The following is a 144,179-nucleotide window of genomic DNA, read 5'->3' on the forward strand; positions in this document are numbered from 1 at the left end:
AAACAAAGTATTAGAAATGATATTGATTCTGTTCCATGTCTCATATCCGCACGATATCTTGCAGAACGGAGGATTATATTATCATTTATCTTAGGACACATGGCTGACTAGGTCAAGAGTTCAACATCTGCTTTGAGAACTACAATTTGCTAATCGGTTTCGAATATTGTACTGGAAATTATAGTTATTATACTTATCCAAGTGGGAGACTTTCGGATTAGGTGTCTAAGCTCATAACTATAATTTGTATATACTTAAATTGATAGTAGCACAGTCCTTTTGGGTTTCCCTCAAGACTAGCAACTAGACTGGATGATTTTGGAGAAAAAGGTTGATTTATTATTGATTAATAAATTGAAATAAATGATTTAATATATTATGAGAATAATATATTAATTATAAATATTAAAATTTATTTAATTTTTAATAAGAAATTAATTGGAATTAATTTTGGGATTAAAGGAATTAATTAAAAGTGTAGGGACTAAAGTGGAATTGTTCAATAGTTGAGCAAGAGGCAATCTAGAACCCTCCATAAAGGCTTGGACGGTTTTCTGAAGGCCTAAGGGATTCTAGAATAATCCCTAGTGGATAAATAAGAATGTGAATAATTACCCGATTTAAGATAATATTGGATTATGGCTTATCTAGGGTTTCCTGACTGCACTATATAAACAGGCTCAACCCTAGTAATTTTGGCCACCTGTTCTTTTGAAGTGCCAACAGAATTTTAGAGTATCTCTCCTCCTTCTTAATCATCTTCCATTGATGGTGTTGGGTGTGAACCACTAAAGTGTGACATGTGTGACGCTTGCTCTTAAGGCTTCAGCAACACAAGGATTTGCATTGCTATTACTATATAGGAATGAAAGTATGATTCTTCTAACCTTAATTGTGTATTTCGAAAATATGCTAGTATGCTAGGGTTTTCTATTTTGTTGTTCAAGTTGTATGTTCAATTAGATAAAACATAGATAAACAATTAGGATTGCATACACACATAAAAATTATATGTTTTGCATAATACCCATCAAACTATTATTATTTTAATTACTTAAAAAAAAATTTGAACTTTTTTTTATTTATTCAACCAATTTTTAGATGTTCATACATTAGGATAGTTGAATTGGTCTCTAAGAAATTATTTAGTTATTTAGAAGATTATATGTTTATTAAAAAGTATTAGGCACATGATTTTTTTCTCTACAAATAAGAAAAACATTGTTCTATATTAATATTTTCATAATTATCATACATAATATTAATAATAATAATAATAATAATAATAAGAACAACAACAACAAAATAGTTTATACACAAATTAATCAATAAATATTTTATAGTTGTTTTTAATTGTTTAAGTCAATAAAAAAATATGTGGCTTTATAAACAAAATTAAGTTGAAATGTAATCTAATAATTTTGCCACATTGATGTCATTATTTCAAAGTTTCTTTTCCAAATAATAATTAGAGGAATCACTTTTTATAATATATCCAAATGTAAAAACTCCTATCCATGAACCAACCATGAAAAAGTAAAACAATTTCGAGTTCATATAGAGATTACTTTAAACTTCAGGGTCATAACTAAATAAAACATATAACCTCTATACGATTCTTATCTTTAATAGAAAAAAAGTCATAAAATATGCCTTCAACAATTTCGATGACTACAAAAACTCAAACTAAAAATAACATTAATCTAACTTCTATGCCAACAAAAACTCAAGCAAAAAATCACATTAATCCAACTTCGATGCCTAAAAAACTCAAAAAAAAATCAATAAAATGAGACAACGATATGATAATATTATATTGTCTTTCCGAAATACATTGTTTTCTACTTAAGTAGACTTAAATCCTTCACACCAAATCTCTTGTTTAATGTATTCTTGATTAAAGTCTCCATGCTTTCTTTGAGTTCACCTAAGCAACCTATCATTTGTTTGGACTCGATGCAGGTGTCAAGAGGTAAAGAAAAAATTTGGAAAAGGAAATCGATAAATTTTTTGGTGGTTTTCACAAATAAAACTTTATTTACTATCTTGTTCACTAAAAACGTGGGTGTCATGTTCGGAGAAACCATTGATGGAGTACCACATTGAAGCCTGAAATACGATTTTATAGTAGTGGGAGATGTTGGGAATTATGGTTATCATAAGTTCAAAACTCTTTGATTGCTTGTTAATTAAAAAATGTGTGGAGGTTTCATAAGTTCAAAGCTATTTGATTGCTTGGTGTTAGTCAGGTGAATGTGAAAAGATAGAGAGGTTTCAAATATATATGATGCAAGTAAAAATGCTTCTTTTATATGTATAGTATGAAGATTAATTCAATTTCAATTCTAATGTAATTCGGAAGCATAACTGCTTTTATTCATCCGGAATGTTATTTTGTTTTAAGGATGTTTTGTGAGAATGTTCTGTCGATTTGTTATCTTGTTAGAATGTCATTGAAGAATAAAAAAAATATTGAACTCCAGTTGAATAATAACAACATTCTTATATATTCATATACATCCGAACTTAAATACAAATTGCTACATATTCTTACAAATTAATAGCCTCATACATTTAATATACTTATACATATTCTGATAGAATGTAATAAAAAATGAATAAAATTCTTAAAAAATTTATTCTTAAATATACAATGCTTGAACAAATTCACTTGATCTTCTTTAATGGTCCAAATAATCAACTTGATTCCAACTATTCTTATGAAAATGCAATGTATTATCATAAGAATGTAATTCTTGGTAGAATATACTTGTTATTGAACTCTATTACAAGTCTTTCTCATGTATGTGTTTGTATGTCTTGTAAACATTCTGCCATAATGATTTTGTAAATATTCTGCAAGAATGATTCTATAAATATTCTCACATAATGATTTAGAATATTCTTAAAGAATTTGTATTATCAAGAGCATAAAATTATTTCAAAGAAATTAAATTAAATCATTATGTATATGGAATAACTCGTCATAAGCAAAGTCAAAATAGAGAAAATAAAGACCTCATTAGACCAATACTAGGCCATATTGCGGATTCTATAATCACCACCTCCGAAAATCATGAGAGGAACTTGAAAGATCTAAGATACCTTAGGTAATCTGCATGTCAGTTCACAGTCAAATTGAAGCACCCTAATCTATCACCGACCAATAAATTTGCCCCATATTGAAGAATCAATGTATGAGGTTGATAAACCTTCATAACTTTATAAAGAATTGGTCTAATAAAACTACGAAAGCTATCATCATCCATTCCATCATTCAAAGGTACATTTAGGGTGTAGTATTTTCCTAGGAAAATAAGCATTTTCAATCTCTCATTTAGAATAACTTCCGGATTCTTTGAATTGTAAAAAATTGCTCAGTGTCCATTCTACTTCATAAAATTGTATTTAATTTTCGAATAATTTGACTTCAATGGTCCAACATCGAGAAATTAGGTGAGCATATAGAACTTAGGACATAAATCTTATTATAGAAATAATAGAGCACATCATATATAACTAAGAGTTAGGACTAGAGACATTCCGAGAGACAAAGGATGGAGGACACCGAAGAGCTGCTGTGGTCGATGGAAACCTACTGCTCGAGGACAAAGAAGCAGATACACATGTTGGAGATGTTCTTTGTTTTAGGGAGATAGCCGGGAAATAAATTTGGAAGATAATTTATGCAATAGAAGGATCGATTTTGAATCTAACCCAAATTATAGTTGATCTGATTTAATATAAGGGTAGGTTTTAAATTATTTATGTGCCGCCCTACTTTTCCTTCTCCATCGCCGCTTCCGGCCTTCTGTCATGAACAATACTGACAATAGCCACATCGTTGTTGTCCATCATTCCCTCTATCCCAATCTTGCTCTTTATGAATCACCATTTTTATTTTTATCGATCATTTCGGCATACGTTAAGATGAGTGAAGATTAGGGACACAATTTATGGTGCAAACATTTGTAATGAAGGATTTTGTGGGTGAGCGAGGGGCAGACGATTAGAAATTAGATAGGGGTGGTACTGGTCGACCGACAATTCAATAGCACAGAAGTGGCCAAAATTCTAATTTTTAGGCTCGATTGCAATAGCCGAAAGAATCCAAGTTTATTTTGATGGTGGTGGCGGTGGTGTGGCTATAGAAAACGTCAGCTATGGTGCCATGTAGCCGATGAAGATACAGTAGAATATGGTTTTATAAAGGGATAACTAATTACGTACCTTGATTATAGGCATTTAAATTGGAATGAGATTAAATCCATATGTAACATTATTAATATACCCTTATTAAATAAGTTAATGATTTATTTTTAAATTTTGTTACTTTACTTCTTACTTCTTTTATATATATATATATATATATATATATATATATATATATATATATATATATATATATATAAAAGATCGGATGACGATTGTTTTTAAAGTAAGGACACCTCAGCGCACCCTAAAAAAATTGAAAAAAAATCTAAAAAAATCTAAATTTTAAAATCGAGCATAATACTATATCGGAAAAAAAAATTGGAAATTTTTTTTTTTTGAATTATTAAAATTGAAGCATAGATCATTTTTATAATCCATGATTCAATTTTTATAATCAATGATTCAATTTTAATAATGCAATTTTTTTTTTGCAATTTTTTTCTCCCGGATAAAATACTATGCTCGATTTTATGATTTGTATTTTTTAAAGATTTTTTTTTCAATGGTTTTAAGGTATCATCATAAGTCCTCACTTTAAAAAGAATCTTCACCAGAACCGGACCATATATATATATATATATATATATATATATATATATATATATATATATATATATATATATATATATATATATATATATATGGGAAAAGTGAATATACCCTTAACGGTATATAAGCTTAGGTACCAAAACAACATAATACATCGTTTAGTATCATATATATTCATTATAATGTTCTTAAATTTCAACCCTAACTTGATTTACTTTCAAAATTTTCAAAATTTCACTTTTATCTTTGTCATATATCACATTTTTTTGCCAAACATCTACTAGACTATATATATTATAGTTGAAAATTAAAATTATGTAAGAGGAAGATAAATGTGTAATTTATAAAAATAAAGGAAGTAAATCATTAGAAGTTAACTTATAATAACATTGGACAATTAGAATATATTAGACGATACAAAACGATATAGTATGATGAGTTTGACCACCTAAGTTTATATATCCTTTAGTATATTCATTTTTTCATATATATATATATATATATATATATATATATATATATATATATATATATATATATATATATATATGAAAAAATGAATATACTAAAGGATATATAAACTTAGGTGGTCAAACTTATCATACTATATCGTTTTGTATCGTCTAATATATTCTAATTGTCCAATGTTATTATAAGTTAACTTCTAATGATTTACTTCCTTTATTTTTAAAAATTACACATTTATCTTCCTCTTACATAATTTTAATTTTCAACTATAATATATATAGTCTAGTAGATGTTTGGCAAAAAAATGTGATATATGACAAAGATAAAAGTGAAATTTTGAAAATTTTGAAAGTAAATCAAGTTAGGGTTGAAATTTAAGAACATTATAATGAATATATATGATACTAAACGACGTATTATGTTGTTTTGGTACCTAAGCTTATATACCGTTAAGGGTATATTCACTTTTCCCATATATATATATATATATATATATATATATATATATATATATATATATATATATATATATATATATATATATATATATATATATATATATATTTGTGTGTATGTGTGTGATTAAGATGACACGTCTGACATAGAAAGAAAGTCATGCAGTTCTTGCATGGGTTGAGAATTGACAGTTAAACAGCGCATAGACATACATACGGCCTCGTTTGTTGAGCCACCCAAGCATCACGTTAATCACGCACCCACCCCATAGAACAAGTTCGAGTAATTAGGAAACCTTTCTCGAAGGGAACATTAGATGACTACTTAGTCCCTTATAATTGCGATGGGCATATATTGAACTTTTACATTTCTTAAATTTCGAATTTTATTTTTGAATAATTATATAACGACAATTTCTTTTAACAAGTATTCTTTATTCTTCTTTCTTTTACACAACTAAAAATTGTTTCACATTAAATTTAACAAAATTCAAAATTTTGTAACAACGTTGTGATGATTTTATTAAAACCTAATGTCTATGACATCAGAATTTCAGAAGTACTGAAAAAGAATTACGAAATAGCTATTTTAATTTAGAATAGCAACTGTGACAACAAATAGCATCTCATTCTAATGGCCGCTTCGGATGATTTCAATATTCTCAAATGCCTTAAACCAAAAAAAAATGAGCTATTATTGTTATTATATATATATATATATATATATATATATATATATATATATATATATATATATATATATATATATAGAGAGAGAGAGAGAGAGAGAGAGAAAAAGAGAGAGAGTTAGATTCAAATGTTTCTATTATTTATTGTGTAAATGGAGGATTGATTCTAAACCAATCATTTTAATTATTTTAAGAAAGTAACTAATGCATATTAAATGTTGAAGATTAAATTAATACTCATTATATCTTCAACATGTAATACACATTAATTACTTTCTTAAAATAATTAAAATGATTGGTCCAAAATCAATCGTACACGCACACAATAAATAGTTAGAACACAATAACCTAACCCTCTCTCTCTCTCTCTCTCTCTATATATATATATATATATATATATATATATATATATATATATATATATATATATATATATATATATATATATGATCATTTGAAAACTTATAATTTTCCGAAAATCTGAGAATTAAAAATGAAGCGATTGATAAAAAAAGATAGTCAAGATGCTTTGTGGTACTTTTGTAAATAAATTGAAAAGTAAACACATCAGGGCACATTAATAAAGTGACATTTGGGTTATTTAGGGATATAGAAATTCACCCCAATTAACTTATCATATCCCTCTTTCTCGTCAAACTAGTATGTCGTTTCACCATGATAGCTTCCAGTGGAAAATCCTAGGGTTTCAGTCAATCGCAAAACCTTAGGGTTTGCAAATGTTTTCTGCTCCACGATTTCAATTTCGTATTAAGATTCTAAATTAATAGAAGAGACTAGTAGCACGACCATCACGACTCAGAAATTGACGCAAGAGTTCGCGATGGAAGGGCAAAAACATTTGGAATATATGATAGAATCAACATTTCATGTACTATTTTCGATTGGATCGGTGGAGCTCTCGATGAAGCTCGTCTCCGGTACAAAACATTTGTTGCAGCCCTCCATTTTGTTCTCAGTGCTATTCCCAATTCTAAAAAGGTAATGTTTTCGATTTTTCAATAAGATCATGATTTTCTCTTCATTTTTAAGTATTTGATCCATTGACGATCTTATTATCAAACTGTTTACAAGCCTTGTAAAAACTAAAAATTGAGGATGCTTATGCTTATGCTTTTGCAATGTTTAATAATTGCAAAACATGATATGAATAATGTGACAACCCCAAATTCACGGTCATTTTAAAAATTTTATTTATGCTTATTTGAAAATCAAAGTATTCATTTTAAACAATAATATTGCATAATTTTTTCCCAGAAACATGATTTTCGAATAAATTTATTTTGTTTATATTAAAACTTTGGGATGTCATCGTCAATACAGACACATAATCATAAACAGACCTTACATTCATTTACACTAATGATTTTACATCTTCTTTAATCTCTCAGTGTAATGTAGCTTTGTATTGATACCTGTGATACAAATAAACTGAGTGGGTCAGGTTGGGAAACTTGGTGAGTACATAGGGTTTTCAACCCACAATAATATAGTCAATTTGTTTCTTCACATAATTTATGTCAATCAATTAACCCGATTACCCATTACCATTTTCTTCATTTAAACTTCCCTAAAGACTCATCCTAAGGGCCATCTCCTACATCGTATTTACCTCTCATCTCTTTACATCACATTTTCTTATGTATTTGTTCCTAAGGACTTTTCTTAAGGATCATCGCCTACATCGCATAGACAGTACTGATTCGGGGTTACACACTCGATTCATGTCTAGTAAGGGTTAGAGTATTATCGCATGAATACGTAGTTACAACATCGCCTGAACTCGTAATTCATCACCTATAGGTGATGAGCCTGATGGTGTTTCCACATTACTATCTATAATAGTTTGTGGTCGCCATCTATACTCTGGTAGATGACTACATCGCCACATCGCTGGTCAAGGTTATGGTATCTCCTTTCATCTCACATCACCTATTTATCATCACCTATCTATCATCACCTAATTATCATCACATTTCTACCATCACCTATCTCTCATAACCTAATTATCATCACATTTTTATCATCACCTATCTCTCATCACTCGTTGCTACCCAATATATATTTATAAGTATAAAAATACGTATATGGTTTAAATCACCTAAACATGTATAAATCGTTCATCTAGCATAGATATCAGGAACACAGATAATATGCAAACATAACACGTAGTTTATAATAAATACTTCATATCTATGTGCAAGATGAAAGTAACTATGCTCTCACCTTAGTAGTGTGATATGATAGAATCTAACTAGAAACGGTCAGCGTTTCGTGATCGTCAGGCTCGGGACGCAGAATGCCTTTAGCAAACAAGAGAGAGAGAGAGAGAGAAAAGAATTTGGTGTAAGGAGAGAAAGGCTCGAACTTGCTATATATATATGGTGTTTTTGGCTCTCTCTGTGAGAACCGTCAAATTCTGGTCAAGTCAAAGTCAAATAAAGTCAACAAGTCAAACCGGTCAACTCTACTAACTCTTGTATACTAGGGTTTACGTTATGTAATTATTGTACAATTAGCTATTATAATAAGAAGTCATCACTTGGAAAGTTCGTATATGTAGGATTCTTGAGCCCTAATCGGGGTAAGTGATGTAACACAACGATAAAACACTATTACATACCCTTCGGGGGTGTGTAAGACTCTTAAACATGGCTAAACGGGGTATGCTGACCTTGCGTTACAAAGCCAAACACTCAAAAAGGTCACAAAAGAAATCTCTCCCAATCTCTTTCACTCTATCTCTCTCTGCCTCAAATCTCTCCTAAATCTCTCCAAGCGTGTGAAATCTCTCCCAAATCTCTCTAAGTATGCCAAATCTCTCCAAGTATGTCAAATCTCTCCCAAATCTCTCTAAGTATGCCAAATCTCTCCAAGTATGTCAAATCTCTCCCAAATCTCTCTAAGTATGCCAAATCTCTCCAAGTATGTCAAATCTCTCCCAAATCTCTCTAAGTATGCCAAATCTCTCCAAGTATGTCAAATCTCTCCCAAATCTCTCTAAGTATGCCAAATCTCTCCCAAATATGTCAAATCTCTCCCAAACTTATATTTTGACATATAAGACCCCATATTTCCATAATGCGACACTACTCAGCCGAACCCTACTCTCGGTTCCCCATCAACCTTCGGTTCTAAGGGCTAGGACCGAACCTCCGACCCAGAATTTAGGAAATTGGCAATTTTTGCCCGGTTTTCAATATTTTTAGCGTTTTGAGCCCCTTTTTCGTGATTTTAACACGGGATTTTCACCCAAACTTATATTTTGACATATAAGACCCCATATTTCCATAATCTAATCACATTTTGAGGATAATCATTGTCTAAGATTAAAAATATAGTGGGTGAGATACTTGTGCTGGAGTGTTGACTTTGCCTTAGTGTATGACACAAGCAACCACCCCATGCCCACTCAATGACCAACCCTTGTCCTTCCCCCATACCTGGTCATTTCATTGTCCTTTCCCACCATTTTTCCAGACACTCTCTTGGTCAAAGGGTAGAAACCCTTACCCCTCCTCACATTTCTCTCATTTCTCTCATTCTCCACCAAAGAACAAACTCCATTCTCTCTCACTTTCTCTCTCTAAATTTCGACATTCAAGGCTATTCTCCAAGCTTTTCTTATACTTTTGGTAAGTATTATTATCCTTCATATGATTATTCCACCTCTTTCTACTCAAATCATAGGTTGCTTACACAAACTTCATCATATTTGTGTTAGTTCTTCGAATCTTCAAGCAATCTTCTAAGTGTTCTTGAGTTGAACACTACCTTTCTTCAACATCCACCCACTGAAATCACACAAGGTGAGTTCATACCCCTACATTTTTATGTTTTCTTCAAGTTTTAGGGGGGGGGGGGGGGAATAGAAGTTAAAACACCAAAAACTTAACTAAACTCAAACAACAGCTTTCATCAGAAAAGTTGAGTCTTATTCACGGACTGTTTTGACTATCTTAAACTTAACATCTTTCAAAACTGTTTAATATGCAAATAGTTCAGATTCATACCTTTAAAATGACTACTTTCACATCACCATACGATGTTTCTACAATTTATGGTGATTTTTACAAAACTGCCTATCATTTTAAGAACAAATCCGGACCAGTATGTGAATATGGACTTTTTCACACAAGTGGGAAGTCACTAAAAATCATAATAAAATTTATGAACAAACTACACACATTTTCCAAACTCTCAGAATTTACAGATTCTGATTTGGACTTTTTATGATCCTTCTATAAATCTTCTAAGATCAGGAAATAGAAATATTAACACTAGAAAAATGTTATCTATTTCACTTACACCTTGTAACTTGTTGAGCAAGGTGTGTATCATTATGTGCATATATGTGTTATATTATATGTTATTTTGTCTTGGTAAATAGACATACAAACAGAAAACAAATGGATTTTTACCTCCACAAGGATGGTGAATAATTAAAATAAACAAAGTTTATATCCATTGCACACAAACATTTTGATAAACTATTGTAAGTATAGTTTAGGTTCACTACTACTACAATCATTTGATAAACTATAATAGGTATAGTTTATGATGCACTACACAACAAGTTCATTACTAAAGGCTTCATTTACACAAAAAGGGTTTTTCATTCACTTCACGCAAATTCGTTAATGACTAAATTGTGAGACATTCGCTTCATGTTACTTTTCAAGTAATTCACTATAAGTCCTGTATTATAACCAGAGTCTCTTTGAGGGAGAGCGTGATAGTTGTGTATAGATCTATATTGGGATTGACACCCCACACCTTGCTGCTAGCTACAGTAGGACCTCGAGGTCTACGGGTGACAAATGTCATAACATTTCCGACGCCTGAAGAACGTCGTTTCAGTCCATCTAGGTCATAGTATGGTTATAATAACTCGCTAAAAGTATTAACAACTCATAGGAATTTACAAGAATTTCATTGAATCAAACGAGTTTATGTCAATTTAAACTTGCATTGTTTTACTATAAATATGGAAATTACTTGTACATTTTGGTCTTTGGATTTAAGGCTGCAATTTACACTCTAAGGAAAATATTGGATTTTCTGGAACAAACATTACTTATACAAAGGAAAAGGTTTTCATCACTACATTCAAAAGCTTATGAACTCACCAACTTAATTGTTGACAATCTTTCAAACTACTTGTATTCTAAGGGAATAAATAATCAGGTAAACAAGCGCTTTTGAGGATGGGACGTTAAGGCGTCAAACATTTCATTTTTGTCAACATAATGTAATTGATTTGAAAACATGTAAACATATACTATGATGTAACTTTTTCAATTATATTTATGTTGGTTGTGTTTACTTTGATCACTATTGAAATTGTGGTTATGATACTATACATGAAGTCCTCCACCCCCGGACGTTTCCGCCATCCTAGGTTTGGGGGTGTGACACTCTCACGTCGTGAGAAATCATTGCTCATGTCGTGAGGCAAGAATACATCACCTCGTAGACTAGCCATTTACGTCCCTAGCTTCGGAAGGTGTCTGTTTGACTCCTCACGTCGTTAGAAAACATGCTCACATCGTGAGCCCTAAACTTATAACTCCGTAGATTTTCCATCTACATTCTAGACTTGAAAGTGTCTGTTTGACTCCTCACGCCATGAGAATACATGCTCACGTCATGAGCCTTGACAGATTAGGGTTTCTGCCACGTGTCATGCACTCAGACAGCTACATCTTCGGAAGATCATAACTTTTGCATATGACCTCCGTTGTTGACGTTCTTTATATCCACACGTAGGTGGAGACGTACTCTACAAATTTTATTTAGATCACTAAGGCTAAAAAGTAATTTATCGTAAACTCACCTTTTTTTTATGATTCCCGGTGTCGTGCCGGTTTTTGTCACGAAACTTCGACGAGTCATAACTTCTTCGTTATAAATCGGATTTCATCGTTCTTTATATGTACGTAACCCTTGTGAAATATACTATAACTTAGTTAAGATTATTTAGTCTAAATAATATTCTATCAAAAAGTCATTTTTGATGCTTATTGTCTCTAAATTGACTAGCCCGAATCTGCAGAAATTACAATTATCTCTCTCTTAGGATGATTACGTCCCAGAGTCATCAACGGGACATGGCTTGTATAATGACTCCGTACGTTATCTTTTCATCCTTGAAAATAACTGTAACTCCTATGTTCCTTCAAACGAGTATCTAATTTTTGGACTTCTTGACTGCCGGTGGTGCTAAATCTTGCACCTGCTGTCCATCTCGCGTTGGACTTTCAATCATAACCTTCGAGTTACAAATTTAATCCTTATTGGAAACTCCTTTTTCTTCTCAAAAGACTTAAGATAAGTTCTTTCCTTCATTTATCGTAATAGACCGATGGGTCATGTTCGAATGACCTCTCATCGTATGATGCAACGCTTAGAATCAGGTCTTTTAGAGTTGATAGGAATAATTCCTTTAAGATCGATAAGATTAAAAAACAGTATGTAAATAAGAACACGACAATGATTCAAATGAGTTGAATGATTAAGCTTCACAACCTCAGAAGAGCTCGACAAAGAACTTCTACTGTAGATGCGTGATTAGGGTTTACAAAAGATTACTTCAGATCAAAAGCGTTAACAACCTACGGTGCATGCATGCACTATATATATATATATATATATATATATATATATATATATATATATATATATATATACATAAACCCTAATAAATGAGACGTCTGGACAGGCCCAAAACCGTTTACATGTTCGACTAAATATTGTAAGCCCAATGACGCAACATCTAATACCCAACAATCTCCCCTTTGCGTCAATTGTGGCGAGATATGCTTCACTGCTGAGTCTTCTTAACGGTCTTAAAGAGCTTGGGTATCACAACAAGAAGAGTTCTGAAAAAGGCGATATACCACCGAATCATATCGTTGAAGTTCTTCTTCACAGCAGCATCATTCAAGCTACACTTGTTAATGATCTCCAAAATGTGTTCTAAGCAGATGGTGGAGAACAAGTGTCTATCTGGTAAAGCGAAGAGGCATTTTTGGTAAGCTCCAGGAGTATCAGTCCCACGCTGAAACATCACGGTCATGTGGTCTGTATCAATCTTACCCATACACATTTTGCTCATGTCTCTGGCTTTTCCAATTGATTTGACAGTAGGCTTTCGTTTCAGAACACCAGCAATTTCAACATCGAGCTTCGCCACTTCATATATATATGAAACCAACATTCGCTTTAGATGAGCCAAAATGGGTTCATATTTTTTTCTCTTCAGTCAGCAAGAGATTGAGCAACAAAATCCAATCATGAGGATTAAGATTGGGTAAATCATCAAGCGTGAATTCGTGTAAAACATTTCCTGAGCCTCTTGTTGCCTTGAACTTCGCATTCACAAAGGTTCCTATAGCGATCGGTCCTGTGAATTTGACTGTTGTTAACTTCTGAGCACTCCAGGTCATATGTTGAGGTTCGGCATAAGCGAGATAAAAGTCAATTAAGGCTTTATCTAGTTTCGCATCAGGAGAAGGAATTGTTGCAATTGAATCAAAGCAATGAAAAACGAAGGCTTTACGTGTTATTGGCATGTCGAACTGGTAATCCTTCGTGTTTTCCAATTCAAAAGAAGCATCTGGCTCCATCCAGTGAACACTTGGAAATTCAACTACCTGATGCAACATTCGCTCCAACGTCCACAAATGAAAAAGCGTTTTTCTGCTCTCCAAAGCGTCATGAGCTTCTTTTTCTCTTCTTTCCTTCTCTTCGGCTTCTCTCACAATGCGAGCATTTTCATTTAACTCATGATCACGAGACTTTCACATTAGTTGATCTTCTTTACTATCTTCATCATCATCAACGATTGGATCTTTTCCCTTTGAACCCGAAGCTACATCATCCTTCGGTTCGTTTCACTTTGATGATTCCCCTGCCTTTGTAGATTAAACTTTCTCAGCTTCTCCCCCTTGTTTTGGAGGGACAGGTGCCTCAGAAACACCTTCCAGTCTGTTAATAATAGCGAAAGCAGGACGAAGTTTATCTACCAAGTGTCTGCGAACACTAATGGTAGAATGGAATCATGTGCCTCAAGAAGATTGGAGAGGAGCGAATTGAGATCTCCGACACATGTTTTCATGACCGTTTGTTCAGACTTGAGCTCCTCGATTTCTTTATTCGCTTGCTTGAGCTTAACAGTTTGAGTTCGGAGTTGAGTGGTGTGGAGAGCAAGTTCATCCATTACTCTATTTTCAAGAGCCAGATCGTCTTGGAGCGAAGTAAGCCTTAAAGACATAGACGTGTGAAACGTTGTGTTATCAGCAGAGATACTTGTACGAATTTGCTCCGGTTTCTCCCTTTCAGTGCGAAGCGAAGTGGTTAATATGGAAACCTCAATATTCGCTTTGGAAGCATTCGTTTGAGTTGCATTTTGTAGCTCTGTCATAAAGGTTTTTGTTTCTGAGATTAGTTTATCGACTTTTACGGTCGCTTGTTGACACGAATTAGTGGAATCAACGACTGCCTGGTTTGCTTTATCGAGAGTGGCTGCATGTTCTTTTACAAGAGCATCAAACATACTCTTAACCATTGCTTCAGAATATGCTTGGCTGGAGGAGGCAGTAGAAGATGCAATAAGAGTATCCAACTTGGCGTGTAGATCTTTGAGATGCTTCTAAGTGATATGGCATCGTCATCACTCTCTCCTTGGACAGATAATGGACTATAATGGAATGTATCAAAATCTAGTCCATCAGCATCGAGTAAATCGTCGGAATCATGTTGAGGTTGAGGAGAAAGGGGAGGTGTGGTAGAAGTAGTTGCAAAACCTGAAGTCTTTGCCCCCATATAAGATGCGTTGACATTAACAGGAGGTTCGCTTGTAGTGGTAGTGGTTTCAGTGAAGATAGGTGATTGAAAAGGAATGGAAGTAGGTGGTTGAGTGGTAACAGGAGGTGGGCAGGGAGCAATTGTGATAGGAATAGATGTTGAAGTAGGGGATGGTGGATTAGAGAAATTTACCTCCTGATCATCGCGGTTGACATTATCCTTAGATTCGCCTTGATTTGCATCATCAGATTCGCTTGATGAAGATGAGGAAGGGATGTGAGCTTTACGAACTGGCTTCTTGACTCACTTTCGTTTTGGAGAAGAGGGAGCTGGCTTGGAAGAGTCGCCTTTAGTCTTTTGCTTTTTGGGAGTCGGAGGGTTGGCATATGGACCTTCTTTTGGTTGCTTTGGTTTTCCCCCTTTCTTGAATTTATCCGCTTCATCATGAGTAAGCTGCATCTCAGGAGTGATGACCCTGGGTCCAGAACCTGGATGCTTCTTGTATTCCCCAATGATTTTGCTCGCCCCAGACACACACCTATACATGGATTCAGGAATTGAACCCACAGAAGAAAGCTTGGAAGTATCAGTAACGATTATCTTGGTAGTGTTAAAGGTTGCAATCGATGACATCAGAGAATCTGCCATGACTCGAATGTTGAACTTCTCGATTGCTCGCTGTACCATGATGGTCCAAAATCGACCACATCAAATCTTGCTGTGTCAAGTAGTGGAGTTGTGCTTTGCACCAGTTTAGCCCATAAAACAGAACCATAATCAATGTTGATCCCATGGTAGAGACCATAGACGATTGTCATGAAGGACTTACTTGCGCAATCCGAACTAGTTACCCGTTCTTCAAAGGCTTTGAAGAGAAGGGTAAAAAGGCTATTCCAATGGAGAGGAAGGTTAGACTTCTTGAACTTGGTGATGGAGGTGATGAGATCTACGTACCCCATCTGATAGAACAGGTCGAAGATCTGAGCAGTGGAGATCGACTCTGGATTAACCATTGAATCGTTATAGGCAAGCCCTAGAAGAGAGCAAAACCTAGCCTTCGTGATAGAAGTTTTCTTGTCAAGTATCTCAAAACTTTTCCGTTCCTACTCCTTGACATAGGATGCTGAAGAATAAGCTTTTGACAACAGCGACATCAGAACACTCTCGAACTTGGTTAGGGTAGTGACCAACAACGAGTACTTCAGACATTCGACGATCGGCAACATATATGCATCGTATTTGAATGGAGCGAAATCGAGAACCAAGTTTTGATTCTGTTTGATCGTGAGAAGAGACGACTGAGCAGATTGTTCTTGAATTGAGGAAGAGTAAGCCATTGTTGCAGTTCAGAGAAGAGGATGAACAGTTGTGAGAAAAATCACCTTTTAGGGTTCGTAAAATCTTTGAGAGTGGTAAAGATTGAATCGTGGATTGAAAACCCTTCTTATAGTGAAAGAGAAAACCAAGCGACGATTGTGTGACAATCCCTGATTTGGCTCCTGGAAAAGTGGGATGTGACAACTGTAGCGGCTAATAGGGTGTCAGATTACTTCAGGCGGTGTGAGGAATGGAACCGTTTAAAATTCCACGTGCCTTTATTTTGAAAATTTTATCTTCAATTTCCGCATCAAAAATTTTAATCCCCAACATAGCTGATTCCTTGATTTCTTTTAAAGATATAATCACCTTTTACTTTTGAGAAATAACCTTCATAAGTGCAAGTATTAACGAATCTGCGAAACTGAAATATGCCATAAGTGTCATGAACAAGACTTTAGGAAAATCATAAAGATCTTCGTGCAAGAGTGTGCCAAAGATAAAGAAGTAACGCAAATTATTACTGTGGGATTTAAGTGATGTCAATAAAGACATGAAATTGTGGATCCCGGGCACGAATCTCTTCCTTCTAATTCAAGAGAGACCAAGAAGTGTCTGTGTGGTTTCCCGTTGAAGTACGATCATTTGTTTGTTAAGAAACAATGAAAGGCATCTTTTGAAGTTAGGCTTGAAAATGTTGTTTAATCTTCAACCCAAACTACAAAACTTAACATAAGAACGAAAGTTGGATGAAGTACTTGTGTGACCGGTGTAGCCATAACCACAAGTAGGTTTGATATTATTTCAGTGACTAGATGATTTTAGAAATCTAAAAAAATAAAACTGGATCATATGGGTAGAAAAGTCTTGGTTTTAGAACAATTCATAAAGATCACGCAAAAAGAAAAGAGATTTCGTGGTACAATCCACAAATATGGAGTTACGTCAATTCCATGGTGATAGCCAGAACTTTTTAATTGTTCACCGTCAATTCATTTATGTGTGTTGGATATTGGGTTTCACTCAGTTCGTGGTGAACGAAGCCAAGATCATTAACTCAGATGTTTTTTGTAACCATAAACCTCAGTGGTATAATTGAGAGTCTCAAGGGTTATAGTTATGAGAATGAAGGAAAATGGAGAAAAGTGAAGGTGGCTCCAGAGAAGTAAATGTACCTCTGCTATGCGAATAGGACCAAACAGATAACTCTTAACTCAAGATGAGAAAAGTAAGGTAGTTCGTGACTAATGTGAATTTAACATCCTAGTTTGGAAGAAACGAAGGGTAGATTCAGTTCATTAAGGCTTCACATCGAGTCTGTTGAGGCTTTGGTCAACATGCAGCAACATGCTTCTAGGGACTCTTAGCTAGTACAAAAATATGGAAATTATACCTGCCCCATCATTCGTTTTTGCAATTTAACCTGCAATGTTACTCAAAGAAACAAAAGAAATATCAAGTAAGAAAAGATAATGTTTTTGGATTTAGATAATTTTTGAAAGAGAAAGAGAACAAAACAAGAATAAAATATTTTTGGATTTTAAATTTGGAAAGGAAAAACATAAACAAATTAAATTTTTATGTATTTTTGAACGCTTTAGGAAAGGATAAAGCGAAACAAGAAAGCCTAATATACAAAATGTACAAAAAGATCAGACCATGAGAGTTCGCATTAAAAAAATGGGCGCGAGATAGGGCGAACATTCGTCTCAGTTAATGTACCGAAAAAATCGGAAAACGAAATAGAGCGAGCGTTCGTTCTATTTCGCTTGTCAAAAAGATTAAAAGCGAAAGCCAACAGGTAACTCGAAAGTGAAAGGGCTACTTCATAGGCGAAAGTGGTTTTGGAACTGATTCAGCTTCCATCATTGCCAGTCCATGGAGTATTCAATTAAAGGATGCTTCCGGCAAGGCTTTCGTGAATATGTCAGCCAATTGGTCTGCAGATCGAACGAAATGAATCTCAACGTTGCCATCTTCTACATGGTCATTGATGAAATGATACCTCAGTTCTATGTGTTTCATCTTTGAGTGTTGCACTGGGTTGTGACAGATGCGGATTGCACTTTCGGAGTCACAATAGAGTGGAATTCGCTTCATGTTCAGGTCATAGTCTCGTAATTGACTCTGAATCCATATGACCTGAGAAGTACAAGACGCAACAGCAATGTACTCAGCTTCAGCTGGTGACAACGAGATGCATGTTTGCTTTTTAGACTGCCAACTGACAAGCTTTCCATCAAGAAATTGACATCCTCCAGTTGTGCTTTTGATGTCTAACCCACATCCTCCAAGATCAGCATCTGAAAACGCTTGGACGAAGAAACCTGATTTCGCAGGATACCATATACCGAGTGAAGTGGTTCGTTTCAGATATCTAAAGATATTCTTAACTGCCACCATATGAGGTTCGCGTGGATAAGCTTGAAACCTAGCATAATAAAAAACGAAAAACATAATATCTGGTCTACTGGCTGTTAGATATAATAGAGATCCTATCATTTGGCGATAAAGAGTCATATCAACAGCCGACTTTTCCAGAGATGGTGTAGTTTCGTTCCGAATGCCATTGGAACCTTCACTTTGGAGTCTCCAATCATGCCGAAATTGCACAGTAAGGTCTTCGTGTATGCTTCTTGATTTATGTAAATGCCTTCTGGTCCCTGTCTTATATTCAAGCCAAGGAAAAAGTTAATCGCACCCATAGAGCTCATCTCAATTTTAATTTCCATCAACTTTATGAATTCAACTGTTAAGCTAGGATTCCTAGAGCCAAAGATGATGTCATCAACATAAATTTGGACGATCATTAAGTGGTCACCTTCTTTCTTGCGAAAGAAGGATGGGTCAACCGAACCTTGTTTAAATTTGGACATTTTAAGGAAGCGAGTAAGAGTTTCATACCAGGATCTTGGAGCTTGCTTCAGACCATAGAGTGCCTTGTCCAATATATAGTAGTGATCGGGGTACTTGTCATTCACAAAACCCGGTGGTTGTTCCACGTATACTGTCTCTTCTAATTCTCCATTTAAGAAAGTACACTTAACATCCATTTGAAATACTTCGAAGTTCTTGTGTGCTACGTATGCCAAGAAGATGCGAACGGATTCCAACATTGCAACAGGAGCCAAGGTTTATTCATAGTCGATGCCTTCTTCCTGACAGTATCCCTTAACCACGAGTCTCGTTTTGTTCCTTATAACATTGCCTTCTTTGTCCATTTTGTTGCGAAACACCCATTTCAGACCAACCACTGACGCATCCTTTGGAGTGGGAATCAATCTCCAAACCTTATTTCTTTTGAACTCATTGACCTCGTTTTGCAGTGCCTGTACCCAATCAAAGTGATCAAGAGCAATATTGACAATTTTCGGTTCAATCTTGGAGACGAATGAATTAAACATGCAGTATTCCACTTGAGAGAATAGAGTAGTCTGTTTCGCTTTTAGTTGAGATCTTGTAAGAACTCCTACAGATGATTCACCAATCACTTGTGTTTTTGGATGATCTTTGGTCCATGTGGTTAGCGGAGGGTAATTTGGATCATAATATGGATCTAGTTCAGCATTCACTTGTTCGAATTCAGATTGAACATCCGAATTGTTATTCGCATCCTTAATTCCCCCTTGAATGACGAGTGGTCCTCTTCTTCAGGAATTGAAGTATCTCCTGTGAGTGGAGGTTCAAGAGACACTGTGGGAAGAGAGTCATTCGAAGCAGTGGGTGGATCTAGAGAAAGAGAAGAAGTGTAACCCTCCTCCGGTGATGGAGTGTTCGTTTCTTGTGGAGTAGGTTGCTACCCCCGAGAACTTGCATCAGAGTTGGAGTTCTCACCCTGGAATAAAGTGCTCGTGTCTTGAGGCATGTTCGTTGTTGATGGCTGATTTTGCATGTCTTTTTCAACATCATCAATTATCTTCTCCAATTCACCAAACTTATTATCAGCTGCCTTTGCTTCAGAAGTGATGGCCCTCTTATTTTCGTCAAAGAAAAACATGAATCCGATGGAATGGTTGCTTGGTACGTTTGAGGAAAGATCTCTTCAGCTTGACTATCATTCGCTTGTGTCTTCTTTAAGTAATTGTCGTCGAACGTAACATAATAGGTTTCTTCAATCTTTTTGGATCATTTGTTTAGAACCCTATATGCTTTCGACGTAAGCGAATATCCCAGAAAAATACCTTCATCAGCCTTTACGTCAAACTTATTTCGTTGTTCATTTGAGTTGAAAATGAAACACCTAGAGCCGAAAACATGGAAGAACTTTACGTTAGGTTTTCGCTTATTGATAATTTCATAGGGAGTGACAGCAAATCTTTTATTGAGAAGCGATCTGTTTTGTCTAAAGCAAGCAGTGGCAACGACATCAGCCCAGAAGTAAAGAGGCAGTGATGCGAACGAAAGCATGGTCCTAGCTGCTTCACATAATCAATGGTTTCGTCTTTCAACGACCCCATTTTGCTATGGAGTATAGGGAGCAGAAAAATTGTGAGATACTCCCTTATCAGTGAGAAAAGCATCGAACTATTGGTTCTTAAATTCCATGCCATTATCGCTTCGAACATTGCGAACCACCTTTCGCAGCTATAACTCAATCTGCTTGATAAAGTCTTGGAGCTTAGGAATTGCTTCAGATTTCTGCTTAAGAAAGAACACCCAAGTGAAACATGAAAAATCATCTATAATAACGAGAATATATTTGTTAACGCCGATACTTTCGATTGCAGATGGGCTGCAAAGATCGATGTGAAGTAGTTCGAGTGGCTCAAGAACCTTCGTGTTCACTATAGTTGGATGACTTTTCCTGCTTTGCTTCCCCATTTCGCAGGCAGCGCAGAGATGATCCTTATCATATTTCAAGAGAGGAAGACCTCACACATAATCACCAAGAACTATCTTTTTTTATATCTTTGAAGTTGAGGTGCGAAAGTCACCAATGCCACAATCAACTATCGTCTAAAGCAACTTTAGTGAGTAGAAAAATAGAAGGCTTCCCTCGTATCGGATTGATATTCAATGGATACATCTCGCCTTTGTGTTTTGATTTAGTCATCACTGCTTTTGACTTCTTTTCAATAATTTTAGATCCTTCATCGTCAAACGAGACCTTTAATCCAGTACCAACCACCAACTGTGAAACACTTATTAAGTTGTGCTGCAGTACTTCAACATATGCCACTTTTCAAATTGAGAGTTCTCCATTTTTTTATCATGCCATACCCTTTGATTTCCCCAAGTGCATTGTTGCCAAACTTCACGAGACCACAATTCTTCAGTTCCCTGTATTCTCTCAACTCCTCTTTTCTTCCTGTCATGTGACGCGAACAACCACTGTCGATATACCATTCAGTGTCAACGTGTTTGTCACGTATAACCTGCAAAAAATAAGCAGATTTAGGAACCCAAATGTGTTTGGGTCCTCGTGAGCCTTTTACAACAACAAGATAAGCAATAGAGAGATCAACCATAAAAATACGTTTTATTAAGGTGGTTTGGTCTTTCTTCTTTATTGTGAAAACTTTGATACGATTATCTTTCTTGTTCTCTTCTTTGATGTTCGTTTGTTTTTGTTTTTGTTTGTTTTTAATTTGATTTTTAACAAACTTTTGCTCTTACTCCTTAGATCTAAAAGGAGTGTGGCACTCTGAAACTATCTTTACCTTCCCTTTATCGTGTTGCGAGAAGGTGGACGAGCACGAAGCTCCAGATTTGGAAACGAATGTGGTTTTGGGAGATGACTTATTTTTTAAAGGATTGGATGGGTTGGATACAGAGGATCGATGATGAACTGTATGTCTTGGATCCTGAGGGCTATGAGATTTACGAGATAAGAAGCCTTTTGGATTCGCGTTTGAAGAGAATTTTTCGCTTTTAGAATTAGCATATAATTCAACGTTCTTTTGAGGATTGAAACACTTTTCATGGTGAACGTAGTTTGGATTTCTTGACTTCCAAAATTGCTTTCGTTCCTGCAGATTTTTGTTGTATCTCGCGTTTCGTTGACATTTTTGTGACGCGAACTGTTCAACAGATTTGTGAACATTCGCTTTTTCCCTTGATTTTCGCACATGAGTGTTTTCTTGAACTGAGGAGTTACTGGTGAGATTGTATTTGGTTCCACTTGAACTTCCCTATTCATAGGTGGTGTTAACATTGTTTAATGGTTCAGCAACATACCTCCCTTTAACTCTCCAAGAGGTCTTCTCAGATAGACCTACTGTTTCGTCTGCATTGTCAATCGGGGTGGACCAGAAGTGCTCATCACACCCATCAACATTATCAGTTTCGACTAAGGATGTTAGTTCAACTGTTTGACCTTTAGACACTCCATTGACTGCAAAAACTTGGTTAGGTGTTGTTTGGACCTTTGGAAAGATAGTTGTAACTTCCTTTAGAACCTTTGGATTATTTTGATAATGTCGTGCGAATTCAACCGAATTTTCTGAAATAAGAGCCTTCGCTTTTTTAGGTTTGTTTTTAAGGAACTGCGAGCAGTCAACCTCATCTTCTACAAATATTTCACTCATTTCACTGTCCTCATCGAATTTAGATACATTTTCAACATTTAATTTTTTGTCTGAACTCAATTTTGAACTCAATGAATAAAATTTCTTTACAGTTTCTGTTTTGATCTTTAATCTGTCATTTTCATCGAGTAACTGTCTCAACATATCCTTGTGGTCCTTTGACTGAATATATGATTCAATTTTGTCAAGTCCAATTTTATAAGCCTATGAGGTTTTGTCCGATGAGACGATGGATTCACATTGATAACAATCAGCATCAATTTCATCTTCCTTTAATTCCAAAAATGGCAAGATCATTGTATGAATTTTCTTACCAATTTCACAATCCAAATGCAATTGAGTGATATTAAAATAAAGCCTCTTAGCAATCAAACAAAAGATGTTACATTGTTTTAAAAGCTTTAAATCGTCTCGCTGTAAATAAATAGACTCATCCCTAGACCTAGAAAGCTCAGACTCTATCTTCTCTATCCACATTCTTCGTTCCTCACTTTTTGATGACACCCTGCTGATTTGATCGGTAATGTTAGAGTTTGTTAGGCGAGTTTGTTTTAAACTTTCACTTATACTTGAAAAGGTGAATTTTAAATCGTTTAACTCAGTTTCATAATTAGATATAGGAACATTAAGAGATTCACGAATGGAATGTACCATATTAATCAGCTGATCACATTCGCTGATTTGCGCAAGAATTCGCTTCACAGTGAAGCAACTATCATCCTTTCTTCCATTCGCTTCTTCTTTTCCTCCATCTGTAGCATAACCTCGCATTTGTGACATGTCCTTTGTCACCATAAAACACCTTCTGCCCATATGCGAATCCTTTTCATTCGCCACAAAGCTCTTTCCATGAGTGGGTCTTCTAACTTCTTCTTCCTCTGAGTCAGTGGACCATACCTCCACTCCACCGAACTCATCATCATCATTATTACCCTGCACAATCAAAGCAGACATAGACTTATCAGCTTTCTTTTTCTACTTGATTTCCTCAAGCTTGCGAAGATAGTAGGCCTCATCATCTTCTCCCTCTTTCTTCTCATTCAATCGCCTCAGCATGCACTCTTTAGCCAAATGATTCTTGCCATGACAATAGTTGCAGTCATAGCCAGAATCACCTACAATCAATTTCTCTTTATTTTCTTCTTCCTTGTGGAAGCTATTCACTTTCTCATCCTTCGCTTTTTCTAGAACTGTAGCTTCCCTGCCAGTTTCGTTTTTTGGAGGGAAACTTCTTCTTTGCGAAACTCCTAGGATTCGATACCATTAGAGCGAACTCTTCATTTGAGAGCTCAGTATCAGAAAGATTAGTCTCATCTTCATTTTCAACAATTTGCTTCCCCTTTGCAACCAGAGCCAATGTACCCATGCTAGACACAACTTTCACTTCTTTAGTCACTTCAATTTCATGCGACTTCAGAATACCTACCAGTTTTGCTAAGGTGTAATTTCGGAACTGCTCGTGAGCTTTCACCGTTGATACCACCGCCATCCATTCAGACCTTAACCCATTCATAAATGTTACCTTCTTCTCGATGATTTCACGTCCAATGCAATGTTTTGTCATCCTACTCAAAAGATGATTGTAGCAATTAAACGTTTGACTAAGATTTTCTTCATCCTTTTGCGCAAAAGCACCAAATTCAGAGAGCAATAGCGTTTGAGTAGAATGCTCCAGATCTGCATCTGTTGAGTAAAGATCTTTAAGCCTAGCCCATATGGATTTGGCTGTGTCACAAGAACTAACCAGACGGAATGTATCGGCCTGCAATGCGAATCTGATGACTCTCATTGCTTTGATGTTGCTCTGCAATTTTTCTTTCTCATCATTAGGAACTTCCTTGTCTTCAAGAAGAAGTCGATTGAGATCAGTGTGAATAAAAGCTCCAACAGTGATAGCTTGCTAGATCAAATAACCATTTCTTCTAACCCTAGAACATAGTCTTCAAAGTGAAGTGCCCAGACTTCATATTCGTTGGGAAAGAGGATAGGAATCCTTGTTGTTGACCCAATACTGCTGAAGGAATTGATCTGAGATTCACCGTGCGACATTTTGACAAGATCTTTGCAACCTGTTTAAGAATCAGACGTGTAAAAATTTAGGGTAATATTGAGATCTCAACGTCAAGAACACAGAGATGACGATTAAGCATGATCCAATATTAACGGAAACCCTAGTAGCTTCTTTTAACAGAAGAGATGTGTATAGATAACATAGTCTCCTGCTCTGATACCAATTGATAGGATTAATTCCTTTAAGATCGATAAGATTCAAAAACAATATGTAAATAAGAACACGACAATGATTCAAATGAGTTGAATGATTAAGCTTCACCTCCTCAGAAGAGCTTGACAAAGAACTTCTACTGTAGAGGCGTGATTAGCGTTTACAAAAGATTACTTCAGATCAAAAGCGTTAACAACCTACGGTGCATGCATGCACTATATATATACATAAACCCTAATAAATGAGACGGTTGGACAGGCCCAAAACCGTTTACATGTTGGACTAAATATTGTAAGCCCAATGACGCAACATCTAATACCCAAACAAGAGTCAAATTCCAGAATGAAAGATACCTTCCTTCATGATCTAATGTGATATAATCACATTCTAGTATCTAGTACTTTTAGCTACAAGCTCTTACAACAATCGCAATACTTCTATCGATCGCTTCGATTTTCTTTCACTGCAGTCTCCTAGCTTAAGTCGGATACTAGATCAATCTTGGTTTTCTAAACTACGTAACATACTCGTCTTAGTTGGACTCGATTTGATATGACCACTAGGGTCGGAATAACAATCATCTTCTTAGTCATTACCGAAACGATGTTAACGACATACATGAATAAAATGGAATCAATTACTAGCGCCTTGGTAACCTTGTGACTTTCCCTGATCCAAGTGCGAGTCTCGTGCTTCTAGTAGTATAGGCCTCTACTACCATTTACACGTACTTATACTCGTCTTAAGTATTGTCTTTCAGTCCCCAAGTACTTATCTCCCCTAAAATCACAAAACAATTTAACAAATACGAATGTGTCAAAATAATCATATAATTTTCACTATACTCTACTACGACTTCTTCCATGCGTATCTTCAATCATCAATTCTACTTCAACTCGGATGGTGATGGAAATGCCAGATGATGGGATAACTTCATGGATTATACCAAAAAAAATTCTTTCTGTAAATTGAAAATGTACTTCTCCCATACTAGATGTGTTATTTAATAGACGCATTCTAACGACAAGATACTTATCTTACGATATCTTCTGATAAATGTCATTCACTATCGTAAGCCATCTAATTTCCTCTATTTTCTCAATTTATCATGGTTCGCATCATTTCCTAAACTTCTGCCACTATGATAGGTTCGGGTGCAGGGGTAACGACTGACGCATGACTCATCACATTCTTAGGCTCACGTTGTCGTCTTCCTCGAATATTTCCTAGTCTGTCTTCACCATGACGTTTTGTACACCAGAGTAGACGTTCAGTGTACCGAGGAGAGAATTTAATATAGGAAATATTTATTTACAATAGACGTATAAATCTCCTTATTACTCCAAAAAGTTATATGCCAGTTCTAATATCGTAATTAAACATTTAGAAATCTGAACACATAAAATTTCCAGATCCGGTCGGCAGTAAACCATAGATCCGATCAAATAATATCATCCTAAAACATATAAGGCATCTTATAGCATAAATCATTCACCACATAAAAGAAATTTAGGCATCTAATGCTAAAGTAAGCTAGTGCTTGTGTCAATTCAGGCGTACTACCTAAAATATAATAGACACACTACTCACGATCATCTCTTAGCATTCTAAGTTTAAGTATAGAAATTTCCTAAAATTCCTAGTTCGCTTAAACTAATGCTCTTATACCAACTGTGATATCCCCAAATTCATGGTCATTTTGAAAATTTTATTTATGCTTATTTGAAAATCAGAGTATTCATTTTAAAGAATAATATTGTGGAATTTGTTCCCAGAAAACATGCTAAATATATTATCAAAGCATTTCTGAAGACATGTATTTTGTTTATATTAAAACTTTGGGATGTCATAGTCAACACAGAAACATAAGCATAAACAGACCTTACATTCATTTACACTAGTGATTTTACATCACCTAACTAAGTGGGTCTAGTTGGGAAACCTGGTGAGTACATAGGGTTTCAACCCACAATAATATACTTAATTTGTTTCTTCACATAATTTATCTCAATGAATTAACCCGATTAACCATCCCCATGTTTTGTATTTATACTTCCTTAAAGACTCATCCTAAGGGTCATCTCCTACATCGTATTTACCTCTCATCTACCTACATCGCATTTTCTTATGTATTTGTTCGTAAGGAATTTCCTTAAGGATCATCGCCTACATCACATAGAAAGTACTTATTCGGGGTTACACCCTCAATACGTGTCTAGTAAGGTTTAGAGTATCATTGCATGAATACGTAGTTACAACATCGCCTGAAGTCGTAATTCATCACCTGCAGGTTATGAGCCTGATGGTGTTTCCACATGATTATCTAGAATAGTCTATGGTCACCATCTATACTCTGGTAGATAACTACATCGCCATATCATTGGTAAAGGTTACGGTATCTCCTTTCATCTCACATCATTTATCATCACCAATCTATCATCACCTAATTATCATCACATTTCTATCATCACCTATCTCTTATCACCTAAATATCATCACATTTCTATCATCACCTATCTCTCATCAGTCATCGCTACCTAATATATATTTATAAGTATAAACATACGTATATAGTTTAAATCATGTAAACATGTATAAATCATTCATCTAGAATAGATATCCGGAACATAGATAATATGAACACATACCATGTAATTTATAAACTTCATAACTATGAGTAAGATTAAACTAACTATGCACTCACCTTAGTAGTGTGATTTGATAGAATCTAACTAGAAACGGTCAACGGTACGTGTTCGTTTGGCTCGGGACGCGGAATGCCTTCAGCAAACGAGAGAGAGAGAGAGAGAAAAGAATTTCGTGTAAGGAGATCAAGGGTCGAACTAGCTATTTATAGGGTGTTTTTGGCTCTCTCACATCGTGAGAAATCATTACTCATGTTGTGAGGCCAGGTTGCATCAGCTCGTACACTTACCATTTGCATGCCTAGCTTCGGAAGGTGTCCGTTTCACTCCTCACGTCGTTAGAAAACATGCTCACGTCATGAGCCCTAAAATTATCACTCCGTAGACTTTCCATCTGCATTTTAGCCTTGAAAAGAGTCCGTTTGACTCCTCACATCGTGAGAATACATGCTCACGTTGTGAGCCCTAACAGTTTAGGGTTTCTGCCACGTGTCATGCTCTCAGACAACTACATCTTCAGAAGATCATAACTTTTGCATACGAGCTCCGTTTTTGACGTTATATATATCCACGCGTAGGTGGAGACATACTCTACAACTTTTGTTTAGATCACTAAGGATAAACAGAAATTTATCGTAAAATCACTTTTTTTTACGATTCCCGGTGTCATGCCGGTTTTTTGTTACGAAACTTCGACTGATCATAACTTCTTCGTTATAAATCAGATTTCAGAGTTCTTTATATGTACGGAACCCTTGTGACATATACAATAACTTAGTTAAGATTGCTTATTCTAAATAATATTGTATAAAAAAGTCATTTTTGACACTTATTGTCTCTAAATTGACTAGCCCGAATCTGCGGCCCTTAAAAATAATGAATAATGATGCTTCATCTTAAAACTTTCATTTGAAATGAAGGTTTAAGGCTTGTGACATTGATATAGTGTTAACTGATGAAATTGATGATGAGAAGCCGGAAGAAATAGCCTCTAACTTAAGAAAGGTAGGAAGTTTTCTCCATTATTTCTCAAACGAAATTAATTTCCTTACAGTCAATACATACTTTTCAAACGAAGTTTTCTCCTCTTCATATGTTCTAGTCAACTGGAAACAAGTATAGACGAGAATTTCTTGAGACTATAGTCAATGAAAGATTTAAGAATGCAGGAAGAATACACACACACACACACACTCACATACACACGGTGTACACATGTGTCAAACTAATTTTGCATTCATCTGTGACATTAGGAAGTAAGGGTGACACAAGCTCATATTGGCTCCACATGTTGAATTATTTTTTCGAAACAAAGTTCAAGCCTTCTAAACTTGCAGCTTCATCGATTGTAGTAACTCCCTGCAAATTACTTCCCAGATTTTATTAAAAATTCTCGTGGAAGATTTCAAGATATGGATTAGTTAACATGTTATATTTCCTCTATTATTATTGTTATCAAATTCATAGAATTCATCCCTCTTCTCGCTTCTATCATATACCCAAAGTAGAATACAAGTTTCCAGAAACCACCATTAACATCAAATAGAATATCAAGACAAATGTTTCTAGATGTATAAAGGGACAATATTTTTGTTGTGATTAGAGTCTTTCAAAAAGAAAAGTTGAGGAGATTAATTGATAAAGTGGTAAAAGTATATAAATCTTTGAACCTGTTTTTAAGCAAACTCTCCCATACTCCACGAGCTGCAGTTATATATTTCCCAATATTAAACTCCAGACGGGCCCAATAGCTATTTAATTGGGCCCAGAAGCTATTTAATTGCAACAAACTGTATGTGTGCTTCAACTGTGGTGACAGATAATCTGATGCCCTCTGGAAAAGAACATAAACTATCATAAGGTTATAACTTAGAAACAATAAGATAATTGATGTAAATAGTAAAACAAATAGTCATATATGCAACTTACTAAAGTAAAAAAGGGTTAAAAAGTTAACAGTTAGGTAGTTAAGTTTCTCTAACAATCTATTTGTATGTTTTTGAATGTCTTAAAGCATCTCATCTTCTAGAAAGTAAAAAAAAAGCAGAAGATTCTACTTGTTTGCAACAAAGTAATCTAAAATAAACGTGTTGTTTCTTTAGGACATAATAGGATGAATGGTATAAAGAACTTATTTAGTAAGACATAATATGTTTGTTTTGGACTTAAATGTTAAACTAGTGACTAAATCAATAAGCCACCAAAGCATACTCGTCCATATTCAACCCAAATTGTTTTCCCAAAATGCCCTTTAAGTTGTTATTGTCTTTCTTCTAATGTTTTTCAGGTGAATAAACCAAATTTAATATTGCTTTTGTTGAAAACTTTTAATTAAATATTATATTGTTGATTTATTATCATATGTTTCTTTTTCATGAGTTTTTGGATGATAAGGCCCTTAAGTAGTACACTTTTAAACTTGTTATTTTTAATAAAGGACATATTAAATGTTATATTATTTAATGATATGAATTATTTAATACAATTAAATTAGTTGCAAGTAATTAAATTTACAGAAAAATGGTTGGCAACACATACTTTTCCATTTAGTTGTTTACAAAATAATATAATACTTGTAACTCAATAGTTTCATACGAAAAATAACTTTCCAGTATTTGCTCAATAGTTCAATACCTCTATGGAATGTAATATATACCACAAAATTGAGTTTAAATTTCCATGCATTTCTATTGTTGCAGCATACACATATAGCACCTCAAAATGAGATTTTGTTGTTCTACTAATAGGCCATCTGCTTCTATAATGACACATGGCCTTTAAAAATTCATTTTACTCTAACATTCCCTTACCCCTCAAATAATGGTGTTCATATCAGATTTCTCCTACAGATGAGTGTTCTTGAGTCATGTATATATACGTCCTTAAGAAAGGCAATAAGATACACTTTCTTGATACAAAGGTTTCCAATTCACTTTAAGCACCTAATGCTGCTACTGTTAAATGAAATAATATTTTAGTACTTAACTGGAAGCAAGACAGTAAGTGACTATAAGTGTGTAGTGATTCACATATGAATCACATATTTACATGTGAATTACATGTAAATCATATATAATTCACATGATATATATATATATATATATATATATATATATATATATAGGGTTAGATTATTTTGTTTTTACTAACTATTGTGTGCCAGAATGCACAAATCTGGACCAACGGATGGAATTCATCAATGGACATGATTTGAGAGTGTATGATATTACAATGGGGTAGCATGTACCATATAATCATACAAATTTTAGCAAAAGGGTATTTTGGACAATTAACTACAATTATAAAAGGAAATTTTCGGATATTTATGGATAATTAATTCTCCTAATTTTAAAAATATGAATTTTTTTAATTAATTCAATTTTAATTCTAATATAATTTGTAAAAATAACCGATTTTATTCTGTCAGAATATTTTTTTAGTTAGAATGATGATCTTTCAGAATTTTATTCTATTAGAATATTATTGAAGAATAACAAAGTTCTTGAATCTGAGGTTGGAAAATAACAACATTCTAATATATTCTTATACATCCAAACTTAAATACAAATTCATACATATTCTTACAGACAAGCTAGTCTTATACATTTTAATATAATTATACATATTCTAAAAGAATATTAACAAAAATGAATAAAATTCTTAAAAAATAACAACATTTTTAAAATGTGCGTATGTTCAAACTTTATTCATTCTTCAAGTTATTCCTATTAGGTCTTCAACACATTCTTCCAGCCATTCCTATCACAAATACAACAAAAACTAATAATGGTTAAAAACATGTTGCTTGCAATTAACTATCACTTTATATATTCTGGTAGAATACATAGAATATATTCTGGCATAATACATAGATTTTATTCTGGCAGAATATATTCTGACAGAATACCTAGAATACATTCAAAAGTATCGTATTTACTGCTAATATAATTTTAGATTCCAAATACACAATAACAAGGGAGAATAGAAATTGGAATTCAAAATCACAAAATGAACCAAATTAATACACAAACAAATTACTTACCTTTTTAAACAATTTTCTAGAACAAGATGAGTAGCTTTCACCAATCTATATTGGCATATGATATTAAGCCTTTACTATGTTGGTATATGAAATCAAACAAAATTAATTCATTGTGTTGGCATATGAAATCAACCCCATCAGTATATACATAGCATATGGAAGACTACATAGTATACATTCTGGCAGAATATTGCCCATACTTTCTTTGCTTGTGCTCCTTCAATGGTTTACCTGTAAGTTACAAATCAACAACACAATTACTTACTCAATTTTCATGAGATGAGCTAACATAAATTAATTTCATGATCATTCTTTTAATTAGGCCTATTGAAATTATATATCCATATGATGCGTGAATTGAACCAAACAAGATTAGTGCACTTTACACAAACATAAATTGATAATTAAACCAAACATAATTGAAAGGCAAACAACTATTTGAAAAAGTAAAAACAAAACTATTACTCGAAATATAAGAACTATCTAAACTCTGTAACAATTCACTTAGGACCATAGAAAAGAGTTTTTAATGGACAAGTGACAAATTACAAAGTAAATCTTCATTTAGGCATTTAGTCGAACACTTGGTGTTTGGAAAAAAAGGACGTGGATAACTAAAAACACTTCCTGAGAACCTTATATTATTATCAACACATAAATGGTCTGACTGAAATCTATCAGAAGAGTTAAAATATATAATTTAAATTCAACAAAAAAAATTGATTAGAACCCAAAAATCGCAAAAACAGAGGCTTTAAGCTGGAGAGAAATTGTAAAAGAAAGATGATGTTTTTTTCAACCCTTTGAATCGACTTACCAGATGGCCGAAATAGAGGCTACATACGAGATTGAGAGGATGACCGGTGAGCTTTTGTTTCAGCGATTGAAATTTTTTTTGGGGTCGAGGTCGACTTCTGTGGGGATGGTAATGAAGGGACGATGGTTGTTGAAGAACAAACACCCACGATGAACAATTTTGTATCCTACAAATTCGTATTCCAAATCAATTAGAAAGTATTACTTAAAAAAATCGATTTCAAATAATCAATGGATTTCACAGATGAGAAGAGAAGCAATAAAATTGATTTCAACAAATTAATTTTTGCGAAGAAAGAAATCGATTTCAACAACTGATAGAATCTAAAAAATAAAATTTTGAGAAAAAAGAAAATCGATTTCATCGGTGTTGGTGGAGGAACTCACGACACTGATGGAGGCGGGAAGTGGAAGTATTGGTGGACAGTGATCGGCTGGTTGCGACTTCACCGGTGAATGGTGGATGAATCCGATGCAGTGGATGAAGTCGGAGGCGGCTACAACTGTTGAGAAAGTCAGAGACGTGTTCTACCACACACGAGTAGGTCAAATATATTTACCTTATTTCCTTAATTGTAGGATTTCAAATAAATGATTTCCATAATTAAAAGTACAAAAGGTCCAAAATACCCTTAAATGATTTATTTAATTATTTATTATTTCTTGAATTCTCATTGGTGCATTTAGGCACACAATAGTTGCTAAAAACATTTGAACCTAGCTCTCTCTCTCTCTCTCTCTCTCTCTATATATATATATATATATATATATATATATATATATATACATTTTTGTGAGTATTTTTGCATTAATCACTTTTTTTTTTAAAATTTTCTTCTAGATTTGAAACATTTGTGGAAAATATTGAACAGGTGAAAATTTATTAATTGAAGAAAATATGGAAATCTTGACACGAAGATATTAAAACGATTTGAAATTTTTGTAGTTTTTATTCTTTATTTTGTATCGAAAAAAATACTTGTACTATTGTGTTTATCGATTAGTTAAAAATGGATTTTTTATGATTTACTTACGAATATTATAGTATAAGAAATATGCATATGTGCACTTGAAAAGATATGCATATTTGCACCTGAAACGTTGATTTTTTTTCTTTTTAAATATTCCAGTTTTTTTTAACAAATTATTGATTTTTAAGAATTTACTGTTTTTAAAAAAATTACTGTTTTTAGAAGAAAATGATTTTTTCAATTTTTTATTAAAGTTCATGTTTTCTAAAGAAAATTAAGAAATTTTCGATTTTTTTAAAAATCGAAAATTATTATTTTTATAAAAAAAATTCCTAAAATTTGATTATTAATGTTAATTTTTAGACATTTTTTGTTAATATTTCCAATGGCACAAAAAATTAAACATTAAATAAGATTGGTAACATTACGATCATGTCTTTATGAGTTAATTTTGATTTAATGCTCCACCTTGAGTTATCGGGAAACTATGAGTTCTTAACGGATCACACACACACACACACACACACTCACACACTCACACACACACACACACACACACACATATATATATATATATATATATATATATATATATATATATATATATATATAATCTAATATAATAAAAAAATCGGGCCCCTTGCGGCTTTCCACTTTGTCCTCCCTGAATGCCTCCATGTTCATTCTAGTTTTTTTTCTTTTTTTAGAAAGGACAAGATTTTATAAAATCACATAGCCCTAGCCTAAGAGAAAAAATAGGCAGGCAAAAGGGAATGCAAGCAAAAATTCTTATAGAATACTGAAAGATCAACAAATCGAATCAGTTTAATTATATTTACCAAATTTACCCCTAAAATTAACCGAATTGAAAGCCATGGTGGTGATATTATCCGCCGATTTTTGGAGTATACCGGAACTTGTTAAATATTTTATCATTTCTAGCTTTTCATATGCTCCAGAAATAACCATAGATGATGGCTATAAACATCTTTCTCTTCTTTGGGCATGGACCCCAGTTTGTACCAAAACGAAAGATCATCTTTACGGTTCCTAAAACTCTATTAGTGATAGAGGTCCAGTTGAGGATCTAAGAAATTACCTCATGATAAAAATGGCAATCTATGAGAAAAACAATCGGTGGAATCAAAAGTTGTTGCCACATAGGTGGAAATTATTAAAATGGAACTATGACACCTCTACACTCCAAGGAAACACACGAGGGGGTGCGTTCCATGCAAGATCTCTAAACAAAACCAATAAATTTTGTACCAACCAACTTAATCCTGATGGTTGGGTCATGTTCGTCAATATGGAATCAATGGCAAGCCGAAGATCATGCACGTAGAAATTACCATCAACATCTCTAACCGTCTCTTCAACATCAATGGGGGATAAGTGAGGGAGATGTGCGAAATCAGGTTGGCAATTAGGTTCAATTCTAAAATCCCGCTCGAGTAGCTAGGAATGAGTCTCCAACTCTAACTAATTCTTTGGTGTGAAATCCTTGTTAGGTCATGATTTGTGGTTTATACATTAATCTTGATGACTTTTAGAGCTCTCGGTCTAGGACCGAAAACACCATGAATTCGATGGTGTTTGGACCGAAATCACCATGTGATTTCAGTGGGCTTAAAGATGCTTTCAGTTTGGGTTTGGGCTGGGCCTTTGTAAATTAGGTCTTGGTATATATATATATAGTATTGTTTCATCCATGTAAAGGGTTAGTGATTCTAAGAAGCTGATATCGAGTTTAGAGAGAAAGAGAGAACCGAGAGTAATAGAGAATCTTATGTACTAGTCTATTGTGTGCATTGAAGATTCGATGATTGTGTTCTTAATTCGTTTTAACTGTTTTGAATTAATCACTTTATTGGGATTCCTCACCAATTCTAGTGACTTCGATTGATACATTAGATCGGGTTTTACAATTGGTATTACAGCGAGGTTTGGTATCAATCGAATTAGCAAGATATTAACTGCTTCTTGGAATTTTTTTTGGTGATTTTGAGTTCTTTTTGACGAAAATAATTGTTGTTGTTATTCGTGTTCATAATTTTCTTAGTTTTCTTCACTAACTTTGGAGGATATTGAATTAGAGATCGTTTTTGGTAAATTACCAAAATTTGAGCTTCATTGGATAAGGAAACACAATCAAAATCTTAAGTTCTCGGTTAGGTTTAGGATCCTTTGGCAGCCAGCGGATCGATTTCGGTTAGTTTTTTACAACCTAGCTCCTCGGACTCAACTTCGGAGCTCTCGGTCTCAGCCTCAGAGTTCTCGGCGGCGACTCGATGTTCTCGGCTAGGTCAGCTTCGCTTCCTAGGCTTTTGGTCTACGTATTCGGTCTGGATACTTGGCTTCGCATTCTCGGTTCAGCTTCTCGGTTCTTTAGATCTCGGCTAAGGTTCTCTGTCAAGAAACCTCATTCTCGGTCAATTCTTTTTCGAACAAAAAGGTGACCTACAAGGTTCTCAGTCAACAGGGTGTTGACTATTGTTGTTTTCAATCACAGGGCATTTATTTTTTGGTTTTCATTCAAAATCAAATTACACAATCAGATGCTTTTTATTGGTAAATAATGAGTTCTTACATCAGTGCCAAGGAGGTTAGTGAAACATCATGCTCTCAGTCCTACGTAGATAAAATTAATAAATATCGTGAGCAAAATGTGTTATTAGTTAGAGAGGTTTTTGACCTTAAAAATGAAATTTATGAAATTTAGAAAGCCAATAAGCCTCTTAAAGAAAAACTAGATGCTCAAAATAAAGATTTAATTAGGATTAGGGAGGAATATAGCACCAAATGTGTTCATCATCGTTATGCCAAAGAAGAAATTGCCAAATTAACTGCCGAACTTGATGCGTTAAAAGCTAAATTTAAGTATGTTGAATTTAACTTTAAAAAATTTGGCGTGTCAAGTGAGATAGTTGAATCTATGATAGAAAAAAATTGAAATGGAAAGATAACCAGAAAAATGGCCTAGGGTATCATAGTGTTCCACCTCCTTTTAATGATAATTATGTTTCTGCCTCTAAGACCATAGAAGTAGAAAGACATGCTCAATGTAGCCAGCCCCCTGTAACTGCCTCAATCAAGACTGAACAGTCCGACCGAACTGAGAATATTGAAGTGAACGATACTAATGTTTCTACTACATGTGCAGATAAAGTAACAATGCAAGATGGGTTCGAGCAGAACTAAAATAATTCTAGTTCTGCTAAGCATGCTTCAAAAACTTGTGATGATAATAATCCCACTGTTGAAAAAATTGTTAAACAGTCTAATAAATGTGCATGTGCTTGTTGAAGTTCTTTGAAACAAACTTCATTTGGACAAGGACGAAGTCACAATCTTATTTATTTGAAAAAACAATCTTGTTTTAACTATGGGACTCTCGGTCAAATTGCTAGAAACTGCCCACATCGTTGATATGTTCCCTACTATGAACAAGGTTGGCAGTACGTGCCAAGGGGGAGATCTTTCAAAAGAAATCCTTCGAGGTCATGTTTACGCAATGGTGATTGGAATGCTAAAAAGGCCAAGAATCAAACTTTCAAGGACAAAAGGGGCATGTCGGACAAGAATCCTAATTCGAGAGATGGTTCAACCAGACCAAATTCGGTTAGGTCGAATTCATCTCAAGGGTTGTCCTCAAGTTCACAATCACAAGATAAGCCTAAATAGAAAGGTAGTCCCATCCCAATGTAAAGTGAAAAAGGTCCCATCCAGTCCAACAAGAAAGTACACAAACCAAATTACCAATGGGTTCCCAAAGGTCACATTTCAAAATCGTCCAAAAGTCATGTAACTTATTTATGTTCCTTATCTGATAAACAGGATATGTGATGGGAAAGTGTATCTTGTGTAGATAGTGATGGTAAACCTAGTTTCAAAATGGACTGGGTTCCCAAAGCCAACTAATCCCACACTCTGTGCCAGAGCAGCTATGGAGGAATCTCATCAGACTTCGATATGTTGATAGTGGCTGTTCCAGGCACATGATAGGAGACATCTCTCATTTGCATGACATTCATAATTCTATTGGAGAACATGTGTACTTTGTGGAAAAAGGAGGAAAGAAAGGATCACACATATGGGGACCATATTTACCGGCGTGATGAATTTTGAATATGTTAACTTCGTTCCGGAATTGAAACACAGCTGTGGCGGAATACATTGCTACATCTGCTTGCTGTTCTCAGGTCATCTAGATGCAATATCAAATGCAAGATTACGGTTTGAATATTCTTGATACTCCTATCTTCTGTGATAATGATGCTGTTATTCAAATTGTTAAAAATCCAGTTCAGCATTCTAAAACCAAGCACATATATATTAAAGTTCATTTTATACGAGACTGTTTTGATCGTAAACTTATTCATTTGGAACAAATCCACACTGATAATAATGTGGCCGATTTGTTTACAAAACCTTTTGGAAAAGCTCGTTTTGATGTGCTTGTGAGTTTTCTTAAAATGGTTCGTTTTGAAGACTAAAAGTTTTTTTTTTGTATATTTTGTATTTTATTTTTGTTTTCATTACATTTGTTCATATTTTTTTTTTCTTTTCTTTGTCCTCTATGCACAAATTTAGGCGGAGAATTAAAACAGAACAAAAATCATAAAATTCAAAATTCCAAAAATAGGGGGAGAATTAAAACGAAACAAAAATCATAAAATTCAAAAATTCAAAAATATGTTTATTTTATTTCTGTTTTTATTTATTTTTCAGAAAAATAAAAAATCCAAAAATATTTTTACTATTTTGTAGCGTATTTTAATTTTAATTTTATTCTTACTTATTTGTATTATGTGCTAAGTTTATTCTTTTAGTTTTTTTATCTCAAAAATTTCATTTGTCTTAAAACGCGAATTCAAAAGAAGGAGTGACTCAAGGAGAATGTGTCAGAATTTTCTGTCCAAAAGGAGACCTTAAAAGGAATTGACAGAATTTCACTTCACACTACTTTCAAAGGATATGAAGGCATGAAGTTGTACAAACTGTCAGTTAGGCAATATCTTTCTAAGAACTGTCGTATTTAAGGAATTGAAAGTTTGAAATTGTACAGAATGTCAAAATTGGTCTTGTCAGTTAACTTTACCTAAGAACAGTCACGACATGAGGGCGATTCACCCAACCAGGAAACAGATATCGCTGAACATCCGGCCCAGGGTCGTGAAATTATTTTTGTCATGAAAAACTGTTCAGACTCAAATGTATTCTCGGATACATTCTTTGCAGGTAAGGAATTAACGGTTATTGGCAATAGGGCGATGCACCTCGCAAGGCACGATTATCGCTGAATGTCCGGCTATAGGGCCTTGACCTCGTGTCATGCTAAACTGTGGAAATATGTCTTCGGATATTTTTATCACATGATGGATTTGAAATCATGTTGCCATCAGATGAGGGTCCGGGAGGATGATGTGCAGAAGACAACTTTCAGGACTCGTTATGGTCATTAAGAGTTCGTGGCGATTCCATTCGAGCTCACTAATGCACCAGCAGCGCTCATGGATCTCATGAACCGGATTTGTCGGCCGATGCAGGATCGGTCAGTTATAGTATTCATAAATGATATCCTTGTCTACTCCAAGACCAGGGAACAACACGAGGAACACTTGCGAGAGGTGTTGGAGAACCTGAAGAGGGAGAGGCTACGTGTCGAATTCTCGAAATGTGGCCGAATTTTCGAAATGTGAGTTCTGCTTGCGTGAAGTGCAATTATTGGGGCACATCGTCAACCAGAAAGGTATATTGGTCAATCCAGCCAAGATCAAGGCCGTGATGAGATTGGAGGTGTCGAGGACTATATGTGAGATTCAGAGCTTCCTAGGTCTCGCAGGGTATTACCCGCTTTTAAGTGGGGCCCTGATCAGTAGCTGGCTTTTAAGAATCTGAGACAGAGATTGTGAAAGGCCCCGACTCTCATGCTTCCCAATGCTATTTATGATTTTTTGGTCTATTATGACCCCTCCATTTTAGGATCGGGAGCTCTTCTTAAGCAGAGGGGTCATGTGATTGCTTACGCTTCAAGGAAGTAGAAGCCTCATGAGGCGAATTACCCTATACATGATTTGGAGTTGGGGGTTGTGGTTTTTGCCATCAAGATTTGGAGACATTATCTATATGGGGTTAGGTGTACTACATACACTGACCACAAGAGCGTTAGGTACTTGATGGATCAGCCGAATTTGAATATGCGGCAACGGAGATGGTTGTATGTGGTAAAAGACTATGATTGTGAGATCCTGTAGCGCCCTGGGAGGGCCAGTGAGTGCTCCTATCAGGGATATTTGTTTCAGAATGGTTATTACCTCGCTTTATTGAATTTGATAAAAAAGGCTCAAGTGGAGGGATTAAAAAAAAGAGAATTGGATGTTGGGTCTTTTTTATTCAAAAACTAGTTTCAAACACATGATTTTTAGCAACGGAAGACTTATGATATTTTGAATAACATAAACAACTTAGAATCACCAAGGATCTTCTTGCAATGTTTGGAAAAAAATCAAGCATCAAAGAAGAAGATGAAGAAATAACAACCATTGTAGTTCTTTGGATCCTCTTTGTCGGCTTGCAAGTTGATGAAGTATGATGAACTTTAGAGACACCAAAAAGAAGCCAACTTGATGTAGAATTCTAGTTCTTTTGTATAAAACTTCTAATAATCATAACCTTTTTGTTCTTATCAAAATAAGAACATAAAGAGAGCATCAAGAAGCAAGTAAACTCTCCATAGTATAAACAAATGAGAGAAACCTTACATCCAAGAGGATGTTACAGTTTTCATGGTGTAATGAATAGAAAAAAGCAAAAGACCTTCTTTCATATATATAGCATGCATAATATACATGGGTCTTTAAACATTAAGCACCCATTCTTCTACCAGCTAGCTTTGTCTGCCATGCTTGTAAGTCTTTCCATACTTTTTATTCAAAAATTGAAAGCACCGTACCTCTCATCCTCTATAGCATTCTCGGCCATATGGCTAAAAAAGAAGACCAAAATTTTATATTTTATAAACCAAGTTTATAAAATATAAACTTTAACTTTTTGGTAAAAGTCAAAAGAATTTATCTAGTTCAAAATGTTTTTCATGACCTATTAATTCATACCATATGAATTATGTTATGTTACTTGCTAATGAAAATTATTATTTCCTAGAAATAAATAATTTCTTCTTTAATTATAAGAGTTTATTGAATATTTATGAAAAATCAATTTATAATAAATAATCAATTATATCAAGTTGTTGTTATTGTGACCCATTAATATCATATGTTAATTAGCAATATAAATTTATTATGATTCTTGAGCATACTAGATATTTTAAACTCCCACTTGCGCAAGATTCATATTAGACTGATATAGATAGTGGTGAGCCTGTAGCAACATTTCACTGCCCCCATCAACGTACGAGTTTGTACCATTATATCAACAACCAATTCCCCAAAAGCTCCAAGCTACAATAGATGTCTAAGTTAAGTTTATCAGTTATCCCTTTGTCACAGACATCATGTTGAACATGAGATACGAATCACAATAAATCTCATATGGTGTTCATATTTTGGTAAGGCACCTTAGATGTGTAACTCTCAACACATAATAGGAACAAACCCATCTTAACTACATAAGTCTCTTATAGTTCATACCATACCTGAAAATGGCTTTTATGACTACCCGATTAAGGACCAACATTTGACCATATCTAAGCACAATACTCCCTACACTGATGTCCCACTATGTATCTCAGGTGTTAAGGATACAAAGATAGTACCTTTTAATCAAGTATCATTCACGATAACATTGCATGAGATGATCTTCATGCGTGTCAGTTCAATATTAGTTCTTTGACAAGTACTCGTGAAACTTGGTTACAACCCATTGCATACCTCCATCTGGTGAAAATCAACCAATCTAATTTATATTAGTCTTACGTCATAATTTCTTCTACAATTATAACAGACTATGAATTTTTAGAATAATAATATTATTCATGTTCCAATATCCAAATACTATATAATAGTTGTTGTTAGCATGTTCCGATCTCCAAATACTAAATCCAAATCAAAATCCCATTTCTAGCATAATAAAGTCTTATAGCTGAAGTGTGACCATTCATATTTAGCTTAAAAGAAGGACTTTATTAATGGGTTCGACTAAACTTAATTTGTCTGAATTTTGTGAATACTATGATCTCCATATTTGACTTTACTTTAGGTATAGTTTAATATATTGGAGTATATGATTGGTGCTCTTTCGTGACATAGAGTCTATTAGCTCGATTAAGTATACTCTTGAAGTCACTAAGATTTCTATGTGATCCTTGAATGACATAAATCAACATAGTTTTTCAATGAACTCATTCATCCAATCATATTACATTTCAACTTATAAAGCAGTGGATTCTTATTTTGTATTATATTGTGTCATTTCGTTTTTGTTGGACCTCATTCAAACAAAATGTACTCCTCATCCCATAATGAAGTAATAATCCAATTATAAGTCATAATTACCCATTTTCATATAGTAATATAGTTCAATACATATTGATGGAAGGCAAACGGGCAACAAGCTGCGCCTCTAGCCCTTTCTGGATGGAAAAACTAATTCTTTTGAAATTCATAATCTTATGTAGTTCTTAACCTGGCAATTTTATTCTAAACTAATTGTCTCATATACATTCTCTCAGTTCTTCTAAAGTACTCTTAGAATGTTCAGATAGTCATCTGGTGACTTTACCATGTATTCAGTTCGTATATTATGATATACTAATAGCATGATCATATATTAAGTCTTATGCATAATATGACATAAATGATGAATTCATTTCCCAAGCAAATTGAATATAAATCATTTCAGCTAGTTCAATCCTATGAGCTAGGTCCTTTTGAGCTTGGCTCAAAACATAGTGCCCTGTGACAAAACCAAGATTCCTCCAACAAAATTTTGTATGTTGATCTCTTTCAAGCTATTGTCAATATATGAAAAAGAATATAAAACTTTTAACATTCATTTTATCTATCTCTATAGATTTTATACTCCAAGAATGTATCTTATCCTTCCTAAATCTTTTATTTTAGAAACACATTCCGAGTGAAGGTGAAAAAGTCCTGGGATGGCCAGAATGTAATTTCTTATGATTAAGTACGTCTTACTCATACAAGATTAGGAATTTCACTAGGCTCCCACTAGTTCTTAGTAAAGATACATGTTCTATTCATTTTGATATAAAAACGTACTTTGTGGTTTTATATGAAAATCATGATTGCAACATTGAGATGATTGTTTTATATCCACAAGTGGATCTCAAGCTTTACACATTTTGTTAGGATTGTATGGATTAAGAAAACCTCCAGGCTAATCTATATAGATATCATATAGTAGATGTCTATTAAGAAAAACAATCTTTCTTGAAATCTATTTTCTAGATTTCATATAGAGAATATGAATTTATAGTAAACAATATCCTTGTTATTCTTAGCATAGCTACATGTGAAAAAGGTTTGATCACATTCAATGTCATGACTATGATAAAGACCATAATTAATGATATGAGTATTAGAAAATCCTTTTATAACAAGTCTTGCTTTAAATGTGTATAGTTATCCATGTAATGTATTCTCTCTAGAAGAATCACTTACTTATTCTAGCCTTGCTATAAGGAGAAAGTTCAGTTGTAGAGGAGCTGGCTGTGGGTATCAAATGACCGGATGATATTCTCTCCCTATTTTTGATAACCAATGACCGGATATCAAAAATCAATAAATCATCGGATGGAGAGTGTCGGATACCAAGAGCTAACAGAGAAGCTCTCCCTAGATGTATGAAGGGTCTCGGTAAGAAACGAGAAAGAGTAAAGGAGATACTCTTGCGGCCATGAGGAAGCGGGTGACATAGTTGCTGAAGCTGTGCTGAGAATAATCTGTTGTGCCAAAAATATATCAAAATATCCAAACTGTGGTGCTGGAACACTTGAAGTGGTCTTCAATAGAAAATAAAGTCCACATGCTCAAGATACATGATTCGTCAACCAAAAATCAAAAGCGACAAGTCATAAAATCCCATAAAGTGAAGAATGCGAAACAACTTTGTTGATCAATCGCCGTTGCGGTGCAAGCATCACAAAAATAATATGAAGTCCGACTGCGGTAGGAATATTCTTCCAATAATAACCAGCATGAAATGAACCTATGTGACAATCCAAGGTTCGGTTGTGGCAAAAATTGGTGTTAAAAATAATTGGTGTAAAACAAAATTGGTTTTAAAAAAAAATTGGCTAAAATAAAAAATTGGTGTTAAAAAAATAATTAGCTAAATAATAAATAATTGGTGTTAAAAAAAATTAACTGAAAAAAAATAATACTAAAAAAAAATTAACCGAATAAATAATAAAAAATGAAGATTAAAAAAAATAAGAAGGCTAAAAAGAAAAGGGGGGGGGGGGGGCTGATGAGAGGGGAGGAAAAAGAAAGGAGGGGAGGAGGGGGGAGGAATAAGGAGGAAGAAGGAGGGAGGAGGGAGGGCTGGTCGAAGGAAGGAGCTGAAGGAGGAAGGGGCGAGGTCTGCTGATGGAGTAGAGGAGGATCCGAGGTCTAAGGGTGTTGCAGGTCAAGGAGGATGCGGTGGGTGGTCTTGGGTGCGGTGCAATGGAATGGATACGGGTCGGAGGAGCTGGCTGCGGTATGCGAAGAAGGTAAGGGACTGCGGATGCGAGACTGCAGTGGAGCGCCTGCGGTGCGAGGACCTCGGTCCGAGAAGAAAGGACTTCGGTCAGCAGGCAGGTACCGCAACTGCGGTCAGCAAGTAAAGAGTAGGGTTCGGTCTCTCGGTTGCGGACCATGAGGCTGCGGGTAGGGACTTCGGATCAGGGCTAAGAAGGGCTGCAGGGAGGCTTCTTAGGAGGCTCCGGTAGGCAGTTTTTGGCTGCGGTTCGGGACTCCGAGAAGGGCTGAACAGATGACGAAAAATGCTATTTTTTCATGAAAAATGGTACCGCAAAGGCCATTTATTATATTTTAATGAGGGAATCTTTTTATAAAGCATTCTAAGTCAAAATTGGGTCTTGGGAAGGCAAAAAGAAGAGTGTGCAGGAGGTTTTTAGGGAGAAAAGGTGATGGGATTGGACAATGTCACATGGTTTTTGTCTTTTTGAGGGAGTAAATAGTGGAGTACTCTTTACCCAAAAGAGTAACAAGGACAATTGACTTTTTGCAAACAAATAAACACGTCCATATGCACTAATTTGAAGATTCACAACAACAAATAAAAGGTAGAATGTATGAATATCATATCTTTTATGATGAACATAATAAACATGCTGCAGAAAAAATCTTCTAGAAAAAGTTGCTTTCCTCCACTATCTTCAAGAATAATAAGCCCATAATTTTTGTGTCTCATTTCCAAGGCATAAATAAAATGCCTGGAGCACATCTTCAACTTTTTGGAGACCACAAAATTAATTTCTCTTCCCATTTTTCTTCATTTCTTCAACAACAAAATAATAACCTTTTAAGAACATCTTTTTCCAGCAACAAATAGAACGAGCAGCAGCAGCAACAATTTATTTAAGAGTAAGATTTGAGTCAACACAGAATATAAAACTAAGAACGAACTCATAAAAAAATTCCGGTAAGAAACCTGAAATTTTTTTTTTGCAGAAACACAGAAAAATCACAAGATAATCACCGAATGGGAGTCGTTCCCTTGAACTAATCGTGAGATCTTCAAGGTACGGCTCTGATACCAATTGTAGAGACCAATTTTATAACGAACGATGAATGCGGAAGTAAGATATCTCCAGATTAATGGTGTTTTTGTAAGTATGAACACGAAGAACATATTATGAGTTCATGGAAAAAGACTAAGAACAAAGAGAGAGTAATATTGATATTCATGAAGAACATGGTGGGAGAGAAACTCTCCCTGGGTGGGAGAACCCACCAACTTTTTCTCTCTCTATAGATTACATGCTGAGAAGTGCATTACATAAAAAGTGACCACCTCTCCCTTTATATATGAGGGAGAGTAAATACACCTAAAATACAATAAGGAAAAATACAACCTAATAAACACTCATTATTTGTGGAGCATTTACATGCACCAACATCAGTCAAGACCATACTTGATTATCACACATGGATTACATCTTACATTCATGACTCTAAGTCATTTATCAGATTCGAGATCTGAAATAGCATCTTGGTATTCGATGGATTTGGTAGAAATCATCAATAAAAGCTCATCAGTGAGAGATTCCACATTTCTCAAGTCATAGATGATTTCTACCACTAACGCGAAGAATTTGTGTTTATGAATAGTTGCTATTCAAGTTTAACAATCCTTGTTAAATCTAGTGCCAATTGTAACTACATCAGGTTATGGTTCTTGAGCTGCTTCAAGTTCCATGTACCTCTTACTTGCTTTGTTATTAGAAGCTTTCTTTTGTTAACTCAACTATCAAGGGAATAAGAAAACATAGGTGTTGTTTGTTTTTTTTTTCTAAAAAACCATTTCTGACCACTTATTGTTCCGACGCACAACACATACGCAGCACTTGGTAATTCGCAATTGCTTTTTTTTTCAGAAGACTTCTGACTTAAAAACTATTGCACGTGTGCTGCTTGGCGCAACACTTGACCCTATGCTTTGTAACACTCCAAACCAGGTAATACCTTTGAAGCCATTGAAAATTTTAAATGTTGCATAATAAGTCCCTTAAGTACATTGGGTGTACTCATGGGTACGCTTTGTTGGAGATAGTGTCTAAGTCCATAACTATAGTTGGTATGTACTTGACCCGACCCGGCATGGTCCATTTGGGTTGCACTTCACCCGAACAATTTACGGATAATCTTTTGGGAATAGTATAAGTTATGATTTATTAATATATTATAAGTTCTAATATATTAATATAAAATCATATTATTTAATTAGTGTTGATCTATAATTAATTTAGAATTAATTTAGAGATCAAAAGTATGACTAATTAAATATGGGCTCTTGTATTTATATAGTGTGGGCTAATGCTTATTTGGAATGGGCTAGGCTTGCATGGAAAGTCCATGGATACTCCATGGAGCTTTAACCCATGGATCTCATGGAAATGAAAAGACATGGGTATTAGGGTTTACATGGATGTAACCCTAATCCACCACACTATATAAAGGAGGCTTTGGTTCTTGAAATTGGACTAGTTGATGTGTGTAAACTAAGAGGGCCGATTTAAAGAAGTTTGTGACTATTCTCTCAAGTTTCCAAGTTTGTGGTAATTTGTGACTTCCATTTGAGGCATCCACATTATTGGTGCTAGGCTCTCAAACTCCAAGCAATCAACTACTACTACAAGGTAAGTAATTCTACTAGTTTTATTTGATTCAAGTACCCCATGCCATGCTAGTTAGGATAAGAACCTTGGAAAAATAATTATTTGCATGTATCTTAGTCAAACATAGATCCAAGGTTTCTAGGGTTGCATGTACACCATAGGAGTGTTAGAATGCTCAAAAACCCATCAGTGGTATCAGAGCCTGGTTTGTTTAATTGATACTTGATGCAAAAAAAAAAAAAAAAAAACTTGAAAATCGAAGTTTTGTTCAAAACCTCGTATCAAAATTTCAAGTTTTGTATATGTACTTACGATTCTTGAAATTTTTGATATGAAAATTCATAAACATATGAGTTTAGAAGATCATAGAAATTATGTGCTAATAATTGATTAGATTAATTCTTGATCTTTATGTATTTTAATGGAGTCCATAACTAGTTCTTAAGTTATGGATAACCAAAAGTCACATTTATAAATAACCATTAAAAGAACACATAGGTTACAAAAATGAAGAGTCTTCATTTTTAATAACCATTAACTCATAAGTTATGAGAAATGAAAAGTTTTGAAAGTTTACAAAACTTGCCCTCAAGTTTTGGAACATGTAAAGTCATATTAAAAACTTTAGTTCCAACCCCTAGAATTTTAAAAGTTAAAATTCAACCCTTATACTTTATAATATTATAAGTTTAATAATATTTATATATGTATAAGATCAAGTCGTCTTACCGCTAGTACGCCTCATTCACGAAGCCGGTCTATAAGGGGGGTATAAGGATGTTGCCTATAAAATGGCAACTTAATGGGTGTCCACTCTCACCCACCGCTTCCTTGATCGGTGGAGGGTCGTTCGCCGAACGGGTAGGACAAGGACTTATAAATTCTCATTAAAAGTATGATGATAATACTAAAGTAACTAAACTTTATTGAATTCCCAATCTTAGTTAGTTTAGGAAAATGTGAATAAGGTGCTAATCCATGAAATTACGCTGTACACTTTGTTTAAGTCGTTAGTGGAGCGTGTGTGGTTAACCGGCACACTAACTTGAACTTAACAAGGTAGGTAAAGGGTGACTTAATGTTTATCATAGTATCGATGGAGCGTGTGTGGTTAACCGGCACATCGATTGAGGGTAATACATTAAGGGTACCAAGTAATTTGCATGGTTACTTCACACATTGTTTTGTGATCCTCGGCATCCCAGTCACAAAACTTGAAGGGTACACTCGAGATTGAAACATGCCATTGAAGAAAGTTCAATGAATCTCAAAGAATCTAGGAGTTTCTAAACCAATTAAAACCTAATTAAATATTTCGTTTTTCATGGTGGAAATTGGTGAATTGTCATTCACCTACCTTCAAATATCTTATAGCTTAGATTACGGCATCCCACTTCTAAGTTATAAAATATTGTGTTGGGTCCTAGCCTTAATATTACATTTGGGTGTTTTGTTAAGGACTATCTCTATATCTAATCTAATCTATTCCCTTTTCTTTTCAGATGTCTTCCAATAACAATGCTTCTGGCTCAAACCCTACTAGCTCCTTCTCTCTCATGAATCTTTGTGGGAGAGTCATCTTTGATGGGTCCAACTTTACAGATTGGATTAGAAACATCAGGATGGTCACTCGGTATGAGAACAAAGAATAGGTTCTCGACAAGGAGCTGAAGGTACCCGAGCCAACTGCTACTCCTGAAGAGCTTGCTGATTATGAGGTACATGAAAGAGATGCTACAAAAGTGGCATGCATCATGATTGCCACCATGACAGCCGAGCTCCAAAATTCCTATGAGGACTATTATCCTTTTGAGATGCACCAGGACTTGATGGACCGCTACCATCAAAGTGCTCGTCAAGAGCAATATGAAATAATCTCCTCCATGATAACAACCCGAATGAAGGATGGTGAACCCATCACGTGCCACATGCAGAAAACTGCAAAGGTATGTGGACCGTTTACTGAAGCTGAATGTGAAATTCCCTTAGGAGTTAGCAATAGACATCATTTTGCACTCCTTGCCATCGTGTTATGATCAATTCCGCATGACATATCACATGAACAAGGAAGAAGTCACCCTCAGCAAACTTCATGGACTCTTGAAGACCGCCGAAAGTGGTCTAAAGGGTAAGTCGGTTGTTACTACTCCTACTCCTACTCCAACTGCGGCCAATGTCTTGGCAATCGGGCATGGCAAAGGGAAGAAGAGAAAGAACCCTTCTAAGGGTACCAAGGGTAAGACCCTTGAAGGCTCCTCTTCAAGCAAAACCAAGAAAGGTTTTGTCACTCCTTCTGCTAACCCTAATGAGGCTGAATGCTTCTATTGCCATGAAAAGTCGCACTGGAAGCGAAACTACCCAAAGTACCAGCAAGATTTGAAGGATGGGAAAGTAAAACCCAACCATGCAGGTATATACACTATATTGTCTAATAACTCACCTTATTCTAAGTCTTGGGTCCTTGATACAGGTTGTGGTGTTCACATATGTTGTGATTTGCAGGGACTAAAAAGAAGTGAGAATATGGAGCAGGGAAAGATAAACTTGATCATGGGAAACAGGAAAGCTTCACCTGTCACCAAGATAGGAGTTTTTTCCTTAGTGCTAAATAGTGGGTTTACATTAGATTTGAATAAATGTTATTATTCGCCAGAAATGGCAAGAAATATTATTTCCTTTCATGCATTGTATAAACAAGGTTTTACCTTTTATTTTGATAATAATAATGGTAGTATTGATGCTTTCTTTAATAATGTTCTTTATTTTAAAGCATTACCTTGTGATGGCGTGTATGAAACTGTATCTGTTGTAGATAATCTAGGAAATAATGTATTGTGTATTAACTCTTCCACTAGCTTAGATAAAGCATCCTTATGGCATTGTCGTCTTGGACATGTAAGCAAGAAACGCATAGGCCAACTCCAAAAGGATGGAGTCTTGGAGTCATTTGACCTAAAGTCAGATGATAGTTGTGAATCTTGTTTGCTTGGTAAAATGACAAAGTCACCTTTTACTGGCACTTGTGCTAGGGGTGAAGGTTTGTTGGACCTCATACACACGGATGTGTGTGGACCCTTCAGAACCGTCACAAGAGATGCTAATCGGTTCTATGTGACTTTTTACTGATGATTTTAGTAGATATGGATATGTCTACCTAATCAAGCATAAGTCAGAAACCTTTGAGAAATTCAAAGAGTTTAAGCAATAAGTGGAGAATTAGTTGGGTAGGAACATTAAGATGCTTCGATCCGATCGTGGTGGTGAGTATCTTAGTACCGAGTTCCTTGACTATCTTAAGGAATGTGGGATTGTCTCACAATTGACACCTCCTAGGACACCACAGTTGAATGGTGTAGCTGAGAGGCGCAATCGGACCTTGTTGGACATGGTTCGTTCCATGATGAGTCGAGCTTCGCTACCAATCTCATTTTGGGGGTATGCCTTACAGACTGCCGCCCATATCCTTAATCTAGTCCCTACAAAGAAGGTTGCCAAAACACCTCACGAGGTGTGGACTGGAAAAGTTCCCAATCTAGACCACATAAAGATTTGGGGTTGCGAGGCTTTCGTGAGACGCAAGACTCACGATAAGCTCGAACCCCGAAGTGAAAGGTGTATTTTCATCGGCTACCCACATAAATCCTTTGGTTACATCTTCTACAGACCCAGTGATAATGTGGTCTTTGTAGCAAGAAGAGGACTCTTTCGAGAGAGAGAATTCATGAGCCAAGGAGACAGTGGGAGGCAAATTGACCTTGAGGAAATTCAAGAGTCAAGTGGTGAAGGAACCTCAAACCCTAGCCCTCAACCCGAGGAGGAAACTCCTGTTGAGCAGACTGAAGAATCTATAACTCTAAGGCGTTCCATCAGAGTTAGGAATGCACCTGAGCATTATTATGGTTTTCATATTACTGCAGAAGGTGAGACACTTATCAGTGACAACACACTGGTAAATCTGGATGAGCCTAACAGCTACACGGAAGCAATGGCAGGCCCTGAGGCTGCTAAATGGAAAGAGGCCATGGATAGCGAGATACAGTCCATGTATGACAATCAAGTTTGGAACTTGGTTGACAATGTACCTGATCGTAAGATAGTTGGGTGCAAATGGATCTTCAAGAAGAAGACCGACATGGATGGTAATGTACACACTTATAAGGCACAACTGGTTGCAAAGGGTTATTCTCAAACTCTGGGAGTTGATTATGATGAGACCTTTTCACCAGTGGCCAAGATTAAGTCTATTAGGGTTCTGTTAGCCATTGCTGCATTTCATGATTATGAAATATGGCAAATGGATGTCAAAACCGCTTTCCTTAATGGAGAGTTGGCTGAAGTTGTTTACATGGTTCAGCCAGAGGATTTTGTCAGTACAGAGTACCCCAGTAGAGTGTGTAAGCTCGAGAAATCCATTTATGGATTAAAACAGGCACCTCGTAGATGGAATCTTTGCTTTGATGAGAAAGTCAAAGAATTTGGCTTTTCGAGGAGTGAAGATGAATCTTGTGTCTATATCAAGGCTAGTGGGAGTATAGTCAGCTTTTTGGTACTGTATGTGGATGACATACTACTCATAGGAAATGACATCTCAACCCTGCAGGAAGTAAAGTCCTGGCTTGGGAAGTGTTTCTCTATGAAGGACCTTGGAGAAGCTGCCTATATCCTAGGGATAAGGATTTTGAGAAATAGGAGTAAAAGACTAATTGGACTTAGTCAAAGCACCTATGTGGACAAAGTGTTGAAAAGGTTCAACATGCATAACTCCAAGAAAGGAGAGTCACCCATCCAGAGTAACGCCAGATTGAGTAAGACACAAAGCCCTAGTACTGAGGCTGAAATAGCAGAAATGAGTCGAATACCTTATGCTTTAGCTGTAGGATCGATCATGTATGCTATGACGTGTACTCGACCTGATGTAGCCTTTGCTTTGAGCATGGTTAGCAGGTATCATGGGAACCCTGGAAAGGTACACTGGACTGCGGTAAAGAATATCCTCAAGTACCTATGGAGGACTAAGGACTGGGTCCTTACCCTCGGTGGCAGTGAGGACTTGAGAGTTGTAGGGTACAGTGATGCTAGCTTTCAGACTGACATGGATAATTTCCGCTCTCAGTCGGGCTGGGTCTTTACTCTAAACGGAGGGGCAATTACTTGGAAAAGTTCCAAGTAGGAGACAGTGGCTGATTCCACTTGTGAATCAGAGTATATAGCAGCAAGCGAGGCAGCAAAGGAGGCTATATGGCTAAAGAACTTCATCGGAGACCTTGGAGTTGTACCAGCTATAAAGGAGCCAATGGAGATTTTCTGTGACAGCAATAGTGCGGTTGCCTTAGCCAAGGAACCAAGAGATCATGGGAGATCCAGACACATTGACAGAAAATATTACTTCATCAGACATCGAATAGAAGAAGGAATCGTCATGGCAAAGAGGGTATCATCGGATGAGAACCCAGCAGATCCCCTCACGAAGGGACTGACTCGGGCTAAGCATCTCCAGCATGCTCGGAGCATAGGGCTGAAGGATGATATTAGTTTTAGTAGTTAGATAATCTTGAAATTTGCAAAATGTAATTGACATTTGATGATAAATAAAAGCTGTTATTTATGAGTAAAGTGTTGCTATCTCTTGTCAATCGTTTACTATTATTTCTTTTTGCATGTTTTGACTTCCAGAATAATTATGTTATGGTTTATATCATATTATTCAAACTCTCCACAGTCGGTCATATGTTGGAAGTAGATATGAATCAAGACTGTCATGGGTTGGCTTGTAGAGGTCTAAGATGTTAGACAAAGCGGGGCTACATCACTCATGAGTGCTCATAAGTTCTGAGTATTGGATTCAACCCACGCTCCCTTGTATCACTTCATGGAATTTATCTCGAGTGATCGTGAGACGGTAATATCATATAAGTCTTCAAACCTAGAGATATGATTTGTTGCCTATGAGTTGGTTATGCATTGATTGCACGAAAATGCATTGGTAACTCGATGTTATAAACCGTGCCTTTGTGTGTAGTTCAAGAAGTAGTAGAGCAAACATATGAGTCGAAATTTATATGTTCCTTCTAGAATTAGAAGCGATATCTGGGCCCCTCGATGATTTTGTTTTGACCTATGTACCGGGCCCGGTCAGAACTAAATTGATGTGTTCAGTTAAGTTCTATGTCAAACAAATCGGAAATCAGGAAACAAATGCTGGAGAATAAGCAAGACCATGTTCCATGTATTTGTCCGGCTGATATCTAGAACAGAGGATTATATGATCACTTATCTAAAATGGCGCTTCATAGTTCAAGAGAGTTTTAAGAGCTACGATTGCTGATCGGTTCCTGAAGTCATACTTGCAACTATAGTTATTAGACTTATCCAAGTGGGAGACTGTTGGAGATAGTGTCTAAGCCCATAACTATATTTGGTATGTACTTGACCCGACCCAGCATGGTCCATTTGGGTTGCACTTCACCCGAACAATTTACGGATAATCTTTTGGGAATAGTATAAGTTATGATTTATTAATATATTATAAGTTCTAATATATTAATATAAAATCATATTATTTAATTAGTGTTGATCTATAATTAATTTAGAATTAATTTAGAGATCAAAAGTATGACTAATTAAATATGGGCTCTTGTATTTATATAGTGTGGGCTAATGCTTATTTGGAATGGGCTAGGCTTGCATGGAAAGTCCATGGATACTCCATGGAGCTTTAACCCATGGATCTCATGGAAATGAAAAGACATGGGTATTAGGGTTTACATGGATGTAACCCTAATCCACCACACTATATAAAGGAGGCTTTGGTTCTTGAAATTGGACTAGTTGATGTGTGTAAACTAAGAGGGCCGATTTCAAGAAGTTTGTGACTATTCTCTCAAGTTTCCAAGTTTGTGGTGATTTGTGACTTCCATTTGAGGCATCCACATTATTGGTGCTAGGCTCTCAAACTCCAAGCAATCAACTACTACTACAAGGTACGTAATTCTACTAGTTTTATTTGATTCAAGTACCCCATGCCATGCTAGTTAAGATAAGAACCCTGGAAAAATAATTATTTGCATGTATCTTAGTCAAACATAGATCCAAGGTTTCTAGGGTTGCATGTACACCATAGGAGTGTTAGAATGCTCAAAAACCCATCACGCTTAGCGTACTATGTATGAATGATCGCAGAGGGATAACACATACGTTGGGCATACCAAAAGTACGTTGGGCGTACGTGACAGATGTCCAAACCCTAATTTCCGGACTTGAGACCTATATAAGCATCATTATCTCATTTAAGCTTCACCCTAATCACCCTCTTTCACCTTCAAACGTCTCTGAAAACCCTAAAACCATTAGAGTGTGTTTTGAGATTAAGGAGTGCATTTGTGGCAATTTTAGTGTCCATTCAAGAGGAAGGAGTTGTCAAGCAAGCTTGGAGTGGCATTGGACTTCAAGAATCTGTATCTAGCTCACCTTGAGGAGCTTTTGGAAGTATAAAGCTCTGACCTTGCCTTCTTATTCTTTAGATCTACTTAGGGTTTTCTTTATGGTCCCTTTTGTTAGTTTTGGACCTTCTCTTGAGAGTTGAGCAACTCCAGAGGCTGAAATGGTTGTGAGCATGATAGATGCATATAGGTATTAACTTAAAGAGTATCTAGACTCCATGCAAGAGTTTGGAGCCTTAAATGAAGTCCTAATGTGAAGAATAAAGTTTTTAAGTCCCATAGAGCATGCAAGGGCATAAAGTTGCCAACTTTATGCCCTAGGATGTCTTAATGAGCTCAGATCTAGTTTTGGACGATAGAACATCGAGTATTAAGCACTTAATGGAAGAAAGTGCTTAAACGTTTTGTACGATAGGCGTAAGTTAGTGTACGTCGCGTGTACTGCTCATGGACTCAGCACGCTGCGTGTACCAGGGTGGTACTCCAGGCATACGCACAATAGATTGACTTGGACTTGTTTGGGCCTTTGAGCCTTTGGGCGTCAATTAGTCATTGGGCCTGTTCACATTTTGGGGTTAGTTGGCTAGTTTATTTGTTTTGGGCCATGGATATTATGGTTGGGCTTTATTGGGCCATGAGGCCCATTAATGATTTTGGATATGGACTTTGGGCCCATTAACTAAGGAAGACCTTTTAGGCCATTGTGAAAGGACTTGGAGTTTGGATTTTTCAACTGGATGGTGTTTAGCCCTAACCTTGGGTAATGTTATCGTTGTTCAGTACAGGCGGTTACAGATTGTTAGGAGAGCAACTCTCAGATTTAGCAGACAGAGGTGAGTCTTCTCACCATACCACTGGGTTTCAGGTACCAAGGCCATCCCATTTTATGTTATGTGGTACACTAGCTGTAGTAGAGATATGTGGTATGATAGTTAGCTTTAGGCTAAGTGGCATGATAGTGATTATATGATGTTTGCATGGAAGACCCCGGGGGGAGCACGTGATAGTTGGATAGAAGACCATGTGGGGGAGCCCATGGCATGATGGTGTAAGACCCTGGGGGGAGCCCACGACATCCTTATATGTTTATGTATGTGTTGTGTAGTATGATAGATACTTCTGTGATATATGATATGCTAGTTGATTATGTATATTATTGCATGGAAGACCCCGGGGGGAGCCTGTGGCAGTTGGATATAAGACCATGTGGGGGAGCCAATGACATTGCTAGGTAAAGATCATGGGGGAGCCCATGACATTTAGGTATAAGACCCTGGGGGGAGCCCACTGCATCCTTATATGTTAGTATGCATGGATTATGTGGTATATGTAGCTTTTATAGCTAATATGATATGTGTTATGTGGATTGTGTGTGGGGTATGCTATAGGGGACTCACTAAGCATTAGCTTACAGTTTGTGGATTTGTTTATGGTACATCCGAGCCCAAGGGCAAGGGCAAGGCTTGATGGCGTGGCGTGCACTCTCTCAGGCGTTTTATGGGACGATCTGATGTTTTGAAATAAAAGTTGTAATTGATATGAGTATTGAAAACAATTATATTTGGATTTCATGATTTATGGAGATGTGTTTGGTTAATCAAAAATGAAAATTTTCTTTTGAAAAATTGGGTCGTTACAAGTTGGTATCAGAGCCTTGGTTTGAGGGATTCGGGCACACTCTCGGGTGTGTCAGGACTCAAACTATGGAAATGGTAAAATTGTTTTCAAAAATAAAATAAAAATCTGTTAAAGGAAGGAAAAGTTGAGAGTGCAACGCGCGTGATCAGCCGAGTCAAGTAAGTAGTTCCCCAATGTGTTAGCCATGTTATACTATTATTCTAGCTTTGATGATCGTATGGAACTTGTTGGGTTTTAGTATACTACAACATCTTATGGTGCACATACAACCCTAAATGCTTTGGATCAATGTTTTCTCTAATTATACATGCAATATTGTCTCCAAAACATTAAGCCAACAACTAGCATAAAATTAACATAAAAAACATAAAATACTAGTTTGGAGTTTACCTCTTTATGTAGCTTGAAGAACTTGTTGTATTTGGCCTTTAAGAACTTAGCACCCCAACTGTGATGCCTCAAACGGTTCACAACACACCTAGGACAAAGGAGAACTTGAGAGAGATGTTGCTAGCTCCAAAATCGGCTCTAATGAACTCCAAGAACACTATTGTCCGATTTTGGGTGCTAAAGGAGTCCTTTTATAGTGTGGCAAAGTCTAGGGTTACATCCATGCAAACCCTAATTCCCATGACCTTTCATATTACTTAGGCTCCATGGGTTAAACCTCCATGGATTATCCACGCACTACCATATTGGTTTAGCCCATCCTAAATAACAACTGCCCCACACTATAAGAATCATTGATTTACCAAATCAATCCCCATATATTTAATTAGTCTCTTTTGATGACATAATTAATTCTTGATCAATACTAATTAAATAATATGATTTCATATTAATATATTAGAACCTATAATATATTAATAAATCATAAGTAACCTCTTACTCAATTATCCATCCTATCAAATTGTCCTGGTGATATGCAACCCGAAATGGACCATGCTACTCTCGGGTCAAGTACATACCAATTATAGTTATGGGCTTAGACACCTAATCCAATAGTCTCCCACTTGGATAAGTCTAATAACTATTATTGCATGTATGACTCCACAACTGGACTAGAAATCGTAGCTCTTAAAAGACGCTGTCGAACTCTGACCTAGTCAATGACACGTCCATTATATAAGGGATCATATATTCCTCCATTCTAGATATCATATGGACATGAGACATGGATTATAATCGTTCTCTCTGTCCATCTGTTGTTTCCCAATTTCCTATTTATGACGACCGACTAATTGAACAAATCAAATTAGTCCAGGCTTGGCAAAACACTTAGGTTTGTCATCACTAAATCATCAAGGGGCCCAAATATATCACTTTTATCCCTCTAAGTGTAAAAGGAATGGATAAACTTCGACTCAAATGCTTGCTTGTACTTACTCATCAAATCACACACAATAATATGTTTTATAACACCAAGTTACTGGTTCATTTACATATGTCAATGTGCAACCGACTTGTAAATTACAACTCACATTTCTTGGCTTCAAGAATATAAGATATTATCGTCTCACAATCACTCGTGATAAAATCCATGAATTGCTTCAGATGAGCGTGGGTTTAATCCAATACTCGAATCTCATTCCAGAAGTACTCATGAACACTGCAACAAACTTGTGCTATGTCTAAAACACCTAGACAATCTACAGTTAGATTCATGACAGTCTTGCCTCAATACCTACTTCAAAAGTATGATCGACTATGGATAGTTTGAATAACCTATTTATTTGAGAAGTCAAAACATGCAAAGTGAAACACAAGAATAATTGAATCCAATATGGTCTCAGAAATTATGAATATAAATAAAACACCTTTTATTTAATCACCATATTGATTACACATTATTCATTATATAATGTTTCAATTAATCAACTTAATACTTGAATTAAATCAACAGTTATGCCATGCTCCAAGCATGCACATTATGTTTGCCTATGGTCCTTCCTTTGTGAAATACATCCATTGAAAACATCTTCAATGAAACTCATTTAATAGTTCCAAATCCTTACCGTAAATGTAAGAATACCAAATTCTTGCCATTTATTATAATCTATTAGATTCTAAACATATATGTAATGATCCTCTTGTAATGACTATGCACAAAAGTCACAGTGACTTGACAACAAACATTAAGAACTATTCCAATGGAGAGCAATTCCATGGAAACGAAGTCTCACATTCAAAGTACATTCCTTTGAACATCCTTGTTGCATTAAGTTTCCTAATCTTACACAAATTTAAACAATAACTTCCGCTTATGGAAACATTCCCATATTCCCATATTGGCTATCACTCCTGAACAAGAATTACCTCTTTTCAGAGTATGTCAATATGGTCCCATATTGTCCATAAGCACCCAATCTTTGGTAAATCTCAGATTGTCCTCGACAATTGCTTAACCATTTTAGTCATATGTTGTTCTAGTCCTTTTTCCCACTTAATGCCCTAGACATTTTGGAAAATTAGAACAAATTAATATTATAGCATAAGTAATCGATCCTATATCCAAAGCATAAGGGATACGATACTTAATGTATTACATAAAACATAATATTTTACTAGTCATGGGCTTGTTTTTGTATATCCGGATTGGGCCTGTCCATCCGTGATTATTATGTAGGGTTAAGCTATAACTAGTGCATGCATGTATGCATTAGAAACGTTCGAGATTATTATTCTTATTGTTTTGTAACCCTAAACACCTCTACAGTCGAAGTTCTTAATCGAGCTCTTCTGAGGTGTTAAAGTTTAATCATTCGACATCAGTTAAACCATTCTTGTGTTCATCATTACGTCTTTAATTGTTTTTCTGCTTAGAATCTATCGATCCTACTAGAACTTTGTTCTAACAATTGGTATCAGAGCAGGAGACTGTGTGATCAATACACATTCCTTCTGTGTTAAGAATTCTTTAGGGTTTCCGCTTTTATCGAATATAAAGAAGCCGTCTTCTTCCTGTCGACGGTAACTCTTGTGTTTGATAAAACCCTAATCTCAAATTTACAGGTCTGATTCTAGCGGTTCTAAGGAAAGGCTCACCATGTCTCACGAAGATTCTCAAACTAATCCCATCAACATCTCTAACAGCATTGGATCCACTACAAGGATTCCCATTCTTTACACTAAAGACTATGAAGTATGGGCGCATCACTTTGAAGATTACGTGGTTGGATCTGAAGATAATGGTTATCTCATATGGGAAGTGTCACACCCCGCTAAAGCGGAAACGCAAGATATGACAGCGATAACGGTTTCATTGCAAAAGATAAAGATACATCACCATAGAAATATTCAAAAGTTTACAACCCATAGCTTAAACAAAACAAAGTACAAGTTTTTCCAAAATAACATTGTTCAAAATATAACTTCATAAATAACTTCAACACGATGTAGCATGCTCTATGATGATGAATCTTTATATCCACTTACTAATTATTTCCTGAAAAAGCATGTAAAACGAGCGTCAACTATGAAAATAGTTGGTGAGTTCACAAGTTTATAAAATCAAGATTTGGAATAAGGCTTTTCATAAATACAAGTACATTGCTTTAATAAGAAACAAAGTTGATTGCTATGATTGATAACAAGTTTATTGCTATAACGAGAAACGAGTTTGTATGTGTATGAGCAAACAATGAGTCTCAACCAAACCTATGACCGAAGCCCTATCAAGATCTATGCTTATCGTTCCATAGATGAATATGGTATCATGCACTCCAGCAATAGGGCGAGTGAGGAGTTGTCAATTCCTAATAGCGCTATCCATAATGACCATTGGCTCAAAGAGTTAATGGTTAGAGATAAGGGAAGGGCCTTAGTACGATAAGTTCTCATGTTCCGTGTTGCATAGACATACATAGAGAGATATAGCAATAAAATAGCAATCATGTTTGATACAAATCAATTTAAATACAACATTCAAATAATAATTTTTCGGGACATGCTTTTCCACCCCAAAACATAAAAACTGAAAATAGGGGAGTGCGTGAATACTCACAATGTTTCGAGTAGATACAAGTGGTGCCTTGGAATACACCAACGTCTTAATGTCGGGATCCTACGACATCAAACACACACTAGTGAGTTTCCATGTCGAAATCTAATGCTAATATACTAAACTCTACATATAGTGAAATGCCAATTTATGTTCTAATATTGGATTTTATATTAATTGGTTACACTTTTTCTGAAATGATGAAATTCTACAAGTCATGCGATAAATACAATTTTGGGATATTAATTTTCAAGATTTAGTAATATAAATTTAAGGGTGTTTCAACACATTTAAAGGTGTTTTAAATTCCTAAAAATGTAAGATATTATCAAATAGTTTCCAAAAATTGTCAAACCTTGTATTTTTCATTCTAAATACAATAGAGGTTTTCCAGAAAATTTTCCTTGAATTTTTGATATGGTTAACTATTTTCCTAATTTTTAAGCCTTCATAACAACATAAATTCACGAAAAATAGCATTCAAAGGATAAAAATTCTCAAACTTTTTATTTTACTGTTATTACACATTACTAAGCTGGGAAAAATATAAAAATGGATTTCCAAGCTGTTTAATTATATTTTACGATTTTTGAGCATTTATTCCAATAAAAATTGAAATAAATAGAAAACTGTTTCCAAAATTACCCAAACTTTTTATTTAACTGTTATTATACATAACTAGGCTGGGAAAAATATAAAAGATATTTTTCAGTGGGTATTTCTATTTTTCCTTGTTTTATCCCCTTAAATAACCATTAATTGAAGAATAAATAACAAACAGTTAAAATAAATTACCAAAAATTTTTGTAACATCATTTACAGTGTAAGTAATCTGGGAAAAATACCAAAAGTGGTTTTCATATTGTATAATCCGGTTTTGGGTATTTATGTGTATTTAAGTGTATTTAAGTGTATTTAACCTTAGAAAATAGGAGAAAAATAGTATACAGTAGAGGAAAATCATCAAAATTTTTATGTATCCTCCTAATGTACAAAATAATGTTCTGGTAAATTATCATGAATTTTGAATAATCAGAACTATTTTTCCTATTTTTAGGCCATTATAACTACCAAAAATTGGGAAAAATAGAAAGGCATGATGAAAAATTCTGAAATTATTTTTCTGAGTCTCCCACCACAGGTAAGAGCTGCGAAAATGGTTAGATACAATTTTCACACTCTTTAAAGTGGTTTTGTGATTTATTGCACCCAAACAAAAAGAAAATCGAAAATCATACTAAACAACAACATAAATCGATGAAATTTAATGAGAGGTCTTTATTCGCCATAGGGGTCATCCGCGAATTTATTCCGAATTTATAGACCTCTGGAAGTATTTTATGTGATTTATGCCCTTGTTTTCTTGTAACAATTTTATTAAATCAAGGAAATGATAAAAACTCTTGAAATTTTCCAGATGTTCATATTACCTTAATGGGAATCTGGAAAAGTTTTGATTTGAACAGAAAAGAACTTTTAGATATTTTTATAGACAAAATCATTTACATGCACTATTAACAATGTACTTTGATCACCAAGCTCTTTAGCTTGGTGTTCATCACATGCATCACGGTTTGAAGACCATGCATGGACATATGTTTGTCATAGTGATGTTTTTAAAGTAAATACTTGAATGCATAAGGTGTATGAACCTTTAAAACTTGTAAAAATCCGAACTTTAGTGTTTGACATAGGTTTTGGTCCTTGGATTTCACCATTAAACAACATGCATGTTGTTCTTGGGTGAAACCCTACCACCATCATCATCAAACTCGACATTCATGAACATGTTCATGAATGTTCATAAAGAATGGTGTAGAAGGAAGAGAAATACAAGAAAACTCTTTAAAAACAAGAAGGAAAAGTAAGGGAGGGTGAAAGATTTTCGTGTATACCTTGAAGAATAGCCTTGGAAGATGAAGATTTGAGTGTGGAGAGGTGTTCTTGACTGAAAATTTTCGTGAGTTTAGAGAGAGAGGAGGAGAGTTTGAGAGTTGAAAGGGTGGAGTGTGAGAGAGAGTGAAGAGAGAAGTGGAAGAGTGGGGATTGTGTTTTAATGATTGAAGTTTTGGGAAGAGAGAGAGCGTGGGGGAGAGGATGCATGAATTTTATGAGTGAGAGAGGCTCCCTCTCTCCTAAATTCAAACTTTATAAAACTCCCTCCTTAATTTTTATAAAACCCTAATTTTTATAAAAGTGTTTATTAAAGCAATTCTTGATTTATTTAAAAATCTTGTTTTTAACTAATAAATTATGATTAATGTATGATAATTTAACTTTCTATTTCATTGATTATAATCCATAATTTTGATTAATAAAAATTTGATATTAGGAAGTTTATAGCCAATTTTATAAAGTTTTTAAGCTTTAAGGTTTATAAATTTGGATTTTTGGCTCTTTAGGGTTTTTGGAATATTGTTTGATATTCACTATCATATTGGAATTTAATTAGAATATTTTAATTTATTTTTAGGGTTTTATACCCTTTTTCAATTGTAACAAAGTTTGAAGTTTCATTCTAATTATGGTATTGGCATTTCCTATTGTAGTCAAGCAACTTACTAGAATCGTAAGAGTCAAGTATATTAGTCCTAGATCTTAGTTGGATCCTAGTTTATGCAAGATTTTGACCTAATTTATACTACTAGGCCATGGCATGTTGTGCATGAATGGTTTTTATAAAGATGCATGAGTCCGAGAATGACATGAATTGACAGTTGTCACAGTATCCCCCACTTAAAAAGAATTTCGTCCCGAAATTCATTCTATGTCATCGTTTGTCATTGCATGGGAAAAGTTGTGGATACTTTTGCTTCATGAAGTCCTCACGCTCCCAGGTGTACTCTGGCCCGCGTTTTGAGTTCCATCAAACTTTCACAATCGAAATCTTACCCCGCTTAAGTTGTTTCACCTCCTTGTCAAGGATTTCTATCGGTTCCTCAACAAAGTTTAGCTTATCATTGATCTTAATTTCCTCCAGAGGTACTATTAATGCTTCGTCGACTAAACATTTCTTACGATTGGAGACGTGGAATGTGTCGTGAATGGCGCATAAATCTTGGGGTAATTGGAGTTTTCCAACTTCTTGATTGCCTCAATCTTAACCGGATCTACATGGATTCCTTTTTCGCCGACTACATGGCCAAGGAAATGTACTTCTCGAATCCAGAATTCACACTTAGTGAACTTGGCATACAATTTCTGCTCCTTCAATAGCTCCAACACTAGCTTCATATGTCTCTCATGATCTTCTTTGGTTTGCGAGTAAACAAGTATGTCATCGATAAATACAATTACAAACTTGTCTAGGTATGGTCTACAAACCCTATTCATCAAATCCATGAAAACGGCGGGTGCGTTCGTTAGTCCAAAAGGCATGACTAAGAACTCATAATGTCCATAACGGGTTCTAAATGCTGTTTTGTGAATGTCTCCTTCGTGAACTCTTAGTTGATGGTATCCTGATCGGAGGTCGATCTTTGAGAAGTATGAAGCGCCCTGTAATTGATCGAACAAGTCATCAATTCGAGGAAGAGGATATCGATTCTTGATTGTCAACTTGTTCAATTCTCTGTAATCAATACACATTCGGAATGACCCGTCTTTCTTTTTGACGAATAACACGGGGGCTCCCCAAGGTGAAGAACTTGGTCGTATAAACCCTTTGTCTAGAAGTTCTTGAAGTTGTCCGGACAGTTCTTGCATCTCGGATGGCGCGAGGCGATATGGTGCTTTTGCTACCGGTGCCGCTCCGGGAATTAAGTCGATCCGAAATTCGACCTGCCTGTGAGGGGGTAGACCGGGTAATTCCTCAGGAAACACTTCGGGATAGTTTTGAACCACTGGAATCTCCTTGAGTTGCTTAGCTTCGGGTTCTCTTTCTAGCACGTGGGCCATTAATGCAATACAATTCTTCTTCAGGTACTTGTGAATCTTCATGCTTGATACAATGTTTAATCTTCTTCCTGGCTTCTCACAGTGTATGATAAGGGTTTCTCCATTGGGGAGAGGTACCCTAATGACTTTCTCGTAACAACCAATGTCCGCTCTATTTTTGGATAACCAATCCATTCCTACTATTACATCAAAACTACCTAGCTCTATAGGAATTAGGTCAATGCTAAAGAGTTTATCAGCTAAATTCAGAGTACAGCCATGAATTATTTCAGTAGCCCTAATTTGATACCCATCAGCAAGTTCAATAGTATAAGTATTCCTCATCTTTCTTGATTTCAAGTCAATTAACGGTCTAAATGCTAAAGAAACGAAACTCCTATCTGCTCCCGCATCAAATATTACTGATGCAAAATGATTGTTCATGAGAAACGTACCTGTTATCACTTTAGGGTTCTGACGAGCTTCTTCTGCACCAATCACAAAGGCTACACCTCTTGGCCGCCCACCTAGATTTCCTTGGAAATTTTGCCTAGCTTCGTCTTGTCCATTGTTACCAGGCCCCTTGTTCAGTTTGGGACAAGCACTACGGAGATGATCAGCACTCCCGCACTCGTAACATGCCCTTTTTCCATCCTTATTCAGCTTACAATACTTCGAGTAATGGCCTGTTTGTTTACAGTTTTGGCACACTGGGCAAGCTCCCTTGTGATGGAAGTTACACTTATTGCACTTCGGAAGCGGTCCTGAGTACTGCTTTCGCTCCTACACTTCCATGAATTCCGGTTCCTGAGTTTTCACTGGTTCTTGCTCCTGGGCTCTTACCATAAAGTTTCTTGAGACTTTCTGCTTCCTCCCTGACTTGCCTCCATACTTCTTCTCTCCCTGATCTGCTGGCTTCCTCTTGCTACTAGAGTTTTCCTTTGTCGATGCTCCCATCCTTATCACATCATTGGTTAGTCGATTTGCTAGACTTACTGCACTTTGAATGGTAGTTGGGTTTGCTGAAGTAACCATTCCCCGAATCTCTGGTGCCAGACCCCAGATGTAACGATCTATCCGTTTCTCCTCAGGAGTAACCATGTGAGGTACCAGTTTTGCTAGTTCATGAAATCGGACTGTGTACTTCTCTATTTGTGTTCCAACCATAGAATGGTTCCAGAACTCAGATTCAAGCTTCTGAATTTCATCCTTGGGACAATACTCCTCTATCAGTAGCTTCTTCAGGTCTTCCCAAGTTAGCTGATATGCCGCTGCACGACCTCGGGTTTGCACTAGAGTATTCCACCAGGTCAATTCCCTATCTTGGAGTAGACAAGTTGCATACTCAACTTTGTTGCGCTCGAGGCATTTGCTAATGTGAAGGACCGACTCCATGCTGTCAATCCATTTCAGCAACCCGACCGCACCTTCCTTTCCATGGAACTCCTTAGGTTTACAGGCCATAAAGGACTTGTAGTTGCATTCTCTTTCATTGTTTCCCCGGTTTCCTCCACTGCTTCCTTGGTTAGCATTAAGTCCCGCAGTTACGTGAGTAACAATGTTTGGGATTGCTTCGATGAGTTGTTGTGCTACAATTTGAGCAACATCGGGTGTTTCGTTCTGTGGGCGCCCACGATTAGGCCTTCCTGACATGGTTCTAAGACACAAGAGTAGAAATACGTATAAATACATAAAATAATGTATAATATTTAGTTCACTACTATTTTGAAAACCGTAAGTGTTGTCAAATTAATGGTTTGCATTAATACTAGGCATATAGATTTGAAAAAAAAAACAAAAAAAAAATCTTTTTATTCGACCATTGACTAAGTAAATTCTAGGGTTTGACCTCATAGTAAAAGTTTTTAAACATAAAATAAACCTCTTCATCACCATTTGAAATAGTCTTAAAACCAAAACAATACATCAATTCCCCAAATAAAATTATAAATGTTTTTCCCCAAAAGGCACCCAACATGGGTTTTCGTTTCATGACAAAATAAAATAAAATACTGAAATCAGAACCAAATACTAATCGCTATCCCAACAAGAAACATCAACACCACAATCAGTAATAGCCCTCCAAGCACATAATATGCCGTCATCGCATGACCTGCCTCTCGTCTAGCAGCACTAGCAGTGTCAGTAGCCTCCATCGAATGTTGAAACAGGATTTCCATCCCTGTCATCACTTCATTCAATACCTCCTGATGCCCAGCTATCACAGCGAGGCTATGACGTAGGTCCGCTGCCATTGAATGCATCCTCCAGGACTCCTCCGGGGTCATACCTGGCTGCCTGACAGGTATCCCTATGACTCGCTGTGGTGGGGGTGCTCTCGGTCCTGCAATGCTAGGTCCTACCCTGCTAGGTCCTGCCGTGCCAAGTTCTGCTGTGCTGGTGGCTATCCTTCCTGGAATGGGAACACTCTTCCTCGCCGTCCTCCGAATGCGAAGCCCATAAAGTGGTGGCTGTGGCATCACCGATGTAGGCGATGCCTCGCGTCGCTGACTCGGGGCGTTGTCATTGCTGATCTCCACCGAGTTTCCTGTATCTTCTGTGTCTTCCGAGGGGTCTTCCTCCACCGAGGCGGGGGGATCACGTCGAGGGATAACAGTGACGTAGCCGGACTCATCAGCTGAGGCGGTAGCGTGAGAAGATGACGATGTCGACATAGTGGACTGAGACATAGATTCAATGAGATATGAAATAAATGACAATGCATGCCTATAATATGCAATGCTTACACACACCAAAATTAACCTTTTTGAATTTTTTTGAAATAAAGTTTTCTCAAAAATTTTGTTGAACATATTCCCATTATAATTAGCTCAAGCTTTGTATAAATCTTTCCTTAATTAAACATAGGTGATCAGGCTATGTTTAATTGAGGTCCAACGATACAATTCCCGACCTAATTATATTAGTAATATGTTTGATGTAAAAAGACTTTTTATAAGTTTTGGTTATAGGTTGTGTTTTCTTAAAGGAAAACTGATGTTCTCTATAACTTTAGCTCTGATACCACTTCTGTCACACCCCGCTAAAGCGGAAACGCAAGATATGACAGCGATAACAGTTTCATTGCAAAAGATAAAGATACATCACCATAGCAATATTCAAAAGTTTACAACCCATAGCTTAAACAAAACAAAGTACAAGTTTTTCCAAAATAACATTGTTCAAAATATAACTTCATAAATAACTTCAACACGATGTAGCATGCTCTATGATGATGAATCTTTATATCCACTTACTAATTATTTCCTGAAAAAGCATGTAAAACGAGCGTCAACTATGAAAATAGTTGGTGAGTTCACAAGTTTATAAAATCAAGATTTGGAATAAGGCTTTTCATAAATACAAGTACATTGCTTTAATAAGAAACAAAGTTGATTGCTATGATTGATAACAAGTTTATTGCTATAACGAGAAACGAGTTTGTATGTGTATGAGCAAACAATGAGTCTCAACCAAACCTATGACTGAAGCCCTATCAAGATCTATGCTTATCGTTCCATAGATGAATATGGTATCATGCACTCCAGCAATAGGGCGAGTGAGGAGTTGTCAATTCCTAATAGCGCTATCCATAATGACCATTGGCTCAAAGAGTTAATGGTTAGAGATAAGGGAAGGGCCTTAGTACGATAAGTTCTCATGTTCCGTGTTGCATAGACATACATAGAGAGATATAGCAATAAAATAGCAATCATGTTTGATACAAATCAATTTAAATACAACATTCAAATAATAATTTTTCGGGACATGCTTTTCCACCCCAAAACATAAAAACTGAAAATAAGGGAGTGCGTGAATACTCACAATGTTTCGAGTAGATACAAGTGGTGCCTTGGAATACACCAACGTCTTAATGTCGGGATCCTACGACATCAAACCCACACTAGTGAGTTTCCATGTCGAAATCTAATGCTAATATACTAAACTCTACATATAGTGAAATGCCAATTTATGTTCTAATATTGGATTTTATATTAATTGGTTACACTTTTTCTGAAATGATGAAATTCTACAAGTCATGCGATAAATACAACTTTGGGATATTAATTTTCCAGATTTAGTAATATAAATTTAAGGGTGTTTCAACACATTTAAAGGTGTTTTAAATTCCTAAAAATGTAAGATATTATCAAATAGTTTCCAAAAATTGTCAAACCTTGTATTTTTCATTCTAAATACAATAGAGGTTTTCCAGAAAATTTTCCTTGAATTTTTGATATGGTTAACTACTTTCCAAATTTTTAAGCCTTCATAACAACATAAATTCACGAAAAATAGCATTCAAAGGATAAAAATTCTCAAACTTTTTATTTTACTGTTATTACACATTACTAAGCTGGGAAAAATATAAAAATGGATTTCCAAGCTGTTTAATTATATTTTATGATTTTTGAGCATTTATTCCAATAAAAATTGAAATAAATAGAAAACTGTTTCCAAAATTACCCAAACTTTTTATTTAACTGTTATTATACATAACTAGGCTGGGAAAAATATAAAAGATATTTTTCAGTGGGTATTTCTATTTTTCCTTGTTTTATCCCCTTAAATAACCATTAATTGAAGAATAAATAACAAACAGTTAAAATAAATTACCAAAAATTTTTGTAACATCATTTACAGTGTAAGTAATCTGGGAAAAATACCAAAAGTGGTTTTCATATTGTATAATCCGGTTTTGGGTATTTATGTGTATTTAAGTGTATTTAAGTGTATTTAACCTTAGAAAATAGGAGAAAAATAGTATACAGTAGAGGAAAATCATCAAAATTTTTATGTATCCTCCTAATGTACAACATAATGTTATGGTAAATTGTCATGAATTTTGAATAATCAGAACTATTTTTCCTATTTTTAGGCCATTCTAACTACCAAAAATTGGGAAAAATAGAAAGGCATCATGAAAAATTCTGAAATTATTTTTCTGAGTCTCCCACCACAGGTAAGAGCTGCGAAAATGGTTAGATACAATTTTCACACTCTTTAAAGTGGTTTTGTGATTTATTGCACCCAAACAAAAAGAAAATCGAAAATCATACTAAACAACAACATAAATCGATGAAATTTAATGAGAGGTCTTTATTCACCATAGGGGTCATCCGCGAATTTATTCCGAATTTATAGACCTTTGGATGTATTTTATGTGATTTATGCCCTTGTTTTCTTGTAACAATTTTATTAAATCAAGGAAATGATAAAAACTCTTGAAATTTTCCAGATGTTCATATTACCTTAATGGGAATCTGGAAAAATTTTGATTTGAACAGAAAAGAACTTTTAGATATTTTTATAGACAAAATCATTTACATGCACTATTAACAATGTACTTTGATCACCAAGCTCTTTAGCTTGGTGTTCATCACATGCATCACGGTTTGAAGACCATGCATGGACATATGTTATTCATAGTGATGTTTTTAAAGGAAATACTTAAATGCATAAGGTGTATGAACCTTTAAAACTTGTAAAAATCCGAACTTTAGTGTTTGACATAGGTTTTGGTCCTTGGATTTCACCATTAAACAACATGCATGTTGTTCTTGGGTGAAACCCTAGCACCATCATCATCAAACTCGACATTCATGAACATGTTCATGAATGTTCATAAAGAATGGTGTAGAAGGAAGAGAAATACAAGAAAACTCTTTAAAAACAAGAAGGAAAAGTAAGGGAGGGTGAAAGATTTTCGTGTATACCTTGAAGAATAGCCTTGGAAGATGAAGATTTGAGTGTGGAGAGGTGTTCTTGACTGAAAATTTTCGTGAGTTTAGAGAGAGAGGAGGAGAGTTTGAGAGTTGAAAGGGTGGAGTGTGAGAGAGAGTGAAGAGAGAAGTGGAAGAGTGGGGATTGTGTTTTAATGATTGAAGTTTTGGGAAGAGAGAGAGCATGGGGGAGAGGATGCACGAATTTTATGAGTGAGAGAGGCTCCCTCTCTCCTAAATTCAAACTTTATAAAACTCCCTCCTTAATTTTTATAAAACCCTAATTTTTATAAAAGTGTTTATTAAAGCAATTCTTGATTTATTTAAAAATCTTGTTTTTAACTAATAAATTATGATTAATGTATGATAATTTAACTTTCTATTTCATTGATTATAATCCATAATTTTGATTAATAAAAATTTGATATTAGGAAGTTTATAGCCAATTTTATAAAGTTTTTAAGCTTTAAGGTTTATAATTTTGGATTTTTGGCTCTTTAGGGTTTTTGGAATATTGTTTGATATTCACTATCATATTGGAATGTAATTAGAATATTTTAATTTATTTTTAGGGTTTTATACCCTTTTTCAATTGTAACAAAGTTTGAAGTTTCATTCTAATTATGGTATTGGCATTTCCTATTGTAGTCAAGCAACTTACTAGAATCGTAAGAGTCAAATATATTAGTCCTAGATCTTAGTTGGATCCTAGTTTATGCAAGATTTTGACCTAATTTATACTACTAGGCCATGGCATGTTGTGCATGAATGGTTTTTATAAAGTTGCATGAGTTCGAGAATGACACGAATTGACAGTTGTCACAGGAAGCAATCACACTTGGGCCGTTTGTTCACTTTGGAACGAACACGACAGTGAAAACTCAAAAAGAATATAACAAGCTTGTGGCGGACGTAGATAAGATGCCACAGGATCAAAATGACAAGTTGTTATGTAATGTGAAAGCCATGAGAATGATCAGATTCTCATTGCAATCTGACACTTTACTGTTAGTTGGTTCATGCACCATGGCTATGGAAATCTGGGATAGGTTAAAAGAACTCTATTCAACCGATGAGGATCTGGAACACTCCATTCAAACCTTGTTGCACTCAGAATTTGGTGTCTTCGAACAGAAACCAGAAGAGAAGCCGATACAAACCTTCGATCGCTTCTATCATCTCCTTAGCAAAATGATCAAGCATGGAATCGAAAGAAAATTGATCGAGCAAAAGGTAACTTTCATGAACGGTTTGAGACCATAATGTGGTTTCAACAGTGAAAGCTCACGAACAATTCAAATCGTACTCGCTAGCGAAACTGGTGGGTATACTTAAATCCCATGAAAGTGTGGTAACCAAGGAGGCGAAGGTAGTATCTGGTGTTGGATCATTGGCCCTTGTCTCAAAAGGCAAAAGTATTGCAGAAGAAGAAGAGGAATCATATATGTCTGAGTGTGACCTTACAAGCAAAGAATATGCAATGATGGTCACCAACCCAAAGAAGTTTGCACGAAAGAAGTTCCCTGCCAATAAGAACCGAAACTGGAAAGGAAGTTATAGTTCTAAGAAGGTGAAAGAAGAAACGAAGAATACCTCTCAGAAGGATGACAACAAGAAGGAAAGCAAGCTGGCAGGAGACTCTGGATTCGACTGCAATTACTGTCATGGCAAGAACCACTTTTCCAAAGATTGCATGCTGAGGAAGATGGCTGAGAAAAGAGATGGTGAAGATGATGAAGCATATTACATGCAAAAGTTGGAAGAAATCAAGAAAAAGAAGGCAACTAACAGTTCAATGAACGCCTTGATTGTGCAGGAAAATGTGGATGAAGATGAGTTTGGTGGCGTAGAAGTCTGGTCAACCGATTCTGAGGATGAAGAAGTAAGAAAGCCCACACATGGAAGAGCTTATGTGGCGAGGGATAATGGTTCGGCTGGAAAATGCTTGATGGTTACAACTGGTAGACCAACCGAAAGTGAGTGTAAGAAGCCGAACCTGACTGAGGACAAGTGCTTTGCAGCCAAGTCCGTGAGTGAGAAGCTTGACGACTGTGATCGGCTGATCAAAAAGGTACAATCCATCCTTGAATCACTTAAAGTTCCAGTAAAAATTTATGAAGAAGAATTAAATGAATTAAAATTTAAAATTTCTAACTTAAGTGGTAGTCTCATGCAAACTCGCTTAGTGAATTCTAACCTAACTGACCAACTCAGCAGGGTGTCTTCAAAGAGTGAGAAGAGAAGGATGTGGATTGAGCTGAAGGAGACGGAGTTAAATAGGGCTAGGGATGAAATTATTTATTTACAACGAGACAATTTAAAGTTTTTGAAACAAAGGAATGTTTTTTGTTTAATTGCTAAACGCTTATATACAAATATTGCTCAGTTTCACTTAAGTTGTGAAATAGGGAAAAAAATTCATAAGATGATCTTACCCTTCCTTGAATTTAAGGAGGATGAGGTCATCGCTGAATGTGAATCTATAATGTCCTCAGAAGAAACATCCATCGCTTATAAAATCGGACTAGACAAGATAGAGACCTTCATTGACTCTAAGGAACATAAGTGTATGCTCAAAAATATTTTAGATGAAAATGATAGGTTAAAAATTAAGTCCAAAACCATTCAATCATTTGACTCGTCTAACGCCAAATTAATTTCAGAAAATAAAATGAATATAGACAACACGTCTGAATTTGATGAGGAAAGTGAGATGAGCGAAATCTCGGTAGAAGATGTGGTTGATTGCTCTGAATTCACGAAGAGCGAAACCGAAAGTGAGAAACCCCTCATATCTGAAAACTCGGTTGAGTATGCTCGCCTGTCAAAGGACAAGCCACAGAAACTCAAAGAGAAGGCAATGGTTTATCAAAAGGTTCAAACTGTGCCCAATCAGGTATATGCTGTTACAGGGGTCACTGCAAAACAAACAGCAGAACTGAAAATCTTGGTAGACGAAGACAACGGTGAAGGATGCGATGATTATTTCTGGTCCGCTCCTATTGATAATGCAGATGAAACCATCAACTTATCTGAGCAAACTTCGTGGAGGGTAAAAGGTAGATATGTTGCAGAACCCTTCAAGAAACCCTCAAGTTTTGACAAACCAAGCACAAGTGGAACAAAAGAGATACATGAAGAACCAAAGAAAACACCGAATGTTCCTTCCAAGACTGCTGAAACTCAAAAGGAGAAGCCAAAATCAAGCTTTAATATTCATAAATCTCAAAAGCAGTTAGCTGAACAGAAAACGCCATAGAAATCAGAGATACATGAAAAATCTGAACGAGCGAAAACGGTATTGGCAATCTCAAAACCCCAACTATGTTCTTTCCAAGAAAGAGTCAATTTTCAAAGAAAAGGAAAAGCCAAAAGGAAGAGAAAATTTTAGTCCAAGCTCCTACTATTCAAAAGCTCAAAACCAAACGTCTAGTTTCGGTCCCAACACAAAAGCTCAGAACCGAAAGTCTAGTTTCAGTCCTTTCTTTTACCAAAGAAAACCAAACTCAGGAAAGGACATCAAAGGAAAGGGAAAGCTTGATTCAGATTCTGATTTCAATAATAAGAAAAAGTCAGCTAACCCTAGGACTAACAAGAAAATTCCAAAACCATCTAACAACAAACCATCTGAAACACCACAATCTAAATTAGATCAAAACAGAATCAAGGTGTATACAATCAAAAGAAAGAATGAAACCACTCTAATAAAAAGAACTTATATGGTTGATCTTTCTATTGCTATTCCTTTTTCTATAAAAGACTCACCTAGACCCAAGAAACTTTGGGTTCGTAAATCTGCTTGAATTTATAGGTTATAAGTTACGAGCAGTTCGATGACGAATGGTACATAGACAGCGGCTGCTCGCGTCACATGACTGGAAGGAAGGAAGAGATGAGGGAGTTTCGGTCCCTTAAGGATGGCGGATGTGTGAAGTATGGAAATAACGCTTATGGAACAATCAAAGGATCTGGAATGATAACCAACGGAGACTTCTCGATTCGAAAAGTAGCTTATGTGGAAGGATTGCAGCACAACCTCATCAGTGTATCTCAATTAGTTGTGGGAACTGGTTTGAAGGTTTCATTTGATGATGAGGGATCTGAAATAATTGAGAAGCAATCCAAAAGAGTTTTGTTGAAGTCTGAACGCAAGGGAGAGATGTATCCTTTAAATCTCAATCCAATTCGAGGAAAACCAGCAATATGCCTGCTGTCAAAGGTGAACACTGATGAAAGCTGGTTGTGGCATCGACGCCTATCGCACCTGAACTTCAAAGACATTAATAAGTAGGTGCTTGGTGATCATGTTTGAGGCCTTCCTGTTATCAAGTTTGATAAGGAACACCTATGTGCAGCGTGTGAGATGGGAAAACAAAGCAGAAAGAGCCATCCTACACGTATCAATACAAAGATTGTTGAAGCTCTTGAACTTCTTCATATTGACTTATGTGGACCTTCGGCTATCGAAAGCTTCGGTGGTAGTAAGTTCATTCTTGTCATAGTAGATGATTTTTCACACTTCACTTGGGTTTTCTTTCTTAAACAAAAATCAGAAGCGACTCCCAAGTTGAAGACGTTCATCAAGCAAGTGGAAGTGCAGTTGCGAAAGCTGGTGAGGAACATTAGAAGCGACAATGGGCTTGAATTCAAGAATAAAGATTTTGAGGATTTTCTGGCTGACAAGGGGATATCTCACAACTTCTCGGCCCCCTATACACCACAGCAGAACGAAATTGTTGAAAGGCGAAACCGTTCTTTATGTGAAGCAGCCCGAACCATGCTAAGCTTCGCTTCTCTTCCTCTATATTTCTGGGCTGATGCAGTTGCAACCGCCTGCTATACTCAAAATCGATCATTTCTTAACAAACGATTCTCCATCACTCCGTATGAGATTCTGATCAAGCGAAAGCCCAACGTTAAATTTTACCACGTGTTCGGTTCAAGGTGCTTCATTTTTAACTCGAAAGAGAACCAAAACAAGTTTGACGTCAAAGCCGATGAAGGAATTTTTCTTGGTTATTCACTAACTTCAAAGGCATATAGAGTTTTGAACAAACGCTCCAAACGTATTGAAGAAACATATTATGTAACCTTTGACGACAACTACATGAAGAAAGTTCAAAGGAGCGAAAGTGCATTGGGGGAAATATTTCCTGAATCAGGACAAGTCTCGGTTCCCATTTCCATCTTGTTTGAAGAGTACATTAGGTTGTTTGATGAACCGGAGAAGGCTGTGTACTCAGAAGCGAAAGCAGCAGATAATAAAATCGACAATGTAAAGAAGATCATTGATGAAGCTGCCAAAGAAATGGAAAATGAACCTCCTAAACCAACAGGTGGTCAACCCTCAACTGACCCTCCAAACAACGGCTCAACGTTCAAGGGGGAGGGTTCGTCTGCACCTAAACCTACCGTTCTGTCTTTCGAAGGGGAGAATCCAACTCAAGCCTCAACCCATAAAAGTCCAGTCGAGGGGGAGAATCCTACTCCATCACAGGAGGAGAATTCTAAACCTGACAAGGGATACGCTTCGCCATTCGAGGGGGAGAATGAGAATACAAATGACGAAGGTGATCAATCAGAACTTGAAGAAGAGGTAAATGCAGAGTTGGATCCAGCCTATGACCCAAATTACCCTCCTCTAACGAAATGGACTAAGGATCATCCCAAAGCACAAATAATTGGTGAATCATCTGAGCGAGTTCTAACACGTTCTCAGTTGAAAGCGAAACAAACTGCATTATTCTCTAATGTTGAATTTTGTATGTTTAATTCGTTTGTCTCCACAGTCGAACCGTAGACAGTTAATACTGCACTTGATCACTCTGATTGGATACAAGCAATGCAAGATGAACTCCATGAGTTTGAACAAAATCGAGTTTGGAGGCTGATTCCCACTCCAAAGGATGCTTCAGTGGTCGAATTAAAATGGGTATTCAGGAATAAGTTGGACAAAGAGGGAAACGTTATACGAAATAAGGCTCGGTTGGTGGTGAAGGGATATTGCCAAGAAGAAGGAATAGATTATGAGGAGACCTTCGCTCCTCTAGCAAGGTTGGAATCAGTTAGAATCTGTCTGGCATATGCTGCTCATAAAAACTTCGAAGTTTTCCAAATGGATGTAAAATGTGCTTTCTTAAATGGAGAACTAGAAGAAACGGCGTATGTTGAGCAACCACCTGGGTTCGTGAACGAGAAATTTCCTAATCACTGCTATGTGTTAGATAAAGCTGTATATGGTCTAAAGCAAGCACCGAGGGCCTGATATGAAACTTTAACTCGCTTTCTTAAAATGTCGAAATTTAAGCAAGGTTCGGTTGACCCAACCTTCTTCCGAAAGAAAGAAGGCGAACATCTAATGATAGTTCAGATTTATGTCGATGACATCATCTTCGGCTCCACGAATCCTAGCTTAACGGCTGAATTCAGGAAGTTGATGGAGGCTAAATTTGAAATGAGCGCAATGGGTCCGATTAATTTTTTCCTTGGTTTGAATATTAGACAGGGACCAGAAGGTATTTTTATCAACCAGGAGGCCTACACAAAGAACTTGCTGGCAAAGTTCGGTATGACGGGAGATTCGAAAGTGAAGGTTCCTATGGCATTTGGCACTAAGTTAACACCATCTCTGGAAAAACCTGCTGTTGACATAACATAATATCGTCAAATGATAGGGTCCCTTATGTATCTAACAGCTAGTAGACCTGACATTATGTTTTCTGTTTGTTATTGTGCCAGGTTTCAAGAAAATCCAAGAGAACCTCACATGGTGGCAGTGAAAAATATTTTCCGTTATCTAAAGCGAACCTCGTCTCTCGGTCTCTAGTACCCTGCTAGATCTGGATTCTTTATTCAATCTTTTTCTGACGCCGATCTTGGAGGATGTGGTTTGGACCGAAAGAGCACAACTGGTGGATGCCAATTCCTTGACGGTAAACTTGTTAGCTGGCAGTCCAAGAAGCAAACCTGTGTGTCTCTTTCAACAGCCGAAGTTGAGTACATAGCTGCAGCATCCTGTACCTCTCAAGTGATATGGATACAAAGCCAACTAAGAGACTACGGACTAAGTATGAAGAAAATACCTCTCTATTGTGACTCAGAAAGTGCGATAAGAATATGTCGCAATCCAGTGCAACACTCAAAGACAAAACATATTGCACTTAGATATCATTTCATCAAGGACCATGTAGAAGATGGGAACGTGGATGTACATTTCGTTCGGTCCTCTGATCAATTGGCTGATATATTCACTAAAGCCTTACCAGAAGCAAGCTTCAATAAAATTTTACAAGGTTTGGGAATGATGGAAGCAGAGTCGGTACCGAACCCTCAAATCTCTCTCTAAATTAGACAAGCGAAATAGAGCGAACGCTCGGCCTATTTCGGTTCCGGATTTTTCGGGAACCGGAATGAACCGAACGCTCGGTCTATTTCGGCTCCATAAGTTTCGGGAACCGAAATGAACCGAACGCTCGGTCTATTTCAGCTCCGGACTTTTAGGGAACCGAAATGAACCGATCGCTCGACTTATTTCGCTTGATTCTTTTAAGGTTTGGTTTCGGCTGTAAATTTTGATTATTTTTTTAAGTCTGTTTTTTTACTCTATTTTCACTTTCATTTTTTTTATTTTTTTTAAGAGTGTTTTGTGCTAATTTCTTTTTGCTTATTTTTCTGTTTTTATTATTTTTCAGAAAACTTCAAAAATCCAAAAATATTTTTTTCTGTTTGTTTTGTTTTGTTTTGTTTGTTTTGTTTGTGTGGTTTGTTTGTTTGCGTGTTCTCTTTACTAGGTCTCAAGTACTTCAATGCAACATAATTTGGAGCTAAGGCAGGTATGAATCTTTTCATAAGAACTAGTTAAGTGTCCCTAGAAGCATGCTACTGCATGTCGACCGAAGCCTCTAAGACTAAGAGAAGGCTGTTAAATACACTCTAGTCAAGAGCTACCTTACTCTCACATGAGCTCAGAGTTTTCTGCTTTGTCACGTTAATATAGCAGAGGTACTTTCGGTTCTTTAACCACCTTCCTTATATTCTCCATCAACTTTCGGTTCACCACTGTAATCCTTGAGACTCTCAGCTTTTACCATTGAGGTTTATGGTTGCATAAAATCTGTGTTTATGATCTTAGATACATACACCACGTGCTGAGTGAAACCCACAATCCAACACCAACAATGAATTGACGGTGAATCTTTATATTCAAGATCTTACTTGTTACCTAACGAAATCTCATTTTATTTTTGAGCGGTCTTTTATGAAATTGTCTAACACCAAGGCATTTCTATCCAAAAAGATCCAGTTTGTTTTTGTTTTTGAGATTTTTATAATATATTTAGTCACTACAACATATATCCAGCCTACTTGTTCAACAGACTATATTGGTCTCACAAGTACTTCATCCAACATTCGGTCTTATGTTGAGAATCGATGTTCGGTTGAAGATAAGCCACCCATAGACAATTATTTAAAAGAAGCCTTTCGGTGTTTCTTTACAAGCACTCGATCGTATTTTCTGGGGAAACCAAACAAGCACTTCAAGTCTCTCTTGACCTTGAAGGAAGCGATTCTTGCCCGTAATCATCTGCTTTATGTCTTCTAACATACATCACTCACATCCTATACACATTTTGCTTTATTTCTTTATCTTTTGTCACACTATTGCACGAAAATTATTTGTGATTTTCCAACATTCTGGTTGCTGTTCCTTTTGGTTCATTTATTGTTTAAATTTTGGAGTAACAGTGGTTATCCTAATTTTTGGAGCGAAGATGAATTTCAAACGACGAATTGTGGATAAGATTTTGGGCGCGTGAATTTGAACGGTTCCTAAACCCACGCGTGCTGACGTATACCTAGGAGAAACCAACCTGTCACATCGCGCTTTTTCAGGCGACGTTTCAGTGACCGCATCATTATCTCGAAGATTCTTTCTCTCTCCTGGCAACGGTATATAAAGGGTTTCTAATATCATTTGTCTCTTTTACCAGCAACAAACTCTCTCAATACACAAGGCGATTTGCAACTGTTCATCTTCTTCCTTACCTCAACAGTGGCGAATTCCTCATCTGCTCAGGATCAAACTGCTTCGTCCTCATTTCTCGCGATCAAACCCAACCAGAACATGATCATTCAACTCAATCCCTTTCTGTATGATTCATACATGCTACAAGTTGTTGAATGCCTGAAGTACTCTCCTCTGGTTCTCGCACTCACACAGTTGGAATCCGTCCCGATGTCTCTCCTATCGCAAGTCTACACTACTGCATCCTATGACAAGAACAAGGAGAGGATCTACTTCCAAATCTTCTCTCACAAGGCTTCGATTTCGAAAGGACGATTATGTTCGCTGTTACAGCTGGATGTGGATGCTTCTGTTATCTCACCTGACTTCATAACCACAACCCAACTATTTACGATGCTCTAAGAGATGGGATATACTGATGTTCTTACCATAGTGACAAAATTTAAGAAACCGTGCTTGCCGCCGCAATGGAATGGGTTGCTAACTCTTATCAACAAGGGTTTAGCGGAGAGGGTTGTTGGGTCTGATGGTACCAGTAAGGGTTTTCTGACCATTATCTATGGTCTTTACAATGGACTTAACCTCGATTATGGGTCCATCATCTGGTCTCAACTGGTGCAAAGTCTCAACACCTCGACGAGGCACTCTGAAATTTCTTGTGGTCGTTTCTGGACTATGGTCACACGGAGAGCCATTGACAATTTACAGATTCCGATAATGAAAGATGCATTAGTCGCTTCTGTGGCCACTTGCCATACGAAGAATATCATCTTCTCAGATGCCTCCAAGTTCTCTCACAACGGTTCTATTCCTGAAACGATGTACCGGTGTGTGTCAGCCGAAAGTAACGTCATGGCAGACTACCGAAAGCTTCCTCCCAAAGAACCGAGAGTATTGACTCCTGAACAACAAGCTGCTTTAGATGCTATGTAGAAGCCAGCCAACCGAGGTAAAAGGGAAAATTCCAAGAAAGTGACAACCGAAGGTCCTTCGTCCAAGCCTTCCAAGTCTAGAAAACGAAAGGCTGAAAAGGGTGATTCCTCGGCTCCTAAGAAGGTTAAGAAAATGGCAAAGAGATCCAAAAGTCCTTCTCCTTCAAGCTCAGAAGATGATGAGGAGCGAACGGCAGACGAGGAAGAGGAAGTTCAGCGAGGTAATACACCTGCTCGTTCTCCCACTCCAACTGAACCACTTCAAGACAAGATTCCTACTCCTCCTCCATCTCCACCGAAAACGATTGTTCCAGTTTCGGTTGCTCCCGTTCCACCACCCACTACATCTCAAATCACAACTTTGGTCACACCACCACCACCAGTTAGTACCACACCTATCTCTACAACTCCTTTACCACCACCTATCTTTTCAAACACAACTACCACAACCACTCCTACCACCACAACAACCGAACCTCTAGTAAACGTCAACGTATCTAATACGGGGGCTAATACTGAAACCGAACCTCCTGTTACTTCTAAACCTCTTTCACCCTCACCCTCATCAGATTCGGGTGCTACTCTAGGAGGTGATAATGTTGACTTTGACTCGACTTATTACAGTCCCTATCGGCTTCCAACAGACGAAGATGAAGAGACTCCTGTCACACGCCAACAGTTGCAGAGCATTGATGACAAGCTTGATCAATTGCTTGCCTCTTCCAAGTTCTATAACGATGTTGTGATCAAAGCTTTTCTTGACACAGCTCTTGAGCAGTATACGGGAGCTATTGACAAGTCTACACAAGCAGTTGAAGCATCTACTTCTTCTTGCAAGAAGGCCACTACTGAAGTTACAGAACTTTTTCACAGTTCGCAGATTTTTCTCGAATCCCTTAAAGGACATGTTGATTCAAATGTAGCTAAAGTGAACGCTTCAGTTGATTCTTTATCCAAGTCACTTCAAGAGGAGCAAGTTAAATTTGAGGCTGTTCGTTCTTCCATTCAAGCTGAGAACACTTCTCTAATTAGCTCAGTGACTTCTCGCCTTGAAACACTCCAGGCTGATTTAGCAAAGGAGAGTGCCTTAAAAGAAGATATTGCACGCCAAGCCTCCACTATTGAAGTCCAGAAAGTTCAATTGGCTCAAGCTGAAACAGAAATCTCATTGTTGAAAACTGAGAGAGCTATATTCCGGAGTTGTGCTGGTGATGTAAAGACTATGCTTACCGATCTTCTTAGTGCTCATGATCCGATACTTACTCTGACCATCAGGAATCATCTGACTTCCAAGCTCCTTCCTGCTCTTGCACTCCTACATGAAATGAAGGGTGTTTCGGAGAGATTCGTACCTCCAAAACAAGGGGGAGAAGGTGTTCAATCTACTCAACCGAAGGTTACTGTTAAAACCGAATCTACTCAACCGAAGGTCAATGTCAAAACCGAACCGAAGGGTAATCAAGCTTCGGGTTCTGGTAATCAAGATAAGAAGAAGGGTCTGGATGATGATAGTGAAGAAGAAGAAGAAACAATTGCCGAGGCCCTGAAAAGAAAGAGAAGGGATAAGGAATTGGATGAAACCCTTCGGGTTGCGAAGGAAGCATAAGAAAGTGAACGAAAGAACAAGGAAGAGCAAGATGCCTTGTTTCCTCTTTGGACGAGACAAACGCTCATCAAAGAAGAAATAGAGTTTCCAAGCGTGTACTGGCTGGAACCTGTAGCCTCTTTTGATTGTGAGAATTCAAGGGACTCACAGTTCGATATGCCTATAACACAAAAGACATTTATTTTTCATTGCTTTGATTCGACTGTTCAAGTTCCCTCCCCTCATCCTAAAGTTGATCGTGAACTTATCGACTTTTATCTCAAGTTTGGTCAGCCTCAGTACTTGACATGGAGTGCTCAGAAGATTATTACTGTGAAGGTGCTGAAACCTTCGCCTGCAGGGAAGTTTATTAATGTTAGATTCAAAATAACCTGAGGTTCAGCAAACTCGGTTTCGGTTATATCCCTGGCAGATCTTCCAAACTTGAATCCTCATGATTGGATCTTATTGTTTAACATACTACTCACTAATGCGAGAAAATATGAGCCGATCCTGGATCATTTGAAGAGGATGTTGGCTTCTTGTATCCATGAAGTTGCTTCAATGGATTAAGAGATTGCGAAAGTCTTGAAGAAGAAACCTATTGTAAAGCCAATTGAAAAACCTGGAGATGTGAACAAAATGAAGATGGGCCAAATTGATTCAACACATCTTACAGTGATGCTTACAAAAGGTGAAGCTAATCGATTTCTTTTTGCTCTTGTTGATAAGCATTTGTTCTCAAGGGACTGCTTAGAGCACATCATTTGTATCAACCATCGGTGCAAGCAGAACTCTGATTCAGACAAGAAGAACTTCACAGACATGCTTCGGTGGTATATCACGTTTCGTCATACTCTTTTGGCCATCATACCGAAGGTGTTTAAGACTGTCAAGAAGTCTTCCATAGCTCAACCGAACTGAGCTTTCGGCTCCATTGACGCAAATGGGGAGATTGTTGGGTATTTTATGTTGCGTCATGGGCTTGTTTTTGTATATGCGGATTGGGCCTGTCCATCCGTGATTATTACGTAGGGTTAAGCTATAAATAGTGCATGCATGTATGCATTAGATACGGTCGAGATTATTATTCTTATTGTTTTGTAACCCTAAACACCTCTACAGTCAAAGTTCTTAATCGAGCTCTTCTGAGGTGTTAAAGTTTAATCATTCGACATCAGTTAACCATTCTTGTGTTCATCATTATGTCTTTAATTGTTTTTCTGCTTAGAATCTATCGATCCTACTAGAACTTTGTTCTAACAAGTATCTTGCTATAACATTTCCATATATAGAATTTCCTTATGTCAAATCTTTTTAACATAACATTCATATATATCCTTGACTAAATTTGATTAAAATCTCAATCTAAGCTTTTAGATTTGAAATGAAGTATGAATTCCTCTCCCTTAATTATAGTTAAACAACTTTTCAAACCCTGCATCTTTGCAAACTGAAACTTTTTTTTTCTATAATTAACATTACTAACTCGCAGCACTTAACGTAATAATTGTGCTCCCACTGGAAGAATGATTACATTCCTATTATCATAACAATTATGCTACCACTAGCTTTGACATGTACTCAGAAACCAGTTGGACTTATAGATATCAATACTTATTGACTTTCTTACCAAAATCCAAATTTCTGATATAAGATGCTTTGATAAGACTTTATCTAGGCTTCTCAAACTCATACACCTTTCCTTAGATAGCTCACATGTGTGTCTAAACAATTTTAGAACTTACAACAATAAGTCTCAAATGTTTAGACCTTTGCGATTTCTCACAATTCGAACTATGAAGAGGGATGCCGTAATCATAATCGAATTTGAGAATGCAAATATCACAATTGCTAAATATTTAAAATCTACTTAGTGAAAGCGTTTCCTCACAATCATTTTTATGAATTTGAGGGAAACCTCATGACACTTAGATTTTATGGTGTATGTGTTCCTATCCATGTGAATTTGTCAAAACCATAATCACAAGACAAGGTTAGTGACAAATCCAAACTCATATGCACTGAACTTGTTCAATATTAATTTCTTGCCACCTGGCAGCACAAGGGCATATCATTGCTTCCAAGTTGTTATGCAAACAATTGAGAACTCATAGAAATCACATGCATAGTCAACCAACTGGAATGAACACAAAATAAGAATATGTCAACATGATAGGTTATAAACCTCAAGTCGTGTGCTAGTGATTAACAACAGGTTTACTCTTGATTAGTTCTTGAAAATCTTCAAGATCTTTAAGACTCTCACTGTCCTCTTGACATATGAGATTCTCTTGTCAAGAAACGTTCCTTGACAAACAAATATTCAAGAGTTAGTGCGGTTTCTTATCAAGACAAACACTTCACACGATTTGCCTTAGTTGGTCTTTGTTTTATCCAAAACATCACAACTTACCAATTTCAAATTTACAAGAGTAGAAAACATTTTACTCTACATTTGATAAGTGTTATAAACCTTTCTTAAGATTATGTCACTCAAGGCTCAATCTTGGAATGTGACTCTAAGACTTGATTTTGGAACGGAGTATGACTCATCTTCTTGATTTAACCATTTCAACAATTCACGATTCCTCTTCTTAGCCATAAAAATGCACTAAGATATCCTTAGAGGATAAATTGTGATATGGTTTTCCATAATCATTAAGATGATCATAAAACACGATACTAAAGTACTCTCCCATCTTTTCAGATTGGAGAAATTTTTATCTTTCTGTCTAATTTGATTCTTCTCATTCGTTCTGCCATACATTTAAACTTTTCCAATGTTTCAGAATTACACTTAAACTTTTAAGCATAACCATATTTACTAAACTTTTAATAAATCATGCTGATTAGTCTTATCTATATTTGTAGTGGACTTGAACAACGCACAACCAAGTGTACCCAATCTCCTAGTCCTTCACTTCACTCACATATTCATGTGAACAAGGAATTAGTTTTAATTTCCCAAAGATAAAGGTTCTCATTCATTATACAATGCAAGTTGCATGATTCCAAGTTTCTATCCAATTGAAACTTGGTGATGAGAATCTTTCCTTATTTGATAAATTTAGACACTACCACAAACGAAAGAACCAAATCCATATTGCTAAAAATAGAAACATACAAACATCAATTTTCACAAATGCCATTGCAACGAGATATAAAATAAGATAAAATCAAAATTTTTCTTTATTTATCAAATGGGGAAAACTTGTCCTTACAATGCAAATACATATGAAAACTATGTTTCTATCTATTCCTAAGCAATATATCATAACTCTTCAGCAGCAATTCAAAATTTTGATCATCGAACCATGCGATCGAAATCCATCTCTTCACGATCAAAATCAACTTACTATTCGTTTAAGTTTCCTTTCATTTCTTCGATTCTACAAAACATCAAAATGTAATTACATTAAATCATGTATTAAGAATCTCCAAATAGGAACTTAAAAGAGTTAGATAGTGGACTTACCTGAAGCAGAGTCATACACTCTGACTTTACCATTCTTATGATTCTTCAGGTAGATTCGGCAGCTTCGCAACCAATGTCCCTTTTCTTGGAAATAGAAACAAATGGATTCTTTCACATCAGCACATGACACAATTCCAGAACAGGCCTTTCTCTTAAGTTCAAACTTTTTGACTTTATCCAATTTCTCTCTCCTAAGAGAAGAAATCATTTCTGGATTGTGACTATTGTCCATGGAAACTTGGGAAGTAGATCTTCCAATCAAATTTGCTTTACCAGTGCGCCAAATGATTGTTGATTCAGTAGCAACAAGCAAACATGTTAGATCAATAAGGGTCGTGTCGTGGTCTGTCATATAGTAGTCCATAATGAACCCGCCATATGACTCAGTGAGTGAGTAAAGAACCAAGTCAACAGCCAACTTCCTCGAGACTTTGACACCCAACAATCCCAGCCTGTCAAAATGAAACTTAATCTCCAAGATGTGAGCACATATAGACTTTCCATATTCATGTTTGCTTGCCAATAAGGCTTGAGTGACCTTGAACTTGTGGATTAGGGAGAATAATTGGAGGAGGTGGATGAAGAGAAGTTCCACTACAACACGAAGAAGAGATTAATCTTTCACCTCGATCGTTTTGTGGAATATCATCTTTATAAGGAAGACTTTTTCCAAAAGATTCAGGAAGACCATAGTTGTCTGAACTAGACATCTATATGGGAGAAATTCAATTAAGTTGATTTAATCCTTAATATAGCACCCAAAATGAAATATTAATGCTAGGACCCAACACAATAGTTTACAATTCGAAAGAGGGATGCCGTAATCTAATTGCAAAATATTTAAAGGTAGGTAAATGACGATTTACCAATTTCCACCATGAAAAACGAAATTGATTATTAAGTTTTAAATGAATTGAAATTTCTAGATCTTTTGAGATTCATTGAACTTTTCAATGGCATGTTTAAATCTCGATTGTGCCCTTCAAGTTTGTGATTGGGATGCCGAGGATAACGAAGAAGGTGTGAATAACCATGCAAATTAGCTTGGTACACTTAGTGTTACTGATCACCTAATCAATGTGCCGGTTAACCACAAACGCTCCATTGATCTATGATTAACATCAAGCTACCCTTCGTCACACACTGTCAGTCCCAAATTAGTGTGTTGGTTAACCACACGCGCTCCACTAACGACTTAACAAGGTGCAAAGTGAAATTTCATGGGTTAGCACCAAATTCATCTTTTTCTTAAGTAACTAAGATTGAGAATTTATAAGTGTTTAGTTACTTAGAATTTTCATTATACTTTTAATGAGAATTAATGTACTATCCTACCCGTTCGGCTAACGGCCCTCCACCAGTCAAAGAAGCGGTGGGTGAGAGTGGACACCCATTAAACCGTCATTTTTAGGCAATAACCTTATACCCCCCTTATAGACCGGCTTCGTGAATGAGGCCTACTAACGGTAAGACCAACTTTTTACTTATACATATAATATATTAAACTTTTAATATTATAATAGTATAAGGGTGTATTATAAACTTTTAAAATACTAGGTGGTTTAATCTATTAATTAAACTATACTCTTAATTTAATTAAACTTAAACCATGTCATTATGGAATTATTAACTCTTTTTTAATTAAACACTTTAATTAACTATTAATAAAGTCCATAAAGATGTAATATGAATTATTCAAAACATCAAGATGCTAAAACAAAATTAAAACTATTTAATTTATTATTAAGTTATGAACCCATGAGTTACACTTTTGAAAACTTTTCAAATAACTTTAGTTTTAGAATTCAATGTCTCATAAAAAAAAAATTTCAAATTCCAAAAGTTGAGGGCAAGTTTTTTAACTCTTGAATTTTTTTTTGAATTCCATAAAAGAGACTTTCCAAGTTCCATAACTTGAGGGGAAGTTATGAAACTATTCAAAGCCATTTATAACAAATTTTGTGACATTTGAAGACTCTTGGAATTCATAACTTAAAGAGTAAATGAATGAGACTTTTCACATCCATAACTTATGGAAGTTTCAAAACTCTAAAGATCATAACTTTTAAAAAAGACTTTGAGTTCCAAAATTTTATGACAAAATCTGTAACTCCTTAAAAACATTTAGATCACACTTTTAAAACAAATAAAATAATCATATCATTCTATCTTTTAATAAATTGACCTAATTCAACTCTTGTAGTAAAATGACTCAAATTTTACAAATAATTACTTTTTGATAAAATCAAGTAATTATCTTAAAATTTGACAAACTTCATGTTTTTTTTTAACTTTGAAAATCAATCATTTGCATCAATATAACAAAAAACAACCCATGGCTCTGATACCACTGTTGGGTTTTAGTATATACTAAAACATCCTATGATGCACATACAACCCTAAATACTTTGGATCTATGTTTTCTATAGTTATACATGCAATATTGTTTCCAAATCATTAAGCCAACAACTAGCATACAATTAACATAAACAACATAAAATACTAGTTAGGAGTTTACCTATTTATGTAGCTTGTAGAACTTGTTGTATTTGGCCTTTAAGAACTTAGCACCCCAAGTGTGATGCCTCAAACGGTTCACAACAAACCTAGGACAAAGGAGAACTTGAGAGAGATGTTGCTAGTGTTAGATTAGATGTCTAAGCCAATAACTATTTTTGGTATGTACTCGACCCGAGGGTAGCGTGATCCATTTGGGTTGCATATCATCAGGACAATTTGTTAGGATGGACTCTTGAGAGGAAGGTTATATATGATTTATTAGCATATTATAAGTTATAATATATTAATATGAAATCATATGTTTTATTAGTATTGATCAAGAATTAATTTAGTGATCAAAAGAGACTAATTAAATCTATGGGGACTAATTATGATAATTAGTTATATTTATATGTATTGGGCTTATGACCCTTGTTGGACCAAGTTTATGTATGGATGTATAAAGAGTTGGGTGACATGAACCATGGATCATAAAACCATGGGTATGGATTTAGGTTATACCCATGACCCTTGAAATCCAACATATAAATACATGCTCTTAACCTAAAAAATTCCTACATGCTTGTTCTTGGAGTTCATGGGTGTTTTTGGGTGCATGGAATTCTCACTCAAGTTCCAACTTTGTCCATGATGTGTTGTGACTTCATTTGAGACTTCCACACTATTGGGACTAAGCTCTTAAGGCCAAATACATCAAGACTTCAAGCCACATAAAAGGAATGTTACCCTAACTAGTATCTTGTATGGTATATAACAATTGCATGCTAGTTATAGGCTTAATACCTTGGAAACACCATTGCATGTATAATTAGTGAAAACATAGATCCAAGGTATTTAGGGTTGTATGTGCACCATAGGATGTTGTAGTATATAAAACTCAACAGTGGTATTAGAGCCATTGGTTGGTTTCTGTTATATTGATGCAAATGTTTGATTTTCAAAGTTGAAGAAAAAAAAAAGAAAAAAAGAACATGAAGTTTGTCAAATTTTAAGATAATTACTTGTTTTGTGAAAAACTAATTATGTGTAAAATTTGAATCATTTGCTATATGAGTTAAATTAGGTCAAATTTAGTAAAAGATAAGATGATATGATTATTTTATTAGTTTTAAAAGTTTGATCGAAAGAGTTTTTTTTGAAACCTCCATAAGTTATGAATATGAAAGTTTTTAAAAAAAATTGATTCAAAGTTTTTTATGGAGTTACAAAACTCGGTGTTAATGTTTTAAAGAATTTCATAACTTGTTCTTAAGTTATGGAACATGGAAAGTTTCATCATAAAACAAGTGTTTAACTCCATAAGTTATGGAATCCAAAAGTTTTCAAGAGTTACAAAACTTGCCCTCAAGTTTTGGAATTTGAAAAAAGTTTTTTATGAAAAAAAGATTTGAATTCTAAAACTCTTGGGTTCATAACTTAAACAATTAATTAAATGGTTTTAATTTTGAATTTAATAATTGGAATTATGATGTTTTGTTGAATAGTTCAAATTAACTCTTATGGACTTTATTAATAGTTAATTAAAACGTTTAATTAAAAGAGTATTATTAAATCCATAAATATATGGTTTGAGTTTAATTAAATTAAAAGTCTAGTTTAATTAATAGATTAAACCACCAAGCTTTTTAAATGTCTAAAATACACCCTTATACTATTATAATATTAAAAGTTTAATATATTATAGGTATAAGTAAAAACTCGGTCTTACCGTTAGTAGGCCTCATTCACGAAGCCGGTCTATAAGGAAGGTATAAGGTTACTGCCTATAAAATGACAGCTTAATGGGTGTCCACTCTCACCCACCGCTTCCTTTACCGGTGGAGGGTCGTTAGCCGAACGGGTAGGACAGGACATTAATTCTCCCTTCATTAAAAGTATAATGATAAATACTAAGTAACTAAACTTTATTAAATTACCAATCTTAGTTACTTTAGGAAAATGTGAATTTGATACTAACCCATGAAATTACACTTTGTACCCTGTTAAGTCGTTAGTGGAGCGTGCGTGGTTAACCGACACACTAATCTGAGACTAATAGTGTGTGGCAATGGGTAGCTTGATGTTAATCATAGATCAATGGAGCGTGTGTGCTTAACCGGCACATTGATTAGGTGGTTGTAACATTAAGTGTACCAAGTTAATTTTCATGGTTATTCACTCCTTGTTTGTGATCCTCGACATCCCAGTCACAAACCTGAAGGGCACAATTGAGATTTAAACATGCCATTGAATAGTTCAATGAATCTCAAAAGACCTAGGAGTTTCAATTCATTTAAAACCTAATGTTAAATATTTTTTTTCATGGTGGAAATTGGTAAATCGTCATTTACCTACCTCCAAATATTTCGTAGCTTGGATTACGACATCCCTCTTCCAACTTATAAAATATTGTGTTGGGTCCTAGCCTTAATATTTCATATTGGGTGTTATATTAAGGACCTAAATCAACTAAACTTGAATTTCTCCCTCATAGATGTCTAGTTATGACAACTACGGTCTTCCATATCCTTTTGGATAAAGCCTTCCTAATGAAAATGATATCCCACATTGCGATCAAGGTGAAAGATTAATCTCTTTGTTGTGCATTAATGCGACTGGAAATCATACTTCACTTCCTCCACCTCCTCCAATTATTCTTCCTAACCCACAAGTTCAAAAACTTGAAAAGTTCATGGTCACTCAAGCCCTATTGGCAAGATGGAAAGTCTATGTGTGCTCACATCTTGGAGATGAAATCACATATTGACAAGCTGGGAGAGTTGGGTGTCTAAGTCTCAAGGAAGTTGACTGTTGACTGGGTTCTTCAATCACTCTCAAAGTCATATAGTCAGTTCTTTAAAGGACTACTATGTGACAGACCACGACATGACCTTTATCGATCTTACATATTTGCTTGTTGCTGCTGAATCAACAATGATTTGGGGCACTGGTAAAGCAAATTTGATTGGAAGATCTACTTCCCAAACTTACATGGACATTGATAATGGAAACATTGGAAGTCCAGAAAAGTCTTCTCTTCCCAATGGAAAGGGATCGGCCATAGTCAACCCGGTTGACCAAATGATATAGAGAAAGGCTAAGTCTGAGATAGTTCCATGTACCATTACCAAAGAGTCCCTATGTTTCTATTTCCAAAGGAAGGGGCATTGGTTTCGAAGTTGCCTTATTTACCTGAAAGTTCACTAGGATGGTAAAAGTCAAAATTTTGACTATGCTTCAGGTAAAGTCCACTATCTAACTCTATAAAGTTCCTATTTGATTCTTATTACATGATGTGACTAGGTAGTATCTTGATGTTTTGTAGAATCGAAGAAATGAAAGGGAACTTAAAGGAAGAGTAAGCTGATTCTAATCGCGAAGATGGATTTCGATCGCATGATTTGAAGATCAAAATTTTGAGCTGCTGCTTAAGAGTTATGATAAATTTCTTAGGAATAGATAACAACATAGTTTTCATTTGTATTTGCATTGTAAGGATAAGTTTTTTGCAAATTTTATAAAGAAAAGTTTTTATTTATTTTAAGTATCCTTACAATGTCATTTGTGAAACTTGTTTATATGATTCCATTGATAGTAATATTGGAAAATGGATTTGATTCTTTCGTTTGTTGTAGTGTCATAATTAACCAAATAAGGAAAGATTTTCTTCACCCAAGTTTCAGTTGGATAGAAACTTGGAATCATGCAACTTGTATTGTATCATGAATGAGAATTTTCATCGTTGGGAAATTAAGACTAATTCCTTGTTCACATGTATATGTGAGTCAAGTGAAGGACTAGGAGATCGGGTACACTTGGTTGTGCGCTGATCAGGTCCACCACAAAGAACGATTAGGTATTCGTCATGATTTACTAAAGTTTAGTAAATATGGTTATGCTTACAAGTTTAAGTATAATTCTGAAACATTGGAAAAGTTTCAATGTATGGCAGGACAAATGGGAAGAAATCAAATTAGACAGAAAGATAAAAGTTTCTCCAATATGAAAAGATGGGAGAGTACTTCAATATCATTTTTTATGATCATCTTAATGATTAGCAAAAACCATATCACAATCGCTTCTCTAAGGACATCTCAGTGCAATTGTTTGACTAAGAAGAGGAATTCTGAATTGTTGAGATGGTTAAATCAAAAGATGAATCATACTTCGTTCCGAAATTGAGTCTTAGAGTAATACTCCATGATTGTAACTCGAGTGACATAATCTTAAGAAAGGTTTAAAACACTAATCAAACATCGAGTAAAATGTTTTCTACTCTTGTACATTTCAAATTGGTAAGTTGTGATGTTTTGGATAAGAGAAAGACCAACTAAGGCCAATTATGTGAAGTGTTTACCTTGATAAGAATCTGCACTAACTCTTGAATATTTGCTTTGTCAAGGAATGGTTCTTGACAAGAGAATCTTATATGTCAAGAGGTCAGTGGGAGTCTTAAAGATCTTGAAAAGTCTCAAGAACTAATCAAGGATATTGTTTATCACTACCACACGACTTGAGGTTTATAACCTATCGTGTTGACATATTCTTGTTTCTGTGCCCATACCAGTTAACATTGACTATGCATGTTAGTTCTATCAGATGTTAATTGTTTGCATAACAACCTAGAAGAAATGGTAGGCCCTTGTGCTGCCAAGTGGCAAGAAGTTAAGATTGCACAAGTTCTGTCTATATGAGTTTGGATTTGTCACTAACCTTGTCTTGTGATTATGGTTTGGACAAATTTACATGGATAGGAACACATACACCATAAAAATTTAAGTGTCATAAGGTTTCTCTCCGATTCATTAAAATGATGGTGAGGAAACACTTTCACTAAGTAGATTTTAAGTAGATAGAAATTTTGATATTTGCATTGTCAAAGTCGTTAGTGGAGCGTGTGTGGTTAACCAGCACACTAACATGGACTAGTAAGAATGGAAAAAGGTCTAAACATTATGAGTACGACATACCTGTTCGTAATTGTTTAGACATACATGTGAGCTGTCTAAGGAAAGGTGTATAAAATTGAGAAGCTTAGATAAAGTTTTATCAAAGCATCTCATATCAGAAATCTGAACTTTGGTAAGAAAGTCAATAAGTATTGATTTCTAGAAGTCCAACTGATTTCTGGATACATGTCAGAGCTAGTGGGAGCTTAGGTGTTATGCTGATAAGGTAATAATTATCATGTTCGTGGGAGCATGATTATTATGTTAAGTATTGCATGTTAGCAATATTAATTATAGAAAACAAAAGTGTCAATTTGCAAAGTTGCAGGGTTTGGAAAGTTGTTTTGCTATAATTAAGGGAGAGGAAATTATACTTCATTCCAATTCTAAAAGCTTAGATTGTGAGTCGTTAATCAAATTTAGTCATAATTACATTATTTCCGTTCTAAAATTCGATTATGATTACGACATCCTTTTTCATAATCTGAATTATGAGAACATGGCAAATAGAAATAGAAATATTATAGCAAAAGACTGGTCTAGTATCGTATCATTATGTGAGACATCATGAATCGTGTCCCATATGCTTCGGATATAGGATCGATTACATGTGTTGTAATATTCATCTGTTCTAATTTTTCCAAATGCCTAGGGCATTAAGAGGGAAATGGACTGGAACTGGATATGGCTAAAATGATTAAGCAATTGTCGAGGACGATCTGAGTATTACCAAAGATTGGTTACTCATGGATAGTTGGAAGCATGGTGTGAATTTTAGAAGGACCATATTGACATATTCTGAAAAGAGGCAACTCATGTTCAGAAATGATAGTCAAAATGGGAATATGGAAATGTTTCCATAGGTGGAAGTTATTCGTTAAATATGTGTAAGATTAGAAAACTTAATGCAAGAATGATGTTCAAAGGAATGTACTTTGAATGCGAGACTTCATTTCCATGGAATTGCTCTCCATTAGAATACTTTGTAATGTCTGTTGCCGAGTCTTTGTGACTTTTGTGCATAGTCATTACAAGAGGATCAATGCATATAAGTTTAGAATCTAACAGATTTTAGTAAGTGGCAAGAATTTGGTATTCTTACATTTACGATAAGGATTTAGAACTGTGAAATGAGCATCATTGAAATGTTGTCAATTGATCTATTCCACAAAGAAAGGACCATAGGTAAGCATAGTGTGCATGCTAGGAGCATGGCATAACTATTGTTTTAATTCAAGTATAAAATTGATTATTCGAAACATTATACAATGAATAATGAGTAATCAATATGGTGTTTCAATAAAAGGTGTTTTATTTACTCTCACAAGTATTGGGGCCATATAGGATTAGTATCATTCTTGTGTTTCATTTTGCATGTTTTGACTTTCCGCATAACTAGGATATTCAAACCATCCACAATCGATCATACTTTGGAAGTAGGTATTGAGGCAAGACTGTCATGAATGGGTCTGTAGTATGTCTAGATGTGTTAGACATAGCTGGAGTATTCATGAGTTCTCCTGGAATAAGAATCGAGTATTGTATTAAGCCCACGCTCATTTGAATCACTTCATGGATTTTATCACGAGTAATCATGAGACAATAATATCTTATATTCTTCAAACGGAGAGATATGAGTTGCAGTCTACAAGTCTGTTGCACATTGATAATGTGAAAAAGCACGAGTAACTTGGTGTTATAAAATGCATTGTTGTGTGTGATTTGATGAGTAATAGAGCAAGCATATGAGTCGAAGTTTATCCAGTCCTTTTACCCTTGGAGGGCAAAAAAAATATCTGTGGGCCCTAGATGATTTAGTGATGACAAACATAAGTGCTCGGTCGGGCCTGGACTGATTTGATTTGTTCAATTAGTCAGTCCTCATAAATCGGAAATCAGGAAAAAACAGATGGACAGAGAGAATGATTATAATCCATGTCTCAATCCATATGATATCTAGAATGGAGGAATATATGATCCCTTATCTAATGGACATGTCATTGACTAGGTCAGAGTTCGACAACGGCTTTTAAGAGCTACGATTGCTAGTCGGGATTTTGGAGTCTTACTTGCAATAATAGTTTTAAAATTACCCAAGTGGGAGACTGTTTGATTAGATGTCTAAGCCCATAACTATTATTGGTATGTACTCAACTGGAGAGTAGCATGGTCTATTTGGGTTACATATCATCAGGACAATTTGTTAGGATGGACTCTTGAGAGAAAGGTTATATATGATTTATTAATATATTAGAAGTTATAATATATTAATATGAAATCATATGTTTTATTAGTATCGATCAAGAATTAATTTGGAATTACTTTAGTGATCAAAAGAGACTAATTAAATCTATGGGGACTAATTATGATAATTAGCTATATTTATATGTGTTGGGCTTAGGATCCATGTTGGACCAAGTTTATGTATGGATACATAAAGAGTTGGGCCACATGAACCATGGATCATAAACCCATGGGTATGGATTTGGGTTATACCCATGACCCTTGAAATCCAACATATAAATACATGCTCTTAACCTAAAAAACGCCTACATGCTTGTTCTTGGAGTTCATGGGTGTTTTCGGGTGCATGGATTTTTCTCTTAAGTTCCACCTTTTACCATGATGTGTTGTGATTTCATTTGAGGCTTCCACACTATTGGGGCTAAGCTCTTAAGGCCAAATACATCAAGACTTCAAGCCACATAAAAGGTATGTTACCCTAACCAGTATCTTGTATGGTATATAACAATTGCATGCAAGTTATAGGCTTAATACCTTGGAAACACCATTGCATGTATAATTAGTGAAAACATAGATCCAAGGTATTTAGGGTTGTGTGCACCATAGGATATTGTAGTATAAGAAACCTAACAGCTAGCTCCAAAATCGGCTCTAATGAACTCCAAGAACTATAATGTCCGATTTTGGGTGCTAGGGGAGTCCTTTTATAGTGTGGCAAAGTCTAGGGTTACATCCATGAAAACCCTAATGCCCATGACCTTTCATATTACTTAGGCTTCATGGGTTAAACTTCCATGGATTATCCATGGACTACCATATTGGTTTAGCCCATCCTACATAACAATTGGCCTACACTATAAGAATCATGTATTTACCAAATCAATCCCCATATATTTAATTAGTCTCTTTTGATCACATAACTACTTCGAAATTAATTCTTGATCAATACTCATTAAATAATATGACTTCATATTAATATATTAGAACTTATAATATATTAATAAATCATAAGTAACCTCTAACTCAACTATCCATCCTTTCAAATTGTCCTAGTGATATGCAACCCAGAATGGACCATGCTACTCTCGGGTCATGTACGTACCAATGATAGTTATGGGCTTAGACATCTAATCCAACAGAACTTGCTATGTGTATGCTTTTAAAATTGTATACTGTTAGGAGCTTATAGCCTTAAAATGATTGATTTGGCCTTATTTCATGTTCATTGTTTGGTGTGGCCCTAAGGTAGAATCTTTTATTCGAAAGTCTATTTGATCCTTTTTTGTGTATAATTTGCATGTATAAAGGCAACCTGTTATGATCGGTCTGATTGATGTGAGTAGAGCAAATATTAGGACAACCTGGGATTTGATGTATGTGGTAGTCTGTGGGTTATGATTTATTTTGGGACGAATTGGAGTTATTAGGTAGAGCCTTGGGGAAAGGTATAGGGAGGTGTGGAAGGTAGTATTAGGACCGTACTACTAAAAGCACATGACATGTACCCGAACCAATGTTAGACCTGGAAGCTATAAGGAGGACCGACGTGGGAAGATCCCTGTTATAGACATTCTGATCATTATGTTTTATGATATTGCAGTACAGTATGGTGGTGACACGACATGGAGCTGGGGGATCAGCATCGGGATCTGGATCTGGGTCGGGTGATGGTACCGAGCCCATCGATGAGAAGTTGTGTGAGCTCAACGTAGCCTAGGTTATGAGAGGCATTCTTCATGCTACCCCAGTTACCTTTAGGACGGTCAAGGAGAGCATGATGGAGATCGTGGAGGAGAGGCTCAGGGCATTCAGAGCCGAGATTGTTGCGGGTTAGGTTGGGGCCAGAACTCCCTCATTCCGGGAGTTCAAGGCATGTGGGGTGCTGGAGTTCTTCGGGGTTAGGGACCCCATTGTTAGCCGACGATGAATGGAGGATATCGATAACGCCCAGAGCACGAGTTCTTGCCCAGATGCGGCAAAGTTGGGTTTTGCTTCATTCACTCTGAGAGACAAAGCCCGAGACTGGTGGGGCAGCCGGTGTGGCTGAGATGACATGGGCTGAGTTTGTTCGGCGATTTGACTTGGATTTTGCACCAGTTATTGAGGTGTAACAGATGGTAAGGGAGTTCCAGGAGCTCCAGCAGACCACCGAGACTATGGCGGAGATCACCGCAAGTTTCGGGAGCGAGCATTGTTGATCCCACAGTATGCTACCAATGAGGACATATGGAGGACGAGATATCATTCCATGCTTAGGTATGATATCCGGTGGAAAACCCTAAATGAGATGGTAGAGAAGGCCCGTGAGAGGAATATGAAGTTGGACTTCCGCACCAAGCGGAAGTCAGAGCAGGCACAGGCAGCGGTGGGTCAGGCTAAGAAGCCTAAGACCTCAGACACTTCCAGTAGGGGCCAGTAGGGACGGGTCCGGTGTGCCAGGTGTGGTAAATCTCACAGTGGGGCTTGTCGGACAGTAGGATCTGGATGTTACTCTTGTGGCCAGCAGGGTCATTTGAGCAGGGATTGCCCCAAGAAGGGCTTGATATGTTTCCACTGCAACCAGACTGGCCATAAAAAGGCCGACTATCCGAGGTTGCATGGAGGGGGAGGAGTAGTGGTGGTGCCCGCACCCGCCACGATGAGGGTTACCGATGGCCGCCCTGCTAAGGCGGATGCTCCATCGGTGAAGAGCCGCACATTTTAGCTGACTACCGAGGAGGCTCGGGCAACGCCAGATGTTGTGGCTGGCACGTATTTATTCTTCTCTGCTATATGTTTATCTGTATTGCTTATGTGTACCGTGTGCTTATATAGGGACCTTTTTGATCAAAGGTATGTCGGCTCATGTTTTGTTTGATTCAGGTGCTACCCGATCGTTCGTGTCTCTTGCGCTTAGCAAGAAGTTTCGGGATGCGCTGGGAACTTTGGATTCTCAGCTCGAGGCAGAGATTACAGATGAATGCACAGTGAGTGCTGTGAGGATGTATCAAGACTGTCTCCTGAATGTGATTGGGGAGAGGTTTCGTGTTGATATAGTCCTGATACCATTGCGAGGGTTGAAGGTGATTGTCGGGATAGACTGGTTGCGGGCCAATGGGGCAATGATTGATTGCGAGCGCCAGTTGGTGAGGGTTCGAACCCCAAGTGGGGGAGAACTGGTTATACATGGTGAGAGGGCCTCGCATAGGCCAACTCACTGTTCGGCTGCGAGGGCTAGGAGATTTCTGCATCAGGTATGTACGAGATTTCTGACTTATATCTTAGATACGAGGGTTGAGAAAAAGACGAATGTGGGCAGAGTGTCGGTTGTACAAGAATTTTGGGATGTCTTTCCTGAAGAGCTACCAGGAGTGCCTCCGGAAAGGTAGGTGGTGTTTCGCATTGAATTGTTGACGGGTGCCGCTCCGATAGCGTAGGCACCATACTGGTTGGCACCGCCCAAGATGCAGGAGTCATCTACGCAACTTCAGGAGCAGCTAGACTGAGGGTTTATCTGTCCGAGCAGTTCCCTGTGGGGAGCACCGATCCAGTTCATAAAAAAGAAGGATGGATCACACAGGATGTGCATTGATTACCGAGAGCTGAACGAACTAACGGTGAAGAACCGTTTTCTGTTGCCGAGGATTGATGATTTGTTCGATCAGCTGTAGGGTGCGTCTTGGTTTTCCAAGATTGATCTTCGGTCGGGATACCATCAGATGAGGATTCAGGATGTGGACATATCGAAGACAGCTTTCATGACTCGGTATGGGCATTACGAGTTTGTGGTGATGCCGTTTGGGCTCACCAATGCCCCAACAACGTTCATGGATCTCATGAATAGGGTGTGTAGACCGATGCTGGATCGGTCGGTGATCATTTTTATTGATGATATCCTGGTCTATTCTAAGACCAGGGAGCAGCCTGAACAGCATCTGAGAGAGCTATTAGAGACCCTGAGGGTGGACAGGCTGTATGCCAAGTTCTCCAAGTGTGATTTTTGGCTGCGAGAGGTACAATTTTGGGGCACATCATTAACCAGGAGGGCATTTCGGTTAATCCAGCCAAGGTTGAGGCAGTGATGCGGTGGGAAGTACCGAAGAATGCGTTTGAGATCCGTAGCTTCTTGGGTTTAGCGGGCTATTATTGGAGATTTATCCAGGACTTATCCAAGATTGTTGTGCCATTGATCCGCTTGACCAAGAAGAATGTGACATTTTGGTGGGGCATGGATCAACAGTTGGCTTTTGAGACCCTCAGACGGAGGTTATGCGAGGCTCCGATCCTAGTACTACCGGAGGGGTTAGACGATTTGGTGGTGTATTGTGACACATCGATTTCAGGGTTAGGCGTGGTACTAATGCATATGAGGCACGTGATAGCTTACGCCTCGAGGTAGTTAAAGCCTCATGAGGCAAATTACCCCACTCACGACCTGGAATTGGGGGCAGTGGTGTTCGCCCTCAAGATCTGGAGGCACTACTTGTTTGGAGTGCGATGCACCATCTATACAGATCACAAGAGTTTGAAGTATTTGAAGTATAAGCAGAACCTCAACATGCGACAGAGGAGGTGGTTGCACGTGTTGAAGGATTATGATTGTGAGATCCTATACCATCCAGGGAAGGCCAACGTATTAGCCGATGCTTTGAGCCGCAAGACGGCAGGGTCCCCGATTGGGAACATTTGTATGAGGATGATGGTGATCTATCCATTGTTGGATATGCTCAAGGAGGACCATGTAGAGGGAGTGAAGAAAGAGAATTGGAAGATAGAGCGGATTCGGGGACAGTATCCTTTGTTTGTTAAGGATAGTCGTGGCCTTTTGACACAGTGTGGCCGAGTGTGGGTACCGGTGACTGGAGGAGTGAGACAAAATATATTAGATGTGGCACACAAGTCCAAGTTCTATATACATCCAGGGGCTACAAAAATGTATAGAGACTTGTGACTGAGTTATTGCTGGCCCTGCATGAAGCGGGAGATCGCCTGGTTTGTGGAGCGATGCTTGACCTGCAGGAAGGTCAAGGCCGAGCATCAGCGGCCTCATGGTGTGACATCCCCTAATTTCTCGGCCAGAAAAGACCGATTTAATTTATGCTTTTTAAAATAAAATCAGAGAAATCTTTTTAAAAGATGTTGCGGAAATGGTCCCCAAAACAACATATGATAAAAGTTTATCAAAACCCTTCTTTAAGAAGGTATATATTTTCCATATATATCAAAACCTCGGGATGTCATGTACCGATACAGATAAAAAGCATAAACAAGACATTATAAGCCTTTCAACAGTTATTTACAACTACTGGCCTATAATCCAAAAATCTCTCATCATCCTCCGACTATGCTCGGGGTCCACTACATGTAATCATAAAAAGCGGAGTGGGTCAGGCTTGGGAGCCTGGTGAGCTTATAGGGTTTTCAACCCACAATAATAATAACTTATTAAGTTCACCAATCAACAATAACCCTGATTACCCATTCCCGTTGTCCTCACTTTACGTCCCTAAACACCTCTCACAAGGGACCTATCCTAAGGAATATCATTGGGTTGGACACTACTGCTAAGGGGACTCTTCAGCCATACATGTCCTAACGGCAACCATGAGGGGGATTGGAGTACACCAATGAACATTTAGTTCATCAACACCTACAAGTTGCGAACTTGCTAGTGTACCACTGGACTGTCTAGAAAGGTCTGTGATAGTCATCTATACTCCGCTAGACGAATATAATGACAACACCAACAAAAACACCGACACTGAGGCCTCTCATCATTTTAACACCCACCGACTATTTTGTCTACCCATGTTCTACCCAACATATTTGTAGATAAAATACATATACAGTTTAAAACTTGTATAAAACATTTATTCAATAGTCACCTCAAATAAATAATTAACATATTTACACATAGCACGTATTTTAAGCTAAATACTTCATATCTATGTGTAAAGTGAAAGTAACTACACACTCACATGATTCGATGATAATCGGGCAGCAATTCGTTTCCTAAAACGTTCGTTTCTAATAAAACCGGGAGTTTTATTGAGAAATCGGGCTCTGCAAAGGTCGGGCTTCGAAACCGAAAAGATAAATTTTCCGGGCTTCTTGGGCACTTCGAGGCGTATTCCGGGGGTTATAATTGATACCGGGGCTTCGGGGGATGATAAAATGAATGAAATATGGGTTTACGGGCTAAAAGTGACAATTTTCCAAAATATACCCGGGAGGTCTCGCACCCTCCTATTTATAGGGGCGAGCCTCCTAATCCAACGGCTGAGAAGGCTCCAGGTGGTGCTGATCGGAGGGCTCGCAGGGAGGGCTCGCACGTGGTTGCGCATGCGAAGGGGCTGCTGTCCTCTTGTGATTGGACCGAGGTCTAGGTCCGAAGTAGAGGGGTTTCGTGGCTTGTTGCGAGGGTTCGGACACGTGATAGAGGGCACACGTCGCCTTCTCAATGGACCACTTCGGATCAGCTCAGAAGCTCGGATGACTCAGCACATTTTCGGACACGTGGCATGTTCTAAGCGAGGACACGTGGCCGAAGTCCACCTATGCGAAATTACTCGGTTTTGGGGATTTTTCTCGTTTTTCGCGCCAAGACTTCTAAAATCCATAACTTTCGCATACAAGCTTCGTTTTTAACGTTCTTTATATGCACGCGTAGGTAAAATTACGCTCTACAATTTCCATTTAGACTTCGTCGGCTAATTTTGATTTTAATTTTTATATTATTATTTTTAACAGACCGGGACATGAAATCTGTTAAAAATTCATAACTTCTTCATCCGACGTCCGTTTTCGTCAGACTTTTTACCGTTGTGCTACTATTTACGAGACCTTCGATTCTCGTTTAGGTTGTGTCGGCTAAAAATCATTTGATCTAAAATTCGAGTTTTTAGCTGTCTACTGCTAAGCTGAAACTTCGAAAAATCATAACTTCCTCATACGAAGTCAGATTTGGGTGTTCTTTTTATACCTACTCTCGGTTTAACGAACACTACGAGTTTCGTTTAGATCACTAAGGCTAAAAAGTAGTTTATCAAAAACTCACTTTTTACGACATTCAGCACTATGCCGGTTTTGTCGTGAAACTTCGACAAGTCATAACTTCTTCGTTATAACTCGTATTTCGACATTCTTTATATATCCGTAATCCTTGTCACGACCACTACAACTTTCTTAATAGATATCGGCTTTATCTAATATTTATTTTCGACGCTCATTTTTACTCTTAATTAATTAACTCCTAGTAATTAAGCATAAAACACATAAAATTCACATAATTCCTTTTTCATTTCTTCAAAATGATTTACAAAGGTTAACCTAGACTATAATATCAAGATAAATGCGTAGGCTAGAAACACGAGTGTTACAATTCTCTCCCTCTTAGGATGATTCCGTCCCCGGAATCACACACCAACAAACAACTGCGGGTAGCGACTCATCATATCACTCTCCGTTTCCCAGGTGAGATTTGGCCCATTTGTATGTTTCCAGTGCACAAGCACTAAATCAACCATCTTGCGTCGCAACTTCATAGTTTTACGATCAATGATTGCCTCGGGTTCTTCAATCAACCTCTTGTTTTCATCCAACCTTAAGTCAGAAATCGGAATTATGTCGGGCACATCTCCCGTGAACTTCCTCAAATAACACACATGAAATGTGTTATGAATACCCTCCAGTTCTTCCGGTAATTCTAGCTTGTAAGCTTGATTCCCGATCCTCTGAAGAACTTTAAATGGTCCAATAAACCTTGGACTCAACTTTCCCCTTTTACCAAATCTTATAAGTCCCTTCCACGGCGAGACTTTAAGTAAAACCGAATCTCCAACTTCGAAGGATATCAGTTGTCTTTTCTTGTCAGCATAGCTCTTTTGACGATCATGAGCAGCTAACATCCTTTCCCTTATCACTTTCAACTTCTCAGTAGTCTGATGGACTATTTTGGGTCCCATAAACTGCTTTTCCCCAGCTTCCAGCCAATATGATGGCGTTCGACACTTTTCCCCATACAAAGCATGATAAGGTGCCATCTTAATGCTTGAGTGGAAACTATTATTATAGGAAACTTCTACTAGAGGTAAGTGTTCATCCCAGTTACCTTGGAATTCTAGGGTACATGCTCTCAGCATATCCTCCAATGTTTGAATTGTTCGTTCGCTTTGACCATCAGTTTGCGGATGGTAAGCTGTACTCAAACACAACTTGGTACCCAATTCCTCTTGTAGACTTCTCCAAAACCTTGAGGTAAAACGGCTGTCACGATCGGATACAATCGTTAACGGAACACCGTGTAGCCTCACAATTTCCTTCACGTAAGAATTCGCAAGTTTATCCATAGACCATTTCTCGTTAGCGGCTATGAAATGTGCACTCTTAGTGAAGCGATCAACGACCACCCAAATCATGTCGTGACCATTCCTTGTTCTGGGCAGTTTAGTTACAAAATCCATGGTAATGTCCTCCCATTTACCCATGGGTACAGGTAAAGGTTCTAAACTCCCATACGATTTCTGATGTTGTGCCTTAACCCTAGCACAAGTTACACACTCGGCCACATACTTAGCAACATCGAGCTTCATCATCGGCCACCAGTAATAGGGTTTTAGATCTCTATACATTTTCGTACTGCCGGGATGAATCGAGTACTTGGTTTTGTGAGCTTCTTCCATCAGAAGACCTCTTACTCCTCCTGTCTTAGGTACCCAAATCCTATCTTTGAATACCTTCAATCCTTGACCGTTTGTATGAAACACCAACGTTTTTCCCAAACGTTCCTCCTTCCGGTCATTTTTCTCCAAAGCTTCTTCCTGAGCTTTCTTTATACTTTCCACAATTGTCGAGACGACTTCAATTCTCAGTGCTCTTGGCCTTTTATTTTCAAGATTTACCTTCCGACTGAGAGCATCAGCAACAACATTTGCTTTACCAGGGTGTTAAAGTATCTCACAGTCGTAGTCCTTGAGTAGTTCTAGCCAGCGTCGCTGCGTCATGTTCAATTCCGTCTGATTAAAGAGATATTGAAGACTCTTATGATCAGTGAAAAGTTTGCATTTAGTACCATAAAGATAGTGCCTCCATATCTTTAAGGCGAATACTACCGCTGCCAACTCCAGATCATGAGTGTGGTAGTTCTTTTCATGCTCTTTCAACTGCCTCGATGCATATGCTATCACTTTATCCCTTTGGGTCAGAACACATCCTAACCCAACTCCAGAGGAATCACTATAAACTGTGAAGTCCTCAACTCCTTCAGGTAACGAAAGAATCGGTGCTTCACACAGTCTCTTCTTTAACTTTTCAAAGGCTTCCTTATGGTTTTCATTCCAAGCATAAGTAGCTCCTTTGTGGGTCAAAGCTGATAATGGAGTAGCGATCGAAGAAAAGCGTTGGATAAATCGGCGATAATATCCGGCTAATCCTAAAAAGCTTCGAATCTCCGTGGGACTTTTTGGTTGTTCCCACTTCATTACAGCTTCAATCTTTGCTGGGTCAACCATTATTCCATCTTTGTTAACCACATGACCTAAAAATTAGACTTGTTGAATCCAAAATTCAAATTTGGAGAACTTTGCATACAACTTCTCCTCTTTCAGAACTTTTAGCACTTCACGCAGATGCTTTTCATGCTCCTACTTGCTTTTCGAATAGATCAAGATATCGTCTAAGAATACTATCACGGATTTATCAAGGTATGGTTTACAAACCCTGTTCATCAAATCCATGAAAGCTGCTGGGGCATTGGTTAATCCGAACGACATAACCAAAAATTCATAGTGTCCATATCTTGTTCTGAACGCAGTCTTTTCGATATCCTGCTCCCTCACCTTTAGTTGATGGTATCCGGACCTAAGATCGATCTTCGAGAAATAGCTCGAACCTTGCAACTGGTGGAACATGTCATCGATCCTTGGCAACGGATACTTGTTCTTTATGGTCGCTTTATTCAGATCTCTGTAATCTATGCACATTCGCATGCTCCCGTCTTTCTTCTTTACAAATAACACAGGGGCTCCCCAGGGTGATAAACTAGGTCGAATGAAACCTTTGTCCAATAACTCCTGAAGTTGTGTCATAAGTTCTTTCATTTCGGTTGGTGCTAATCGATAAGGTGCTTTAGCTATTGGCGTCGTTCCTGGTAACAAGTCGATATGAAACTCCACTTTTCGATCAGGGGCAATCCGGGAAGATCTTCGGGAAAGACTTCCGGATAATCACACACCACCGGAATATCCTGCACCTCCTTCTTTTCCTTCTGAGCATCGATCACGAACGCTAGATATGATGTACACCCCTTGGCCAAACACTTTCTGGCTTTCATTAGGGAAATGATTCCAGAATTTACTCTGCGTTTGTCTCCATACACCATAAACGACTCTTTCCCTGGCGGGTTTACTTTTACTATCTTCTTCCTACACGTTATTTCGGCGTCATTGGCGCTAAGCCAATCCATTCCTAAAACTATGTCGAAACCATTTAACGCGATAGGCAATAATTCGTCTTGGAACTTATTCCCATCCAAGTCAATGAGGATGTTTTTCATACGATGGCTAACAGGTACAAACTTGCCACTAGTAATTTCGACTAATAAAGCATTAACTAGTCTATCAATAGGCAAAGCTAGTTTTCTACCAAATTCATGCGAAATAAAGGAGAAATTGGCTCCAGAATCAAACAAAATTTGGGCAGACAATTCGTTTACGAGAAAGGTACCTGAAGCGACATTGGCTTCTTCTTTCGCAGCTTCGAGTGTCATCTGAAAGGCTCTCGCCTTCGGCTTTGGTGGCAGATTGGGTTTCGCTGCGTCCTTCTTCTTCGGGCAATCCCTCAAAATATGCCCTTCTTCATGGCACCCATGAAAGACGTTATTAGTGAAGGTGCATTCATTGGCATAATTCCCTGGCTTTCCACACTTGTAACAAGTGATTCCGACGCTGCATTTCCCAGCATGTTTCTTCTTACACTTGTCACACCACTTAGCTTCAGCTCCTCCTCTGAATTTTCTCAAACCAGACTTCGAGAATTTGTTCTTTTTATTGGAACCTGACGTTCCTTCAAACTTTCTCTTTTCGCCAACTTCAACCTTGCTGGCGGCTCTCCCCTTAATCATATCTTCAACAGACTTGGCAGCCCAGATAGCTGCCTCCAAAGTAAGTGCCTGACGTATTGGCACCGCATACTCCCATGGAAGTCCCTTTGCGTACCTGTCAATTTTTGCCAACTCATCTAGGACAATACATAAAGCAAACTCCATTTTGTCTGTGAAGTTATTCGTATACTCGTCAACGGTCATACTCCCCTTCTGCAACGTTAGAAATTGGTTTTCTAACTCAGGTACGTTTTGGGGCGAGCAGAACTTGCGCTTAAAATGCACCAAGAACTCTGCCCAAGTCATTTGCAGTGGCTCATTTGGGCTTAGGGTTTTCTCCAATGTGTTCCACCAACGAGCAGCACTACCCCTGAACTGACGTACTGCAAAAGTGGTTTGTAACTTGCTGTCACACCCCAAAACCGGAACGGCGGAATCGTTCGGAGGTGGAGGACGTCATGTTCAGTATCACAACAATGCAAAGTAGTAAACAAGCAACAACATCATCCATTGCATTAATAATATAATTTCATACACGTGTGTTCTGTCAAGTTATATAGACACTAAAAATATACATCAAAATAAAAGATGAGTCTTGAACGAGCTCCATCTTCTCAAAACCTGGCACCGATACATGTCTACTGGTGACCTGAGAATACAAGTTATTTTGAAAGAGTTTATCAGTGAGATCATAAGTATATTAATGTCTGTATTTGCATGAAAGTGTTTGTAAGTCTGTAATTGTATAAGTTTGTAATTGTTTGAACTCCCCTAGAAATCTGACTATCATTAACCAAAAATATAGTTTCTACATTATTGTTTATTGTGTGAAGATAACAAAGTAAATGTAAAGGGAAAATGAAATAGTACTGTAGTGTTGTATTAAGTAACTACTGTTGTACTAACTACCTTAAACCAATTGTTATTTAAAGTACCATGTGATAGGCATGTATCCTGCTACCGACTCTAGTAAAACGACGATGTAAGACGTCGTAAGAAATGACGTTTGGCACCCGTAGACTTGCAAGTCCCACTGTAGCGAGCAGCAAGGTGTAGGATAGTCAATCCAGTATAGATCTATACACAAACTCATATGCTCCCCATTTAAGGAGATTATGGATACAAAACGGTCATGACAGGTAGTGCCATGCCCCGTTACGTGGCTCACATAACTGTAGGTAATGTATATGTATATGTATGTGCTAGCTGTATTGTGTGTTCTCTCCCTGTCTAGCATGTATGTTTGTTTCTCATCATAGTATTCTATTATTTGTTTCTCATCATAGTATTCTATTGTTTGTTTCTCATCATAGTATTCTATTGTTTGTTTCGCATCATAGTATTCTATTGTTTATTTGTTATTGACTCATGTATGAACTGACTCATTGTATGTTTCATTGTTCTAGTAATAGTATTAGTATCTCCCTAAACTATACCTATTATAGTTTGCTAGTAATGTTGTTTGAATGAATGAACATGTGTGTATACCTTTGCTACCCAAAGGTATTGAACTGAATGAAAGAAGGAACCTTTGTATCTATATACATATACATAATATATAAATAGGATTCAAACGACCTTCGGACAAATAACCGGAACACCCTAAGTCCACAACCAAACAAGGAACAGGAAATAAGGTAAGCTATCAGTCCTAAGTCCTTTCAATCCTACTTATATAACTATATCTATATAGATACACTTTTAATAGAATATAAGTTTAAAAGAGTTTAAGTAAAAGTATTTAACATGTAAAAGAGTTTGATAAAATCATTTGGTATGTAAAAGAGTTTGTAAGACAGTTTGAAGTAAAACAGTTTGGTAACACAGTTTGAAAAGTAAGAAATTCACTTGTTTGGTAGTTATTAATCACATGTGATTGATATAATAACTATAATAGTTTAACTTGTATTCCTCCCCATAAAAGCATTTAAAAACATTTAAAAGGTTAATTAAGGGGTATGAACTCACCTGTAGTGAGTGGTTTGGATGAACGGACTGTATAGGATGCTAAGTGTCAAGTGAAGACTTGTACACACACAATGATCCTAATTAACATATAATAACACATATATGTATCCAACTAGTCATTAAACAACTAATTAACCAAGTTTAAGACATCCTAAGACATGTAAAACACTTTATTTAAGTGTTATAAGTACTAAGGATTGCATCTAAGGGTGGTAGGACCTTGTATTTGAGTTTAGGGTTCAAGGGTGAACTCCCTAGGAGTTTACGGTTTTGTGACCATAACCCCTTGAGTCTACGGTCGTAAACCGATGAGTTTACGGCCGTAAACTCATGGTACTTTGACCATTTTGTGTTTTGAAGCCTTAAAGGTCATAAGAAGCATTCCTACTTCATGTTTAAGCCATAGGAAGTGATTAGGGCACCATTTCACTCCTTTATGGAGTTTACGGTCCTTGGACCACTTCTCTTTGGGTTTACGGCCGTAAACCTAAATGATTTCTGGTCTTTTTGTTGTTTTGAGTTCCTAGCACATCAAGGAAGGGGTCTAGACTAGTTTCCAAGGCTTGGTAAGGGACTAGGGCCACTTTGGCCCCTTTGTTAGGGTTTACGGTCCAAGGTGTTCTTGGACCGTAAACACCTTTGATCCGTTGATTCTTGGGTGCTTTCTTGATGATTAGAAGTGTAACAAGTCTTATAATACACTAGGATAGAAGTACTTACTAGGTAGAAGCTTGAAAAGGTGCTAAAAGTCCAAGAACACTAGTGTGTGTTCTTGGTGAAACTTGAAGATCTACACTTTTGGAATGATTTCACGAATGGAATCATGTAAGATTACTAGATTAAGTAAGATATCAACTTCTTAGGGATAGAAACAGTTACAAAATTGAAGATCTTGAAGAAAAGTCGGATGATACTTGAGAGAGAAATGGGTTTTGGATCTTGAAAATGTGAAAAGTGGTAAATAATGACTAAGTGTCATATTTATACCCCCTTTTAGGGTTTACGGCCGTAAACACCTTTGTTTAGGCCGTAAACTCCAAACTCTTGGAGTTTTGGAATATTATTGTTGCACAATAAACCCTAGGGCATCCTCTCTCATGTTATCTCCTGAAGTACTAACTTTAAAACACTCAAACTTATTACAAAAAGCTTGAAAGTTAGAAGAAACTGTTTTGACTTCTATTGAATCGAATGGTTGTACATAATAGAAATTCCGGGTTGTCACACTTGCCTTGGAAATCACAAGTCATGAAAGCCAATTCCATTTCCGAGATCCAGTCCATTACTCCGACAGGATCTTCTTTTCCAGTGAAGGTCGATGGCTTGCAAGTCATAAACTCCTTATACTTGCACCCATTTCTCTCCACTCTACCCTCGTGGTTATTCCTCCCAACCACAAGCGGTTCACTATGACCAACCGATCTGCTGTTGTTCCCTTCTTCAGATCGATCGTCATTTAGTTCACGTTGTTCAACAGGAACTGAAGGTTCATCCCTGTTGTTCAGCAACATTTGCCTCAACTCCTCCCTTTGTTCAGCCAACATGGTCTGAATCATAGTTCGTACTCCAGCCATAGTGATGGGTTTTGGTGCAGCTCCTACTATAGGCACCTGTTCCACCACTTGGGGTTGAGGCTGTTGGTTTCTGTTTGCATTTCTCGCTCCACTTCGAGTTCTTGCCATTAAAATCTATATACCGAATAAGGCGAATTTAGGTCTTTATCCTAGATAGACATGTCAATTCCCTTATCACTCTGAAACGTTTACATGTTAGTTCTAATCTCGTAATCATACGCTTAGAATCCTACACACATAAGGTTTCCAGATCCGGTCGACAACAGACCATAGATCCGAACAAATAATGACATATATGGCAACATATAGCATTTAGCACATAAGGGCATTTTAGGCATCTTTCCTAAAATAAACTAGTGCTCATGTCTAAACTATGGTAGACACTCACCTCACAATCATCACTTAGCATTCTAAGTTTAACTCTAGAAATCCTACAATTTCTTAGTTCGCTTAAACTAATGCTCTGATACCAACTGTGACATCCCCTAATTTCTCGGCCAGAAAAAACTGATTTAATTTATGCTTTTTAAAATAAAATCAGAGAAATCTTTTTAAAAGATGTTGCGGAAATGGTCCCCAAAACAACATATGATAAAAGTTTATCAAAACCCTTCTTTAAGAAGGTATATATTTTCCTAATATATCAAAACCTCGGGATGTCATGTACCGATACAGATCAACAGCATAAACAAGACATTATAAGCCTTTCAACAGTTATTTACAACTACTGGCCTATAATCCAAAAATCTCTCATCATCCTCCGACTATGCTCGGGGTCCACTACCTGTAATAATAAAAAGCTGAGTGGGTCAGGCTTGGGAGCCTGGTGAGGATATAGGGTTTTCAACCCACAATAATAATAACTTATTAAGTTCACCAATCAACAATAACCCTGATTATCCATTCCTGTTGTCCTCACTTTACGTCCCTAAACACCTCTCACAAGGGACCTATCCTAAGGAATATCATCAGGTTGGACACTATTGCTAAGGGGACTCCTCAGCCATACATGTCCTAAAGGCGACCATGAGGGGATTGGAGTACACCAATGAACATTTAGTTCATCAACACCTACAAGTTGCGAACTTGCTAGTGTACCACTGGACTGTCTAGAAAGGTTCGTGATCGTCATCTATACTCCGCTAGACGACTACAACGACAACACCAACAACAACACCGACACCGAGGCCTCTCATCATTTTAACACCCACCGACTATTTTGTCTACCCATGTTCTACCCAACATATTTGTAGATAAAATACATATACCGTTTAAAACTTGTATAAAACATCTATTCAAAAGTCACCTCAAATAAACAATTAACATATTTACACATAGCACGTATTTTAAGCTAAATACTTCATGTCTATGTGTAAAGTGAAAGTAACTACACATTCACATGATTCGATGATAATCGGGCAGCAATTCGTTTCCTAAAACGTTCGTTTCTAATAAAACCGGGAGTTTTATTAAGAAACCGGGCTCTGCAAAGGTCGGGCTTCGAAACCGAAAAGATAAATTTTTCGGGCTTCTCGGGCACTCAGTGGCGTATTCCGGGGGTTATAATTGATACCGGGGCTTCGGGGGATGATAAAATGAAAGAAATATGGGTTTAGGGGCTAAAAGTGACAATTTCCAAAATATATCCGGGAGGTCTCGCACCCTCCTATTTATAGGGGCGAGCCTCCTGATCCAACGGCTGGGAAGGCTCCGGGTGGTGCTGATCCGAGGGCTCGCATGGACGGCTCGCACGTGGCTGCGCATGCGAAGGGGCTGCTGTCCTCTTGTGATTGGACCGAGGTCTAGGTCCGAAGTAGAGGGGTTCTGTGGCTTGTTGCGAGGGTTCAGACACGTGATAGAGGGCACGCGTCGCCTTCTCAATGGACCACTTCAGATCAGCTCAGAAGCTCGGATGACTCAGCACATTTTCGGACACATGGCATGTTCTAAGCGAGGACACGTGGCCGATGTCCACCTATGCGAAATTCCTCGGTTTTGGGGATTTTTCTCGTTTTTCGCGCCAAAACTTCTAAAATGTATAACTTTCACACACGAGCTCCGTTTTTGACGTTCTTTATATGCACGCGTAGGTAAAATTACGCTCTACAACTTCCGTTTAGACTTCGTCGGCTAATTTTGAACTTAATTTTTATATTATTATTTTTAACAGACCGGGACAGGAAATCTGTTAAAAATTCATAACTTCTTCATCCGACGTCCATTTTCGTCAGACTTTTTACCGTTGTGTTATTATTTACGAGACCTTCACTTCTAATTTAGGTTGTGTTGGCTAAAAATCACTCGATCTAAAATTCGAGTTTTTAGTTGTCTACTGCTAAGCTGAAACGTCGAAAAATCATAACTTCCTCATACGAAGTCAGATTTGGGTGTTCTTTTTATACCTACTCTCGGTTTAACGAACAATACGAGTTTCGTTTAGAGCACTAAGGCTAAAAAGTAGTTTATCAAAAACCCACTTTTTACGACATTCAGCACCGTGCTGGTTTTGTCGTGAAATTTCGACAGGTCATAACTTCTTCGTTATAACTCGGATTTCGGCATTCTTTATATATCTGTAATCCTTGTCACGACCACTACAACTTTCTTAATAGATATCGACTTTATCTAATATTTATTTTCGACGCTCATTTTTACTCTTGATTAATTAACTCCTAGTAATTAAGCATAAAACACATAAAACACATAAAATTCACATAATTCCTTTTTCATTTCTTCAAAATGAGTTACAAAGGTTAACCTAGACTATCATATCAAGGTAAATGCCTAGGCTACACACACGAGTGTTACACATGGAAAGGTTCAGCCGCTACCCATTCCCATGTGGAAATATGAAGAGATCACTATGCACTTTATCACGGAGTTACCAAGGATGGAAAGGGGTGTGGACGCCATATGGGTGATCGTGGACAAATTGACCAAGACTGCCCACTTCATTCTGATTTCTGAGAGTATATCCGCTGAGAAGTTGGCGGATATTTATGTGCACGAGGTGGTGGCTAGACACGGGGTGCCAGTGTCGGTAGTCTCTGACAGGGATGTTCGGTTTACATCTAGGTTTTGGAAGAAGTTCCACGAGGAACTGGGCACTCAGCTGCATTTTAGTACGACATACCGCCCCCATACAGATGGCCAGAGTGAGAGGACGATCCAGAAACTTGAGGATATGCTGCGAGCATGTTTGTGGGATTTTGGAGGGAGTTGGGATACGGACCTCCCACTGGCAGAGTTTTCATACAATAACAGCTACCATGCTAGTATCGATCGACCTCCATTCGAGATGTTGTATGGTACGAGATGAAGGACCCCAATTTGTTGGGGCGAGGTTTGACATCAGGTCATGGGGAGCACTGAGGTAGTGCTCAAGACTACCGGGCTGATTCGGCAGGTGTGCGACCAGCTGCGGGTCTCGCAGAGCCGTCAGAAAAGTTATGCTGACCGGCGGCGATCGGATCTTGAGTTCTAGGTGGGGGACATTGTGTTACTGAAGGTGTCGCCCTGGAAGGGGGTCATCAGGTTTCAAAAGAGGGGCAAGCTAGGACCCCGATAGATTGGCCCGCAGGATTATAGGACAGGTGGTCAAGGTGGCATATCGCTTGGATTTGCCAAATGAGCTTAGCCAGATTCACAACACCTTCCATGTGTCGCAGCTTCGGCAGTGTGTCACTGACGAGTCCGCAGTCGTCTCTCTAAACGAAATTCAGGTGGACGATAGTTTAATTATATTGAGAGGCCTATCGCGATTTTGGATAAAAGGACCAAGCGTCTTCGTAACAAGGAAATGAAGCTTGTAAAGGTGCAATGGCAGCACCGAAGGGGCTCCGAATGGACATGAGAGTTGGAGGAGGAGATGCGGGAGCATTTCCCCGATCTATTTGCATCTACGGACTTCGAGGACGAAGTATAGTTCAAGCGGAGGAGAGTTGTAACACACCAAACCAGGAAATACCTTTGAAGCCATTGAAAATTTTCAATGTTGCATAAGAAGTCCCTTAAGTACGTTGGGCGTAGTCTTGGGTACGCTTAGCGTACTATGTATGAAAGATCTCGGAGGGATAGCACGTACGCTGGGTGCACGTGACGGATGTCCAAACCCTATTTTCCGGACTTGAGACCTATATAAGCATCCTTATCTCATTTGAGCCTCACCCTAATCAACCTCTTTCACCTTCAAACGTCACTGAAAACCCTAAAACCATTAGTGAGTGTGTTTTGAGCTTAAGGAGTGCATTTGTGGCCATTTTAGTGTTCATTCAAGAGGAAGGAGTTGTCAAGCAAGCTTGGAGTGGCATTGGACTTCAAGAATCTGTATCTAGTTCACCTTGAGGAGCTTTTGGAGATATAAAGCTCTGATCTTGCCTTCTTACTATAGATATAGTTAGGGTTTTTTTTATGGTCCCTTTTGTCGGTTTTGGACCTTCTCTTGAGAGTTGAGCTACTCCAGAGGCTGAAATGGATAGATCTGAGCCTTGTGAGCATGCTAGATGCATAAAGGTGTGACACACCCCAAAATCGGAACGACGGAAACGTTCTGGGCGGAGGACGTCATGTACAGTATCACAACAATGCATAATAGTAAAGACAAGCAACAATATCCATTGCATTAATATAATAATTGTAATACAAGCGTGTTCTGTATAGTTTGTAAGACACCAAAAGTATAATAAAAATAAAAGATTAGTCTTGTATGTGCTCCATCTTCTCAAAAGCTTCATCTGTACCTGTCTACTGATGACCTGAGAATACAAGTTATTTTGAAAGCGAGTATCAGCATACAGCTGGTGAGTTCATAAGTATTTAGTGTCGTTGCTTGTATAAAAATATTTGGAACAATGTAACATAGTAACTTATTTCAAATGTTTGTAAATAGTATGCTCCCTAGAAAACCCTATATTTCCTAGTAAAAAGTAGTCTTCTACCAAGACCCGATTGTTTGTATGTTTGTTCTTTGGTAAATGTAATGGTTTTTCCCCGGTGAAAACTATTAGTATGAAAATATAGTTTTAGACTTCACCCTTGTAAGGTGATTTCAAAAGAAGTGTAATAAGGGAAATTAATAATTTTCCTCAGGAGGGACACTGCTGGTCGTAAAGTAATAAAATATGTAGTAATATGTACACTCCAGGTAGTACTATATGTACAGCACACCATGGGGAGTCTAACGTAGTAATATGTAGACTCCAGGTGGTATTAAATGAACAATACGCCTCGAAAAGTCTAATTTTGCCTTAAATTCTTATTTAGTTAATTTAAGGTTTGAATGTAAACTCGTATGTAACCATGCTAATCGACGGCTGAATAACAGGTGACCCTCCAGGTCACAAATAGTGAGGTAGCATTCTGTCACCCCTTGGCCTTTCGGCCGGGACTGTAGCTAGCAGTCAAGATGTGGGAGTGTCTGTCCCGTATAGATCTATACACACAACGCCCGCTCTCCCTCCAGGAGACTCTGGTTACAAAGTGATACCAAGATGAAGTGTCGTATCGAGAAGTAGTATGTCACATTCTGTTATAGTATTCAATGCTTGTATAGTGTATAATATATTCTCTTGTATAGTGTATAGTATGTTCTCTTATATAGTGTATAGCATGTTCTCTTGTATAGTGTATAGCATGTATTGTTACTCAATGTAGTACTTATGTAGTAACTCATAATTGTACTGACTCTTGTATGGGTCATTGTAATAGTAGTAGTGAGTAATAATCCCTTAACTATACCTATTATAGTTAAATAGTAAGATTGTTTGGATGCCTTTGCTACACAAAGGTACTGAACTGAAGTGAAAGCTTTCATATCCAACATATATATATATATATATATATATATATATATATATATATATATATATATATATATATAAGAATTCAACGACATTCGGACAAATAACAGGATACCCTAAGCCCACAACCAAACAAGGAACAGGAAGTAAGGTGAGATATCAGTCCTAAGTCCTTCAAGTCTTACTTATATAAATATACTGGTGTAGATATGGATTTGAAAATATTATAAGTATAAAAGAGTTTGAAAACAGTTTTAGCATCTAAAGAGTTTAATAAAAAGGTTTGAAAGCTTGAAAATCCATAAGTTTGATAGCAATTTGAAAGTAGGAGTAAATCTTTCTGTTTATTCTAGTTATTAATCACATGTGATTAAAGCAATAACTAGAATGTTTCAACTTGTATTCCCCCCTATAAAAGCATTTAAATCATTCAAAAGGTTGATTAAGGGGTATGAACTCACATGTAGTGAGTGGTTTGGATGGAAGTGCCGGATAGGAAGCTAAGTGTCAAGTGAGGACTTGAACACACACACGGATCCTATGTAACATGTAGTGATAGATAAATGTATCTAATTAGTCATTTAACGACTAAGTAATCAAATAAAGACATCCTAATACGTGGAAACACTTTATTTAAAGTGTTAGGAGTGCTAAAGGGTTGCATCTAAGGAGAGTATGGCCTCACATTGGAGTTTACTTCTCATTTGGTAACCCTACATGTGTTTACGGTTTTTTGTCATTTCCCCCATGAGTTTACGGCCATAAACTCATGGTAAATTGTACCATTGTGTGATTTAAGGTCTTATACCCCTCAAGGAAGTGTTCTAGGTTTGTATTCAAGGCTTAGGAAGGGAGTAGGGCTCAAAATGGCTCATCTTTGGAGTTTACGGTCCTTGGACCACTCCCTTGGAGTTTACGGTCGTAAACCCATGAGTTTACGGCCGTAAACTCATGGTCACTCCTACCATTTCGTGTTTTGGGGTTTCTAGCTCATGCATGCAAGGTTCTAGTCCAATATCCAAGTCCTAGAAGGTGTTTGTGGCCCTAATACACCACTTGATGGTGTTTACGGTTCAAGGAGATCCCTTGACCGTAAACACATGTGTTCTTGAGGGTTTTTGGTGTTTGTCAATGGTTTAACATGAATTCTAAGTAAGTAACTAGTTAGGAAGAGTGTACTTACTTATAGGAAGCTTGCAAGAGTGTTTAAGACCCAAAAACACTAGTGTGTGTTCTTGGTGTTTTGAAGAACACTTGAAGATCTAAGTAAAAGTGAAGATTTCATGGATGAAATGGAGTATAACAACTAGATGAAAGGTTATAACAACAAATCAAACAAAGAAAACACTTACATTTTGTAAGATTTGGAAGGTGATCTTATGATAGTTGAGAGATAATGAGGGAGTTCTTGAGCTAGGAAGTGAAGAATGAGAGAAATGGAGAGTAAACTCATGCTACATGCATGAGTTCAAGGTGAAGAGGAGTTTACGGGCCAAACTCCTCATGTTTGGTCGTAAACACCTCCTAAAGGTGTTGGTTGTTTTGTTTGTTCCCCAATAGTCTTAGAAAATACTTCCTTTTATTTGTTCCTTTGACGAATTTAAAAATAAAAATAAAAACACCCAAACGGACTTAAAACCGGCCAAAAATGTACTGAAATGAATTTGACTATTATTTGTAGTGCTTGACTGCAGAGTTTATACAAATGAAAATTTCGGGTTGTCACATCATCCCCCCGTTAGAGGGAATTTCGTCCCGAAATTAGAGTTCAAGCATCTAAGTTATTACAAAATAACTAAGTAAAAAGATGAGGATATTTAAGTTTCATTTCATCCTCGCGCTCCCAAGTGAATTCCGGTCCTCGCTTGGCGTTCCAGCGAACCTTCACTGTTGGGATACGGCTTTGTTTCGTTCGTTTGACCTCTCGGTCCATGATCTTTACAGGTTCTTCCACGAAGTTGAGGCTCTCGTTGATCTCGATCTCGTCGAGTGGGATTACAAGAGTCTCATCGGATAGGCACTTTTTCAAGTTCGAGACGTGGAAGGTAGGATGTACATTACTAAGTTCGCGGGGTAAGTTGAGTTTGTAAGCTACGGGGTCGATTCTAGCGAGAATCTCGAAAGGCCCTATGTATCTTGGATTTAGCTTTCCGCGCTTTCCGAAGCGTATCATGCCCTTCCAGGGTGAGACTTTCAAAAGCACTCGGTCTCCAACCTGGAATTCCAAAAGTTTCCTCCGTTTGTCTGCGTAGCTTTTCTGTCGGTCTCTAGAGGCTTTCAATCGTTCACGAATCTGAACGATCTTCTTTGTCGTTTCCCGAATGATCTCCGGACCCGTGAGAGTGCTGTCATGAATTCGTCCTTTAGCTAACTGAGTGTCACCCACCTCAGCCCAACACAGAGGGGATCTGCACTTCTGGCCGTAGAGGGCTTCAAATGGAGCAGCCTTGATGCTCGTGTGATAACTGTTGTTATAAGAGAATTCGATGAGGGGTAAGTGAGTATCCCATGCCTTCCCAAAGTTGATCACACAGGCTCATAGCATATCTTCCAAGGTTTGGATAGTTCTCTCACTTTGTCCGTCGGTCTGTGGATGGTAGGCTGTACTTATGTCCAGCCTCGTTCCTAGGGAGTTTTGTAATGACTGCCAAAATCTCGAAGTGAATCTACTATCTCTATTGGAGATAATAGATATAGGAACACCATGCAGTCGTACGATCTCCCTAATGTAGGTTCTCATGAGCTTCTCCATTTTGTCAGTTTCTTTGATAGGCAGGAAGTGTGCGGACTTGGTCAATCTGTCGACGATGACCCAAATGGTATCAAGTCCACCCGTTGTCTTGGGCAACTTGGTTATGAAGTCCATAGTGATCCGCTCCCACTTCCATTCAGTTATCTCCGGTTGTTGAAGTAAACCTGATGGTTTCTGGTATTCGACCTTAACCTTTGCGCAAGTAAGGCATTTACTCACGAAGGTAGCAATCTCTGCTTTCATGTTAGGCCACCGATATGACTTTTTAAGATCCAGATACATCTTATCTGAACCCGGGTGGACGGAATATCGAGTGTTGTGCGCTTCCTTCATGACCAAGTCTCTGAAGCCACCGTGTTTCGGTGTCCAGATCCGGTCCATGAGATATAAGGCTCCGTCACCCTTGACTTCCAAGTTCTTATCCATTCCACGCAGGGATTCTCCCGCCACATTTCAGGTTTCAAGGCTTCGAGCTGAGCCTCCTTAATTTGTGCGGATATATGCGAATGGATAGTCATTGTTAAGGAGTTGACTCTTCGACCAGAATATTCTTTCCGACTTAGGGCGTCTGCTACCACGTTGGCTTTACCCGGATGATAACGAATTTCGCATTCGTAGTCATTGAGTAGCTCTACCCACCGTCGTTGTTTCATATTGAGCTCCTTCTGGTTGAATATGTGCTACAGGCTTTTGTGGTCTGTGAAGATAGTGCTCTTCGTACCGTACAGGTAGTGTCTCCAGATCTTCAAAGCGAACACAACCGCTCCCAATTCGAGATCGTGTGTGGTGTAGTTGACCTCGTGTGTCTTCAGCTGTCTTGAGGCGTAGGCGATGACCTTACCTCGTTGCATCTTAACACAGTCGAGCCCCTGGTTGGATGCATCGCAGTATACCACGAAGTCTTCTATCCCTTCGGGGAAGGATAGTATCGGTGCGGTGCATAGGGCTCGTTTTAGCGTTTGGAACGCTTTTTCCTGCTTCTCACCCAGTCAAAGGCCACGCCCTTCTGGGTCAATGTAGTGAGGGGTTTTGCAATTCGAGAGAAATTCTGAATGAATCTGCGGTAGTAGCCAGTGAGGCCTAGAAATTGACGAATTTCCATAGGCGTCTTCGGTGCTGACCAGTTCTCAATGGCTTTAATTTTGGAAGGGTCCACGTGTATTCCCTCTTCGCTAACCACGTGTCCTAAGAATTCGACTCTTCGGATCCAAAATTCGCATTTAGAGAACTTCGTATAAAGCTTCTCTGATCGTAAGGTTCCTAGGACTTGTCGTAAATGATCGCTATGTTCCTCCTTAATTCGAGAGTAGATAAGTATGTCATCAATGAAAACGATGACAAACTGATCCAAGTAAGGACGGCATACCCTATTCATTAAGTCCATGAATACTGCGGGCGCATTGGTCAATCCGAATGGCATCACTACGAACTCGTAGTGTCCGTAACGAGTTCGGAAGGCTGTCTTCAGAGCATCCTCCTCAAACACTCTTAACTGGTGATACCCGGACCTCAGACCAATCTTGGAAAAGTAGCTCGCCCCTAGCAGCTGGTCGAATAAATCGCTATGCGAGGAAGAGGGTAACGATTTTGGACCGTAAGCTTGTTGAGCTCCCTATAATCGATGCACATACGGAACGATCCGTCTTTCTTCTTTACGAACAAGACTGGTGCTCCCCAGGGTGAGAAGCTTGGTCTTATAAAGCCCTTGCTGAGCAGTTCGTTAAGTTGACCGGACAGTTCTTGCATCTCAGCATGCGCTAGACGATAAGACGATTTGGCTACGGGGGTTCCTCCTGGAGTTAAGTCGATTCGGAACTCGACTTGTCGTTGCGGGGGTAATCCTGGAAGTTCTTCCGGAAAGACGTCAGGAAAATCATGTACTACGGGGAGGTCTTTTAGGTCTTTTGTTTTCTGGCTCGTATCGAAAATGTGCACTAGGAATGCACGATATTCCTTACGCAAGTACTTATGGGCTTGAATACTCGAGATGATACGAAGACTCGTATTGGGTTTGTCTCCGTAGATCAACCAGGTTCCATGATTCGGTAGGTTCAGGTGGACTGCTTTTTCGAAACATAGAATGCCGGCACGATAAAGACTCAGCCAGTCCATGCCTATAATGACGTCGAAACTCTGGATAGCTACTGGTATGAGGTCGATTGAGAATGAATGATTATCTAGCGTGAAGGTACAACCTATGTAAATCTCATTGGAATTTTCTGTCTTTCCGTTAGCCATTTCTACGATGAAGGTTTCTTTTAGTGCTTGGGGTGCTTGATTAAGTAAGTGTTTAAATTTTTGGTTTACGAAGCTCCTTTCTGCCCCACTATCGAATGGGACACAAGCATAAGAGTTATCGAGAAGGAACGTACCCGTGACTACCGTGGGGTCTGCCACGGCCTCATTGTGGCCAATAGCAAGTAGTCTTCCTGCTCCTCCCGCATTCCCAGCTTTCGGACAGTTTCTTTTGAAGTGCATTGTCTCGCCACACCCGTAGCAGGCCTGGCTTACTCCTGCACTAGGGACCTGGGTGATAGGTTTGGGAGGTGCTCTCCAAAACCGGGCGGTATGGCCCTTCCGGTCGCAATTGGTGCAATGCATTTTCCGGCAGGGGCCGTTATGATGGAAATTACACTTGGTGCACTTGGGTAGGCTCCCTGCGTATGTTTTGGCTTGTACAGGGGCAGCAGGAGTAGTGGCGGCATGGACAGCCACCGTGTGTTGGTTGTTGGAGGAGGGTTGATTTGATTTGCCCTTCTTTCGGTCCCCACGCTTCCTTTTGTTGTCGGTCGCATTGGTTGGCGCTGGGGCAGTACTTGTGGTTGTTGTTGGAAGAGAAGGAACCTCATGGTCGATAAGTCTCTGGGCCAATTCCTTGGCACTATCAAAGGTCGTAGGGTTTGAAGCTAGCACGTTCCCTCGATATGGGGGTACCAGACCCCAGATGTATCTTTCGATTTCCTTGCTTTTAGTGGGGACCATGTTGGGACATAGAGCCACCAGGTCGCAGAACCTGGCCGTATAGGCCACGATGCCGGAACCCTGCATTTTTAGGTTCCATAGTTCCTCCTCGAGTTTCTGAATTTTGCCCCTCGGGCAGTAGTCCCTTGTCATAAGGTCCTTCAGAGTATCCTAGCCCATGGCGTTAGCTGTTACCAGTGAGACTGATTTGACATGGCCATTCCACCACGTTAGGGCCCTTTGGGTGAAGGTGCAAGCAGCGAACTTTATCTCGCTTCCTTCAGGGCATGATCACATCTCGAAGATTGCTTCTGTTCTCTCCATCCATTGGGACAGTGCAAGGATCCCTCTGGTTCCGTTGAAGTATGTAGGTTTGCAGCTGATGAAATCTTTATAAGTACACTCCCGTGCACGTGGATGGATTTTACCATGGCTAGAGTTAGTGCCAGTCCCCGTTCCACTAACGGCACCAGAGTTTACTTGGGTCATGGCGGCGGTCACAGCTGCGGTCACAGTTGCCTGGAACATCACTGCATCGAACTGCGCAGGGGGTGGTGGTGGAGTTTGATTTGCAGGCGTGTTTCTAGTCGGACGCTTGCGAGGCGGCATCTTTTACTGAAAGTTTAGAAAGATGCTGACAATGGTAAGGATCGATTGTAAGTATGATGAGAGTGCTTCATGGACTAAATCGCCATAGTCCAACTATCAAATAGGGTCATAATAATAGAGTAGGGAAACATAAGAGTACAGACTTTCCCATAGATCAGACAACTGCCAATATTACTGGTATTAATGATGTAAAATGAGTTCAGGAAGAATGACCTAACAGTAGGTCTTACATCAAACCATAAGGGAAACTGTTGGCAGCTTAGGAGTCTAGTTAGAGTACTTTCAAAGTTAGGAATGTTTACGGACAAGTGAAACAGAGATACTGAAGAGAAAAACTATTCTTTTAAGAAAAGAAAGGATGAGTAGATAATTCCCTATAGGCGACGGGCACCCCTTGGGCTAACCCTTAAGTCAGCCATGGTATCTATGCGAGAATGAAGAAAGAATAGTTAATAGACGTACTAACCTAAGATACTTATAAGATGATCGTTATTAGTTGACTCAATACATGCATAGTACATACCAATTACATGCAACCAAAACAGGATAGACCTTCGAATAAGTGACCCTAACTCTAAATCCACAACCAAACAAGGAACATGAAGTAAAGCAAAGATCACAGATTCTAAGTCTATAGCGCCTTCGTCACATGTAACCTTAGAGTATCCACTTAGCAACTATTGCCCTACTAGTAACGACCTTTTTAATTCTCACATATGTAATTTATAGTAACGCAGAATACTCCTATAGTATTCTATTCTAATGTTCTTGTTGTAGTAGTGTTGGTAAGTTTTTAGACTTGTTGCAACACCACAACTACTCTTAGGCACATGCTAGTCACTTCTCGGATAATATAGTTGATCAGGCTATATCTTCCCAGACTTGACTATATGTCTCTAAGTCTAATTGTGTTGTCCAACAATCGTAATACTTTTGTTCTGTTCTAGTATGATACTGACCCTGTTATGAATAGATGTATATATATACTTAGTTAAATATTTTATTATTTAAAAGTATATATTCTTGGTCAGAGTGTTTTAATCCCGATGTATTTATTGTTCGTATATCTTTTATGGGTTGATATACTTGATTCACTATAAACAGTGCTCTGATACCAATCTGTCACACCCCAAAACCGGAACGGCGGAAACATTCTAGGGTCGAGGACGTCATGTACAGTATCACAACAATGCATAATAGTAAAGACAAGCAACAACATCCATTGCATTAATATAATAATTGTAATACAAGCGTGTTCTGTATAGTTTGTAAGACACCAAAAGTATAATCAAAATAAAAGATGAGTCTTGTATGTGCTCCATCTTCTCAAAAGCTTCATCTGTACCTGTCTACTGATGACCTGAGAATACAAGTTATTTTGAAAGCGAGTATCAGCATAAAGCTGGTGAGTTCATAAGTATTTAGTGTCGTTGCTTGTATAAAAATATTTGTAACAATCTAACATAGTAACTTATTTCAAATGTTTGTAAATAGTATGCTCCCTAGAAAACCCTATATTTCCTAGTAAAAAGTAGTCTTCTACCAAGACCTGATTTTTTGTATGTTTGTTCTTTGGTAAATGTAATGGTTTTTCCCCAGTGAAAACTATTAGTATGAAAATACAGTTTTAGACTTCACCCTTGTGAGGTGATTTCAAAAGAAGTGTAATAAGGGAAATTAATATATTTCCTCAGCAGGGACACTGCTGGTCGTAAAGTAATAAAATACAGACTCCAGGTAGTACTATATGTACAACACACCACAAGGAGTCTAAAGTAGTAATATGTAGACTCCAGGTGGTATTAAATGAACAATACGCCTCGAAAAGTCTAATTTTGCCTTAAATTATTATTTAGTTAATTTAAGGTTTGAATGTGAACTCGTATGTAACCATGCTGATCGACGGCTGAATAACAGGTGACTCTCCAGGTCACAAATAGTGAGGTAGCATTCTGTCACCCCTTGGCCTTTCGTCTGGGACTGTAGCTAGCAGTCAGGATGTGGGAGTGTCTGTCCCATATAGATCTATACACACAATGCCCGCTCTCCCTCCAGGAGACTCTGGTTACAAAGTGATACCACAATGAAGTGTCGTATCGAGAAGTAGTATGTCACATTTTGTTATAGTATTCAATGCTTTTATAGTGTATAGTATATTCTCTTGTATAGTGTATAGTATGTTCTTTTATATAGTGTATAGCATGTTCTGTTGTATAGTGTATAGCATGTATTGCTACTCAATGTAGTACTTATGTAGTAACTCATAATTGTACTGACTCTTGTATGGGCCATTGTAATAGTAGTAGTGAGTAGTAATCCCTTAACTATACCTATTATAGTTAAATAGTAAGATTGTTTGGATGCCTTTGCTACACAAAGGTACTGAACTGAAGTGAAAGCTTTCATATCCAACATATATATATATATATATATATATATATAAGAATTCAACGACATTCGGACAAATAACAGGATACCCTAAGCCCACAACCAAACAAGGAACAGGAAGTAAGGTGAGTTATCAGTCCTAAGTCCTTCAAGTCTTACTTATATAAATATACTGGTGTAGATATGGATTTGAAAATATTGTAAGTATAAAAGAGTTTGAAAACAGTTTTAGCATCTAAAGAGTTTAATAAAAAGGTTTGAAAGCTTGAAAATCCATAAGTTTGATAGCAATTTGAAAGTAGCAGTAAATCTTTCTGTTTATTCTAGTTATTAATCACATGTGATTAAAGAAATAACTAGAATGTTTCAACTTGTATTTCCCCCCCCCCCCCCATAAAGGCATTTAAATCATTCAAAAGGTTGATTAAGGGGTATGAACTCACCTGCAGTGAGTGGTTTGGATGGAAGTGCCGGATAGGAAGCTAAGTGTCAAGTGAGGACTTGAACACACACACGGATCCTATGTAACATGTAGTGATAGATAAATGTATCTAATTAGTCATTTAACGACTAAGTAATCAAATAAAGACATCCTAATACGTGGAAACACTTTATCTCAAGTGTTAGGAGTGCTAAAGGGTTGCATCTAAGGAGAGTATGGCCTCACATTGGAGTTTACTTCTCATTTGGTAACCCTACATGTGTTTACGGTTTTTGGTCATTTCCCCCATGAGTTTACGGCCGTAAACTCATGGTAAATTGTACCATTTTGTGATTTAAGGTCTTTAACCCCTCAAGGAAGTGTTCTTGGTTTGTATTCAAGGCTTAGGAAGGGACTAGGGCTCAAAATGGCTCATCTTTGGAGTTTACGGTCCTTCGACCACTCCCTTGGAGTTTATGGTCGTAAACCCATGTGTTTACGGTCGTAAACCCATGAGTTTACGGGCGTAAACTCATGGTCACTCCTACCATGTCGTGTTTTGGAGTTTCTAGCTCATGCATGCAAGGTTCTAGTCCATTATCCAAGTCCTAGAAGGTGTTTGTGGCCCTAATACACCACTTGATGGTGTTTACGGTTCAAGGAAATCCCTTGACAGTAAACACATGTGTTCTTGAGGGTTTTTGGTGTTTGTCAATGGTTTAACATGAATTCTAAGTAAGTAACTAGTTAGGAAGAGTGTACTTACTTATAGGAAGCTTGCAAGAGTGTTTAAGACCCAAAAACACTAGTGTGTGTTCTTGGTGTTTTGAAGAACACTTGAAGATCTAAGTAAAAGTGAAGATTTCATGGATGAAATGGAGTGTAACAACTAGATGAAAGGTTATAACAACAAATCAAACAAAGAAAACACTTACATTTTGGAAGAGTTGGAAGGTGATCTTATGATAGTTGAGAGAGAATGAGGGAGTTCTTGAGCTAGGAAGTGAAGAATGAGAGAAATGGGGAGTAAACTCATGCTACATGCATAAGTTCAAGGTGAAGATGAGTTTACGTCCCAATCTCCTCATGTTTGGCCGTAAACACCTCCTTAAGGTGTTGGTTGTTTTGTTTGTTCCCCAATAGTCTTAGAAAATACTTCCTTTTATTTGTTCGTTTGACGAATTTAAAAATAAAAATAAAAACACCCAAACGGACTTAAAACCGGCCAAAAATGTACTGAAATGAATTTAACTATTATTTGTAGTGCTTGACTGCAGAGTTTATACAAATGAAAATTTCGGGTTGTCACAAGGTGCTAGCTTGCTGAGTATCTAGACTCCATGCAAGAGTTTGGAGCCTTAAATGAAGTCCTAATGTGAGGAATGAAGTTTTTAAGTCCCATAGAGCATGCAAGGGCATAAAGTTGCCAACTTTATGCCCTAGGACGTCTTAATGAGCTCAGATATGGTTTTGGACGATAGAAAATCGAGTATTAAGCAGTTAATGGAAGAAACTACTTAATTTGTATGTACGCTGGGCGTAAGTTAGTGTACGCCGCGCGTACTGCTTAGGGACTCAGTACGCTGTGCGTACCAGGGTGGTACGCCAGGCGTACGTACAGGAAATGGACTTGGACTTGTTTCGGCTTTTGAGCTTTTGGGCATCAATTAGTGATTGGGCCTGGTCACGTTTTGGGGTTGGTGGGCCAGTTTATTTGTTTTGGGCCATGGATGTTATAGTTGGGCTTTATTGGGCCACGAGGTCCATTAATGATTTTTGATATGGACTTTGGGTCCATTAACTAAGGAATACCTTTTGGTCCATTGTGAAAGGACTGGGAGTTTGGGTTTTTCAATTGGATGGTATTTAGCCCTAACCTTGGGTAATGTTCTTATTTTTCAGCATAGGCGGTTACGGACTGTTAGGAGAGCAGCTCTCGGATTTAGCAGACAGAGGTGAGTCTTCTCACCATACCAATAGGTCTAAGGCACCAAGGTCGGCCCATTTTTTGTTATGTGGTACACTAGATGTATTTAAGATATGTGGTATGATAGTTAGCTTTATGCTAAGTGGTATGCTAGTGATTATATGATGTTTGCATGGAAGACCCCGGGTGGAGCCCGTGGCAGTTGGATATAAGACCATGTGGGGGAGCCCATGGCATTCCTAGTTAAAGACCATGTGGGGGAGCCCATGGCATTATGGTATAAGACCCTTGGGGGAGCCCACGACATCCGTATATATTTATGTATGTGTTATGCAGTATGATAGGTACTTCTGTGATATATGATATGCTACTTGATTATGTATGTTATTGCATGGAAGACCACGGGGGAGGCCATGACAGTTGGATATAAGACCATGTGGGGGAGCCCATGGCATTCCTAGGTAAAGACCATGGGGGAGCCCATGGCATGAAGGTAATAGACCCTGGGCGGAGCCCACGACATCCTTATATTTTAGTATGCATGGCTTATATGGTATATGTAGCTTTCATAGCTAATATGATATGTGTTATGTGGATTGTGTGGGTGTATGCTCTGGGGGACTCACTAAGCATTAGCTTACATTTTTTGGATTTGTTTCATGTACATCCGAGCCCAAGGGCAAGGGCAAGGGTTGATGGTGCGGCGTCCAGTCTCTCGGGTGTTTTATGGGACACTTTGATGTTTTAAAATAAAAGTTGTAATTGATATGAGTATTGAAAACAATTATATTTGGATTTTGTGATTTATGGAGATGTGTTTGGTTAATCAAAAATGAAAATTTTCTTTTGAAAAATTGGGTCGTTACATGCTTCAAACCTCTTCACACCTTACTTTAACTTATTGCAGCAATCTGCAGAGGTTAAAAGACAAACATACTTTTTATTACATTTTCGCACACTTCAAACATTTTCGCTTCGAAAAAACAAACGACACCTTATTCTAGGTGGGGTTTTATATAATAATCTAAACCACATTTACAGTATTATACAAATATGTATGTCGTAGATTTTTGCTTTAAAAGTGTTAGTCCAACATAGGCTTTAAATCCATAAAACATTTAATAAGATAGGGATGGAGCCTTTCCATACAAAATCTTATAAAGAAAATGTTATATCTACTAGTTAGTTAGTGTTCTAACTTAAGGTACAAATGATATTGTTCCAAGTGTTATCCCAAGGAAATAAAAGGGGGAAATTTCTACTGATTAGAAAGCAAATCGTACCAAGTATCATTTAATTCATCCTTTATTATCATTAAGGCCTTACATGGTTCTTACCGGTTTGTATCTCAACATTATATTTGAAAACATAAATAAAGATTTCACAATTATGTTTTACCATGTAACATATAATGTATTACTACTATAGTTGTTAATAAAGTTGATTTGGTACCTTATGATAAATCTTAGACATTCATTAGAAAGGAAGTCATACACCATAGTGTATAGTTCCTTAATAATTTATTTTCCCTACTACTTACTTCAAAATATCATTAAGAATCTTTTATATACAAATAATATTTACATATGTCATATAAACTACATAATTTTCCTTCTAGAATCCCTTTCTTGAAGCTGGAATATGTGAATGTTATTTATATAATAAAGATAAAAATGTCAAATATATGTTTTTTTTAAAACAAGTTTAAGTCAAAAGGATTTTGCATATAGAACTTATTATTTATAAAACATTGATATTTACTTTATAATTCTTATTAAGAGATCTAGTCTCATAAATAGAATTTTAATCATTTCTGAATATGAAAGTGATCGTTATGAAAAACAATTTAAGTAAATAGTTAATCATTCATAAATTAAACTGAGACAAATATTTAGGCGAGCGAAATAAAAAAGTACACTTTTCTAAAACAAACATTGTTTCATAATACATGTGAGTTATGTTCCTAGCATACTTAATGAACTAAACTCTAAGAGTGTAGTTCCAACTTGATTTTGCTCAGCTGGTTACTCTTCTCTAAATATCTGAAAGCTATTTAGAAATACCAGATTAACATTTAAGTACCAAGTACCCGAGTGTTATATGAAAAGTATGAGTTCTATGTAGTGGATACCTAAAATACTAGTCTCTTCCATACTTTCTTTCCAGATAAGAGGAGTGGATCCTCTTCCAGTGTCCAGTTTCTCCATATAAGAAACAAGATCCATATATGTGGGCCTTATTGGATTTCTTGGGCTTAAAGGTGTTCGGTCTATGAAACATGCGCCTCTCAGATCACACAAGGTGACTATTTTGGATGTTGAACTATTCCTAATTTGATGTTAGAAACATCTTTAGCATCACAATGATGCCTTTACTAGGTATCATGTTCAGGCTTATTGCTCAAACAAATAGTTTAGGACTTGGACCTTTAAGTGTATACAATATTCATAACTCTCATGAGATTGTCTCTTGAGATATGAACCCATTCATTAAAGTTGTATCTAGTGAATTTTATTGTTTCATTAAGTCATTAAACAAAATGGCAATTTCATGATAATGAGAATGGACTTAACTACAATATTTTAACAAAATTCATTTAGTATTTTCAATATTTAAACTCTTTAATCATTAATACCGTTTTACTTTCCAAAAACATTAATTATAAAAGTCTAGGATCCAAGTTGCAAAACAAATAAATAGTTAGGTATCCTTTATCCCATCCACTTGAATTCAACCTGGTAGATATAGTTTATCAATTATATTTTACTATATAATTCCAGGATTTATGGGATCGCTAATGACAAATTTAATTAGACATGTTTGATCAAATCTATTTGTCAGAACTCTCTTGCTTAGGTATCCTCTATCACAAAATATTTCCGATCAAATCATCCAATTTGAAAAACATGTGTAATCGGCCTATAACTTAGTTATAAAAATCGCGAAGACACCCTGACCATCAAAAGATAACACTAAGTAGATAACTATCCTTTTCCCACTAGTACATACAAGAGATGTGCGAGTGTTCTTCAAACAGATTGCATAGATTTAAGGTTTGTAAAATATGTCATTTTATATGTATTATAATTCTAGTTTTAAAAACATATGATATCATGGTTATTACATGCATATAATAAACCATGGTACGATTTTTCAAAAGAAAATCACTTTTAAAAGTTCTATATAAAAACCTAGTTTTTGTATAATTTTAATGCGATTCAATTTTAATAACTCGTATTACGTTTGAGTTCATTTGAACCTTTTATATCTTTAGTAAATATTCCTTTTATTACTTATATATTTGGAGTTTGTATAGGTTATAAAAATCACCATTTTAAAACTTATATTTGAGTATTACAAAAATTTGACGTTTTTAACGTTTTTATAAAACGAGATTTTATTTAAAAAACCATAACTTGTTACATCTTATGTCCACATTATAAATTTTGAAAACCAAACAACATGCGATGTTTATTTTGTCCAAAATTATTTTAGCATGTGAAAAACTAATTTTTCACCCACACATAATAATTACATAAAATAAACAACACAAACATGCATAAAATATATGTGCATAAACATAACCAACTAATGACATTTTTTGTGAGTCAAAACAAAAATGTCATGTCCATTTTGAAAGAGACATTCTAAGGGACTACAAATTTTCTTGTAATGTTTTTGTAGAAGCTCACACTTGAGAAAACGCCCCTTGCTTGCAAAAGTTTGGAAAAACTTCTTTAAAGCTAATATGCAACACTTTTCAGAAAAGGATGCAAAAAAGGTTACATTATGTCCAACATCTCAAAGGGAAGCTGACAACAACAACACCTTTTGCAACAAATTGCTGAAAAGGTTGCCTTTGTCCCCGCACACCTCTAAACGTCGAAAATTACCTTCTTGTCTTCAAAAATGAAATTCAACTTCATTTCTTGTTACATTTTTGTACAAATAAGTTATTTCTAACAACTAATCTATCATTTACAAAAATAAACCAAGAAAACTAACCTATTTAATTTATTACATACCATATGAATAAATAAATTATTACAACCATTTTTATAAAACAACCAACACAACAAAAAAAAACAATCACAATGGTCCTTGGCTAGTATATGCACATCATACATATCAAGATACACACAAAACAACCTTTGTTTTTATAAGACAACTTTAAAATGACAAAAGTTCCATGATAACTTTTGTCACATAAAATAACAATTATAAAGTTGTCATAGAAAATATGTATGAACTTTTTTTATACAAAACAAAGTTATCTATATTCTCCAAAAGCTAAGATTTCCAAAAATCAAAGAATCTGACCAAACTTGCAAGGTGGCTCTGATACCAATTGTTGGGTTTTTTTTATTGAAAAACTAGTTTCAAAAACAAGATCTTTAGCAATGGAAGACTTATGATATTTTGAATAATATAAACAAGTTAAACCCACCAAGGATCTTCTGGCAAAGTTTGGAAAAAAAATAAGCATCAAAGAAGAAGATACAGAAATAACAATTTTTGTAGTTCTTTGGATCCTCTTGGGAGGCTTGGAAATTGATGAAGAATGATGAAATTTAGGGACACCAACAAGAAGCCAACTTAATGTAGAATGATAGTTCTTTTGTATAAAACTCTTAAGACTCTTAAGCTTTATGTTCTTATCAAAATAAGAACAGAAAGAGAGCATCAAGAAACAAGTAAAATCTCCATAGTATAAACAACTGAGAGAAACCTAACATCCAAGAGGATGTTACGGTCTTGCATAGCGTAAGGAACAACACAAAGTGAAAGCCCTTCTTTCATTTATATAGCATGAATAATATACATGGGTCTTTAAACATTAAGAACCCATGCTTGTACTAGCTAGATTTTTCCCCCATGCTTATAATTCTTTTTTCGTCCATAAGGCTAAAAAAGAAGACAAAAGTTTTATATTTTATAAACCAAGCTTATAAAATATAAACATTAACATTTTGGTAAAACACAAAAGAATTTATCTAGTCGAAAATGTTGTGCATGACTTATTAATTCATTCCAAATTAATTATGTAATGTTACTTGCTAATGAAACTTATTATTTCATAGAAATAAATAATTTCCAATTTAATATAAGAGTTCATTGAATATTTAGTAAAATCAATTTCTAATAAATAATGTGACCCATGAGTACCATATGATATTTAGCAATATCACTTTAATATGATTCTTGAGCATACTAGATCTTTCATTGGAAGGTTGAGCGAATCAGAGAGCAAATTCCTTTATTTGTCAGAGACAGTCGAGGGTTGTTGACTTAGTGTGGTAGAGTTCGGGTTCCGACTGTTGGTGGGGTGAGATAGACAGTTCTGGAAGAGGCACATAAGTCAAATTTTTCAATCCATCCGGGCGCCACAAAGATATATCGGGATCTGAAGTTGAAATATTGGTGGCCGTATATGAAAAGGGAAATAGCATGGTTTTTTGAGCGGTGCCTGACTTGCAGGAAAGTCAAGGCCGAACATTAGAGACCCAACGACAAGATGCAGCTGTTACCCGTTCCCATGTGGAACTAGGAAGAGATTACCATGGATTTCATCACAAAGTTGTCAAGGACGACACATGAATTTGATTCTATCTAGATCATTGTTGATAGATTGACCAAGAGTTCTCATTTCATTCCCATTGATGAGAGTATATCTACTGAGAAGCTAGTTGACATCTATATTCGGGTGGTAGTGGTTTAGTATGGAGTGCCAGTTTTGGTGGTTTCAGACCGATATGTTCGTTTCACTTCTAGGTTTTGGAGGAAGTTTCATGAGGAGTTGGATACTCAGCTGCATTCTAGTACAACACACCACCCTAGACTGACGGTCAGAGTGATCAGACGATTCAGACGCTCGAAGATATGCTCTAGGCATGTGTACTACATTTTGGACGGAGTTGGAATACTTACCTTCCATTGGTTGTGTTCTCCTACAATAACGGTTATCAACGAAATCCGTTCTCGCCTGTCTTTATATCGAAGGGTATATATGTATGAGATTTTCACAACTCGTTTAGATTGTTGTTTTCCTAACAATCGACCGATCTCCAAATCGATTTCTATCTTAACACCGTTACGCTGAAATATTAGAAAAAAATAACTTCACCTTATGAAGTCATATTTGAGGTTCTCTGTATGCACGCCCTTGGTTTTATAATTACTATGACTTTCGTAAGATTACATAAGTTAATAAGCAATCTATATAGAATTCGCCTTTTTACGACGCACATAGTCGTATCGGTTTAATGACGAAACTTCGTAGAAGCATAACTTCTTCATAGGAAGTCAGATTTCAAAGTTCTTTATATGTACGGAATCCTTGACACGTATAATATAACATTGTTTATGGTTATTTATCCTAAATAACTTTATATCATAAAGTCATTTTCATTGCTTATTAAACCTTAAATGTATAGCCTGAATTTACGGGCGTTACACCAGATTTCGTAATAAGATGTGCAAGCTTGAGAAGTCCTTCTATGGACTAGAACAATTATCTCATACATGGAATCTTTGATTTATTGAGAAGATAAAAGAGTTTGGATTTTCTATAAGTGAAGATGAGTCTTTTGTGTAAGTAAAAGCTAGTGGGAGTTTCGTGACTTTTATATATTTTTTTTGTTAATAACATACATCTTATAGGAAACGATATTCCAACTTTGAAAGAGGTTAAGTCTTGGATTGGAAAATGTTTTTCCATGAAATATCTAGAAGATGCGACATACATTCTGGGAATAAGGATTTACATGGATTGAAAGAATCGTCTAATTGGACTTATCACGAGTATCTAATTAGATAAAATATTGAATCGTTTTGTGACAACCCATAATTTCTATCTTGTAAAAGTCAAATATATCTATAATAGGTCAAACCTATTTCTTTAAACCTTTCTATTAAGATAGATTAAAGTCGTAAGGAGTGTATGAACCTAGCATTCTTAGGTGTTGTGTGTTTTGGAGGGATAGCCTTTTGAACCGAGGACCGTAAACCTTGCTTGGGCTGTGAACGAGCCTTCTGGCCGTGAACCAACTTCGGACCGTAAACCCTCGGTTTGCGGCCCTGAACTTCCACCTATATATATAAGTGTTGACTGATTTTGCCTCACTTCTTCACTTCTGGCCGTGAACTCAAGCATTCTCTCTCAAGTATCATCAACTAAAGACCCTCCTCTCTCCTAAAGATCATAAGAAGCACCTTCCTTCTTATAGTTCATATATAACTCTCTTGATTTTAACTTGGATTCATCATCATTTGTCGAGATCTTTGGGCCGTGAACACTTGTATCTTCATCTTTCCACCAAGAAAACACACTAGTGTTTGGGCCGTGAACTCCAAGAGTAGGCCGTAAACACTATTCAACCTTCTATTTACGATTCTAACACTTCTTTTGACTCGCTTGTGCTTTGGGACTTCACTCGTGAAACTTATCGACCTTTACCAAATCTTCAATCGAATCCCCAACATAAAGTGAGTTCATACCCTTATAATCTACCTTTTTAAATGGTTTTAAATGCTTTTTAGGGGGAATACAAGTTGAACACAATTAAATTGTGTTAATATTTATCTGTGATAACAATCACACAAAAGGTTTTCTTATGTTTTTAAATATTGTGTTTACAATAAAAGATTACCAAATATTTCCAAAATGACTTAAAGTTATGTAAACTCTTTTAAATACTGTTAAACTCTTTTAAATGTCTTATAAACTCTTTAAACTTATATTTGTCAAAATCATGTTTATATATGTATAGGTATATAAATAAGACTTAAAGGGCTTAGGACTAATGAATTGCCTTATTTCCTTTTCCTTGTTTGGATATGGGTTTACGGTTTTGTCCGAAGGTCGTTTCCTTCTTAATTATATATATTATACATATAGGAATATAAAAGGTTACTTCAATCAATATCCTTACATTTGTCTCACGCTGAGTAAAGGAGTGCATTCATGAGAGATCATGTTAATCAGATAGAAAATATAAATTATAATAGGTATAATTTATGAAACAAACAAGAAATCTATTTTTACTAGATAAGTATTCAAGGTTTAAACTACTTTGTTTAGAAAAGGATATAATTCAATCTTTACTTAAAACTAGATAAACCAAAAATGTGAGATACTATTTCACGGCACAGTAATATACTTGTTATGTCGCGTTTTGTAACTAGAGTCTCCTGGAGGGAGAGCGGGCATTGTGTGTATAAATCTATACAGGACTGACAATCCCACCCCTCGTTGCTAGCTACAGTGGGACTTGTCGGTCTACGGGTGACAAATGTCAAATCATTTTCAACGCCAGAAGGTCGTCGTTTTTATACTAGTGAATCAGCATTATTATAACCACATCACATTTTAACCCTAATTAACTAGTTTAATTATAGGGTAGTTATTACACCGGTACAATATTTTAAGAAGAACAAATTACTGAAATCGTCCCTGTTGTTTTGTCAAAATTGCGTGTTTGGTCCCTAACATTTGTTTTGCACTCGGACCGTCCCTAAGTTTTGATTTTGTTGCGTTTTTCATCCCTCGCACACATGAAAAGACTTTATTACCCTTGTCCATTTCTTTTTTCTATTTTATTTGATAGTTTTTCAATATTAACATAATAAAGAATATTAAAAATAAAAAAGTGGGTCCTTCCATAATTTCTTCCCCTAAAATCTGCTAAACACCATCGTACCAGTATTCTCTCTCTCTCTCTCTCTCTCTCTCTCTCTCGTCTTCTCTCTTCTTACCGGAGACCTGGAAACTTTGGTGTTCGCAACATTTGGGGATTCAGAGATCCGAAAATGAAAAGAACTCCATTAATTCATCACGAAATTCTCGAACTTGAATTGATTTTTCAACGTAAAAGAACATACCTCGAAATCAAAGAGTAGAACAAACATAACTGGTACACCTTTAATCTCTCTCTCTCTCTCTCTCACTCTTTCTCTCACATACACATATATATACACACAATAATAATTATGTTGATTTTGTGTTTATCGATTTTGGGTGTTTTGATTTAGGTGGAAACGACGATGATGAAGTCAGACGCTTCGATTTTAATTTTGGGGTTCTCCCGATTCTGGATTGAACGAAGACGATGAAGTAAATGCTTCATGGGTTTCTTCGATTCTTGGACGGTTGTTGATGTTTAATACTTCATCTTTGTTGTTAGAATTAACTGCAGATCTGGGATAATGGATGGCGTTAAACAAGTTCAAGATTGAAGAACAATGTTGATTGGTTTTACCAAAAAAATTACATTTGGACTGATTTTTATTTTTCGGGTGATTTTTTTTTGTGTTTATGGGAGATGAAGTTAGATTTAGGGTTTCTATTTTTTATAGGTATGTGAATCGGAGAGGGTATGTTCTTTATCATTCAGCTCGAGTTCATATTCAATTTTAGGATTCCTGAATTTGGTTATATAGGAGTAATAGTTTTCGTTGGGTTGTGTTCACCAGAGCTGATAGATGTCTAGGGAAGAAGAAAGGATTTGGAAGAGAGAAACACCAAAGTTTACACGTCTCCGGTGAGAGAAAGAGAGAGAGAGAGAGAGAGTATTGGTATGAGGGTGTTTAGCAGATTTTAGGGAAGAGATTATGGAAGGACCCATATTTTTATTTTTAATAATATTCTTTATTAGGTTAATATTAAACAAATATCAAATAACATAGAAAAAAGAAATGGACAAGGGTAATAAAGTCTTTTCATGTCTGCGAGGGATGAAAAACGCAACAAAATCAAAACTTAGGGACAGTCCGAGTGCAAAACAAATGTTAGGGACCAAACACGTAATTTTGACCAAACCACAGGGACGATTTTAGTAATTTGTTCTTTTAAGAAATACTACTGCATCAATCATTTTCCATAAACAAAATAGAAAATATTCTTCTTATAATTTTATGGTGAGTTAAAATTATGTTATACTATGTTATGAGTACAATAACACTTAAACGTAACAATTTTATGGTATTAAAACTACTTTTCAGTTGTAATAGAAAATAAGGGGATTTTATGGAAATCATTCTATCATTTTATTAAAACTAAGACAACCATAATTGAAACTAATACTTATGAACTCACCAAATTAAATGTTGATCCTCTCTTTCAAAATAACTTGTATTCTCAGGGAATCCAGTTTACATGTAGACTCCCAGAGCTTTTGAGAAGACAGCCTAGGGTCGTGGTGCGTCTTTTGTCTTTTACTTTATCTACTTTTGATGTCAAATGTTCAATGTTCGAACACCTATGTAAAAACTTATACATTATTAATGCAATGGTTGTTTGTACTTTGATTACTATAATGCATGTGTTGTGATACTTGACATGAAGTCACACACCCTCAGACGTTTCTGCCGTTCTGGTTTGGGGGTGTGACAGACTAGTATAAGAGCATTGTTTATAGTGAACTCAATATATCAATTCATAAAATATATACAACTATAAACACAAAGGGATAAAAACACTCTGACCAAGAGTTATACTTTAAAATATAACAATATTTTATAAAAGTATAAGTACATGCAGAATATATATATATATATATATATATATATATATATATACTAGAACGAGTATCACAAGAAGAACAAAACAAAAGTATTTGGAGGTTGGTCATTACCGTGAAACCTGGACAGTTATGTAGTCATATATGGGATAAATATAGCCTGATCAACTATATTTATTTGAGATACGAACAACATGTGTTTGGGAGTGATTGTGGTGTTGAAAAAAGTCTAAAACATACCAACCCTATATACAAAGGAATACTAGAACCAAACATAAAGTTGAAAATACTATAGGAGTATTTTATGATACTATATAATAACAACAAAACTAAAAACTTATCAACTTCATATATCAAGAAGTTCTAGAATCAAACATATAAATTAAAATACTATAGGGGTATTTTAGGTACCATAAATAACTTATGTGTAAATTAAAAGACCCTTTCTGATAGGTCTATAATTACTAAGTGTATACGTTAAAGTTATATATAGTCGAGATTTTATAGACTTAGAATATGTGATTTTCACTCTACTTCCTGTTCCTTATTTGGTTGTGGTTTTAGAGTATGATCACTTATTCGAGGGTCTATTTGATCTGGATTATGTATAATCTGTACACACTATGTGATTATAGAAAGACCGGAATGGATCATCCTCATAAAAGTGTATTTGTAACGAAAATGTTTTATTAATCTCATAGATTCCTTAAACATTCCCATTCTCGTATAAACCACTTAGATAGGTGTAACCACTCCACCACAACAACCAACGGAGGAATCAATGAAGATCTAGAAGAGATTCATTAGGAGGATTCCGAGAAAGAAACAGATGAGGAGTAAAGAAACTATAGAAACCACCAAGTGCCTTTACCTTATTAAGGGCATCGATAAGAAGTTCACATGAACTTCCGGGATTCAAACTCTCCATTATGAAGTAATGAGGGATCAGTGCCAAAACCTGAAGTATGACGAAAAAAATTCAATATACCTACGAAGGAGAAGGACACCATATAGATACCAGGAGAGAACAAATCTTTACTGCCAGGAGTAGAACAGAAAATAGAGGGAAGCCACGCACGAAGCATGCAAAGTGTTTGAGTACCTTTTGCGTCACTCTAATAAGTAATAAATTTATACAACCTACTGAGTTAGTGATTATACTACTCACGTTAGGTATTAAGCTTATTGACTTTTTCCGTCACAACTAATAACAGTAAATCGGATCATGAAATCTCAATTGAGAATGATTATTTATAAAAATTCATGAGTCTGTTTTATGTAGACTCTGTTATGAATTGTTTTCAAACCTTTTCGAATGTTGGAACATGATATCCACCAATCAAAGATAACTTAGTTCGGACGACACTCGGTTTATAAAAATTCTAAAAACTTACTTCTGCTCTTTACCAGAACTGCATCATAGGGATGTAGGTCGAAACATTGAGAACCATATAACAAAACGAAAAATTGATATGTATATATAAATAATTAGGATGAAACTAGAAACAACTATCATTGCTCACGAGCTCGTTTTCTCATCGTGTAACATAATCATGCCTCCAAAGAAACGTAACCAACCTATCGGCAAAACACCATTCCTATAGATAGATTCGGCTACCTTTCAAGTTGCGGTCACAACTGCCTTAGCAGCCGTCATGGCACACCATAATGCTAACAATGCAAATCTTAGTGGAAATGTTATCGGCAATCCCAATCACAGTGATAACCAAGTACAAAAACGAGTGCCTGTTTGTAAAGACCCTCCAAACCTCAAACCTAATATCCTGAAACGAAAGTTCGAGAATGAGAACGGGAGTAGTTCAACTCAAGGACCTACCGAAGGGCAACAAGCTGCGGCATTTAATATCCCCAGCAGCGCTACTGTCCCAACACCGACCACACCGTACTTGGGAAACCTCCCACGTTGTAGCAAGTGCAACTACCATCATTATGGAGCCTGTCGGGAACTGTATTGTAATAGATGCAAAATGAAGGGGCATACCGCCCGCATCTGTAGGACTCCGGTCGAGTTCATCACTTAACCACCAATGTTGGGATCAATCCAATATGCCATCTATATGGTGAAATAGGACATTTCAAGAGGGACTGTCCAACAGAGAAGAATAACGGGGGAGCATGAGGAGTTTAACCCTGGAATATGAGGAAGCATCAAAGAACCTTACTAGAATTTTGGGTACGCTTCCAAACCTCAATAATTAATCATAATTATAATTACTTTCTCGTTCGAACAAAATCATAGCGATCATATAAAACTAAAAACCCTAACTGGTAAAGCTATGATGGCTTAGTGTATACATTAGGGTCATTTATAATTAAGATTTGTAGACTTAGAGTGAGTGATTTCGCCTCATTTCCTGTTCCTTGTTTGGTTGTGGATTTTGGGCAGGGTCACTCAGTCAACTGTCTTTCCAATCTTAATTATACATGACTTGTGTACACCAAGCGATTATAGAGAGACCTAGTAGGGATTATTTCATCAAAGTTCATATTTCAATTTATCCGGACCCTCGTTTAGGTAGTAGTTGTTAATTTCGGTACTAAAGGGTTCGTAGTAATAATACCGAGGATAAAACCGAAGGCACTGAAAACATATATATGTAGCATAGTTCATGGTCCTAGTAATCACTTCATCCAAATAAACTTAATATGTATTACGTCGTGGAGTTTCGACGTCGTCAGTCAACATGGTTTGGTTTGGTCCTCACTATACCAATTTCCTATGATGTGTAAAGAAATTTTCCCTTAATCAACCGTCCAATGAAATTCTTTTAATCCATAATGCAAACCCTTATATCATCTCTTTCTTCAAAACATCAGAAGTACCCATGTGAGCGGTACCACGCCCTTCTAGCCTGCTCAGTAGATAGGAAACTTGAAGCGAAAAGCACCAAAGAAGTCTCATAAGTTCGTAACCACCCGAGGTATCCCTAATAGATCTCACAGGAAGACCACTTGTACCCAGTGTTGCAAAACTCATTGAGTTGGCCAATTACTCCTCCAAGTACTTGCTACTCGGCCCCTTACCGAGGCGAGTTACAAAATCTTGAGTACTCCCCGGTCGGCCCCTTACCAAACTGAGCAATGCTGTAAAACTCGGTCAACTTGGTGATTAATAAGTATAATATACTTAATGATTTATTATTTAATGCACACACATGTGATTTTTACTATATATATATATATATATATATATATATATATATATATATATATATATATATCTTAAATTTCCAGTAATTATTCATGCAGTGAGACCATAATGTGTTTTTTAGTTTCTGTGTATTCACATGTAGCTAATTTTGTTATATATTTCAATCAACTTATGATTTTAACTTATGATTTTGACATATATAATTTCCTTAAAAATATTTCTACATGAATTACCGAATCCGAGTACTACCCGAGAACTCCAGAGTACTCGTTACTCGGTAGTCGGCCGAACAGGTACCGAGTTACGAGTTCTACAACCTTGCTTTTACCACAAGTCAAGTTCAAGAATAGAGACTAAGAACTCATAAGGTAAACCTATCACTACTAAGTGTATACGCGAGGGTGGTATATAATGTTGGATAAGGTGTCTAAGTCCATAACTTATTTGGTATATACTTGACCCGACCCGACATGGTCCATTTGGGTTGCACTTCACCCAAACTATTTATATGGATAATATTATGAGAGGAGTATATTTGCGGCCTATTAATATATTATAAGTTATAATATATTAATATGAAATTGTATTATTTAATTAGTATTGATCTTAAATTAATTATGAATTAATTTAGTGATCAAAAGGCGACTAATTAAATAATGGGCTATTTTATTTATATGGTGTGGGCTAACACTCATTAGGAAATGGACTAAGCTTAAATGGGAGTCCATGGATGATCCATGGAGCTTTTAACCCATGGATCCTTGGAATAGGAAAAGGCATGGGTTATTAGGGTTTACATGGTTCATAACCCTAATCATCTACACTATATAAAGAGGCTTGTGGTGCTTGAAAAAACATTATGTGTGTGTGCATAAGGAGTGGACGATTTCTAGAGTGCAAGTATACTCTCTCATAAGTTTTCCAAGTTTGTGGTGATTTGTGATTTCCATTTGAGGCATTCACATTATTGGTGCTTGGCTCTCAAACTCCCAAGGAATCATCTCACTAACAAAGGTATGTAATTCTTGTAGTATCTTTTATGTTTAAAAGTACCCCATGCATGCTAAATAAGTTATGAACCTTGGAAAATTGTTTTACATTTATTTTAGACAAACATAGATCCAAGGTTTCTAGGGTTGCATGAACACCTTAGGAGTGTTAGTTTGATCAAAACCCAACAGTGGTATCAAAGCCTAGGCTTGTTTGTTTGATACTTGATGCAAAATAGCTGAAAAAGGTCGAATTTTTGCTGTCTGAACAGGGGACTCGCCGAGTCCATGGGGGGACTCGACGAGTCCATGTACAAATTCATCTTACTCGTCGAGTAGGTTACTGCACTCGACTAGTAGGAGGGTCAGAATGCAGTTTTTCGACTTTTGCTGCTCGAAATGGATTAGAAACATTACCCTAAACTGTTTTGATGTTTTAAAACTTGTTTTATATGGTGTAATGTTTACGTTAATCCATTTACAATGGCCAATATCAAAATTACATGTTTATATGTGTTCATATGTTCTTGAAGTTTTGATATGATGTTCATGTTCTTATGAATTATTGTTACATCATAGGAATTATTTGCTAAATTGTTTATTAATTAATTCTTTATCATTTATGTGTTTTAATGGAGTCCATAATTTGTCCTCAAGTTATGGATTTCCAAATGTCACTTTCTTTTATGCACATTAAAACACATAAGTTACATGAAAATGAAGAGTCTTCATTTTTATGAACCTTTAATTCATAAGTTATGAAATGAAAAGTTTTGAATAGTTTCAAAACTTGTCCTCAAGTTTTGGAATTTGTAAAGTTACACACACTTTAATATACTTTAATTCCAACCCTTAGAGTTTTAAAAGTTAAAATTCAACCCTTATACTATTTATAACATTAATGGTTAATTATTATATATATGTATAAGATTAAGTCGTTTTTACAGTTAGTAGGCCTCATTCACGAAGCCGGTCTATAAGGGGGGTATAAGGTTGTTGCCTATAAAATGGCAGCTTAATGGGTGTCCATTCTCACCCACCGCTTCCTTGATCGGTGGAGGGTCGTTAGCCGAACGGGTAGGACAATTACTTTAAATTCTCATTAAAAGTATAATGAATATTATAAAGTAACTAATTATTTTTTATAAATTCCCAATCATAGTTACTTTAGGAAAATGTGAATATGGTGCTAACCTCTGACACCAGTCAAATTTTGGTCAAAAATAAATTGGTTAATAATCGTAATTGGGATGAACCAAGTGGTAGAGTTTGTAATAAGGTTTCCAAAAACATAAAGAACACTGAAATCCGAGTTATAACGAAGAAGTTATGACCAATCGAATATTCGCGGTAAAACCGGCAAAACACTGTTCAGTGTAAAAAGCGAATTTTCGATAAAGTAATTTTTAGCCTTAACAATCTAAATAAAAGTTTTAGAATATATTAAACCGAGAACGTTCATAAAAAGAATGTTAAAATCTGAGTTCGTATGAGGAAGTTATGATTTTTCGAAGTTTCGGTTTAGCAGTAGACAACTAAAAATTCGAAATATAAATCGATCGATATTTAGCCAACACAACTTAAACGAGAATCGAAGGTCTCGTCAAAAGTAGCACAACGGTAAAAAGACAGACGAAAACGGACGTCGGATGGAGAAGTTATGAATTTTTAACGGATTTCCTGTCCCAATCTGTTAAAAATATTAATATTAAAAATAAATTCAAAATTAGCCGACGAAGTCTAAATGAAAGTCGTAGAGTATGATTTTACCTACGCGTGCATATAAAGAACATCAAAAACGGAGCTTGTATGCGAAAGTTATGATTTTCACAAGTTTTTGGCACGAAAATCAAGAAAATCTTGAAAACCGGGCAAATTCGCATGAGTCAGCTTCGGACACGTCACCTCGCATGCGAGGCCTCCACGTGTTCGCTTCTCATTGGACCGCAGCCTCGCGTGTCGTCTCCTGATTGGTCCGAAGTCGTCACCTTCTTTCCCATTAGACCGAACTTCGGTCCACTTAGAAGAGGCCACCTGTCCGAAGTCACGTGTCTCGCACCGGGTCAGAAGCTCCACCGCCTTAAGCCTTCGCACGTGGCCTTCGCAGGAGCTGCCACGTAGCTGCTGACTCACCTCCTCACCTCGGCCGAACCCTCGCACCCCTATATAAAGGGTGTGAGCCTTCTCGGATGAAAGCCATTTTTCACCCCAAATTTCTCCAAAATTCACATTTTAACCCCCTCGACTTTCTCACGACCCCCCAAGGCCCCGGTATCATGTCTAAAGCCCGAAGCAAGCCCCGGAGCCCCGAAATTCTCGAGAAGTCATCCTCTCTCCTGTCGAAACTCTGCCCGGTTTGAGCCGATTTTTCGTCAAACAAACTCTTTTCCAAGAAACGAACGCTGCCCGAATCACCCCTTATCAAAGTGAGTCCATACCCTTATAATTTACCTTTTCAATGGTTTTTAAATGCTTTTAAGGGAGGGAATACGAGTTTAACACAATAATAAATTGTGTTAATAACTGTGTGTGATAATAATCATATAGAAAGTTTCCGTATGCTTTTAAGAATTACCAAATACTTCCAAAATAACGTAAAGCCATGTTAAATTCTTTGAAAAATGTTTTATAACCTATTTCAAAATATAAATGCCAAAGTCATGTTTATATATGTATAAATATATAAATAAGACTTGAAGGGCTTAGGACTAATGAATTATCTTATATCCTTTTCCTTGTTTGGATGTGGAATTAAGGTTGTGTTATCTGTCCGAAGGTCGTTTCCTTCTTAATATATATATATATATATATATATATATATATATATATATATATATATATATATATATTATACATATATGAGTCTAAAAGGTTACTCCTTTTAGTATCATTACCTTTGTATCAGGCTGAGCAAAGGTGATATTCCATAAGAATTCATGATAATCAGATAGAACATATAAATTATAATAGGTATAATTTATGATTCCAAACTAAATATGCAAGTATGATTCACGACTATATACTTTCCAAGGAAATTACCAAAATTCATTCAACTATACCAAGATATGTATAATACCTTTAATATACGAACAGCATATTAAAGAAGTAAAGATACAGCATACCTAGTTTGCATTAACAAAGGTACTATACAGAGTACCAGGGTTAGCAAACACGTGGTAATGCCGGGTTTGCATTAGGAAAGGTACTATACAGAGTGCCCGTGTTAGCAAACACGAGGTAATAATACATCCTGCCGAGTTTGCATTAGCAAAGGTACTATACAGAGTACCCGAGTTAGCAAACACGAGGTAATAATACATTCTGCCGGGTTTGCATTAGCAAAGGTACTATACAGAGTACCCGAGTTAGAAAACACGAGGTAATAATTCATAATTCAAGTATACTAGAATACACTATTTTACAAGAAACCATGGTTTTGATTCAAAACAAATCAAGGGTTTACACTTATCAAATAAATCTTTGGAAAACTAAGAATATACTGTCAATCATTATTTCAGAATGATTGGGTTTTCAAAACTAATATACATGTAATGTTTAATATGGTTT

Source organism: Lactuca virosa, chromosome 4 (genome assembly GCF_052849685.1).
Source record: "Lactuca virosa cultivar CGN04683 chromosome 4, Lactuca_virosa_CGN04683_v6, whole genome shotgun sequence".
Classification (NCBI taxonomy): domain Eukaryota; kingdom Viridiplantae; phylum Streptophyta; class Magnoliopsida; order Asterales; family Asteraceae; genus Lactuca; species Lactuca virosa.